The 144,179-nt window shown below is 42.7% G+C and overlaps 4 protein-coding genes and 1 pseudogene across 4 annotated transcripts; 3 read left to right on the top strand and 2 right to left on the bottom strand.

Moving 5' to 3' along the window:
* Positions 1–24,241: 24,241 nt before the first annotated feature.
* On the bottom strand, positions 24,242–34,132 carry LOC123481028 (annotated as a pseudogene).
* Positions 34,133–45,858: 11,726 nt separating this feature from the next.
* On the bottom strand, positions 45,859–48,874 carry LOC123485483 (zinc finger protein 850-like). The gene is made up of 3 exons (XM_045216435.1): positions 48,392–48,874; positions 47,766–47,896; positions 45,859–47,566 (listed from the first exon to the last, which is right to left on the bottom strand). Exons 1-3 carry the CDS (start codon positions 48,672–48,674, stop codon positions 46,469–46,471), a joined length of 1,512 nt encoding a protein of 503 aa, XP_045072370.1. The 5' UTR covers positions 48,675–48,874; the 3' UTR covers positions 45,859–46,468.
* A 10,132-nt stretch (positions 48,875–59,006) lies between these two features.
* Positions 59,007–77,227, top strand: LOC121556654. The gene is made up of 6 exons (XM_041870536.2): positions 59,007–59,441; positions 60,410–60,540; positions 60,748–60,921; positions 74,060–74,224; positions 75,827–75,938; positions 76,128–77,227. Exons 1-6 carry the CDS (start codon positions 59,159–59,161, stop codon positions 77,174–77,176), a joined length of 1,914 nt encoding a protein of 637 aa, XP_041726470.2. The 5' UTR covers positions 59,007–59,158; the 3' UTR covers positions 77,177–77,227.
* A 27,613-nt stretch (positions 77,228–104,840) lies between these two features.
* On the top strand, positions 104,841–121,847 carry LOC123485481 (sal-like protein 1). Its single transcript, XM_045216433.1, has 3 exons — positions 104,841–104,872; positions 105,108–105,871; positions 121,674–121,847. Exons 1-3 carry the CDS (start codon positions 104,860–104,862, stop codon positions 121,845–121,847), a joined length of 951 nt encoding a protein of 316 aa, XP_045072368.1. The 5' UTR covers positions 104,841–104,859.
* A 4,004-nt stretch (positions 121,848–125,851) lies between these two features.
* LOC123485485 (protein krueppel-like) lies at positions 125,852–142,112 on the top strand. Its single transcript, XM_045216437.1, has 2 exons — positions 125,852–126,184; positions 142,092–142,112. The coding sequence occupies exons 1-2, from the start codon at positions 125,852–125,854 to the stop codon at positions 142,110–142,112; spliced, it is 354 nt and encodes a 117-aa protein (XP_045072372.1).
* Positions 142,113–144,179: the final 2,067 nt, after the last annotated feature.

The raw sequence follows: 144,179 nt of genomic DNA, 5'->3' as shown, positions 1-144,179 counted from the left end.
AACCTGACCCGATCATCCTCCTCTCGCTCCTGCTGGCTTTCGCAGATTCTGGCTTTACTCTCCTGAAGTTGCCGGTAATAGGCTACATGAGGAGTCGGCAACCTTTCTCATGTGGAATGCCAATTTATCTTACCATTTCTACCGATCTGCATCCAGTTATGGTTTTCATATGCACATTTTTGTGGAAGAGTTTCATTTAATTTATAATAACATCTTTGTATCTCAAAATTATTGTCATGTGGTTAATCAAAATTCTATCCAAATCTAAATGAAAAGGATACAAACCTAAAAAGTAACTTCTATTGCCATTGCCAACTATGTAAAAACAGCCAAAAAAAGCCAACAAATAAAAACAGCCTGCAGGTATAAAATATCCTGATCAAAATAAATATCCAATAAATCACATTGGCTATGCATGGCCTGTCTGCAACGAACTTGCAACATTGTATGAAATATTCTGTGCCTTCAGTTTCCTGCACCAGTGAGCTCGGGACAGACAGCTGTAAGCTATTTGCGCAAGGGATATATATACAGTGCCTTCAGAAAGTATTCAGACCCCTTGACTTTTTCCACATTTTGTTATGTTACAGCCTTATTCTAAAATGGATTAAATAAATAAAAATCCTCAGCAATCTACACACAATACCCCATATTGACAAAGCGAAAACAGGTTTGTAGAAATGTTGGCAAATGTATTAAAAGTAAAAACCAGATACCTTATTTACATAAGTATTCAGACTTTGCTATGAGACTCGAAATTGAGCTCAGGTGCATCCTGTTTCCATTGATCATCCTTGAAATGTTTCTACAACTTGATTGGAGTCCACCAGTGGTCAATTAAATTGATTGGACATGATTTGGAAAGGCACACACCTGTCTACAGTTGACAGTGCATGTCAGAGCAAAAACTAAGCCATGAGGTCGAAGGAATTGTCCGTAGAGCTCCAAGACAGGATTGTGTCAAGGCACAGATCTGGGGAAGGGTACCAAAAAATGTCTGCAGCAATGAAGGTCCCCAAGATCACAGTGGCCTCCATCATTCTTAAATGGACGATGTTTGGAACCACCAAAACTCCTCCTAGAGCTGGTTGCCCGGCCAAACTGAGCAATCGGGGGAGAAGGGCCTTGGTCAGGGAGATGACCAAGCTATCCGATGGTCACTCTAACAGAGCTCTAGAGTTCCTCTGTGGAGATGGGAGAACCTTCCAGAAGGACAACCATCTCTACAGCACTCCACCAATCAGGCCTTTATGGTAGGGTGGCCAGACGGAAGCCACTCCTCAGTAAACGGCACATGACAGTCCGCTTGGAGTTTGCCTAAAGGCACCTAAAGACTCTCAGACCATGAAAAACAAGATTCTCTGGTCTGATGAAACCAAGATTGCACTCTTTGGCCTGAATGCCAAGCGTCACGTCTGGAGAAAACCTGGCACCATCCTTACGGGGAAGCATGGTGGTGGCAGCATCATGCTGTAGGGATGTTTTTCAGTGGCAGGGACAGGGAGACTAGTCAGGATCGAGGGAAAGATGAACAGAGCAGTATAGAGAGATCCTTGATGAAAACCTGCTCCAGAGTGCTCAGGACCTCAGACTGGGGTGAAGTTTCACCTTCCAACAGGACAACGACCCTAAGAAGACAGCCAAGACAACGCAGGAGTGGCTTCGGGACAAGTCTCTGAATGTCTTTGAGTGGCCCAGCCAGAGCCCGGACTTGGACCCGATCGAACATCTCTGGAGAGACCTGAAAATAGCTGTGCAGCAACGGTCCCAATCCAACCTTATAGAGCTTGAGAGGATCTTCAGAGAAGAATGGGAGAAACTCTCCAAATACAGGTGTGCCAAGCTTGTAGCGTCATACCCAAGAAGACTTGAGGCTGTAATCGCTGCCAAAGGTGCTTCAACAAAGTACTGAGTAAAAGGTCTGAATACTTACAGTACCAGTCAAAAGATTGGACACACCTATTCATTCAAGGGTTTTCTTTAATTGTACGATTTTCTACATTGTAGAATAACAGTGAAGACATGAAAACTATGAAATAACACATATGGAATCATGTAGTAACCAAAAAAGTGTTTAACAAATCAAAATATATTTTATATTTTAGATTCTTCAAAGTAGCCACCCTTTGCCTTGATGACAGCTTTGCATACTCTTGGCATTCTCTCAACTAGCTTCACATGGAATGCTTTTTCAACAGTCTTGAAGGAGTTCCCATATATGCTGAGCACTTGTTGGCTGCTTTTCCTTCACTCTGAGGTCCAACTAATCCCAAACCATCTCAATTGGTTAAAGGTCGGGTGATTGAGGAGGCCAAGTCATCTGATGCAGCACTCCATCACTCTCCTTCTTGGTAAAATAGCCCTTACACAGCCTGGAGGTGTGTTGGGTCATTGTCCTGTTGAAAAACAAATGATTGTCCCACTAAGCCCAAACCAGATGGGATGGCGTATCGCTGCAGAATGCTGTGGTAGCCATGCTGTTTAAGTGTGCCTTGAATTCGAAATAAATCACAGACAGTGTCACCAGCAAAACACCCCCACACCATCACACCTCCTCCTCCATGCTTCACGGTGGGAACTACACTTGCAGAGATCATCCATTCACCTACTCTGCATCTCACAAAGACACAGCGGTTGGAACCAAAAATCTCAAATTTGGACTCATCAGACCAAAGGACAGATTTCCACCGGTCTAATGTCCATTGCTCGTGTTTCTTGGCCCAAGCAAGTCTCTTCTTATTATTGGTGTCCTTTAGTAGTGGTTTCTTTGCAGCAATTCGACCATGAAGGCCTGATTTACGCAGTCTCCTCTGAACAGTTGATGTTGAGATGTGTCTGTTACTTGAACTCTGTGAAGCATTTATTTGGGCTGCAATTTCTGAGGCTGGTGTTGCCATAATATGAACTTGGTATTTTACCAAATAGGGCTATCTTCTGTATACCACCCCTACCTTGTCACAACCCAACTGATTGGCTTAAAAGCATTAAGAAGGAAAGAAATTCCACAAATTAACTTTTAACAAGGCACACCTGTTAATTGAAATGCATTCCAGGTGACTACCTCATGAAGCTGGTTGAGAGAACGCCAAGAGTGTGCAAAGCTGTCATCAAGGCAAAGGGTGGCAACTTTGAAGAAACTCAAATATTAGATATATTTTGATTTGTATAACACTTTTTTGGTTACTACATGATTCCGTATGTGTTATTTCATAGTTTTTGATGTTTTCACTACTATTCTACAATGGAGAAAATAGTACAAATTAAGAAAAACCCTTGAATGAGAAGGTGTGTCCAAACTTTTTGACTGGTACTGCATGTAAATGTGATATTTCCGTTAATTTTTATTTTATATAAATTAGCAAACATTTCTAAAAACCTGTTTTTGCTTTGTTATTATGGGGTATTGTGTGTAGATTTTTGAGGGAAAAAAACAATTTAATCAATTTTTGAATAAAGCTGTAACATAACTGTCGTATCGAGTGAGTGGTGGCAATTATTGCTGATGAACAAAAGGAGTCTGCTCATACGGAACGTTGATCATAAGGTTTATTCAGATCACAAGCTTCAGCATGAGTGACAGACTCGCGAGGTCTGGAGAGCAGTGTCCTCCAATTCTAATGGCTGCTCTGCCCTCTCTTCTTCGTGTACCCCTATTTATAAACAATGCAACAAGATGGGCTCCCTCTTCTGGCCAATCACCAGTCTCCCCTGTCTACAACACACACTTCCTGTCTATTGTATATGACATTATACTAAACATTGCCTTTTGATACTAACATAACCAACATTCCATTTCTTCATGAAAAACATTTAACAAAGACATAATCTTAATACTCTACATAAAAAAATGTGAAAAAAGTCAAGGGGTCTGAATACTTTCGAAAGGCACTGTATATTTGCTACTGCTCAACAAAAATATATCTCGGTCAACCAACAGCCTATCTACCAAACAATCAACCAGTCGACTAATTGGGTCAGCCCTAGTGAGCTGTATCCGTCCAAATAACAGCTATAATATTCTTCTGCATTTGAATATCTATGCAAAACTGGAGATTCCACCAAGTAGGTGTAGATATTGCCATAGGCTACTTTGGGCCATTTGCAAGTTGAATGGAAATATAGGCAAGCCAACAAGAATTAACTTTTATAAATACCTAGACTATTCAAGGGCAGGCAAAGACTGGAAGTAGTTACTCAACATATCTAAGACTAGCGAATTAGATCGAGATTAATTTCTCTCGCTAGCCAGCCAGCCAGCTAAAGTCAGCTAACCGGCAAAAAAACCTAGGGGGAAACAAACAGTGACGTAAGTATAATGTGACAGCTTTACAATCTTTACTGTCAGTGTTAGCAGGTCTGGTAACAAATTACAGTGGAAGAAAATTATCATGCAAGTAATTTGTTGTTGTGACCAGTGGCGGCTGGTGAAAAATATTCTCGGTGGGGCTGTGCCATACTTTTTTTTTCCTGTAACCATCGCGATATATTTTAACACAAACTGCAGGACAGCAGTGCTCAGTGAAACATTCAGTAATTATTTAATGCCAATATTAAAAAGTTGAGGCATTCTTACACAAAAACATATTACACAAACCCAAGCCTTTCATTTGCATTTAAAGTGAACTTTTCACCATTGGTAGTAAACAGGCAACGCAACAGGCATGCTGTCAGAACAGAGTGGAAAGTGGACAATAACATGAAATTATTATAAAGTTTATAGGAAATCTTACACTGTATAAAAGGATGTATAATATAGAAATGGATATCAAGTGGATGAACTCAAACCTTTGACTGGAAGAATAGCATACAGTATTTTATGATCATACTAAATGTGACTAATTGTTAATGTGCTCCAGAACTGCAACAATTAATTGATACAAAACAACATATATACAGTAATATTAGCAAAGACACTATTAAGACTTTCTAGAGTACCATATATAACTGGATTTTTTATGCTAAGGTCAACTACAGTGGGGAAAAAAAGTATTTAGTCAGCCACCAATTGTGCAAGTTCTCCCACTTAAAAAGATGAGAGAGGCCTGTAATTTTCATCATAGGTACACGTCAACTATGACAGACAAATTGAGAAAAAAAATTCCAGAAAATCCCATTGTAGGATTTTTAATGAATTTATTTGCAAATTATGGTGGAAAATAAGTATTTGGTCACCTACAAACAAGCAAGATTTCTGGCTCTCACAGAACTGTAACTTCTTCTTTAAGAGGCTCCTCTGTCCTCCACTGTTACCTGTATTAATGGCACCTGTTTGAACTTGTTATCAGTATAAAAGACACCTGTCCACAACCTCAAACAGTCACACTCCAAACTTCACAATGGCCAAGACCAAAGAGCTGTCAAAGGACACCAAAAACAAAATTGTAGACCTGCACCAGGCTGGGAAGACTGAATCTGCAATAGGTAAGCAGCTTGGTTTGAAGAAATCAACTGTTGGAGCAATTATTAGGAAATGGAAGACATACAAGACCACTGATAATCTCCCTCGATCTGGGGGCTCCACGCAAGATCTCACCCCGTGGGGTCAAAATGATCACAAGAACGGTGAGCAAAAATCCCAGAACCACACGGGGGGACCTAGTGAATGACCTGCAGAGAGCTGGGACCAAAGTAACAAAGCCAACCATCAGTAACACACTACGCCGCTAGGGACTCAAATCCTGCAGTGCGAGACGTGTCCCCCTGCTTAAGCCAGTACATGTCCAGGCCCGTCTGAAGTGCATTTGGATGATCCAGAAGAGGATTGGGAGAATGTCATATGGTCAGATGAAACCAAAATATAACTTTTTTGGTAAAAACTCAACTCATCATGTTTGGAGGACAAAGAATGCTGAGTGCATCCAAAGAACACCATACCTACTGTGAAGCATGGGGTTGGAAACATCATGCTTTGGGGCTGTTTTTTCTGCAAAGGGACCAGGACGACTGATCCGTGTAAAGGAAAGAATGAATGGGGCCATGTATCGTGAGATTTTGAGTGAAACCCTCCTTCCATCAGCAAGGGCATTGAAGATGAAACGTGGCTGGGTCTTTCAGCATGACAATGATCCCAAACACACCGCCCGGGCAACGAAGGAGTGGCTTCGTAAGAAGCATTTCAAGGTCCTGGAGTGGCTTAGCCAGTCTCCAGATCTCAACCCCCATAGAAAATCTTTGGAGGGGAGTTGAAAGTCTGTGTTGCCCAGCGACAGCCCCAAAACATCACTGCTCTAGAGGAGATCTGCATGGAGGAATGGGCCAAAATACCAGCAACAGTGTGTGAAAACCTTGTGAAGACTTACAGAAAACGTTTGACCTGTGTCATTGCCAACAAAGGGTATATAACAAAGTATTGAGAAACTTTTGTTATTGACCAAATACTTATTTTCCACCATCATATGCCAATAAATTCATAAAAAAATCCTACAATGTGATTTTCTGGATTTTTTTTTCTCATTTGTCTGTCATAGTTGACGTGTACCTATGATGAAAATTACAGGCCTCTCATCTTTTTAAGTGGGAGAACTTGCACAATTGGTGGCTGACTAAATACTTTTTTTCCCCACTGTATATACAAAGAAACATGCGGCCAGAGCTGCTCTGTGTGTGTGTGTCTGTCATCTTATTTGTACAGGAATTTTGCCCGTCTGTCCTTCTGAGTGGCAAACCTCTCAATGACCCTTTGATTAAAGTCAGGAATGTCCCTGACAAGTTTCTTCTCCATGGAGAGCATGGCCAGAGCGTTCAGGCGATCCTGTGTCATGCTGTTTCTCAGGAAGGTCTTGATCCTTTTCAGTGTAGAGAAGCACCTTTCTGACTCAGCAGTTGTCATGGGTGTGGTGATGAGGATCTTGAGGAGGCTGGCAGTCTCTGTGAAAGTGCTCTGAAGGTTGTTCTCCATGAAGAACTGGTACAGGGGCACTGCACCACTACAAGCCTTGAACTCACTGTTCTCATAGATGAGGGACAGTTCGGTTTTGAGCTTGGCCTTGTTCAACATGGGGTACGCCTCCACGGTTGTTTCAAAGCGCTGTATCGGGAACTTCACACTGTGTTGTGGGAACAACTCTCCGTGCAATAGTGTTGCGCTGATGAGGTGCTGGGTGAAGGAGAACCTCTCTTTGGCATGACTCAGGATGGTATCACATACCTGTAAAGATACATCATCAGCTTTAATTTGCAATTAAGCTATTTTGATGCAAGTGATCCTGACTGACACATGCCTATGTCCAACTCAAGTATATGATTACCAAGGTGCTGATTGTTCAGGGTTTTGGCTACATACTACCAGGCCTGAAAAAAAGTTCTAGGGGGAAACACTGACAATTACATCACAACTTACCTCTATAGCCAACCTCTGTTGTTCTCCTGGTCCCAGCATCCTCCGTCGCTTGATGGGCTGTTGCTGCTCGTCAGATGCGCTGTCCCCACACAAAGAGGGAATTGAGGCCCTGGGTCCAAAAAATAAAGTTTAATTTGATAACTTGCAATCAGACTTCTTAACTCACTGTAATTCCCCCTCAACACACAACCAGTGACTTTTATATATATATATATATATATATATATAGACAGACAGACAGACAGACAGACAGATAGTGTGTATATACACACAAACTATGTCTAGTAACTGCTTTTAACCTGTGATGTACATAATTAACTGATGTTATTACGTTTTAAAGCCTTTTTCTATTACATTTGTGAGAGGGATGCAACATCATTTTGTTCTGCTGTGCACTTAGCAATAAAGTTAATCTTCAATAACAACTAGGCCTCTTCTAGAAATTGACCTGGTGGACACCTGAATAATTATTACAAACTGTGTAGTACTTTCCTGCATTATTATCAACGTCTGATTGTGTCTTCTCTTTCCTTTTAAAATACTAAAACAAATATAATTGTGACGGCTCTATGATAATCACTCACTTTGATGACCAGACACATTTAGGCTTTTAAACTGTTGTAAGTGAACTATTCATCTTTCTAACAACATCTTTATCAGCCAATAGTAAATATAGTTATTTACCTGATTGTTAGCATGCTGTCTATGAACCTCTGGACAAGTGCTTTAATGAAGACAGGGTCGATGTTCCTCTTCTGCAGCTGGCTGAAAAGCATGTCCACATTTGGCATGATCTTGTGGAACAGTGCCAGGAAAAAACAGAAAGCCTCGTCTTCGAGCATCCTCACAAAGCCCCCTGCCTCTCTGACAGTCGGGGCATCAAAGTTCCCAGAGTCTCTGATGGTCTGGAAACACGTTAGGAGGTCATCCCTGTACTCGTACACAGTGTTTACAGCGCGACTGTGGAAGTTCCACCGTGTTGTAGAGGCTCTGGGAGTCTATGCGCAACCACTTCGTCAAGCACGGTGGTTCGCTTGGGAGACCTGGAGAAGAAAGCAGAAAATCCTGCAAGGTCGGAAAAGAAAGTGCCGATCCTGGGGATGCGTGAAGTAGCCTGCTGCATGATGAGGTTCAGCTGATGTGCATAGCAGTGGACGTAGTGCGCATTTTCGTACACATCCACTATTTTACGCTGCACTCCGCCGGTGGCTCCCCTCATCACACTTGCTCCGTCGTAAGCCTGGGCAATAAGTTTGGCCTTTTGTCCATGTGAGAGTATGGTGCTGAGCCTCTCAGCAGCGCTGTAGCGATGGTGTCGGCGGTTGCGTTCTCGATCAAAATGAACTCGAAAACGCTCTTGGACGTTACTTTTAGCATCGATGTAGCGTATCACAAGCACCAACTGGCAGTGGGTGGAAACGTCAGTCGTCTCGTCAGCTTGAATGGCGATAAAATCAGCACTCTTTACTTCCTCCAGGATGTAATCCTTAAGCACTGACAGCATACAGTCCAACAGCTCGTTCTGTATCGTCTTTGACGTGCCCTTAAAAACGGTAGCTGTCTTCAGGTGCTCCTCCAGCACACTGTCGAGGAGGCAACAAAATCCACTAAGCCCCGGAAAATGCCGGGGTTGTCCGAGAGTCAGTCTCCTCGTGCCCACGCAAGGCCAACTCAAAAGCCCCACAGAACTTCACACAATCGATAATTTTGGATAGAATGTGCCTGTTTTTATCCACCTCCTCATTGTGTTTCCTCACCGCAATCCTGTGGCCGTCATCCAGCTGCGTAGCAATGTTCACCCCTTCCTAATACAGCTAGCTTTACAGAGTTGTCCATGTGTGCCCTGGTGTTCTCATGTTTCTTTACCTTCTCTGACAGGTGCTTCATATCCCTCACTCCGGTACCTGTCCATGCTGAATCTGACCCCGTCGTTTTAAAAAAGCAAGCACGGAAAGCAAAATAAAGCATTAGCATCAGTGCACCCAGCTAGCCAAGCCTTCCTGGTGTACCAGCTACGGGAGAAGCCGCGCATATACTGCTTCCTTTCTCGCTAGCCTGCTGTCTGATTGAGAGGTCAGGTTGATCTGGGCCCAGCTCTTTCACCCGAACTTTCTCTGACAAAGTTCTCCTCTCAAACGGATCTTGGAGGAGAGATTTCACCGAGTTAGGGTTGGGTCTTGGAGGAGTAACGTTTGCGCTCGCCATTGTCGTCTAGTAAAAATGGCGCCACTGGAGCCCGGTCCTTATTTTATCAGGGGGCGAGCTTGGGGCGATAAAATAATCGCCCTCCTTGGATTCGAATTAAAATCGCTGATTAGCTACATTTTATGTCATACATTCATATCTTAAATTAGCAATTGGCTTAACTGCTACGTAGACCCGCCTCCTCGGGGCACTTTCTGTATCGCCCAGAGCTGACGAGGCGTTTGACAGGCAGAGGAAAGGTTGCGAATATGATTTTCTATCATATCTTACACATATTACTGTGTGCATTCCATATTTCAAACACACAAATATTGACATACTGATGTTTTTATTATTATTATTATTATTTTTATTTATTTTTTATTTTATTTTTTTAAATAATTTTATTTAAGGGGCGGCGCCCTAGCGCCCTCTATCGGCCAGCCGCCACTGGTTGTGACAGCCAAGTATGTTAATAACGACACGTGAGGCTGCTGAAAACGTTTTATTGAAACGACAAAAAAGTGTCAGTAATTTGTTTAGGATGCAGACAAAGTTAGGCTAATTACATGGGAGTAACGGAAGTACCCTACACGGGGGCGTGGTCTCGTGTATCTATGCTTGTCGAAACTAGGAAACTCTGAAATTTCCGACATCTAACTGGGTATACACGAGGCGCGTTCAACAAATAAGCAATTCGGAAAATGTATGCGTTTCCTATTTCCGACTAGCATATGAACGCGGCATATGCCCCCAAAACAGACCCTTCTCACAACGGTTTAACTTTGCTTTCTTTGCTTTCCGCGCGCAATAAGGAAATGAACATCAATCGTCTGGAGCTCGTGTACACTTGCCGGATTAGATTATGATGAGTCGCGGGGCCTTTGCCTTTCACGTCATCGGGCGAAAGCAGGGAGGGAGGAGCGCCCTTCTCAAATCGAACCGTAACCTGTGCTTCTCAGTCATTTTGTCAACAACGCAGCATGGTGCATCGTCCAGAATAAAACATCGTTTTCTTTTTCCATTAAGTAAATGTTTGACTTTTTTATTGGGAAGGGAGATAAAGCGTTTTTATCAAAAGCAATCACTTTTGCGTGGGAAAACAACACATAATCCTACTAATTACGTCACTTTTTTTTTGTTGCCCAATTCGCCATGGGCTTTGAACGGGCCACCTGGGCCACTCCCGTGAGGTAGTCCGGTTCCAAATCGAATGCAATCAACTTTCAGCCGATGCAAAACATGCCTACACGGGCGCCAGGGTGAGATTAATCGAACCCCTTCATTCTTTGCGCCTGTCGGGGAAACAAAACGTAATTATAATATGAGCTGTTATTTAATGGTCTACTGTAATGTTGTCTGTGATATTGAAAAACAATCAATCAGAAACACCAAAAGTGTTTATGTTTTCCTTATTATTTTTTGGGTTTGTAAACAGACGGGAGTATGATAATTGCTGCCAGCTACTGGATGCATTTATATATAATTGACATACATTAGTTTTCAGTTTTTTTGTCTTATTTCTTGATTGTTTCACAAGAAAAAATATTTTGCATTGTAGTATCTGAGGAATTTATTACATTTACATTTTAGTCATTTAGCAGACGCTCTTATCCAGAGCGACTTATTTATGACTTTGCTAATGGTTTCAAGTGGTTTTTAGAGGATGTTGACTAAGCTTAAAGGGAGCATCTGGGGAGTAGTTCTATAGGGGCACCATAAAGCTGAGGAAGTCTGTTAGGTGGCCTCCTGGGATTGGTTGGTAGGAAAAAACGCCCATATTATATTACATAGGGCATAGGATATAAATACCACAGTTAAGACAAAGGAGGACAGAATAATCATATTTGAGATGGGGCGATTATTCTCCAGATATCGACAGATATCTGTAAATTGATGCTGGAATACTCGGATATAATAAACCTTTATAATCAAAGTACAGCGTCAGCGGATTTCCTTGGTCTCACAGCATAATTAGCAAAGTTTTCTCGACACCACAGCATCTTCAAAGTGGTAGGCATGTTGTGTAAATCAAATGATACCACCCCCCCCCAAAATCCATTTTAATTCCAGGTTGTAAGGCAAGAAAATAGGAAAAATGCCAAGGGGGGTGAATACTTTCGCAAGCCAATGTGGTCCTCTGTAGCTCAATTGGTAGAGCATGGAGCTTGTAACGCCAGGGTTGTGGGTTCGATCCCCGGGACCACCCATACGTAAAAATTTATGCACACATGACTGTAAGTCGCTTTGGATAAAAGCGTCTCCTAAATGGCATATTATATTATTATTACATTATATTATTTGTTACCATCAGCTCCTGTAATATTTACTCCAACCATACTAGCACTGGTTGAAGGGGGGAAGAGAGATTGAATATATCCCGGTGTTATACTTAATCAAGTTTTATTAGTCATATGTACAGGACACATGGTAGGCCTACTGTATACACTCAACCAGGTCACCCATGATACAAGTCAGTATTAGACGTCCATCCATGTTTGAGAACGTTGGGAGATGATATGGAAACCGGCCACTAGGGGCAACCGTGAGCGCTGTTACCTTCAAGTAGGTTTTGGTTTTGCTTGGGCTTTGTGGATGGGGATGGAAGGTGGGCGTAAGCATCTGCTTCTGAACCTTAAGAATGCAGAGTTAATGCCTAAACTTAACTTTCGATACTTCAACATTTTAAGTTTGTTACAGCTTCAAAATTTGACATTTGAGAAACATGGATGAACGTCTTATTCTGATGTGAGACTGTGAGAGCTGGTAGATACACCATCCAACAAAATGCTTACTTAATCAACACAATTACATTTTTTTGGAGAATTGCTGCCAGCTACTGGATGCATTTATATATAATTACTTTTCTGTGAACATACGTTACATTACCTCCTGTAATATTTACTCCAACCATACTAACACTGATTGAAGGGGGTAAGAGAGATTGTATATATCCCTGTGTTATAATTATTCCAGTTTTATTAATCGTATATTCGGGATACACATGATATACACTGTCCAACGAAATGCTTACTTGCTTACTTAATCATCACAATAAAATAAAAAAATCTTACCAGTGTGTTATCCAATTACGACAGCTGTAATAATAATCAATATAGATAGTCAATCAACATGATTTATGCCATTTAGATATTGCTTCCGTGTCGTTCCATGTCATTTCAGCAAGCCATGATACCCACCATCTCAGATTGTTCTGAAATTGTTTCTGTAGTTAGAAACAAGATAAGCATTCTGTAAACATTATTTTGTTGAAATATAATATGATCTCTGATAAATTAAGCTAAGTGATTGCACCCAACTCATTGTTAGAAAAAAGTTTGGTCCAAATCGGATGTTAGGTACCATATTTATTGAATATTAAATGAATCCTATAAATTAAAATGGATAATTTGGGTGCAATCAATTAGCTTAATTTCTCAGATCAAAATATATTTCAACAAAATAATGTTGCAGGAATGCTAATTTTAGGTTTCTAAGAACAGAAATGAGATCCTGCAAGATGAGTATCGGCTCAGTCTGCCCATCCTGGATCTGGTGCAGTGAGGCGTGTTATTGGAAGAGCAGGAAAATAAATGTCACCATTTGTTAACAGATGGGACAGTTAATAGCACCACGCCAAGTCCCACACCTCCAATACGCAATTATAAAGGAACCATAGAAGAGGTGGCAGAAGCTCCTGGTTCACCGAACAGCACGCACACGCTCCTGGTTCTCTGGGTGATTGTTTTGTTGATCATCTCTGCAGAGCAGTGTTAGAAGTCCAATCAAAAACGTGACTCAGAACTACCACAATCCGGACTGGGTTGCTGACCCCTTCTATGAATTAATCTTCATCTTGTAGTAAATAGTCCACATCCCCACACTGGTTTTCATTCATTACACCTACTCATATCCTGCTGTACATATCCATTGGAATTATGGTAGTGTGAGAGAGAGATTGTCAATCAAAGAACCCTTCCATAGTCATGCAAAATGGGCTGCAGAATCCCGGATGGGGGTTGTCCAAGTAGAATCCCCTTTGGTGCCCCCTTCTCCCAGTCCCTGTCTAACCTGCGGGAGACAAAAGAAGCGTCAGTTGAATGAATGTCATTCTTTCTGCTTCAGTTTAATAACATTGAACCAAATAGAGTCAAATATAACAACTCTCATGTCAGTATTACTGCTCCCAACTTACATACTCCGATACAGCTGAAAAGGAGGTGAGGGGATGTAGTGCAAGGAATCGAGGAAAGATGAATTGAGATTGCATGTCCTCTCTCTCCCTCGGTTCCAATTACCTCTCCTTTCCTCTTCCTTACCTGGTGTTGAGGTAATGCGGGGTTCTGCATTCTCCTCCCAGGCTCACTGTGAATAAAATGAAAATGAAAATGTGGGAAACATGGATGATTCTGCACATAGTAGCTACATCTAGCTTGTTCTTTGGGTCAGCTAAATACAATCAATGCATGGATCACACCCAAACAAACCTAAGTAGCTACTGTATTTCAATTCTCTTTCATTGTATTTATTTTTTTACAACGGGTGAGTTGAGGTTCAATTTCAAATGCAAGCGACTGCTTTTTGGGTGATGCACAGCTTGTTTCATTAGGCCTGTGTAACAGGTCCCAGGTGTGGGAAACTGTGAAACAACATAAAGCATGCCTGCCTAACATTCATTTCAATGAAAAACATTCACAAATACATTAACCAATTTCTCAATGACATACAGTACTTTATATAGCTCTCAGCTATTCATGTAATTAGTGATGAAATTAAAATATGGTCTGGTGGTGTACAGAACCACTACAATAACATCATTGTATTACATAGGCTACAACAGTACATACAATCTTCTCTTTATACAGGCTACTAGTAAAACTAATTATAGAAGAGGCATACAGATTCAATGTAACAAAAACCCATATGCTAGCTAACACAGGAGCTAAAAATAGTTTGGCAAATTGGCAAGCTAGTGGTAATGGACAGATTGAAATGTACAGAATGGGGGAGGGTCATGCTTTTTCAATTTCGGTCAAGGAGAGGGTTTAGTATTTTTGAAATCTAGACCAGTGGAGGGTCATGTAATTTGTAATTGATTACATTTCTATATTCTCAGTGTTTTAGAATGAGTTGCTTATTAGGCTATACAGTGGGGAGAACAAGTATTTGATACACTGCCGATTTTGCAGGTTTTCCTACTTACAAAGCATGTAGAGGTCTGTAATTTTTATCATAGGTACACTTCAACTGTGAGAGACGGAATCTAAAACAAAAATCCAGAAAATCACATTGTATGATTTTTAAGTAATCAATTTGCATTTTATTGCATGACATAAGTATTTGATACATCAGAAAAGCAGAACTTAATATTTGGTACAGAAACCTTTGTTTGCAATTACAGAGTTCATACGTTTCCTGTAGGTCTTGACCAGGTTTGCACACACACTGCAGCAGGGATTTTGGCCCACTCCTCCATACAGACCTTCTCCAGATCCTTCAGGTTTCGGGGGCTGTTGCTGGGCAATACGGACTTTCAGCTCTCTCCAAAGATTTTCTATTGGGTTCAGGTCTGGAGACTGGCTAGGCCACTCCAGGACCTTGAGATGCTTCTTACGGAGCCACTCCTTAGTTGCCCTGGCTGTGTGTTTCGGGTCGTTGTCATGCTGGAAGACCCAGCCACGACCCATCTTCAATGCTCTTACTGAGGGAAGGATGTTGTTGGCCAAGATCTCGCGATACATGGCCCCATCCATCCTCCCCTCAATACGGTGCAGTCGTCCTGTCCCCTTTGCAGAAAAGCATCCCCAAAGAATGATGTTTCCACCTCCATGCTTCACGGTTGGGATGGTATTCTTGGGGTTGTACTCATCCTTCTTCTTCCTCCAAACACGGCGAGTGGAGTTTAGACCAAAAAGCTCTATTTTTGTCTCATCAGACCACATGACCTTCTCCCATTCCTCCTCTGGATCATCCAGGTGGTCATTGGCAAACTTCAGACGGGCCTGGACATGCGCTGCCTTGAGCAGGGGGACATTGCGTGCTCTGCAGGATTTTTAATCCATGACGGCGTAGTGTGTTACTAATGGTTTTCTTTGAGACTGTGGTCCCAGCTCTCTTCAGGTCATTGACCAGGTCCTGCCGTGTAGTTCTGGGCTGATCCCTCACCTTCCTCATGATCATTGATGCCCCACGAGGTGAGATCTTTCATGGAGCCCCAGACCGAGGGTGATTGACCGTCATCTTGAACTTCTAATAATTGCGCCAACAGTTGTTGCCTTCACACCAAGCTGCTTGCCTATTTTCCTGTAGCCCATCCCAGCCTTGTGCAGGTCTACAATTGTATCCCTGATGTCCTTACACAGCTCTCTGGTCTTGGCCATTGTGGAGAGGTTGGAGACTGTTTGATTGAGTGTGTGGACAGGTGTCTTTTATACAGGTAACGAGTTCAAACAGGTGCAGTTAATACAGGTAATGAATGGAGAACAGGGGGGCTTCTTAAAGAAAAACTAACAGGTCTGTGAGAGCTGGAATTCTTACTGGTTGGTAGGTGATCAAATACTTTTGTCATGCAATAAAATGCAAATTAATTACTTAAAAATCATACAATGTGATTTTCTGGATTTTTGTTTTAGATTCCGTCTCTCACAGTTGAAGTGTACCTATGATAAAAAATTACAGACCTCTACATGCTTTGTAAATAGGAAAACCTGCAAAATCGGCAGTGTATCAAATACTTGTTCTCCCCACTGTATATCAATGTGTGCCTGATGCCGCCCCTCATTTCTGATTCTCCGCTGAGGGCGCAATTTCAATTGAGGAGAGGGCGAAGATGAGGAGGAGGACCGGAGGTCAACTTTGATAGCTTGCTACTACTATAATTGATTTTATTAAAAACAATATGTTTCTTGCCCATGATGTATTTATCAGAGTTATTGACCTCACAATAAGCCAGATTCGAGTAACTTACATTGTGGTGCTGAAACTTGAAGCAGCAGCCATGGCACAATCAATCGGAAATGGACAGCTCATGTTGCTGAAAGTAGGCAAATTCGAGTAGGCATAATTCATTTAAACCGTCTTCATTTTAATTAGACTTTACTAACAATACGAGGGCTTTCTTTGTGTTGGAGCCTATTTCTTCCTATTTAAGAAATAAGAGGTAGGCCTACCTGTTCCACAAACGAAATTAGGCTATAGGTTTCTATATCCATCGATTTGTCGGTCAATTCCTCCACCCACCATGCACTCTTTAAATAGCCTTCCTCCGGGTCAGTGAAGGGCTGTTAAGTTAAAACCAAGACTCTAACTGAGGGGGTATGAGAGGGTATGGCATAGGCCTACCTTTTATTGATGCAAATGGCAAAAAGCAAAGCCCTACTACCCTTCTTAGCTTAAGATTTTGAAGAAAATAAAACTGATCCGATTATATAAAGTTCTCTATAACAGCGCAGTGGCCGCGATGCTTTATGCTAGAAACAACCCTCCGATATATGGGGGATATCATTGTTTCGTTTCTTTGACATTCAGGGGTTGACTTTGCTTGGGAAGTAATCGAATTCTGTCACTATCAACTGATTAAGCTATTCACTTTCTGTACAATAAAATATGTTTAAACCCCTACTCTGTGACGGGGTGGAAAGGTAGACCTAACTTTTGAAAGTACCATGCTGAGATTCCTAATGCCTTCTCAGATGTAATTATTTGCAAACAGGGACAGTTTCGTTGCAAACAACAAATATGATAAGATGAACAAATAGGCCTATCTCTCTGCCCATTCTTTGCCTGTAATTTCGCTAATTTGTGTGGTATTAAAAAAAGATTCCGCTAATATGTAAAATTACATAGAATTGCATGAAATGTTTATAAAAGGCTATTTTTTCTCGGACCTGCAAATAATATGATAGACTCATGCAATGTTTTTACTATAAAGGAGATCTTTCCACCCCTACTCTTGTCCACGAACCCAGAACCTTCTGGCCCGCAGTCCTATCTGCTATCAAAAGTCCTGTGTTGCCATGTAATGCTTACAAGATGAAGAACCGTTTCTAAGGCTCTGCTCTGTCCACTTTGTTTTAATTAGTGTTTTGGGTGTAGGGCAGGGTCACCTGTTTTTTTTTTTAAGCGTTCAGGGAGGGTTTAGGTTAACTATATTTTGCTGAAGGGAGGGCCATCCATTTTCATTTCAGAGAGGTCCGATTTTCTCCATGTAATTTAAAGATTTTATTGAGCTACAGTTCATATATGGAAATCAGTCAATTGAAATAAATTCATGAGGCCTTAATCTATGGATTTCACATGACTGGGAATACAGATATGCATCTGTCGGTCACAGATACCTTTAAAAAAAGGTAGGGGCTTGGATCAGAAAACCAGTCAGTATCTGGTGTGACCACCATTTGCCTCATGCAGCGCGAAATATCTCCTTCACATAGAGTTGATCAGGCTGTTGATTGTAGTCTGTGTAATGTTGTCCCACTCCTCTTCAATGGCTATGCGAAGTTGCTGGATATTGGCGGGAAGTGGAACACGCTGTCGTACACGTCGATCCAGAGCATTGCAAACATGCTCAATGGGTGACATGTCTGGTGAGTATGCAGGCCATGGAAGAACTGGGACATTTTCAGCTTCCAGGAATTGTGTACAGATCAATTCTCTGGCAACCGCTCTGTTGGATATTCCTGCTGTCTGCATGCAAATTGCATGCTCCCTCAAAACTTGAGAAATATGTGGCATTGTGTTGTGTGACAAAACTGCACATTTTAGTGGCCTTTTATTGTCCCCAGCACAAGGTGCAACTGTGGAATGATCATGCTGTTTAATCAGCTCCTTGATATGCCACACCTTTCAGGTGGATGGATTATCTTGGCATAGGAGAAATGCTCACTAACAGGGATGTAAACAAATTTGTGCACACAATTTGAGAGAAATAAGCTTTTGTGCGTATGGAACATTTCTGGGATGAAATATAGGACCAACAATTTACATGTTGCGTTTATATTTTTGTTCAGCTTATAAATAACATTCACTCCCTAAGCTAATTAGCGGTCAGACTTACATGCAAAGCAAGCCAGCAGCTAGCCTGGCTTCATTCACTAAGTTTTCACTCGGTTATATACTCTGCGAACTTCTGCACTACTGTATGTTTATGCAAAATACAAGACATAGCACATTCCATTGATGATCTAACCAAACCTTACCTTCTGATTATGTCGGTTGTCAGAGTACTAGTTCTGTTGGATTTAGGTAGTAGATGTCTTTTTGCACCAAGGCTCTAAACAGATACGGTGGTTTTTCGTATTTTTCTTCTTGAGGTTTATTGGCAGACTACAACCTATAACATGTATTGCCGCCACCTACTGTACTGGGTAGTTCCCGGGACTAAAATTAGAAAAAAACAGGGCCGTTGTCAGGGAACGCCCCATTGTCAAGGAATGCGCCTTTGTAAGGGAACACCCCCTGGACACTTGCTGCATTTAGAACCTTATCCTATTTTCGGCTGGCGCTAAGGAGGCGCAAATGTCAAATGCATATTAGTTAGCAATTTCGTCATGTAAAAACTGGTGCACTGTCATTTTCCACCACTTACACCAGGTTTGGCAATTTACCTGTCTAATGCTGCGTTCCTAACAAAGTGGGAGGTGGGAATTTACCAGTTGGATACATTCATGTGCTTTGAACTAATTGAGAAACGCCGATTGGCTAATGGCCAACAAGCTGCGTAAACCATCAACTAAAAGTACAGCTATCATGCTTGTAAACAAATTATAGTGTTCAAAAACCTTATTAATAGATTTCTTTTTATAAATGTTTTGTTGCATTTAACTGCTGAAAATGCTGTTATCGAGGTCATTGCCTCAGTAGGTGAACTCCGAGATCAGCATGTGGGAGAAGTGCGAGTTTAGGATGATAGACTAGTTTCCCACTAGCAATTACCAGTTGGAGGGCCGTTCAAGTGGATTTTCCCCAAATGTATAGTACCAGTCAAAAGTTTGGACACACCTACTCATTCCAGTGTTTTTCTTTATTTTTTAAAACCATTTTCTAAATTGTAGAATAATAGTGAAGACATCACAACTATGAAATAACACATATGGAATCATGTAGTAACCAAAAAGGTGTTAAACAAATTAAACAAATATTTTATATTAGAGATTCTTCAAAGTAGCCACCCTTTGCCTTGATGACAGCTTTGCACACTCTTGGTATTCTCTCAACCAGCTTCATGAGGTAGTGACCTGGAATGCATTTCAATTAACAGGTGTGCCTTGTTAAAAGTTAATTTGTGGAATTTCTTTCCTTCTTAATGCGTTTGAGCCAATAAATTGTGTTGTGACAAGGTAGTGGGGTGGTATACAGAAGATAGCCATATTTGGTAAAAGACCAAGTCCATATTATGTCAAGAACAGCTCAAATAAGCAAAGAGAAACGACAGTCCATCATTACTTTAAGACATGAAGGTCAGTCAATCCAGAAAATTCCAAGAACTTTGAAAGTTTCTTCAAGTGCAGTCGCAAAAACAATCAAGCGCTATGAGGACCGCCACAGGAAAGGAAGACTCAGAGTTACCTCTGCTGCAGAGGATAAGTTCATTAGAGTTACCAGCCTCAGAAATTGGAGCCCAAATAAATGCTTTACAGAGTTCAAGTAACAGACACATCTCAACATCAACTGTTCAGAGGAGACTGCGTGAATCAGGCCTTCATGGTCGAATTGCTGTAAAGAAACCACTACTAAAGGACACCAATAATAAGAAGAGACTTGCTTGGGCCAAGAAACACGAGCAATGGACATTAGACCGGTGGAAATCTTTCCTTTTGTCTGATGAGATTTTTGGTTCCAACTGCCGTGTCTTTGTGAGAAGCAGAGTAAGTGAACGGATGATCTCCGCATGTGTGGTTCCCACCGTGAAGCATGGAGGAGGAGCTGTGATGGTGTGGGGGTGCTTTGCTGGTGACACTGTCTGTGATTTATTTAGAATTCAAGGCACACTTAACCAGCATGGCTACCACAGCATTCTGCAGCGATACGCCATCCCATCTGGTTTGCGCTTAGTGGGACTATAATTTGTTTTTCAACAGGACAATGACCCAAAACACACCTCCAGGCTGTGTAAGGGCTATTTGACCAAGAAGGAGAGTGATGGAGTGCTGCATCAGATGACCTGCCCTCCATAATCACCCGACCTCAACCCAATTGAGATGGTTTGGGATGAGTTGGACTGCAGAGTGAAGGAAAAGCAGCCATCAAGTGCTCAGCGTATGTGGGAACTCCTTCAAGACTGTTGGAAAAGCATTCCAGTTGAAGCTGGATGAGAGAATGCCAAGAGTGTGCAAAGCTGTTATCAAGGCAAAGGGTGGCCACTTTGAAGAATGTCAAATATAAAATATATTTTGATTTGTTTAACACTTGTTTTGGTTACTACATGATTCCATATGTGTTATTTCATAGTTTTGATGTCTTCACTATTATTCTACAATGTAGAAAATAGTACAAATAAAGAAAAACCCTTGAATGAGTAGGTGTGTCCAAACTTTTGACTGGTACTCTATGTGGTAAATTCCCACTTGGTTACGGACGTAGCATTACATCAGCTCGCTTGCACTGAAGTGGGAGGGGTGGAAATATTTTAGGTGTGTCAGTCAGCACTACAAGGGATATTTAAAGTGTCTGTCCAGTGTTTCCAGATTTCTATGAAATATTACCTATAATTAATTACAATATGAGTGAAATAGTTTTCCTTCCCACATTTTTTAATTAAAAAGCAGCTTTTCTGTGTTGGAATGGTTTGAGCGTACCCCAACAACGGAATGGTGTGGACGTGTACCATTCATGAAAAAAATCCAGCTTTATGCGATGCCCATTGCATAAAAGGTGTCAATGACTGTAGGAAGCCTGTTTAGGAACATCAAGTTATTTAAAAAGACTGCTTATTGTTTTTCGTTTATCATTTTGTCAAAAAAGGGATCTTCCACTTTCCTCTGTTGGACCTAACTGTCAAATCGTGGGAATTCCGCTGTCCGTGGTGCTGAATCTTCTTGTATATATCTATATATTATCTATAGTTGCCTGTTTATTTGCTTCCCTTTCACGTGTCACTACTGGCCATATCAACGGTGATGGTAGGCTATACACCACATATATACACCACATGGCCAAAGGTATGTAGACACCCCTTCAAATTAGTGGATTCGGCTATTTCAGTCACACCCGTTGCTGACAGGCGTATAGAATCGAGCACACAGCCATGCAATCTCCATAGACAGAGGGCAGTAGAATGGCCCGTACTGAAGCTCAGTGATTTTCAACGTGGCACCGTCATAGGATGCCACCTTTCCAACAGGTCAGTTTGTCAAATTTCTGCCCTGCTAGAAGCAGTCCCGCTCAACTGTAAGTGCTGTTTTTGTGAAGTGGAAATGTCTAGGAGCAACAATGGCTCAGCCGCGAAGTGGTAGGCCACACAAGCTCACAGAACGACACGGCCGAGTGCTGAAGTGCTTAAAAATCGTCTATCCTCGGTTGCAACACTCACTTCAGAGTTCCAAACTACCTCTGGAAGCAACGTCAGCACAAGAACTGTTCATCGGGAGCTTCATGAAATAGGTTTCCATGGCCGAGCAGCCGCACACAAGCCTAAGATCACCATGCTCAATGCCAAGCGTCGGCTGGTGTATAGCTCGCCGCCATTGAACTCTGGAGCAGTGGAAACGCGTTCTCTGGAGTGATGAATCACGCTTCACCATCTGGCAGTCCAACGGACGACTCTGGGTTTGGCGGATGCCAGGAGAACGCTATCTGTCCGAATGCATAGTGCCAACTGTAAAGTTTGGTGGAGGAGGAATAATGGTCTGGGGCTGTTTTTCATGGTTCGGGCTAGGCCCCTTAGTTCTAGTGAAGGGAAATCTTAACGCTACAGCATACAATTACATTCTAGACGATTCTGTGCTTCCAACTTTGTGGCAAGACTTTGGGGAAGGTCCATACAGAAATGGTTTGTCGAGATCGGTGTGGAATAACTTGACTGGCCTGCACAGAGCCCTGACCTCAACCCCATCGAACACCTTTGGGACGAATTGGAACGTCGACTGTAAGCCCGACCTCACTATTGCTCTTGCGGCTGAATGGAAGCAAGTCCCAGCAGCAATGTTCCAACATCTAGTGGAAAGCCTTCCCAGAAGAGTGGAGGCTGTTATAGCAGCAAAGGGGGGACCAACTCCATATTAATGCCCATGAGTTTGGAATGAGATGTTCGATGAGCAGGTGTCCACATACTTTTGGCAATAGTGTATATTTGGGGGCAGTATAACGGCGAGTGGACATGCCCCCTTTCCCTTTATTTTGGATATTTTTCCAACGCCTGTGAAAAGTTGGGATGTACGTAAAACCCTCCGTAGTCTACGCTTTCTTAATATTATATGCCAACGGGGAGCAATTATGGTGCCTGTAACAGTATTTTTAAAAGTTGTTTCATTTTATTTGATTCTGATTAATCACAGTTTTTAAAAGTTTTTTTATCTTATCAATAGTGAATTGAATAAGTGGGGCAGGTGTACTGCTCGGCCTCCCACGTTGTGACCCAATGACACCAGAGGAGGTAGAAGCAGGAGCCACCACTCTCAGGTGGTTAGTCTTTGAGCTCCCTCCTTGACCTCTAGCCATTGTTTTGGTGTTGTTGGGATTGTGTGCTGTGTTATAGGCTAGGTACCTCTCGTGGTAAACGCCCATCCTGACCCTGTCTGTATTGGTGGGGTAATCATGAGGTAGCTGAGGAAGGCTAGACCCAGGCCTTCTATGAACCCATTCACCAGGCATTAGAGGAGAACCTGAAGGAGAAGACGCTTCCTGAAAGACTACCACCAGGAGGGGGGAGGGGGGTCGCCCACCACTCTCTGTGAAGGCTGAAGCCCAGGGTGACCTGCTCTGTTCATCATGGATACTGTGGTGTTTGTATCATAGGAACAGGAGGGTCTATCTCTATCAGCACCAGGCCCTGCTTCATCCCTGCACTGAGACTGTGAAGAGAAGGGTCTGGGCTGCAGACTGGATCCCTGACTGGAGCCTCGGTCTCTCTGATGACCACCGGGACTGAGGTTGTTTAGTCCACCTGTCCACTGGTTGTGTTCTGTGTTGTGGTGGAGTCTCTGTCCCTCGCGGTTCGGTCCTGGATCCAACTCAGGAAGGAAGAGCGGCGGCTCCGGATCCAGGGCCAGGGATTGTGACCAGCCGCTTCAGATGTCCAGTCTCGCCCGCCAGCAACACCAGATATCATCAGCAAGTCCTCATTGAATGCAGACTGTAAACACAAATTGAACAGAAATGCATAATGGTCTATATAAGAAACTCTTTGCTGTACACACACAAACATGACATTATATAATAAAATGTCAACCACAGTCAAGCCCATCTCTAACACTGTGATTCAAGTACCTAACAATATGGAGCCATTGGAGTTTATTATAAAAAATGTCCATATGTGTTGATTCAAGAATGAAGTATAATGTTTTGGTTCGACTGAGATAAGGGAAACTCAGTCCCTGCAATGATACAAAAATAACCAAGCCAGTCAGCAGAGTCAATTCTGTATTTAATTTCAACAGAATGGTCATACACTCACATAACTTTGAAGTACAGTACTTTTATTGCACAAAATGATACGTGACAAGTATTGTAGAATCACTTTTCTCACTATGGTAACACTTTTCTGTAAATCTGGTACCTCGCTTTGATCAAATTAATTTCAGAATGCTTTGAAAAAGGTTCAACATTACATCACACACATCTTCACTACTTCATGTCAAGTAAACATGAATTAAGGCACTATCATTTCCTCATAAAACACCAGCAGCAAACAGGACAAGGTTGTCACTTTTCATCAGTGAAGCATTTCTACAGACACCATCACACCAACCATCACCATATCATCTACTCTACCTCATCATACTCATTCTTTCCTCAGTTCATCTCATCCAGTTCCCTACTACATCCAAAACCAACAGAATTAACTGCAAACTAACTAACTAGTACTACATTACATGTCACTATTCATGGGCTGAGTGCATTTTCTGCTGGTGTATCCTGAGGTAGCTCCTCTCTGAGAACCTCTTCCCGCAGTGCGTACAGGCTAACGGCCTCTCTCCCGTGTGGACCTTCAGGTGCATCTTCAGATGGTGCTGGTGGGAGAACCTCTTCTCACACTGGGGACAGCTGTATGGTTTCTCCCCTGTGTGGACCCTCTGGTGCCTCTTCAGGCTGGAGGAGTGTGAAAAACTGGCCCTGCACAGGTGGCAGCTGAATAGTTTCTCCCCTGTGTGAACTCTCTGGTGCCTCTTCAGGCTGGACAAGTGTGAAAAACTGGCCCTGCACAGGTGGCAGCCAAACGGTTTCTCCCCCGTGTGAATCCTCTGGTGGATCTCCACCTGTTTAGAGAAACGGAAGGCTTTCCCACAGAACGAACACGGGAAGCGCTTCTCTTTGCTACCGGATCTACTGACAGCGTTACTACTACTGTCATTTGTCAATGGGCTTGTGTAGCAATTTAGTGTTGAGGCACTGGCATTGTCTGAGGTCTGGTTTAACATTAGGAGAGTGTGAGGAGGACGAAGGCCAGGGAGTGTCTGTGTTGTCGCAGGGTCCATGTTCCAGTTGATAGATCCTATAGAAGGCAGGCTGAAGGCAGCACCTGTTAGGGGGTTAACCTGAGGCGCCATCAGTCTTTCTGAATCACAACTATAGGAGCAGGACGGAGCATCGCTAGCCGATTCTGTGTCTGTTCTCATATGGACACCTTCCCGTCCCCGCAGACCAAATCCACGCTTCGCCCCTCGTCTCAGCCAGTCTGTTGTCATGGAGACTAAGTTCGGATGTTGTTTTGTGTTCGAATGTCTGTTTCTGGTTGTGGTTAACAGTGTTGTTCCCCAGCTCAGAGTTGAGGACGCTGTCCCATCCACTGTCCTCCACTATTTCGCCTCTGGTCCTGGCCTTCTCGGTGATGTTGTCCCCTGGGCCCTTGGCTGCACTGGTCTGGGAATCCAAGATGGTCGCCCAGTCTCCTCTCTTAGCCTCCAGCCAACCACCTGCAGGAAGAGGTTACAAAATATAAACTCTATATATGGAGTTTGTTTCAATGTCAAGTTCATACATTATAAGTTGTGGTTTTGTATGTAAACATAAGTTATATTGAGTTAATTTTATGAATGAAGAAAAAAACAATAGCCTGATGCATCACTATTACCATTGAAGATCTATTACTGTATGTAGGCTATATTATTTCTCTCTTACCTTGCTCCCCCATCTTTAGTCCACTCAGCAGATCAACGCTCTCTGGTTCATCTTCTATAATCTCCTCTTTGACTAGCAGCAGATCAGGCTTCCCATCCTCCATGTCTACTGACTGTAAGAGATTCAGAGTGAAAGATGTTGGATCAAGAAATCTGATATGAGCACCCTGCTATGGAGCATCTTCTGATTAGGAAATGAGGGATTACTATGAAAACATGTAAGTTGATTTGATTAATTGACACTCTTTAATGGTTTGATAATTGAAAGGGATGGTCCCAAACTTAAGACAACATTAATCAAGACCTGGGCCCGTTTCCACAAAGAGTCTCAGAGTAGAAGTGCTGATCGAGGATCAGGTCCCCACCTGTCTATATCATCAAATTCATTATGATCTAAAAGGCCAAACTGATCTTAGATCAGCACTCCTACTTTGTGGACAGGCCCTGACCTAATACCATTCAGACAGTAGTTCACAATGGGCTCACCTCAGTGAGACTGTGTGTGGTCCTGTGCTGCTCAGCTGGTTCCTCTGTGGGTTCAGGAGGAGGTGTAGTCTGGTTGTCCTCCATGACCATGGGCCCCTCAGGGTTCCCCAGACCCTCCTCACACCCGTCCTCCTTTACCAACAGCACCTCTGGACCCTCCTCCTCCTGGAAGAGAGAGGTGATACAGATTACACAGACATACACTCCCTCAGATACGTACACACTGATAATAAACACACTCAACAAGGAGGGGCCATACTTGCGAACATAAGCAACCACTTACATTTCAATGGGTCTCCCAGTACAAAATGTGTATCAGCCAATTAAAATCGTGACGGAACGCAAAATTGTAGCTGGTCCCATCAGATAACATGGCACACGTTAGCCCTATGCTAACCTCACGGATTATATCCTGGCACAAGTTCAGCACATAGTTGACGTGTTCCATCACTTGTTCATTGGTGTGTCCTTAACATACCTCAGTCAAACCGCACGTTCTGATCATCAAAAGAACTATCACTTGTATTTGACTGACTTGTCAAATTGCTCTCCCTTTTTAAATAGCCTAGATGTACATGTATTGTGTTAGTGTGTTGAAAAGGGACGTAGCCTACAGCTTGAAAATGAAGATTAAGAATTAATTTAATAAGGAGCTACCTTTTTAAGTCTTGCACACAACACACTGCTATGGCCTAATAATCATATTGCATAGGCTATATTATATGGGTGTGTACACCTAATGTATGCCTACAACGTTTTATATGTATTTTTATAATCATCTGCTTTGTCACTGGCAACTGATTTTCAAGCGAATATTCTAAAATCCGCATAAAGAAAAGATGCACATTTTCCCACCAGCAGTGTGTTTCCACCAAACTGACTTGTTGCTGATAAAAATCAGTGTGTGATGACATAGCGTACACAACATTTAATTTTTCGCTTACATTTTCATGTACCTAATAAAAATCTAAAGTTCAATGTCTTTCCAACGCTATGTTTTTCAACTCTACCAATAGTTTTGTCACAAATTGTTGCGTTAAATAGCAAATGTGCGCCCTAGCGAACAGCTGGCAGATACAGTGCGGGTAGGCTAGTCTACATGATAAGATTATTATGGATAAGAGGGAAAATATTTGTATTTGTCAAATGGCAGTCAAGCATCGATCATCATGTCACCAGAATAAGACCCTCTATTTATTGGAAAGGAGCATCAAGGTCACCACTGTGCACATTCACCACCCTGTGAAGTTCATCATAATTATTTCATCTGTAGCCTAATAAACTGCATGGTTTCCCGAGTCGTAGTGGGAGGACCACACATCATATTGTTGTGTGAATCCAAGTTTACTTCGATATGATGGTTATTATATCAATATTTGCACATAAAGGTGTTTCCACCGCCATTTCTCGCATAATACATTTTACCGACCCAAAAAGATCCCACCATGTCGAATGAACAAATTATCTGTCTGCATTTTTCCTCTACAAAAAAGCTTGATGAGAGGGGGATCGAAACCATGGTTAAAGTGCATTAGAGATTTCGAGTCAACCGCATTAGCAGTGTGTGCCACCTAGAAGAGATTATGATAATGGTAGCCTACATGACTGCTATTTGACAAATCCGTATTTTTTTTACGATGTATGATAAACATATGTTTAGATGGGTGTGTGTATGTGAAAATGTAGTCTGTAGTAGCCAGTAACCTAGTCAAGGATGCATCAATGCAATATTGGCACCCAACATTTTGTTACAGACCAACACAAGTAAACCTTGAATTTGTAGGTTTAAAATATCCATCTAGTTGCCAGGGTTGACCTATTTTAAGAAATGCTATTGGTTGGTGGATATAAAGTCTAAGGTCTTTGATAGGCTGATGAAGAATTTGTGACAGGATATAATCAGTGCTACCTGTTGAGGTTAGCATAGGGCCAATGTGTGCCATGTTATGGGACCAGCTACAATTTAGCGTTCTGTCACGTGCAAGTAAATTGATGATTTTTATTGGCTGATACGCATTTTGTGCTAGATAAGCAACCATTTAAATTTTAACGGGTTATGTTTGCACAGTGGTGGAAAAAGTACCCAATTGTCGTACTTGACTAAAAGTAAAGATACCTTAATAGAAAATGACTCAAGTAAAAGTGAGTCACCCGGTAAGATACTACTTGAGTAAAAGTATTTGGTTTTAAATATACTTAAGTATCAAAAGTAAATGTAACTGCAAAAATATACTTCAGTATCAAAAGTAAATGTAACTGCAAAAATATACTTCAGTATCAAAAGTAAAAGTACAAGTATAAATCATTTCAAATTCCTTATTTTAAGCAAACCAAATGACACAATGTTATAGTTTTTTAGTCTACAGATAACCAGGGGCACACCAACACTCAGACATAATTTACAAATGAAGCGTTTGTGTTTAGTGAGTCCACCAGATCAGAAGCAGTAGGGATGACCAGGGATGTTCTCTTGATAGTGTGTGAATTGGACAATTTTCTTGTCCTGTTAAGCATTCTAAATGTAATGAGTACTTTTGAGTGTCAGGGAAAATGTATGGATTAAAAAGTACATCATTTTCTTTAGGAATGTAGTATAGTAAAAGTAAAAGTTGTCAGAAATATAAATAGTAAAGTATAGATACCCAAATAAACTACTTAAGTAGTACTTTAAAGTATTTTTACTTAAGTACTTTACACCCCTGTGTTTGCAAGTATTGACCTTGAGTGTTTACCCATCCTCACTACGTTTGAGTCCTATACTGTAGTTACACAATGACTTCATTGTTGTTAAACCCATCATGGTGGACATAAATATGATGTTGTGGGTAAAAATAAGTCAGCTTTGATAAGTCAAAAGTCATCATCAGACAAACCTGACCAAACTATTTTGGCGTGTACAGTAGGTGTTTGTTAGTGTGTGGGTATGTGTAGATATATTTAGTGAGTGTATATTGGTTATAAAGCGCTGTCAGGTGTATGCAGAATAGGGTGAGATCAGATGTGATGTATACTAAAGAGAGTCTCAATGAAAGTCTTAGAATGAAAAGTCCAATTGTGTTTATTAAACATAAACAAGTTTTAAATAAACCATATGAAAACCACACATGCACATCTCAACTAAATATTTGCATAAACTTGATTAACTGCATTCATTTCCTCATTAAAAGTGTCTTAAGAGAAAAAAATTAAGTAGTTGAATGGAAGTAATGAAACAGGCATTTGTGAACATCATATAGCCTACACAGTACAAACACAATATGTAACAGACTTTTTAGGTTTATACACTGAGTATACAAACATTAGGAACACCTGGTCTTTCCGTGACATAGCTAGTGTTTCCATTAACTTGTCCAGTAATTTTTTTGTAGACATTTAGAACGTTAGCATAGAAAATAGATGCGAGGTTAGATTGCCTGCTAGGGTTTCCATTTCACTATCTTATGTCGATGAAAACAGCTGGACGTAATGACGTCACACCCAAAAACCTATAAATTGCGCATTCATAAATTGGCGACAGCCTGTATGCCCTCCAACATACAGTGCCTTGCAAAAGTTCTGAAAGGCCCCAGAGTCTGCAACACCACTAAGCAAGGGGCACCACCAAGCAAGCGGCACCATGAAGACCAAGGAGCTCTCCAAACAGGTCAGGGACAAAGTTGTGGAGAAGTACAGATCAGGGTTGGGATATAAAAAAATATCAGAAACTTCGAACATCCCACGGAGCACCGTTAAATCCATTATTAAAAAATGGAAAGAATATGGCACCACAACAAACCTGTCAAGAGAGGGCCGCCCACCAAAACTCACAGACCAGGCAAGGAGGGCATTAATCAGAGGCAACAAAGAGGCCAAAGATAACCCTGAAGGAGCTGCAAAGCTCCTCAGTGGAGATTGGATGATCTTTCCGTAGGACCACTTTAAGCCGTACACTCCACAGAGCTGGGCTTCACGGAAGAGTGGCTAGAAAAAAGCCATTGCTTAAAGAAAAAAAATAAGCAAACACGTTTGGTGTTCGCCAAAAGACATGTGGGAGACTCCCCAAGCATATGGAAGAAGGTACTCTGGGTCAGATGAGACTAAAATCGAGCTTTTTGGCCATCAAGGAAAACGCTATGTCTGGCGCAAACCCTACACCTCTCATCACCCCGAGAACACCATCCTCACAGTGAAGCATGGTGGTGGCAGCATCATGCTGTGGGGATGTTTTAAATCGGCAGGGACTGGGAAACTGGTCAGAATTGAAGGAATGATGGATGGCACTAAATACAGGGAAATTCTTGAGGGAAACCTGTTTTGTCTTCCAGAGATTTGAGACTGGGACGGAGGTTCACCTTCCAGCAGGACAATGACCCTAAGCATACTGCTAAAGCAACACTTGAGTGGTTTAAGGGGAAACATTTAAATGTCTTGGAATGGCCTAGTCAAAGCCCAGACCTCAATCCAATTGAGAATCTGTGGTATGACTTAAAGATTGCTTTACACCAGCGGAACCCATCCAAATTGAAGGAGCTGGAGCAGTTTTGCCTTGAAGAATGGGCAAAAATCCCAGCGGCTAGATGTGCCAAGCTTAGAGCGCCATACCCCAAGAGACTTGCAGCTGTAATTGCTGCAAAAGGTGGCTCTACAAAGTATTGACTTGGGGGGGGGTGAATAGTTATGCACGCTCAAGTTCAGTTTTTTTGTCTTATTTCTTGTTTGTTTCACACAAAAAAATATTTTGCATCTTCAAAGTGGTAGGCATGTTGTGTAAATCACATGATACAAACCCACAAAAAAACAATTTTAATTCCAGGTTGTAAGGCAACAAAATAGGAAAAATGCCAAGGGGGGTGAATACTTTCGCAAGCCATTGTATTTGTTTCATGTCTCAGGTAGCCTGCGAAAGCCAACATGGATAGAATGCAATAATTGACTAATATTTGCCATATACTCATAACTCTCATGTGCCAATGTATCGCCACGGTCCATGCCATGGTGAAACTTCCACTCCTGTAGATCTGAAATAATTGGATGGTGAAACTTGCAGCCAACCAGAAAAGCAAGGCGAAACAATTCAGGCATTCTTGAAATACAGGACAATCCTTGTCCTGCAAAGAAACATTTTTACAGTTGAAAAAATAGATTTTGCAAGACGTAGGCATTTAGAATTAATTGTAGTGGAGCTTTATAGTTACACAGTGACATCTAGTGCCCTGCATACCTTCAAAATGACTAGGCAATAATTTATTTCGAAAAAAGTTTCCATCCTAATTTGTCACAATAAAGAAAGTTTGACAGAAGAAAAATCCACCCTTGTCGAACGGATAACAATCTTGTTGATCTCTAGAAAATGTCTCCTATATCTGCCGTTTCCATTACACATGACGCAATTCTTTTTTTTGCGGCATTGCTTTTGTCGAATAAACCTGGGTCAATGGAAACCTGCCTATAGACTGGAGTGAACATGGGTCAGCATCTCTGTGGAACGCTATCGACACCTTGTAGAGTCCATGCCCTGAAGAATTGCGGCTGTTCTGAGGGCAAAAGGGGTCTTTATGATGGTGTATCCTGAGGTAGCTCCTTTCTGAGAACCTCTTCCCACAGTGCGTACCGGCGAATGGCCTCTATCCCGTGTGGACCTTCAGGTGCATCTTCAGCTGGTGCTGGGGGGAGAACCTCTTCTCACACTGGGGGCAGCTGTAGTGTTCTCCCCTGTGTGGACCCTCTGGTGCCTCTTCAAGTTGAACGAGTGGGAGAAACTGGCCTGGCACAGGTGGCAGCCAAACGGTTTCTCCCCCGTGTGGACCTTCTGGTGTCTCTTCAGGTCACTAGCCTGGGCGAAGCACATGTGACACTGGGTACAGCTGAAGGGTTTCACCCCTGTGTGGACCCTCTTGTGGATCTCCACCTTCTGGGGGGCTGCTGAAGCCTTTGTTACAGAACATGCAGAGGAACTGTTTTTCTTTACTTTTTCCTGATATTGCTCCCCCTCCCTGAGCCTGGGCTCTAGCCCTGTCGTTTAAATTCAATACCTGATTGAAAAGGATGCGGCCGTGTGAATCGGAAGGCCCCATCGACGTGGACACTGGGTTGCGATCCCTGAGTATGTGTAAAGGGGTGTGGGTCGCAACATTTGGATTTGTCTCAAAGCTTTCATTGTAATCTAAGAAATCTCTGCCTTGTGAGTGTCCGTCTCCTAGGTGACTATCTGCATTCCATGTGGGAGGAACGTCGCCCTCCACTTTCACAGTCACTTCATCTACGACCAGACCCTCTCCTTTCTTATCTAGGCACCCTTCAGAGTATACACTACTACTGTACCGGTTCCAGTCCCCTCTAGACAGATCAGTCTGTGCCTCTAAACCCAAGGGCATGTTTTCAGGGTTAATCTCTGAAGTGTAAGAACATGACAGATCATTGTCAGTCTCTAACACGTCACCTGAGTCCCGATGGGAATTAACCGTCCTCGGGTTACCGTAAAGTAAATACTCTGAGCTGGGAGCAGGAGGACAGCCCAGTCTCCCCAGCCCCAGTCTCTCTGGGTCTGATCTGTGGTCAGATACTGTGTGTAAAAGCCTTTGTGTTACAATTAAAGTCTCTGTCTCTGACTTGAGGACGGCGTTCGGTGCTCCACTGACCTCCATGATGCTGTGTGGGGTCCTGGGCTGGGGCGCTGTATTGGTGGCGAGGTCCTCCGTGGCTACAGGGGGCGCCACTCCAGACGCTGCTCCAGTCTGGATGTCTCTGTTGTGTCGTGGGTCCTCTCCTTCAGTCCTCTCCTGCTTGATCAGAGACGATCCTCCAGGACCTGCAGCCTCTGTATCTGCAGACTGACACAAGAAGAGAGGAGGTTATTATCAGTACATGAGTTGAATTGGATAACAATGTCGTAAGGAAGTCTCACAAGCTCCCATATGGCAGATAAATGAGGATGTTACATATAAGCAAGTGAATAGCTGAGGGGAGCCTTTCTGAAATAAACTGGCCACATTTGATGTACTGTAATTTTGATGTAACACTATTACACTAACCTCTATCACGATAACATGCTGGGTTGAGGTTCCACTTCCCTCATCAACAATGATTGGTTGGTCATCGCTCCATGTATTGTGTCCCGCTGGCTTCACAAAGCTCCTGTGGCCTCCAGTGAGATGTCCTTCACCTGAGAGAGTGATTGGGGGAAAAGAGGTGGTTAGGTTAGGTACTGTCAATACTCAATGCTATATTGTACATTATTGATAGTATTGACACTGTCTATAAGGTAACACTTCTCATAACTTCTTGAAAGATAGGTAGCTAAGTCGTAATCAGGGGAATTATTGCATACTATCCAAACATGCGCTGAGGGGAACGGGGCAAAATGTACCTCTTGCCATTCCTCTGTATCGGTCGATGATCTTGTCAGTACTGGGACGACTGGCGAGGACGCGCTCTCGGATTGTCTTCTCTGCGCGCTCCCGTGCCACCTTCAATTCCAGTAGCTGTAGTTTCCTTCGCAATGCCCTGTTTTCATTTTGGCTTTGAGACATTTCTAAACGAAACACTGCATAGTCGTCGTCTACGAGTTTACAGATCTCTGCAACTGCTGTATTCGCTAGAACCTCCATAATGGAGGCCATTTGAGTGTGAAAACCCATAGCCATTGTTGTTAGCTAGCTAACGTTAGAAGCTAACTAGCGTTACCTAAATAACGTAACATCTATCAACCAAGTCCTGTCTTCAACGCGAATTAAAGACAGCCGGGGAGTAAGTATTTGATGCTGTGCAGTTAAATTAGTCACATTTTGAGTTCCATGGTGTTAATAAATGTCTAAATAACAATAATAAAAACGCTATCGTGAAAATTGTTCTTGGTCACTGTTTACTTCCCTTCCACATTGACGAGAAATGATTTCATTGGCGGGCGTCTTGGGGCGTGATTAAATGAAAAAAGAGTGCGGGCTGCTCTGTAAACTACGGTAATGCTAATTGATTATACATTAGACTAATTCCACCACAGAAATATACATAAATAGAAATCAACAACAAATCATGACCTTTTATGGGCAGTCTCTTTGATGCTCAGAGAAGACTTGTTTGAAAGAACAGTGTGTTAGCTAGAATATAACAATTACATAGTGACTTTATTCCATCTAGGCCTATGTCACCACAGTAACGTAAATATTCAACTGCCGAGGTTTATTGTCTCTCTAAAAACAGGTATTTACAATCCTGTTTCAAATTACAAGTTAACAATGGGTTAATTACCCTCTTAAACAGACATTAAAATGTTGTACACTCTGACCCAGTTTATAGAGACCAGGCATTCTGGAATATCAAGTACAGGTGCACTTTAGTTCATGTTTAACATTTCAACCCAGTCATCACAAGACCTGAAGCCTTCATGCCATTTAATGTAAACAGCTTGAGGTCAAGGACTGTTTGTAAAGATCCCATACCAAAGATGATAGATAAGCTTTTGAGTGCTGGGGTTTTTCATAACAGAACAGTTACGATGTACCCCAGCGATTTTTGAACTTTTCCTGTTGAAAAACTATGTCCCAAGTATAAATAAAGTACACACACACTAAAGGGTAAAACATATGTTTTGAGCAAAATAGTGTTTTTTAGACACAACTGCTCAATAGTTGGCCTGATGGTAAAATGTGATGTCATTAGCCTCCCCCTTGCTTGAGAAACAATAGAGGAGCAATAGAGAACAAAAGAGGAAAGGCCACTTATTGAGATGACTTTTGTTAAGTAAATCAGGTGTTAACTGAGGTGGAAAGGAGACTAGAGGAGGACTTTAAGAGGGACTTGATTTGAGCATGTTTTGGTCAGTTGTTGCATTGATGAACACAGTGACATGGTGACGTACATCAGTATAAATACAGCCAACTTTAAGTGTTTGACTTGTGTGGCTGAGTAAGTTAATTATTGAGTGGCAATGTTTGCTACAGCCATGTGTATGGGATTATCAAATCAAATATTATTTGTCACATGCGCCGAATACAAAAGGTTTTGGTAGACCTTATAGTGAAATGCTTACTTACAAGCCCTTAACCAACAATGCAGTTTTAAGAAAGAGTACCAAAAAAAAATCACAAAAAAATACAATATAAAATAATATGAAATAAAAGTAACAAATAATTAAAGAGCAGCAGTAAAAATAACAATAGCGAGGCTATATACATGGGGTACTGGTACCGAGTCAATGTGCGGGGGCACCGGTTAGTCGAGGTAATTGGGGTAATATGTGCATGTAGGTAGAGTTATTAAAGTGACTATGCATAGATAATAAACAGAGAGTAGCAGCAGCGTAAAAGAGGGGTGTGAGGGGGCAATGCAAATAGTCTGGGTAGCCATTTTATTAGATGTTCAGGAGTCTTATGGCTTGGGGGTAGAAGCTGTTTAGAAGCCTCTTGGACCTAGACTTGGCGCTCCGGTACCGCTTGCCGTGCGGTAGCAGAGAGAACAGTCTATGACTAGGGTGGCTGGAGTCTTTGACCATTTTTAGGGCCTTCCTCTGACACCGTCTGGTATAGAGGTCCTGGATGGCAGGAAGCTTGGCCCCAGTGATGTACTGGGCCGTACGCAGTACTCTCTGTAGTGCCTTGTAGTCAGAGGCCGAGCAGTTACCATACCAGGCAGTGATGCAACCAGTCAGGATGCTCTCGATGGTGCAGTTGTAGAACCTTCTGAGGATCTGAGGACCCATGCCAAATAGTTTCAGTCTCCTTAGGGGGAATAGGCTTTGTCGTGCCCTCTTCACGACTGTCTTGGTGTGCTTGGACCATGTTAGTTTGTTGGTGATGTGGACACCAAGGAACTTGAAGCTCTCAACCTGCTCCACTACAGCCCCGTCGATGAGAATGGGGGCGTGCTCGGGCCCTCTTCTTTTTCCTGTAGTCCACAATCATCTCCTTTGTCTTGATCACGTTGAGGGAGAGGTTGTTGTCCTGGCACCGCACGGCCAGGTCTCTGGCCTCCTCCCTATAGGCTGTCTTGTTGTTGTCGGTTATCAGGCCTACCACTGTTGTGTCATCGGCAAACTTAATGATGGTGTTGGAGTCGTGCCTGGCCATGCAGTCACGAGTGAACAGGGAGTACAGGAGGGGACTGAGCACACACCCCTGAGGGGCCCCCGTGTTGAGGATCAGCGTGGCGGATGTGTTGTTACCTACCCTTACCACCTGGGGGTGACCCGTCAGGAAGTCCAGGATCCAGTTGCAGAGGGAGGTGTTTAGTCCCAGGGTCCTTAGCTTAGTGATGAGCTTTGAGGGCACTATGGTGTTGAACGCTGAGCTGTAGTCAATGAATAGTATTCTCACATAGGTGTTCCTTTTGTCCAGGTGTGAAAGGGCAGTGTGGAGCACAATAGTGATTGCATCATCTGTGGATCTGTTGGGGCGATATGCAAATTGGAGTGGGTCTAGGGTTTCTGGGATAATGGTGTTGTGTGAGCCATGACCAGCCTTTCAAAGCACTTCATGGCTACAGACGTGAGTGCTACGGGTCGGTAGTCATTTAGCCAGGTTACCTTAGTGTTCTTGGGCACAGGGACTATGGTGGTCTGCTTGAAACATGTTGGTATTACAGACTCAGACAGGGAGAGGTTGAAAATGTCAGTGAAGACACTTGCCAGTTGGTCAGCGCATGCTCAGAGTACACGTCCTGGTAATCTGTCTGGCTCCGCGGCCTTGTGAATGTTGACCTGTTTAAAGGTCTTACTTACATCAGCTACGGAGAGCGTGATCACACAGTCATCCAGAACAGCTGATGCTCTCATGTATGTTTCAGTGTTACTTGCCTCGAAACAAGCATATAAGTAATTTAGCTTGTCTTGTAGGCTCGTGTCACTGGGCAGCTCGCGGCTGTGCTTCCCTTTGTAGTCTGTAATAGTTTGCAAGCCCTGCCACATCCAACGAGCGTCGGAGCCGGTGTAGTACGATTCGATCTTAGTCCTGTATTGACACTTTGCCTGGTTGATGGTTCGTTGGAGGGCATAGCGGGATTTCTTATAAGCTTCCGGGTTAGAGTCCCGCTCCTTGAAAGCAGCAGCTCTACCCTTTAGCTCAGTGCGGATGTTGCCTGTAATCCATGGCTTCTGGTTGGGGTATGTACGTACAGTCACTGTGGGGACGACGTCATCGATGCACTTATTGATGAAGCCAGTGACTGATGTGGTGTACTCCTCAATGCCATCGGAAGAATCCCGGAACATATTCCAGTCTGTGCTAGCAAAACAGTCCTGTAGTTTAGGATCTGCTTCATCTGACCTTTTTTTTATTGACCGAGTCACTGGTGCTTCCTGATTTAGTTTTTGCTTGTAATCAGGAATCAGGAGGATAGAATTATGGTCAGATTTTCCAAATGGAGGGCGAGGGAGAGCTTTGTACGCGTCTCTGTGTGTGGAGTAAAGGTGGTCTAGAGTTTTTTCCCCTCTGGTTGCACATTTAGCATGCTGGTAGAAAAGAGGTAAAACGGATTTAAGTTTCCCTGCATTAAAGTCCCCGGCCACTAGGAGCGCCGCCTCTGGATGAGCGTTTTCCTGTTTGCTTATGGCCGTATACAGTTCATTGAGTGCGGTCTTAGTGCACTCAATTATAATGATGACAGAACTACGTGTGTTTGCATTTTGAATTTCGTGGTTGCAAGTACAATTTGCAAATGTGTAATTTAATTTTGCAAGCTTGTATCATGTCTCAAACTCAAATTTGAACACGTTCAATAAGATTTGCAAGCATAATTTATTTTCAGAATGATTACAAATCCTTTTATAAATATGAATATTCTGCTGTGAATCAAAAATACACTTGCAGATTTTGAATCTGCGCGGTCTGAGTTCTGTCACTGTTGTCACGTTACCAAGAGATTTGTAAACTTGTAGAAAGTTCTGTAAATTTGTAGAAAAGAGATTTGCAAGTAAATATTTGATTTGCGCAGCTCTGGGGGCAGGACCTTTTACTCCTGACCAATCAGTTCCCTTTGCCAATACCACAGCCGCCGAACCATTGGCTGGATTGTTCCATCAATCAAATCTCAGGAAGTAGCTACCCACATGAACAAGAGAGGATGAAGTAAATAAAACCAGGTGGGAGCTGGGACTAAGGTCGACGATGGATTGATTGGGCCTCATGGATGCGCGTCACATGAAAACAAACATGTCTGACTTCTACATAATGAAGAAATCAGTACAATTTATCGTATTGGACGTGGGGAAAATTGGAAGAGTAGGGGGAGTTAGAGGAGAAATGTTGTCCCTAGAAAAGGCAAGAACTAAATGTATGCAGGAGAAGTGGATGTAGCTCAGTTGGTAGAGCATGGCGTTTGCAACGTCGGGGTTGTGGGTTCGATTCTCACGGGGGGCCAGTATGAATTTTTTTTTTTTAAATAATGTATGCACTCACTAACTGTAAGTCGCTCTGGATAAGAGCATCTGCTAAATGACTAAAATGTAAATGGCAGTACTATCATAAGGAGAGTTAAACAGTTGAAGTCGGAAGTTTACATACACCTTAGCCAAATACATTTAAACTCTGTTTTTCACAATTCCTGACATTTAATCCTAGTAAAAATTCCCTGTTTTAGGTCAGTTAGGATCACCACTTTATTTTAAGAATGTGAAATGTCAGAATAATACTAGAGAGAATGATTTATTTCAGCTTTTATTTCTTTCATCACATTCCCAGTGGGTCAGAAGTTTACATACACTCAATTAGTATTTGGTAGCATTGCCTTTAAATTGTTTAACTTGGGTCAAACGTTTCAGGTAGCCTTCCACAAGCTTCCCACAATAAATTGTGTGAATTTTGGCCCATTCCTCCTGACAGAGCTGGTGTAACTGAGTCAGGTTTGTAGGCCTCCTTGCTCTAACACGCTTTTTCAGTTCTGCCCACAAATGTTCTATAGGATTGAGGTCAGGGCTTTGTGATGGCCACTCCAATACCTTGACTTTGTTGTCCTTAAGCCACTTTGCCACAACTTTGGAAGTATGCTTGGGGTCATTGTCCATTTGGAAGACCAATTTGTGACCAAGCTTTAACTTCCTGACTGATGTCTTGAGATGTTGCTTCAATATATCCACATAATTTTCCTTCCTCATGATGCCATCTATTTTGTGAAGTGCACCAGTCCCTCCTGCAGCAAAGTACCCCTACAGCATGATGCTGCCACCCCTGTGCTTCACGGTTGGGATGGTGTTCTTTGGCTTGCAAGCATACCCCTTTTTCCTCCAAACATAACAATGGTCATTATGGCCAAACAGTTCTATTTTTGTTTCATCAGACCAGAGGACATTTCTCCAAAAAGTATGGTCTTTGTCCCCATGTGCAGTTGCAAACCATAGTCTGGCTTTTTTATGGCGGTTTTGGAGCAGTGGCTTCTAACTTGCTGAGCGGCCTTTCAGATTATGTCGATATAGGACTCGTTTTACTGTGGATATAGATACTTTTTTACCCGTTTCCTCCAGAATCTTCACAAGGTCCTTTGCTATTTTTCTAGGATTGATTTGCACTTTTCGCACCAAAGTACATTCATCTCTAGGAGACAGAACACGTCTCCTTCCTGAGCGGTATGACGGCTGCGTGGTTCCATGGTGTTTATACTTGCGTACTATTGTTTGTACAGATGAACGTGGTACCTTCAGGCGTTTGGAAATTGCTCCCAAGAATGAACCAGACTTGTGGAGGTCTACAATTCTTTTCCTGAGGTCTTGGCTGATTTCTTTTGATTTTCCCATGATGTCAAGCAAAGAGGCACTGAGTTTGAAGGTAGGCCTTGAAATACATCCACAGGTACACCTCCAATTGACTCAAATTATGTCAATTAGCCTATCAGAAGCTTATAAAGCCAGAATTTTCCAAGCTGTTTAAAGGCACAGTCAACTTAGTGTATGTAAACTTCTGACCCACTGGAATTGTGATACAATAAATTATGAGTGAAATAATCTGTCTGTAAACAATTGTTGGAAAAATGACTTGTGTCATGCACAAAGTAGATGTCCTAACCAACTTGCCAAAACTATAGTTTATTAACAAGAAAGTGGTTGAAAAACAAGTTGTAATGACTCCAGCCTAAGTGTATGTAAACTTCCGACTTCAACTGTACTTGGAATAATACGGAGGAGGAATGGAAGGGAAAAGAGAGGCAGAGGAGGTCTAGGAGAGAGTGGGAGGAAGAGGGTGAGCTTGAGTCAGTTAAAAATGGCGGGAAAATGGGAGATGGTTTGTTAACGAAGAATGGTAGAAAGTGTAAACAGAGTGAGTTGAAGACAGGAGGAGAAATGGAAGTGAATGAGGGCAAAGAGGTGGAAGGTGTGGTGAAGTTCTCGGAGGCCGAGGTTTGTACCGAGGCTCAGGATAAAGATGAGTCTGTGACAGTAGGAGTGAAGTTTTGGGAAAAAGTGGACCCTTGCCTTTTGGCTGATCCATTTGTGGTTTCAGGGTGGGTGAAAATAGATTTGGGTGCTGTGAAATCGGTGAGGGTAACCAGAAGTGGTCTAGTGATAATTGTTTGCGTTTCTGCTGGTCAGAGGGAGCAGGCGCTCCGTGTTTAACGAATGGGGGCAAGAATTGTGAATTGTTTTGCTCTCAAGAAAAGGGTGCCATTGAAAGGCGTGAAAATAAAAACTATATATTTTAAAGACTTGTTACTTTTGAACACTTGTCAAACTACTTCATTCCACTGCCTGTTTATTGATTAATTGGTGACAGAAAAAGTTGCCAAGAAAAATGCCCCACCCAATTTCACTGCAAATAGACTACCAGGCTGTATTGGTATCATTTGGCTGGTGTGCACATCACATGAGTGTTTAATTAGCCAACTTACTGACTGACTAGGCTTATTGTTTTTCATGTTTTTGTTATTGCATTTCAGGTGGAGCAGGAGTAAGATCACTAGAAAGCAGCATGCTGCCAGACCACCACAGGACCCGAGAGGTATTACAGTCAATGCTTATGAACCGGATATTGTATTTGAATTGTATTTATATCAATGACACTAACAAAATGGTTGGATTGTTCAGCAACATGTGCAGTAAATGCTAACACGGCTTTGGTGATGAAAGGTAAATCATGTATTTATTGTCATCTCCGTATCAGGCCTCTGCATGCTGTGACAAGGGCCTGGATGGTGACAAATGCTTCAAGCTACCTGACTGAATACTGGGGCCTTCAGCGGTACCTTCCCTTTGATTACAGCAAGAGTTTCCTTATGTCTCGTAGCCATTTAACATGTACTGTATGTGACCACTCAAATTCTTACAAACTGCTACGAACACAAGAACAGACTTATATTCACTTGTCCCTGGCTGCGTTTACAGGCAGCCCAATTCTGATATTTTTTCCACTAATTGGTCTTTTGACCAATCCCAGATCTTTTCACATCAGATCTTTTTCAGCGCTGATCTGATTGGTCAAAAGACCAATTGTTGAAAAAAAGATCAGACTTGGGCTGCCTGTCTGAACAGTCCTATTCTTCAGGCTTGTCTGGGATATATATTTTAGTTGGCACACCTGTGTGATATCTTTTATACATGAATAATAATTTATTCACCCTGGATATGAGAGTTGCATTGATTTGAGACCTTTTGGAATCAGAAGCGCCAAGTGTTGTCTTGATGGAGAACGTCTGCATGTTGTCAGATGTTTAAGTTACCATAGTAGTTAGTAAAAATTTGAAGAACAGGCTGAAACACTTATGGTTTTGTAACCTATTAAAAAATGAACATGAGTAGTTTATACAAAAGTTTATTGCATTTCGTGGTCATCCCACAAATTGGACCATTTTAAAGCCTTGATAGTTGCATCCTTCCTCAGGGAACTGTCTGCTGATAGCTGACAACATGGTGGCAGGTTTTTTGATGTGCTACTCTAGAGTTCCCAGCAGACTCACCTGGGAATAGGGGGATGACAGAGTGTGCAAAGCTGTCATCAAGGCAAAGGGTGGCTACTTTGAAGAATCGCAAATATAAAATATATTTGTTTAACACTTTTTTGGTTACTACATGATTCCATATGTGTTATTTAATAGTTTTGATGTCTTCACTATTATTCTACAATGTAGAAAATAGTAAAAATAAAGAAAAACCCTTGAATGAGTAGGTGTGTCCAAACTTTTGACTGATACTGTGTATAAACTCAGCAAAAAAAAAGAAACGTCCTCTCACTGTCAACTGCGTTTATTTTCAGCAAACTTAACATGTGTAAATATTTGTATGAACATAACGAGATTCAACAACTGAGACATAAACTGAACAAGTTTCACAGACATGTGACTAACAGAAATGGAATAATGTATCCCTGAACAAAGGAGGGCTCAAAATCAAAAGTAACAGTCAGTATCTGGTGTGGCCACCAGCTGCATTAAGTACTGCAGTGCATCTCCTCCTCATGGACTGCACCAAATTTGCCAGTTCTTGCTGTGAGATGTTACCCCACTCTTCCACCAAGACACCTGCAAGTTCCCGGACATTTCTGGGGGGAATGGCCCTAGCCCTCACCCTCCGATCCAACAGGTCCCAGACGTGCTCAATAGGATTGAGATCCGGGCTCTTCGTTGGCCATGGCAGAACACTGACATTCCTGTCTTGCAGGAAATCACGCACAGAACGAGCAGTATGGCTGGTGGCATTGTCATGCTGGAGGGTCATGTCAGGATGAGCCTGCAGGAAGGGTACCACATGAGGGAGGAGGATGTCTTCCCTGTAACGCACAGCGTTGAGATTGCCTGCAATGACAACAAGCTCAGTCCGATGATGCTGTGACACACCACCCCAGACCATGACGGACCCTCTACCTCCAAATCGATCCCGCTCCAGAGTACAGGCCTGGGTGTAACGCTCATTCCTTCGATGATCAACGCGAATCCGGCCATCACCCCTGGTGAGACAAAACCACTTTTTGCCAGTCCTGTCTGGTCCAGCGACGGTGGGTTTGTGCCCATAGGCGACATTGTTGCCAGTGATGTCTGGTGAGGACCTGCCTTACAACAGGCCTACAAGCCCTCAGTACAGCCTCTTTCAGCCTATTGCGGACAGTCCTGAGCACTGATGAAGGGATTGTGCGTTCCTGGTGTAACTCGGGCAGTTGTTGTTGTCATCCTGTACCTGTCCCGCAGGTGTGATGTTCTGATGTACCGATCCTGTGCAGGTGTTGTAACACTACGAGGACGTTCAGCTGTCCATTCTGTCTCCCTGTAGCGCTGTCTTAGGCGTCTCACAGTACGGACATTGCAATTTATTGCCCTGGCCACATCTGCAGTCCTCATGCCTCCTTGCAGCATGCCTAAGGCACGTTCACGCAGATGAGCAGGGACCCTGGGCATCTTTATTTTGGTGTTTTTCAGAGTCAGTAGAAAGGCCTCTTTAGTGTCCTACATTTTCATAATGACCTTAATTGCCTACCGTCTGTAAGCTGTTAGTGTCTTAACGACCGTTCCACAGTTGCAAGTTCATTAATTGTTTATGGTTCATTGAACAAGCATGGGAAACAGTGTTTAAACCCTTTACGATGAAGATCTGTGAAGTTATTTGGATTTTTCCGAATTATCTTTGAAAGACAGGGTCCTGAAATAGGGACGTTTCTTTTTTTGCTGAGTTTATATGCATGACTTACTGACATGGAGTGCTCCATGTTCCTGCTGGTAGGCAGGCCTCAACCTAGATGCAGGGAAATGTCCTGCCTTGGAGTATGGTTATACCATCTCTACCAGGCTCCTGGAAATCATATGACTAACCTGCATAGATTAACAAAAGAAAATGGTAACTGTATTTAGGCAATTGAAGTCACGACAGCCATAGGTTCTTTACACAGGAGTGTAAAGGTTTTTGTTCCAGCACTTCACTAACACCTCATTCAAATAATTGTGGTCTAAATTGAACAAAAACTTGTACACAGTTCAGTCCCCTGGGACAGAAATCACCCACGTCTGTATTATTGAATGAGCTTCCCAAGTTACAAGTTTAGCTAGAATTCTGCATGATAGAGAATAACGTGTGGATTTATTTCTATCTAACCTCTAATCTAATCTAATGATGATGACGATGATTTTCCTGGTGGCTTGGAGGTTCCCAAATTCTTTACATCTTTCTGAGTGTTAGGGATGTGAATAAACCTGAGGAAAAGAGCAGAGAGGGAGAATAAATTAACCTCACTGCTTACATTTCAGTGCTGGTTCAAGTTGCTGAGACCCACAAGTACCTTTAAGTTTTACATATTCATAAGCTTAATCAAGTTGTCACCAACTTTTTCAGTCATCAATTAATCAATAAACAGGCAGTGAAGTGAAGTAGTTTGACAAGTTTTTAAAATATAGCTAGCATGTTGGCAAGTATCCGGCCAGCAACCTTCACTGTCGACGGCAACAGCTTTCACAGGCTCATCATCTGTACAAATAACCCAATTGTGAAACATAATTTATGTAAACGAACATTATTATTTTCTACTTCATAGACGTATATAATGTCCAGGGTATAACCTAGCCTGGTGGAACCAGCCTGATTGCTGTGTTCACCATTCTATTTCACATTTTATGATATCTGAAGTGAAATAGACAGGTGAACGCAGCGATCAGGTTGGTTCCACCAGGACTAGGCTATTCATAACCACCATTGATAATGTAATCATTGATAATGTAATCAGTGTTCTGTGTGTGTGACCCACCAGTATCTTTGATGAGGGGCCAGGAGCTGATCTATGCTGCTATGCCCATCAATTGGGCTCTGGAAAAGACCTCACCTCCAGCCTCACCTCTTGCCTGCTCACCAACGGTCGTCGATAGGGAGAACATACTTTTTTGTATGTCAGATATTATCTATCCTCCTAACTGCCATTGGTAATAGAACAGTGACTATGTATGTATGTGTTCATAGAAACATGTATGGAGCCAGCACATGGAGACTTCCAAGATGATGTGATGACTGACAGACGGGCTTGATACTGATGAATGGAGAGAGCCTGGCACTCGGCATAACGTGTTACTAGACACAACTTTTAGTTGGATTGTCTTTTTTTATTGAATTAAATGGTATCAGTCAATATGGGGAGGGAGAAACCCTTTGTATTCTGCACCAGGATCAGGGAACTCCTGTTGTATACAGGACACCACACAGGAAGGTATGACCACTGACATGTTTGCCAAGGTAGCCCTAATACCACCAGACAAATGCCGATAGGCAGAGTATCTGTATTGGCTGGGAATGACAATAAAATATGAAAGGTTCACATTGTTATATTAACAGAACATTGCTTCTATGGTATTATGTAAAGGGTTGTTTATTCTACATGGACCTGTTACTACATTTGAAAGTTATCAAAAAACTTAGTTTAGAATATCAACATACATTTTGCAATTACATTCTTCTCATTTTACTCTTTAGCCTACTGATCTATTCAAGCTTCTCTATATCTGCCTGTAATTATTGAGCTCAACCTGCAGGTTTGTTTGTTGTGATTGAGAGGAGGAAATAGCTGCGGGCAAGGTTCTGACAGATGGGTGTGTCTTGGTGGTGGCAAGGACACACCAAAGAAACAACCACATCAAACCACACCCCCAAGCCAACTCGCGTTTGGCTTCTGTCATGGCCGACAGCATTTCTTGAGGAGCAAGCCAAAAAACGAGGCCAAATCAGCGGGTGCAATACCCCTTTAAAGCATCAGACAATCTCAGTGCATACAGTTAATTTTATTAAAACCATATATGGAAAAATACACTTTTAAAATTTAGACCAAGCGATTGGTCGAAAGATCAGACGACTCGGTCGGGGACAGCCCTAAACTTTATAAACTGCATACATTTTCTCGTTAAAATTGTCTTTGGGAAAAGAAGTAGTTGAATGGAAGTAATGAACATCATATATCCTGCACAGTACCAACACAATATGTAACAGACTTTTTAGGCTTATATATCACAAAATGTCTGGATGCAATATTCTACCCAGGAATATTCAATATTGAAATCTGTTACTCTCGTTATTCCAAATGCATCTGTGGACCTTTTCTGCTGACAATAATGAAAAATAATATATTGTCTTTAATGCAGGGTTTGAGCTGAAGGTCAGAAGCTATTTAGTGGAATGTTTTTTCTGCTGGTGTATTCTGAGGTAGCTCCTCTCTGAGAACCTCTTCCCACATTGCGTACAGGTGAACAGCCTTTCTCACGTGTGGACCTTCAGGTGCATCTTCAGCTAGTTCTGATGGGAGAACCTCTTCTCACACTCGGGGCAGCTTCAATATTTCTCCCCTGTGTGGATCCTCTGGTGCCTCTTCAGGCTGGACGAGTGGGAGAAGCGCATATGACACTGGGTACAGCTGAAGGGTTTTTCCCCTGTGTGGACCCTCTGGTGCCTCTTCAGGTTGCCAGCCTCAGCGAAGCACATATGACACTGGGTACAGCTGAAGGGTTTCACCCCTGTGTGGACCCTCTGGTGGATCTCCACCTTCTGGAGACAGCTGAAGCCTTTGTTACAGAACATGCAGAGAAACCGTTTCTCTTTACCTTTGCCTGATGTTGCTCCCCCTCCACGAGCCTTGGCCCTTTGGTCCTTTGAGTTCAATATCTGATCGGAAGGCCCCATCGACTTGGACACTGGGTCGAGATCCTTGAGCGTGTGTAAAGGGGAGTGTATCGCGACATTTGGGTTTGTCTCTAAGCTTTCCCTATAATCTAAGAAATCTCTGCCTTGTGAGTGTCCTTCTCTGAAGTGAGTCTCATCTGCATTCAAGGTCAGAGGAGAGTCGCCCTCCACTTTCACAGTCACTTCATCTACGACTATAACCTCCCCTTTCTTATCTAGGCACCCTTCAGAGTATACACTACTACTGTACTGGTTCCAGTCCCCTCTAGACAGATCAGTCTGTGTCTCTAAACCCAAGGGCATGTTGCCAGGGTCCATCTCTGTAGAGTAAGAACAAGACGGAACATCACCGCCAGTGTCTAACGCCTCACCATCACCATCTCCACGGGAATGAACCGTCCTCTGGCTCTGGTGAAATACCGGTAAGTACTCTGAGCCGGGAGAAGGAGGACAGCCCAGTGGCCCCAGCCCAAATCTCTCTGGGTCTGATCCGTGGTCAGATCCTGTGTGTAAGAGCCTGTGTGTTGCAGTTAATGTATCCGTGTCTATCTCTGACTTGAGGACGGCGTTCGGCGTTCCAGTGACCTCCGTGATACTGGGTCGGGTCCTGGGCGGCACTGGGGCGGAGGTGGGGTCCTCCGTGGCTACATGGGGTGCTGCAGTCTGGATGTCTCCGCTGTGCCGTGGGTCCTCCTCTCCTTCAGACCTCTCCAGCTTGACCCCAGGACCAGCAGCCTCTGCATCTGCAGACTGACAAGAAGAGAGGTTATTACCGGTTCATGAGTTGAATTGGTTAAGAATGACGTGAGACTTCCTTGCAAGCTCCCCTATGGAAGATAAATTACGATGTAATCAAGTGAATAGCTGAGGGGGAGCCTTTCTGAAATAAACCAGCCACATTTGATTTACAAAGTAACTGTAATATTTTATGCAACACTACTACACTAACCTCTATCACGATAACATGCTGTGTTGAGGTTCCACTCCCCTCATCAACAGTGATTGGTTGGTTATCTCTCCATTTATTGTGTCCCGCTGTCTTCACAAAGCTCCTGTGTCCTCCAGTGAGATGTCCTTCACCTGAGAGAGTGATTGGGGGAAAATAGGTGGTTAGGTTAGCTACTGTCAATGCTCAACTGTATATTATACACCATTGACAATGTCTAGAATTGTCAAGAATGTAAGGTAACACTTTGCATAACTTTTTGATATTCTATTCATAGATCGATTGATATGTTCCATGCATATATAACCTCGTTATTGTTATATTATTGTGTTACTATTTACTTTTTAACTCTGCATTGTTGGGAAAGGGCTCATATGTAAGCATTTCACGGTAAAGTCTACACCTGTTGTATTCGGTGCATGTGACAACAGTTGATTTGATTTGCATCATATTGTTTTCAATGAGTAAATCATAGGAAATGCAGTACATCAAGAATCTGGTAAGAATATGATAGTGTCTTTGTGCAAGATAGCTAAGTAATCATGGGAATTATTTCATACTATCCAAAAACGGACGAAGTGTTAACCCAATGTGGTTACACATGTGCAGAGGGCTTCTGAAAAATTTACCTCTTGCCATTCCTCTGTATCGGTCGAGGATCTTGAAACTACCTGGACGACTGGCGAGGACGCGCTCTCGCGTTGTCCTCTCTGCGCGCTCCCGTGCCACCTTCAGTTCCAGTAGCTGTAGTTTCCTCCGCAATCCCCTGTTTTCTTTCTGGCTTTGAGAAATTTCCAAACGGAACACTGCATAGTCGTCGTCTACGAGTTTACAGATCTCTGCCACGGCTGCATTAGCTAGCACCTCCATTATGGAGGCTATTTGAGTGTGAAAAACCACACAATTGGCCATTGTTAGCTAACGTTACCACCTAGCTAGAAAACATCTATCAACCAAGCCCTGTCTCCAACACGAATTAACGACTACCTGGGGTAAGTATGTGATGCTGTGCAGTTCAATTTGTCATATTTTAAGTTCCATGGTGTTAATAAATGTCTAAATAACAACACTAAAAACGCTAACGTGAAAATTGTTCTTGGTCAACGGTGACATCCGTTTACTACTACTACTTCTTCTATGGTACATTGGCTTTCACACAATTTAGTGTGCATGTCGCCACCTACTGTGTGGGATGGAAACAGGATATATTCATACAAACTACCCCCCCCAATAAAAATAAATCAAACTACTGTTATGTTAAAAATTAAACAGATCTGATCCCTACACAGGCTCAAGATGATTAGAGGTCCAAACTACTTTTCTGCCTTAGCCACAATAATGTCCAGTTTCTTTGACACTTGAGCCGTACAGTTTATAACTGTGGCAATGAACGCCACAAAATCCACCTTTTTAACGCACGGTATCTTTTGACTGGCAGCAAACATTTACTACAGGCTGTGGTGCATCCACTACCATATCTTAGCAAGTCTCACTTGTTTTCTCACCTCTTTAAATCGCATAGGAGATTTGATTGACCGCTCTAACTTTTGACATCTCCTTCACCCTTACAGGGCACTCCAGGAACTCGGGATCATGATCCCCACCACAATTGCAACACCGTCGTCCTTCTAAATCAAATCAAATTTTCTTTGTCACATGCGCCGAATACAACTGGTGTAGACTTTACCGCGAAATGCTTGCTTACGAGCCCTTCCCAACGATGCAGTCACATTCTTTTTGATAAAAATAGTAACACAAGAGGAATAAAATACACAAGAATTAAGCTATAACAGGGAGAACCAGTACCAGATCAATGTGCAGGGGTACAATGTATTTGAGGGAAATATGTGGCAATTGGACAAAAACCAACATGGGCAAGACAAAATAGTTTATCGTGGACTACAGGAAATGGAGGTGTGAACACACCCCCATTCACATCGACGGCGCTGGAGTGGAGTGGGTTGAGAGCTTCAAGTTCCTCGGTGTCCACATCACTAAGGACCTATCATGGTCCAATCACACCAACACAGTTGTGAAGAGGGCACGACAACGCCTCTTCCCCCTCAGGAGGCTGAAAAGATTTGGCATGGGCCCTCAGATCCTCAAAAGGTTCTACAGCTACACCATTGTGAACATATTGACTGGCTGCATCACCGCTTGGTATGGCAACTGCTCGGCATCCGACCGCAAGGCGTTACAGAGGGTAGTGCATACGGCCCAATACATCACTGGGGCCGAACCCTGCCATCCAGGACCTCTATACCAGGCCGTGTCAGAGGAAGGCCCTAAAAAGTGTCAAAGACTCCAGCCACCCAAGTCATAGACTGTTCACATTGCTACTGCATGGCAAGCTCACACACACACAAAACACACACATGCATGTTGACGCCACACACACATTTTCATACTTCACATACGCTGCTGGTACTCTGTTTATTATATATCCTGATTGCCTAGTCACTTTTATCCCTACCCACATGTACATACTGTATTACCTCAATTACCTCAACTACCTCGTACCCCTGCACATTGGCTCTGTACTGGTAATCCTTGTATATAACCTCATTATTGTTTTTATTGTGTTAATATTTCATTTTTTATTGAGCAAATATTTGTATTTTTTTCTCTGCATTGTTGGAAATGGGCTCGTAAGTAAACATTTCACTGTAAAGTCTACACCTGTGTATTTGATTTGAGATATGTACAGTACCAGTCAAAAGTTTGGACACACCTACTCATTCAAGGGTTTTTCTTTATTTGTACTATTTTCTACATTGTAGAATAATAGTGAAGACATCAAAACTATGAAATAACACATATGGAATCATGTAGTAACCAAAAAAGTGTCAAACAAATCAAAATATATTTGAGATTCTTTAAAGTAGCCACCTTTTGCCTTGATGACAGCTTTGCACACTCTTGGCATTCTCTCAACCATCTTCATTAGGTAGTCACCTGGAATGCATTTCAATTAACAGGTGTGCCTTGTTAATTTGTGGAATTTCTTTCCTTCTTAATGCGTTTGAGCCAATCAGTTGTGTTGTGACAAGGTAGGGGTGTGGTATACAGAAGATAGCCCTCTTTGGTAAAAGACCAAGTCCATATTGTGGCAAGAACAGCTTAAATAAGCAAAGCGAAAAGACAGTCCATCATTACTTTAAGACATGAAGGTCAGTCAATCCGGAGCATTTCAAGAACTTTGAAAGTTTCTTCAAGTGCAGTCACAAGAACCATCAAGCGCTATGATGAAACTGGCTCTCATGAGGACCACCACAGGAAAGGAAGTCCCAGAGTTACCTCTGCTGCAGAGGATAAGTTCATTATAGTTACCAGCCTCAGAAATTCACAGAGTTCAAATAACAGACACATCTCAACATCAACTGTTCAGAGGAGACTGCATGAATCAGGCCTTCATGGTATAATTGCTGCAAAGAAACCACTACTAAAGGACACCAATAAGAAGAAGAGACTTGCTTGGGCCAAGAAACCCGAGCAATGGACATTAGACTGGTGGAAATCTGTCTTTTTGATCTGATGAGTCCAAATTTGAGATTTTTGGTTCCAACCACCGTGTCTTTGTGAGACGCAGAGTAGGTGAACGGATTATCTCCACATGTGTGGTCCCCACCGTGAAGCATGGAGGAGGAGGTGTGATGGTGTGGGGTGCTTTGCTGGTGACACTGTCAGTGATTTATTTAGAATTCAAGGCACACATAACCAGCATGGCTACCACAGCATTCTGCAGTGATACGCCATCCCATCTGGTTTGCGCTTAGTGGGACTATCATTTGTTTTTCAACAGGACAATGACCAAAAACACACCTCCAGGCTGTGTAAGGGCTATTTTACCAAGGAGAGTGATGGAGTGCTGCATCAGATGACCTGGCCTCCACAATCACCTGACCTCAACCCAATTGAGATGGTTTGGTATGAGTTAGACCGCAAAATGAAGGAAAAGCAGCCAGCAAGTGCTCAGCATATGTGGGAACTCCTTCAAGACTGTTGGAAAAGCATTCGTCATGAAGCTGGTTGAGAGAATGCCAAGTGTGTGCAAAGTTGTCATCAAGGCAAAGGGTGGCTACTTTGAAGAATCTAAAATATATTTTGATTTGTTTAACACTTTTTTGGTTACTACATGATTCCATATGTGTTATTTCATAGTTTTGATGTCTCTTCACCATTATTCTACAATGTAGAAAATAGTTTACAAAAATAAAGACAAACCCTTGAATGAGTAGGTGTGTCCAAACTTTTGACTGGTACTGTACATAAAGGCAGGGTAAAGTGACTAGGCATCAGAATAGATAATAATAAGAAGAGTAAGAATAAAAAACAGAGTAGCCGCAGCATATAATGTGTCAGTGTATATGTGCAAGTACAGTGCCTTTGGAAAGTATTCAGGCGCCTTGACTTTTTCCACATTTTGTTACGTTACAGCCTTATTTTAGAATTGATTTAATTGTTTTTTTCCCCTCATCAATCTACACACAATACCCCATGATGACAAAGCAAAAACTGATGTGTATAAATTTTTGCTAATTTATAAATAAAATAAAAATGGAAATATCACATTTACATAAGTATTCAGACCCTTTACTCAGTACTTTTTTGAAACACCTTTGGCAGCGATTACAGCCTTGAGTTGTCTTGGGTATGACGCTACAAGCTTGGCACACCTGTATTTGGGGAGTTTCTCCCATTCTTGGCTGTGTGCTTAGGGTCATTGTCCTGTTGGAAGCAAAACCTTCGCCCCAGTCTGAGGTCCTGAGCGCTCTGGAGCAGGTTTTCATCAAGGATCTCTCTGTACTTTGCTGCGTTCATCTTTGCCTCGATCCTGACTAATCTCCCAGTCCCTGCCACTGAAAAACATCCCCACAGCATGATGCTGCCACCATGCTTGATCGTAGGGATGGTGGCAGGTTTCCTCCAGACGTGACGCTTGGCATTCAGGCCAAAGAGTTCAACCTTGGTTTCATCAGACCAGAGAATCTTCTTTCTCATGGTCTGAGAGTCTTTAGGTGCCTTTTGGCAAACTCCAAGTGAGCTGTCATGTGCCTTTTACTGTCACGGATTCTGCCGAGGCTGCTCCTCCTCCTTGTTCGGGCAGGCTTCGGCGTTCGTCGTCCCCGGAGTACTAGCTGCCACCGTTGAATGTTTCGATGTTTGATTGCTTTTGTCTGTCTGTTGCACCTGTGTCCGTTTGTGTCTAATTATGTGTCCTATAAGTTGCCTGTTTGGTGTTGGTTAGTTTGTGTGTTGTTATTCGCCTGTCCGTTAGTGCTGCGTGTTTTCTCTGTTTATTGTTTTATAGTTTACGCACAGTCTGCGTAATCGCTCGCCTCTGTTTATTGTTGAGGCCGTTCATTGTATTGTGCTTGGGTTTGCACTAGTAAACTTTGTTGGACTAAGCTTCGGTGTCCTGCGCCTGACTCCCGCACCACATTAACCTCAGCTCTTGACATTTACTGAGGAGTGGCTTCCATCTGGCCACTCTACCATAAAGGCCTCATTGGTGGAGTGCTGCAGAGATATATTTTTTTATTTTATTTAACTAGGCAAGTCAGTTAAGAATAAATTATTATTTACAATGACGGCCTACCCCGGCCTAACCCGGACGATGCTGGGCCAATTGTGCACCTCCCTATGGGATGATTGTCCTTCTGGAAGGTTCTCCTATCTCCACAGAGGAACTCTAGAGCTCTGTCAGAGTGACCATCAGGTTATTGGTCACCTGCCTTACCAAGGCCCTTCTCCCCCGATTGCTCAGTTTGGCCGGGCGGCCAGCTCTAGGAAGAGTCTTGGTGGTTCAAAACCTTTTTCATTTAAGAATGATGGAGGCCACTGTGTTCTTGGGGACCTTCAATGCTGCAGACATTTTTTGGTACCCTTCCCCAGCTCTGTGCCTCGACACAATCCTGTCTTGGAGCTCTACGGACAATTCCTTCGACCTCATGGCTTGGTTTTTGCTCTGACATGCACTGTCAACTGTGGGACCTTATATAGACAGGTGTGTGCCTTTCCAAATCATGTCCAATCAATTTAATTTACCACTGGTGGACTCCAATCAAGTTGTAGAAACATCTCAAGGATGATCAATGGAAACAGGATGCACCTGATCTCAATTTCGAGCCTCATAGCGAAGGGTCTAAATACTTATGTAAATAAGGTATTTTTGTGGTTTATTTTGAATAAATTTGCAAAAATGTCTACAAACCTGTGTTTGCGTTGTCCTTATGGGGTATTGTATGTAGATTGCTGAGGATATTTAAAAAAAAATCCATTTTAGAATAAGGCTGTAAAGTAACTAAATGTTGAAAAATTCAAGGGGTCTGAATACTTCCCGAAGGCACTGTATGTGTGTGTGTGTGTATATAGTGAATGGGTGTCGCTGTAGTGTGAGTGTGTGTGTGTGTATACAGTGCCTTCAGAAAATATTCACACACCTTTTTCCAAATGTTGTTGTGTTACAGCCTTAATTTAAAATGGATTACATTTAGATTTTTCGTCACTGGCCTACACACAATACCCCATAATGGCAAAGTGGAATTATGTTTTTCGAAATGTTTACAAATTAATTAAAAATGAAAAGCTGAAATGTCTTAAGTCAATAAGTACATTATTCCACCCCTTTTGTTATGGCAAGCCTAAATTCGTTCAGGAGTAAAAATATGCTAAACAAGTCACATAATTAGTTGCATGGATTAGATTTAGATTTTAGATTTGGACTCACTCTGTGTGGAATAATAGTGTTTAACATTATTTTTGAATGACTACCTTATCTCTGTACCCCACACATACAATTATCTGTATGGTCCCTCAGTCGAGCTGTGAATTTCAAACACAGATTCAACTACAAAGACTAGGGAGGTTTTCCAATGCTTTGCAAAGAAGTGCACCTATTGGTAGATGGGTAAAAAAAAGCAGACTTTGAATATCCTTTTTAGCATGGTAAAGTTATTAATTACACTTTGGATGGTGTATCAATACACCCAGTCACTAAAAAGATACAGGCATCGTTCCTAACTTGCCGGAGAGGAAGGAAACCGCTCAGGGATTTTACCATGCGGCCAATTGTGACATTAAAACAGTTAGAGTTTAATGGCTGTGATATGAGAACTGAGGATGGATTAACAACATTGTAGTTACTCCACAATACTAACCTAATTGACAGAGTGAAAAGAAGGAAAACTGTACAACAAGGCACTGAAGTATTTTCAAGTAGAGTGGTGGCTGCATCATGTTATGGGTATGCTTATAATCGTTAAGGACTGGGATGTTTTTCAGGATAAAAAAGAAAGAATGGAGCTAAGCACAGGCAAAATCATAGAGGAAAACCTGGTTCAGTCTGCTTTCCACCAGACATTGGGAGATGAATTCACCTTTCAGTAGGATAATGACCTAAAACACAAGGCCAAATCTACACTGGAGTTGCTTACCAAGAAGACAGTGAATGTTACTGAGTGGCCGGTGTAACAGGGTTAGTTATGTTTCCACTTGACACTACAGAAATATGTATTTGATGTTTAGGTATTCCTATTGGTTGGTTGAATTCACATATCAATAAGGTGTTATGCCATTGGTCATGCTTGCAGATAGGTGGAGAAAGCGGTAGGTCATGTTCTGAAATACTGTATTCTATTTTCATATCTACAATGTGTATGAGTTCATTATGTACATGTCCTGATGTATGTGTGTGTGTATATATATATATATATATATATATATATATATATATATATATATAATAGATACAGTGAGGGAAAAAAGTATTTGATCCCCTGCTGATTTTGTACGTTTGCCCACTGACAAAGACATGGATAAGAGCGTCTGCTATACATTTTATCAGTCTAATTTTAATGGTAGGTTTATTTGAACAGTGAGAGACAGAATAACAACAAAAAAATCCAGAAAAACGCATGTCAAATATGTTATAAATTGATTTGCATTTTAATGAGGGATGTGCTTTTGTATGTTATTGCTGTAAGTAAGTGTGAGTTAGCTAGTATGCTCTAATTGTAATTGTCGCATTAGCGCCCTGCTAATTCAGTTATTTCCATGCTAACAGACAAATCGCAAATCTACAGCCATCAACATACTGTTGTCCTCCACATCTAATGTGCTTCCTTGTGTCTATTGTCAGGTACTTACATTTATAGTATTTTGTACTATTTTTGTCATTGTTATGATATTTGATTACAAAATACTCAGTCTGATAGACATACAAGAAACGAATCACGAATCTACAGCAGTGTTGCCAACTCCTCAGTAAGGAAAGTAGGTATTGGCTGACCTAAAAGTGGCTAGAAGTGCTAAATGACATCATCACCTAATTTGCACAATTGGCCATGTGCATGTATATGTGATGGACTCTGTAGGAGAGAGGAATAACTTCGTGGGAGAGACAAAAAGTGAGTAAAAAACACCCTACATTTACATCCCGCCCTGAATGTAAGCCAGGGCGGGATCAGCCAGCGGCGGCTTCCCGCATGTGCGATTCATTTGCAGTCTGGACGCGGAGAGGTGAACATCTCCTGCTCTGACTGCAGCTGGGAGGGACTGCGGCGCGAGGACTGGGCCGCCTGTGAAAGCACCCGCTGCTCATTGAGAAGAGTAAGAAAGATACGTGCTTTCACGTCAGAGTCTCCAATAACACCAGAAAAAGTCGCTAGATTTGTCGCTAGTCGCTTTTTAAAAAATTTGTCCCTAGAGGGGTCTGAAAACTCACTAAATATAGCGACAAAGTCGCTAAGTTGGCAACACTGATCTACAGCCATCAACATACTGTTGTCCTGCACATCTAATGTGCTTCCTTGTGTCTATCGTCAGAAGAAACACCAATCAACTGGGTTGCTGGCTGGACAGTCCTTTCTTTAAAAACATTTAAACATTTTTTAAAGACTATTCTTCCACTTTGACAGAGTATTTTGTGTAGATTGTTGGGGGAAAATTGCAATTAAATCTATTTTAATTCCACTTTGAAACACAATAAATCCAAGGGGCTTGTAGACTTTAGCTGTTCCACCAATCTGGGCAGACGAACTTTCTAGGCAGCCCGAGTATGTGTATCCTGACCGGTAACCAGTCTGACAATGAGCAAGTTCGTTTTGCATCGCCCGGTGTGCTATTATTCCTTACATCGTTTGTCGGCTATATCGTAGCGAGAGTTTCTGAAGAAATAACTAGCCAATGATAATGAGAGATGTATCTCTATTTTGACTGCCTGTATGTGTCTTGCTTGTGTTTTGATATGCTTACTTAAATATACTGTTACAACAGACAAAGTTTGTCTTTTGTGTAGGCTACAACATGAAAAAAGAACATGAAATTGCGCTTGAGGCATGGAATGCATAGTTCGAACATGTCGACCATATCTTCCGTGTGGCCTGCAACATGAAGTTTCCCCCTCCATATCAATGAGCGGGAAGCGGCAGTGGGAGCACTGAGCAGAAGCTACGTGGGCAGTAGATGCGTAAAAAAAAAAAAATCCTGCACATGCGCAGAAATCTTCGTATTAATAGCCATGGCAAATCGGGTTCCAGAAAATCCGGAACCGCAGCCACTCCATTCAAATAATAGCCAGTGTGAAGAATAATACCCAAATATGCAAAGGAAGATATTGCATATTTATACCTTTGTGCACCTAATTTAGGAGACATCACCATGAAGAAAATGAAATTCATATCCATAATTATGCATTTTTGTGTATTACAGATCAGGGGCCCATGATGTAATTATGTTACCGGATGTAAATCCACTTAAATTACTGTAGTTCAATAACCAAAATAACAAAATTCTAACTCAAGGTGTCAGTAAATAAATATAAATGACGGTCCCATTCTCATTTGCTTTTAACAGTACCAATAATTAGAACAGGGCATGGTAGAAATAGTTTTAGTTACTTAGCTCCGTGGTCCTGGAATTCTCTCCTAAACATTTAAAAATGTGATGATCTAGTCACGTTGGTGGAGTTTAAACACTTGATCGAAGAAAATATCATAGAAGAGTGTAATTGTCTTTAGGACAGCTGTTTTTTAGTTATGACATTCATGTTTCTTTACATAATATGTAATTGTTGTACTGTATGTGTGTCTATAGTTTTGTTAAATTTTGTGTTAGTGTATGTAAGTAGTTTTGTCTGAAACTTTGTTCCCCCTGCTGCTGGTGGACCAGGTTTCTCTTTAAAAATAGATTTGATCTCAATGAGCAAAACCTGTATAAATAAAGGTTAAATAAAAATAACAATAAAAATGACATAGCTGACACCCCATTCTTTCTGCAGACATCTTTGAATCTTAATTCAGAGCAGATATTTAAGAGTTTTTGGAAAACGTGGTCACAAAACGTTTAGGGAGGTTTTACGGAAATTCTGTTACCAAACTTTGCATCTGCACAGGTCTTCCAGTAAATGTGTTTTTTTGTCAAATGTTCAGTGTAACTTGTTAAAAGTAGGCCTTGTGCATAGAGTTGTATGATTTGTTAAACTTTTAAATTTTTTAAACTAAAAAAATGGTTTTTGTTTGGCATACAATTGTAAAGTGAAAAGTCTGAGTCTCAGCGTAATTCCGTTACCGTTGAATTGCCCAGAGACAGTAAACCTAGGCTAGAACAAGGACAGTTGAATATTTACCTTACTGAGGTGATGTAGATAGAATAAAGTAATTTTCTACTCTATTCTTGCTAACACTGTTCTTTCTAAACAAGTCTGCTCTCAGCTTGAAATATACTGATCATAGGAGATTTGATGTGTAATGTAATAAGCAGTACCGTAATTCAAAGAACAGCGCCACAGGAGGCTGCTGAGGGGAGGACGGCTCATAATAATGGCTGGAGTGAATGGAATGGCATCAAACACATGGAAACCATTTATTCCATTATTCCAAGATGTGAAAGTGCGCAGGAGGGCATGAGATAAAGGAGTGTGTAGTTTCGGTGGAAAAAGCTGTGGGGGTGCCCATGTTGCTGGGGATCAGAAATGTCCGTTTATTGCTATGGTCATTAATTGTCCCACACAAATGGAATGGAAATCCCAGAATATTGATTTGGTAGTAGCAGCAGCAGAGATTGTAGTGCAGGGGGGTTTGAGAGAACGGGTTCCATCCAGGATCTGTTAGAGCTTCTTTTTTGTGAACAAAATGTGCGATTCACACTCCGACCTGTGAAATGCAACAATACGCAACACAGCGTCTAGTCTGCCGGAAAATCACACGAAGAAGAAGAAGTAAACAGTGACCAAGAACAGTTTCCAGGTTAGAGTTAACACCCTGGAACTCAAGATATGACTAATTGAACTGCACAGCATCACACACTTACCACATGTAGTCTTTAATTCGCATTGGAGACAAGACGTTGTCGATAGATGTTATATATGTAACGCTAGATACTAACGTTTGCTAAAAATGGCTAACTGTATGGTTTTTCACACTCAAATAGCCTCCATAATGGAGGTGCTAGCGAATGCAGCCGTGGCAGAAATATGTAAACTCGTAGACGACGACTATGCAGTGTTTCGTTTGGAAAGAACTCAAACCCAGAAAGAAAACAGTACATTGCGTAGGAAACTACAGCTACTGGAACTGAAGGTGGCACGGGAGCGCACAGAGAGGACAATGCGAGAGCGCGGCCTCGCCAGTCGTCCCAGTAGTGTCAAGATCCTTGACCGATACAGAGGAATAGCAAGAGGTACATTTTGCAGAAGGCCGAGGCTGCGCGGCCTGTCGCGTCCTGCACATGTGTTCAGATATGAGGGCGGTCCAGCTGCGACATCATCTCTCAGAGAGGACCGTAGGGTCTCTATGTTGCCACCTACTGATATGTAAGTCAATCTCTCAATGCAGTGCATCGCTTAGGAAACGTAGGGGTTTCGAAAGGAGTGGACATTTCGAAAGGAACCATATAAGGAGAGGTGGGGTTTTCTAAAGGTGCCACTCAAGACGTCGTTTGGGTTATCGGACGTTAGTCATGGTCTGCAGAGATGACAGTAAGGAATTTCAGTTATGCAAAAAATGATATGTATATTGTGAGCTGTGTCTTTGAACGTTACCTACCGGTAGCCAAGTATGTAACCTTAAGTTTTTCGTAAATGCAAATCAAATTTGTCACATACGCCGAATATAATTGAAATATCAAGTCATGGCGGTTCTAGTAGTTATGGAATTCCAGCGCTTCTAGTGTTAAGACTCCATTCGAAATCCCCACTTCCTTTTATATGCTACCTTTTGAAATCCCCACTTCTTCTTATATGGTTCCTTTCGAAACATCCACTACTTTAGACACCACCACTTTTCTTGAGGGATGACTGCTCTGAGAGATGACCTCGCAACTGGACCCTATTGAGATGTGTTGCCAAGAATTGGGTCTTGGGCAGTTTTTGGATATTATGCAATAATTCCCTTGATTAATTATCTAACTGTCTTGCTCAAAGACACTCATTCTTACCAGATTCTTGATTTACTGCATTTCCTATTATTTAGGCAATGAAAACAATGTGATACATAGAACATAATACATCAATCAATAAATAGTATATCAAGAAGTTATGAGAAGTGTTACCTTATGTCCTTGCCAATTCTAGACAGTGTCAATAGTGTACACTATAGCATTGACAGTAGCTAACCAAACCACCTCTTTTCCCCCAATCACTCTCTCAGGTGATGGACATCTCACTGGAGACCACAGGAGCTTTGTGAAGCCAGTGGGACACAATACATTGAGAGATGACCAACCAATCACTTTTGATGAGGGAAGTGGAACCTCAACCCAGCATGTTATCTTGATAGAGGTTAGTTTAATAATGTTGCATAAAACTTGTGCTACTTTGTAAATCAAATGTAGCCTGTTTATTTCAGAAAGGCTCCCCTCAGCTATTCACTTGCTTACATGTACATCCTTATTTATCTGCCATAGGGGAGCTTATGAGACTTCCCTACAACATTGTTATACAATTTAACTCATGTACTGATAATAACCTCCTCTCTTCTTGTGTCAGTCTGCAGATACAGAGGCTGCAGGTCCTGGAGTCAAGCAGGAGAGGTCTGAAGGAGAGGAGGACCCACGGCACAGCAGAGACATTCAGACTGGAGCGGCTGGAGCGTCCCCTGAAGCCACAGAGGACCCCACCACCGCCCCAGTGCAGCCCAGGACCCAACGCAGAAGCACGGAGGTCAGTGGAACGCCGAACGCCGTCCTCAAGTCAGAGACCGACACCGAGACTTTAACGGGACTGGGACAACTTGGCTGTCCTCTTGCTCCCCGCTCAGAGTATTTACTTTATGGTAACAGGAGGACGGTTCTGTCCCATCAGGATTCAAGTGACCTGTTACAGACTCAGAATGACCCGTCCTGTTCATACGCTACAGAGACAGAAATGGTACCTGGTGACAAGCCTTTGGTCTTGGATACACAGACTAATCCAATAAGAGGGGACTGGAACCAGTACAGTAGTAGTGTATACTCTGAAGGGTTCCTAGATAAGAAAGGGGAGGGTCTGGTTGTAGATGAGGTGACTGTGAAAGTGGAAGGCGATGCTCCTCTGACATGGAATGCAGACCAGACTCACTTAGGAGAAGGACACTCACAGGGCAACACCAGTGACTACAGGGAAAGCTTTGAGACAAATATAAATGTCGCGACCCTCTCCCCTTTACACGCGTTCGGGGATCGCGACCCAGAGTCCACGTCGATGGGGCCTTCCGATTTACACGGCCGCGTCCTTTTCGATCAGGTGTTGATCTCAAACGACACGGCTAGAGCCCAGGCTCAGGGAGGGGGAGCCACATCAGAAAATAGTAAAGAGAAACGGTTCCTCTGCATGTTCTGTAACAAAGGCTTCAGCTGCCCCCAGAAGGTGGAGATCCACCAGAGGGTCCATACAGGGGAGAAATCCTTCAGCTGTACCCAGTGTCACATGCACTTCACCAAGGCTGGCAACCTGAAGAGGCACCATAGGGTCCACACAGGGGAGAAACCCTTTAGCTGTGGCCAGTGTCACATGTGCTTCGCCCAGGCTGGTGACCTGAAGAGGCACCAGAGGGTCCACACAGGGGAGAAACCCTTCAGCTGTACCCAGTGTCACATGCGTTTTACCCAGGCTGGTGACCTGAAGAGGCACCAGAGGGTCCACATGGGAGAGAGGCCGTTCGCCAGTACGCACTGTGGGAAGAGGTTCTCAGAGAGGAGATACCTCAGGATGCATCAGCAGAAAAACCATTCCACTCTATAAAATAGAAAGTAACCTTTCCACTCGTTAGACATTTAGATTAAACCCTGCATTAAAGGTAAAGATACAATTTCGTTGTTGTCAGCAGAAAATATCCACAGATGCATTTGGAATAATGAGAGTAACAGATTTCAGTGTTGAATGTTCCTGGGTAGAATATTGCATCCAGACATTGTGTGGAACACCTTCCTAATATTGAGTCTACCCCCTTTTGCCCTCAGAACAGCCTCAATTCGTCGGGGCATGGACTCTACAAGGTGTCGAAAGCATTCCACGGGGATGCTGGCCCATGTTGACTCCTATGCTTCCCACAGTTGTCAAGTTGGCTGGATGTCCTTTGGGTGGTGGAACATTCTTGATACACATGTAAACTGTTGAGCGAGAAAACCCCAGCAGCGTTGCAGTTCTTAATACACTCAAACCGGCGTGCCTGGCACCTACTACCATACCCCGTTCAAGGGCACTTCAATCTTTTGTCTTGCCCATTCACCCTCTGAATGGTACACATACACAATCCATGTCTCAGTTGTCTCAAGGCTTAAAAATAATTATTTAACCTGTCTCCTCCCTTTCATTCATCTACACTGATTGAAGTGGATTAAACAAGTGACATCAATAAGGGATCATAGCTTTCACCTGGATTCACCTGGTCAGTCTGTCATGGAAAGTACACTAATGTTGTGTTCACTCAGTGTATGTCCACCACGATGGTTTTAACAACAACAAGGCAACAGTAAACATGTCTAGACAGGGGATGTGCTTGTTCAAAGTTTGGAATTTCAGTTGACTGCTATAGAGCCCTCTTGGGCCAATCAGTGTAATTATGTAAATGCCAGGGCCCGGTTTCCCAAAATGGTTCTAACGATGAAAAGGCTGAGAGAGGAGAGGAGAAAAATGCCCGTCACCTGATTAGTTCAGCCACTTACTAAGATAACTAGCAAGTTAAACTTAGGGGTTGCGTTAACGCATAATTCGGTGTTTTACACGCAGGGAAAAACAAATAAATTGTTTTGTAAACGCATATCTAAAATGCTTCTAATTGTAATTTCTGCTCGGCATCAGACTAATATTGTGCTTCAGTTGCACTTCTCTCCTCGGATGAGAATTCACCAACGGGCATTCTATCAGCAGACAGCTTTTCTCGGTGTAGCCAGCTTACTTTCCTCCGGTAAAATGCAAGATTAACTTTACGCAAAACATTAGGAAATGTAGCTGGCTACATTCTTTCCATGATAAATATTAGAAAGATGATGGCCATGCATCGCTTTTGCAAAAAAAAAGACCTTGCTTTTTCATTGTAAGTTAAATTATCTGATGAAAATGAAGCTATTTTCTGCCGAATTTGTTTCACTAATGTATTTTTTGTGAAGGAAAACTATAGTTGCACATCCCTGATCACACTATCAAAGCAAAAAAAACACTGACTTTCAATATAAAACGTGACCCCTGTCTACACAGCTGGACTCACCTGCTCCCACTTTCTCCTGTTGTGCTATTTGCAAACCAACTGTTCTGGGGAACTGCGGTAAGCTTCATAATGTAAAATAATGTGACCGGTCTAGTGAAGAACGCAATCTGCTTTATCTCCTAACGTATTGCACAAGTTGACTGCATGCATTTACTAAAGTAGCTACAAATATAAAAATGTATTGAAAAACTGCAAATAAATAGTTTATACGGTATTGAAAAACCATCCTGTGGCTATTTCCAAATACCCCAGTATACATGGTTTACATCCCAAGCCTAGTTCCTAATGTTTTGACACTCTGTGCATAAGGCATATACTGTATAAGCCTAAAAAGTCTGTTACTGTTACGTGAATTATTTAACAAACTATTTCAGTGTCTCTGTGCGTCTCCCAAAAGGTTGTAAGTCTTTTGGGATTTAAGTAACGGCCAGAGTCCCGGTCTGCATAGTCAGAGATATTTATTCATTGAGAATTCTGCCATCACAATTTCAGAGTCCATCTTTTATACTCATACGTCATACAAAAACAAATCCCTCCCCTCTGTAGGCGGGCTGTAGTTTTCCACTCTAAAACTGCTCTACTGACCATCAGTTCACACACACACACACACATATACACACATGCATACACACACACACACACACACACACACACACACATCCTACTCCCTGCATTACTCAGTTATTGCCGTTCTCACAATATTCTGCACCATGTTTTCATAACAGTTTCTCCCCTCCCTAAATTGGGAGGCCTCTTTATCTTAGTTTCTCAGTTGTCTTTGTTGTCTGGCCTAACTCTTACTCACATTGCTAAATAGTGGCTCAATGCCATAGCCTTTACTGGTCCTACACTCACACATTTCTAACACATCATACACAGTTTCAGGGTGTAATAATTAGTCATTAATAATTAATCTATCAATTCCACCCTTTGACTAAATATTACACACATACAAAATATATGTTGTTATAGAAATGAATCACATTCATTGAAGTATATAAGTTGGTTTGCATATAAAAACATTACAGGTTCATCAGGGTTACCCCATGATTAAAAGCGTAACGTTACTTTTTAGCAATGGTAACTAGTACATCATACTTAAAACAAGACTTTAATACACAAAATATCATTACAATAACTTTTAAACTAGAGATTTATAGTTCTAGGAAAACATCCAGTCTCAAACTATCTGGATCGTCGTCGTCCTCCACCAAGCCTGGTAGGTCATATCCTTCATTCCTTAGGTCGGAGTCCGGGATTGGGCCGTATCTCACCATCTGTTGGGAAACCGCCTACTCCATCGCCTTGCTCACCAACCCTCGGACACAGGGAATAAGACAACATCCACAAAGAACGAGTATACCCATAGAAGCTATAACTGCACCCAGAATAGTTACAACAATAGTTTTCCATTTACCAAATATGTTATCAAACCAACCGTTTATGGAGCTATCAATACCAGAGTTCTCAGCCAGTTCGTTCGCCAGCGTGGTGAGTCCCTGAAGCGCTTTGGTCACGGACCCGTCCGGTGCTGTATTGTTGGGGATGAAAGTACAGCACATAGATCCAAACAGAACACAAACTCCGCCCCGCTCAGCCAAAAGCATATCTAAAGCTATTCTATTCTGCCATGCCATTAAGCTAGTTGCCGCTGTCTGCTCAGCCAATCCCTTTATTGCATCACGAGTGTGGTTTAAAATCTTTGCTGGTTATAGTAAATATAATTTATTCAATCTATGTTTTTATTAATTGTTGACCACCAGAAAATACTTGATTCAAACCCAGCTGCGATCTGATTCCTAGCTTTGAATTCTTCTGGAACCCCTCGAGGTACTCCTATCCCATCAATATATATCCTTTCATCAAAGGATCCCGGGAGGAGGTCCCGCTTTCTACGTGACAACTCACCAGTCTCTGACACGTTTGATTGTTTGCGTATGTAGGTGAGTTCACAATCTGTTATCACCACACAACCACCAGATGTCAGCACAGGCCTGGTTTTGGTTCCTAAAATCCTCTGGCTGCAACAAAGAGGAGAGATTAGTCATGGTCTCTTTAGTTGTGACATTCTCTGTGTGGGAGCAGGAGCTAAGATGCCCTACCCTGTATCCTATCTTACTAGTCCTAGAAAAACAATAATAAGAATCCCCTGAGACTTCAAACGGAGGCAACCTAGGTCGGGGTGACTTTGTTATCGGGGGATACAGATAGTGCAAGTTACTACAAGACTCCTTCACCACATTCCCAGGTGGCTTGAACAATTTAATCATGGAGGATAAACCTGACGGAGAGTTAAAGCCTGTCAAGGGGAACGGAGTAGTTGTGAACCTTGGTTTGGCTGTCCCACAGGCATAACAGTCCTCTTTAGACATAGTTATTGCCGTATACTGAATCCATTCCAACCACAGGTTAGGATCTCTATACCCCGTCTCCACCTGTACAACTTCCTTCAGGTCTATAGTTTGCACTATCTTCACCACAGCCCCGGTCTCACTACCTCCCTCAGAGAGGTTTACTCTATAGGGTGCCCCAGTTGAAGAGGATATCTCACTTGTCAGGTCTGTAACCTGTTTTAGCATAATTCGGACTTTCAGACAGTACCTACCCTTATATGGGTCGCACTGCCATTTCTGATAATTCCCTACTTTCACAATACTCCACCTGTCCTTAAACTGTGTATGGAGATTGACATATCCCCCGGCTCGGTATGAGCAACTACATAGTCCCAGGATGTACATGGTGACATACATATATATCTCCCATCCTTTACGATACTACCAGCCAGTAGTCCCCAACTCCCCAACTGGTCCGCAAAGACCTCAAAAGGTGATGTCCTTCCCTACAGTCCCTAGTACTTCCCCTTTCCCTACGTCTAGCTGTCTCCTATGCCTTCGTAGACTGTGCTCAGGTATTATTTTATCAACTTGTGTTAGGTTAACTACTACTTCTGGCGGATCAGGAGGGTTTGAGTGTGTTAGGAATATGGCCCCCACAATCAGACAGCTACCTACCGTCAGGAGACCTGTGAATCCCCACCCTCGCCCTGAGAACATGTCAGACGCCAGAGGCCAACCCATTGCTTTACCTTCTATCGAACTCACACAGGGATGATCAGACAGGGTAAGGGAATCTTCGTTAAGGAGCCAACCCCGAGCCCTAGTGGTGATCGGTTCTTTCTCCTAACTCTGTGTTTGTTCGTCAGGTGTAGCTGGGTTTACCTTTTTGCAGTGTGTGACATGCACCCAGGTGGATCTTTCGGCGATTCTTACAGCGAAGGCCGTCACCAACAGGACCTGATATAGACCTTCCCAACGGGGCTGCTTCCAGTTTTTCTTCTTTAAGGATTGGATCCACACCCAGTCACCTGGTTGGATGGAGTGGGTTACCTTCTCCTTTAGTTCACCTGTGGGGCACAAAACCTCTGACATACAGGTGTGGTTAATAAACTACCTTCTCACGTGTTCTGCTAGGGTGCTCTCTAGTTCTATGTCTGCCTGTCTGGTCCTGCCAACTGTGGCATTCTGTAAGGTCTTCCAAACACTTTCTCAAAGGGGGATAACCCATCTTTATCTGGGGTTACTCTAAATTTCTTCCCTTCACTCTGTGATAACTCTATAAAATCAATTTCCAATTGCTGGAAAGGGTACTTAGCCGGAGGATACTCACCCTGAGGTGCCCTTTATCTGCCCTGGTGATTATTTTGAGCACAGATAACACATCTTGAACAAACGTTTTATTTTTATTTTTTTAAAATAATTTGTAATCCCATATGCAACAAAGTGTTGTCTAATCTGCTCTACCATCCATCCCTCCTTTTGACACATGTCACTGCCCATGTGTCAATATTACCACCTACCTAAACAATCACTTAGGTAAAATTGGTAATTTATCATCCAATTGCCATCCCTTATTTTTATAAAAATTTTTAGACTGTCCCTTGCTTCTTTATTGCTCCTATCTTCCTCATCTCATTACTAAATAAATTATCTAGGTAATAGCTGTTTCGCATTAGATTGTGCCTTCCTCTGATTACTGCAGCTCATTGCATTAATTTAGTTTCAAATACCAACTTGTTGTTTATTAAAGCATACTAAAAATGAAATTTAAATGACAACATTTGATAATACCTCAATTTACTTCTATCCCGTAATAGTAATCCAAGATTAGTACAATTGACTAGCAACAGGTATCCCTCATTCAGGGAAAGCTCTCTCTCTCTTCTGTTATTTTATGGTTCAAATCATATATATTATTACCAAATTATAATCTTCTTCACACTTTTCACAGTATTATAAATTACCCTCAACTTGGTAAAATAAACTATCTTAAAGTCCTCCTCTCATGCCTTTAGAATTTACCAGTGTGGATGATTAATTAACACCAGAAAGTTAAAACAGAGTTCAGAGGCAATTGAAAGTATTCAACGAACTGTTCCATCCCATAGTATACCAAACATGACCATTATTCTAAATATTTCATAAATGTTACTTATCCCAAGTGTTCATTAAGTCCTCATGACATTCATTCTCATAAGAAATCATATATACCCCAAACTCAGCCAAAACCGAAAAACTCCATAAAATTCACTGTGCGTGCTCCTCCAAGACCTATCACCCTTGACCTGCTGAAAACCCCCCAAAATTGAAACAACAACCCTTTATAAACATCATACTAGGTGTGTTGTTTTTTATTTGAAAACCCCAATTAAAAAACAACAACCAAACAGCCAGGTCATGAGGACTCCTGATTTCTCTCTTCCCCTTCTGCCTACAGTTTCTTAACTGGTGCCCTTTCCTTGCACAGTAACTACACGGTTCCTCACATTCTCTAGCAAAATGTCCCGTTTTGTCACAATTGTAACACTTCCACTCACTCCTGTCTCCACTATTACCATTTCCTTCTTGTCTGTCTTTGCTACCGTAACCTCTCTTCTCTCCTAGGTATTGACTAATGGTCTCACTGTCTCTAATTCAACACAAAACCCCATCATCAAATGTACTCCCAGCAGAACTGAAAAAAACAAAACAGACTGTGATTTCCAGGACACTGCACCTTTGTTTCTGGCCTCACTATCTCCCAGAGAATTGGCCCTCCCTCAAGGTCCCTCCCAATCTGCTCTTGGTAAACTGCAAACCTTTTATTGCTTCTGGTTTCATAGGGTAATTCTTCTGATATGGCCTATGATTAGATTTGGGTATCACCTGTACTGGAATTACCCCTTTTATTAATCCTACGTCTGCTGGACCCCGGAACCACAAATTCTCTGGAACTTCTTTTAAGTCTGACTCCTGTTGTTCTGTCAACCGGTATTCCTCTCCTCAGCATCTGCTATTCTCATCTAAATGTACTATCTGTGGATGGGCTGTGTTCATCGCCACTCACAATATTGACCCAATCAGTGATCCTCTTACCCTTGGATACCCACTGGCCCATGTCTTTCCAGTCCTCTGCTGGCTCCTTTGCTAGGGACACATGTGGGCTCCATCTTTCCCTGAACATTGGGGCCCTAGTTCCACCTCCACTGCTGCGTGGGTGTTGTCATAGTGAAACCATTTCAAGGCTATAGTCCTTTCTGTGGTTTTAAATAATGCTTCCTCATAGATTGCATCTGGACCTGGGTGTTTGTTATACCAGAGAGTACAGTGTAGGTCATCAGGGGACATTTTAGTGGGGCCTGGTACTACATCATCAGCAAGTTCCATCAAGGTTCGGGGAATATCAGTTATTCCCCCCCCTTAACAAATCTTGGCTATACCAATAACATGGCTCCCCTTCCCCACAGACCACCATATTGTCTCTGACTATGTGTACTTTCATTCCTCTCTCAGTGGAAATGACGGCCACATTCAATTTAGTCATTACATCACGTCCTAGTAAATTTACCGGACACAGCTTAGATATCAGGATGGGTATGGTTGCCTCTCCTCCTGATTGGTCATGTTTTAGGGTTATTGGGGCTGATAACCTTTCAATAAATTGATGACCAGAGGCAGATCACACTATGATTTTCTCCCCATCAATCCTGACTCCATCTGGCTTGTCTGTTGCACAGATTGCTGTCCTGCAGGCTCCCATATCACAAAGGAATGTAATTTTCTTACCCATTACTGTCAATGTCAAATAAGGTTTCTGTTCCTGTTGAAGTGCTAAGTCAATAGTAGCCAATTCAAACACCTCACAATTTGGATCAAAGGGTTCCTTAGTCTTCCCCTCACTAGAGTCTACTATTTCTCCCTCAAGGACTAGTCACGCCTTATCTTCCTCTTCCTCACGCTCAAAGCTGGGGGATGGACTTCTCTCTCTCTCTTCTCTCTTTTCTCTCCCCGGTTTCCCTTCTTGCCCTCTCCTTTATGTTTGCAGCGGGAAAAGTTATGGCCTATCTTGCCACAGTATTTACACGGGGCCTCACATTCTTTGGCGAAGTGCCCCTCCTTGTTACAGTTAAAGCCCCTATTCTCCCCCGTGGCCTTCACTCTTTCCTGCCTTATCTCCTCTCTCTCCTAAGTTTCTAGTTCTACCCGCCATCTCTCCCAGAGTGGCAATTAGTTACTCTGCATCTTCCTCTTCTTTCTTGGCTCTGTCCTGTCTGGTATTCTGCTCATGATGGATTGCATGTCTCTCTGAGGCTATTACACAATTCAGTTATTTTCCCAACATACTCTCCGTGATCGGCCCATGGCAAAAGTGTCCTCTGGGCATCCCCTGAAACCCACTGCCCTCTAACGGCAGCCCAAACCTTACTATTCCTGTTTTGGGGTGGGTCATTCCTTCTACCGCTCTGGCCACGTCCTCTGTGTTCATGGCCTGTCTGCTAAATGGCATATTATTATTATTACTGTATACATCTAAGGTTGCTGGGGCCCCTTTCATTCCCCGCCAATAGATTAGGTAAGGCTATCAGTGGGTACTGGCCCCCTCCTACTCTCTCTCTCTCTCACTGCTTCTTTCTCCTTTACACACCTTATGTATCTGTTTAAGCATGGATTCGAGTTTATCTGCGTCTAGACGTCCCTCAAAACCATACCTCTCCCTCCACCTGGTTACATAATGGAGATTTCTTCTATCCCTGGATTCCATTTTAATTACATCAAGTATTTCTCTTCCCCAGTAAATTCTGGGACCTCTTGTGAGGATTTGCCCCCCATGGTTGGTACTGTTAAAAATCCCTTAGCCACCTCTACTATATAACAAGTCAATTTAACAAGTAATTCAAAACAGCTTCACACAACAACACCTTGAATCACCCCTTCCTGTATATGTAATCTTGACTAGTCCCCCAGAATTATCTCATACTTTACAGAGGGATTTATCCCCACAATGTAATCTTGATAATTCCTGACAGTCTCATACAACAGGAATGGGTTCTTCCTCCTCTATACAACCACCTGGAATTATTCATAGATGTGACTTTTGAGCAAACATTAGGTCTCACACGTATACAACCTTATATGATTATTGGTTAACACCATCGGTAACCCAGAGTTTATAAGGCTCCAGAACGGATAGAGTTACAGCAAAATCTACAGTTGTTTGTGACTTTTGACTTTCTATTTCTCACACATGCTATTTTAATTCCTTCTGGTGTACTTTTTGTATTTGTTTAACCCAGATTATTTGTTGACTGTTCTATAATCTCTTACAGGTTACATCCCATAGGTGTACTTTTAATAGTTCCTTCTATTTCAACACCGGGTAGTTTCTTTTGGTAATGGCTTATTACCGTGATTCGTTACGGACCCACCAACAGGTTGACTAGTCCCCCAGAATTATCTCCTACTCTACGGAGGAATCTATCCCCACAATGTAATCTTGATAATTCCTGACAGTCCCCTACATTTCACTTAAAATGGCTACGCATTGATCAATTTGCTACTTTTCAATATTTTAGCAAGATGTCAAATCAATTTCACCAAGTAATGAATAAAGACTACTGACCTTATCCTTGCAGCCGAGATTCAATGTAGGTTTGGATTCCGTCACCGTCTCTGTCATTAATCAGGTGTCCTCTGGCCTGTTTTAACCCTTAATGTCAAAGGGCAGGACTTTCTATTTACGAATGTATCATTCGCCCGTCGACGGTTTTCAGAGTTACCTGGAATGACAGAAACAGGGTATTGGAATCCGGCTCGAAGGACCAAGCTGTTACGTGAATTATTTAACAAACTATTTCAGTGTCTCTGTGCGTCTCCCAAAAGGTTGTAAGTCTTTTGGGATTTAAGTAACGGCCAGAGTCCCGGTCTGCATAGTCAGAGATATTTATTCATTGAGAATTCTGCCATCACAATTTCAGAGTCCATCTTTTATACTCATACGTCATACAAAAAAAAAATCCCTCCCCTCTGTAGGCGGGCTGTAGTTTTCCACTCTAAAACTGCTCTACTGACCATCAGTTCACACACACACACATATACACACACACACACACACACACACACACACACACACATATCCTACTCCCTGCATTACTCAGTTATTGCCGTTCTCACAATATTCTGCACCATGTTTTCATAACAGTTTCTCCCCTCCCTAAATTGGGAGGCCTCTTTATCTTAGTTTCTCAGTTGTCTTTGTTGTCTGGCCTAACTCTTACTCACATTGCTAAATAGTGGCTCAATGCCATAGCCTTTACTGGTCCTACACTCACACATTTCTAACACATTATATACAGTTTCAGGGTGTAATAATTAGTCATTAATAATTAATCTATCAGTTACATATTGTGTACTAATTCAAGGGTTTTTTGTTATTTTTTACATTGTAGAATAATAGTGAAGATATCAAAATTATGAAATAAAACATATGGAATCATGTAGTAACCAAAAAAGTGTTCAACAAATCAAAATATATTTTATATTTTAAGATTCTTCAAATAGCCACCCTTTGCCTTGATGACAGCTTTGCACACTCTTGGCATTCTCTCAACCAGCTTCACCTGGAATGCTTTTCCAACAGTCTTGAAGGAGTTCCCACATATGCTGAGTACTTGTTGGCTGCTTTTCCTTCACTCTGCGGACCGACTCATCCCAAACCAGCTCAATTGGGTTGAGGTCGGGGGATTGTGGAGGCCAGGTCATCTGATGCAGCACTCCATCATTCTCCTTCTTGGTCAAATAGCCATTACACAGCCTAGAGGTGTGTTGGGTCATTGTCCTGTTGAAAAACAAATGATAGTCCCACTAAGCCCAAATCAGATGGGATGGCATATCGCTGCAGACTGCTGGTTAAGTGTGCCTTGAATTCTAAATAAATCACAGACAGAGTCACCAGCAAATCACCCCCACACCATAACACCACCTCCTCCATGCTTTACGGTGGGAAATACACATGCAGAGATCATCCGTTCACCCACACCGCGTCTCACAAAGACACGGCGGTTGGAACCCAAAATATCAAATTTGGACTCCAGACCGAAGGACACATTTCCACCGGTCTAATGTTCATTGCTCGTGTTTCTTGGCCCAAGCAAGTCTCTTCTTATTATTGGTATCCTTTAGTAGTGGTTTCTTTGCAGCAATTTGACCATGAAGGCCTGATTCACTCAGTCTCCTCTGAACAGTTGATGTTGAGATGTGTCTGTTACTTCAACTCTGTGAAGCATTTATTTGGGCTGCAATTTCTGAGGCTGGTAACTCTAATGAACTTATAATCTGCAGCAGAGGTAACTCTGGGTCCTCATGAGAGCCAGTTTCGTCATAGCGCTTGATGGCTTTTGTGACTGCACTTGAAGAAATGTTTCGTATTGACTGACCTTCATGTCTTAAAGTAATGATGGACTGTCATCTCTTTGTTTATTTGAGCTGTTCTTGTCATAATATGGACTTGGTCTTTTACCAAATAGGGCTATCATCTGTATACCACCCACCTACCTTGTCACAACACAATTGATTGGCTCAAAAGCATTAAGAAGGAATGAAATTCCACAAATTAACTTTTAACAAGGCACACCTGTTAATTGAAAGGCATTCCAGGTGACTACCTCATGAAGCTGGTTGAGAGAATGCTAAGAGTGTGCAAAGCTGTCATCAAGGCAAAGGGTGGCTATATGATGAAACTCACTATTTTGGTTACTACATGATTCCATATGTGTTATTTCATAGTTTTGATGTCTTCACTATTAATCTACAATGTCGAAAATAGTAAAAATAAAGAAAAACCCTGGAATGAGTAGGTGTGTCTAAACTTTTGACTGGTACTGTATATGTGTGGTGTATTTAAAAATTGTTTATGTTTATTAATAAACACAAAATGGGACTTATCATTCTAATACTTTTTTTCTCATTGAGACTCTCTTTAGTATACATCACATCTGATCTCACCCTATTCTGCATACACCCAGCAGCGCTTTATAACCATTATAGACTTACTAAATATACCTACATACCCACACACTAACAAACACCTACTGTACATGTCACAATAGTTCTTACCCACAACATCATATTTATGTCCACCATGATGGTTTTAACAACAATTAAGTCATTCTGTAACTACAGTATAGGACTCAAACATAGTTGGGATGGGTAAACACTCCATGTTGAAAGTGTGTTTATTATCTGTGTGTACGTACCTGAGGGAGTGTATGTCTGTATAATCTGTATCACCTGTCTCTTCCAGGAGGAGGAGGGTCCAGAGGTGCTGCTGGTGAAGGAGGAGGGATGTGAGGAGGGTCTGGGGAACCCTGAGGGGACTATGGTCATGGAGGACAACCAGACTACACCACCTCCTCAATCCACAGAGGAACCAGCTGAGCAGCACAGGACCACTCACAGTCTCACTGAGGTGAGTCCACTGTGAACTACTGTCTGAATGGTATTAGGTCAGGGTCTGTATCCACAAAGCCTCTCAGAGTAGGAGTGCTGATCTAGGATCAGTTTAGCCTTTTAGATCATAATGAATAAGACTATATAGACAGGTGGGGACCTGATCCTTGATCAGCACTTCTACTCTTAGACTCTTTGTGGATACGTCCCTGGGCATCTCAGAAAAGGTCCTAGGAATCCAGTTCAAACCTGTTTTAAGACTAAAACCACTCCCAGCTCAGAGTAGGTGTTAGGATGATGTTAAGACACTGCCCAGACAAAGTCTGAGCCAGGACTCATAAAAGTTTATCCGTTGATAATCACGACATCTTGAGGTACCGCAAAGGAAAGATAGTGATGACAGTCATTGGCATTGTCACAAATGATGGGGAATAACCAATCGCAATGAGGCCTCGCCAGCTGTGAACTCTATAGCAGTGGTTCCCAAACTGTGGGGAGGCAGGGTGGAATTTCAAAATTGGATAGTGCATAATCCGTTTTCCTCTTGTCATGTCAGTCATTGCATGTCCAGATCAACTAGCCCATGTCAGCTAACATTTTTTAGCCCATAGATTTGGTTGTAATGCCTGAGTCACTCAAATATCGCAGGATGTTCCCCAATGCTGGAAGGGTCTGAGGGAAACGGTTTGGGAACCCCTGCTCTATAGAACGTTTCAGACAACCACAATGAATGTGACTGTGAATGTTGCAATGGTAAAACAGTTGATATAACATTTTCGCCTGACACCATCACTTCGCCTACTCTTAATTATTGCCCAATATGTTGGCATGCAGAGCCTTTTTTTAAAAACCAATTATGATGGTTGTTAAAAGCAAAATGTTGACAATATTGCTGTTATATCAACACACTCGTCACTCCTTTTGAACAACTCTATATCGCTTTGGCACAGTAGGCACCAAGTCACTTGCCGATAATGTTGCGTACAATGTTTTACTAAAGGTCTATCATTTTCATCGAACACAATCAAAGTTAACATAAGCTCTAGATGCCTTCCATTGCTACAAAGGGATAACTTGAAAATAACATGATGTAGGAAATTAGATAATCAAAAGAAAAACGTGTTTATTTATTTAGCCTAGTGGTTATAAGTATTTAGGCATATCATGTGAATTAAGCCTCGTGAAATCATTGTCAAAAAGCGCAAGAGATACTGTTGCATGTAGGTCTAGATTATTTATGGTTTGATCATATAGAAATATTATTTTAACAATTCAAAAGCATTTTCATGTGCCACATGAACCACTGACTCGCTCCCTATTTACCCATTAGAGTAGGAGTAAAATGTCTCTATTCTCAGAACACAACCAATTTGTGGATACGGGCCCAGGTCTTTATTAATTTTGTCTTAAGTGTGGGCCCATGCCTTTAAAATTATCAAAGCTTTAAAGAGTGTCAAGTAATCAGATCAGCTAACACATTTGCTGCATAGTATCAGATCAACTAACATGTTTGCATAGTACTTATAGCAATGCCTTATTGCCCAATCAGAAGATGCTCCATAGCAGGGTGCTCATATCAGATTTCATGATCCAACATCCTCTCACTCTGTATCTCTTACAGTCAGTAGACATGGAGGATGGGAAGCCTGATCTGCTGCTAGTCAAAGAGGAGACAATAGAAGATGGACCAGAGAGCATTGACCTGCTCAGTGGACTAAAGATGGGGGAGCAAGGTAAGGGAGAAATACATATACCTACATACAGTAATAGATCTTCAATGGGAATGTTTTTTTCTTCATTTTCTTCATTCATAACACACATTATAATGTATGAACTTGAATAGGTAATTGACTAAAAAAACTGCATATGTAGAGTTTTCTCTGCCATGTTTGTGAAGTCTATTTTGTAAACTCTTCCTGCAGGTGGTTGGCTGGAGGCTAACAGAAGAGACTGGGCGGCCATCTTGGATTCTCAGACCCAGACGGGTGCAGCCAAGAGCGCAGGGGACAACTTCACTGAGCAGGCCAGGACCAGAGGGGACACAGTGAAGGTCAGTGGATGGGACAGCGTCCTCAACTTTGGGCTGGAGAACAACACTGTTAACCACAACCAGAAACAGACAGTCGAACACAAAACAACAACCAAACTTAGTCTCCATGACAACAGACTGGCTGAGACCAGGACGATGCATAGATTTGGTCTGCGGGGACGGGGAGGTGTCCGTATGCGGTGGGAGAAAAAAGACACAGACTCGGCTAGCGATGCTCCGTCCTGCTCCTATAGTTGTGATTCAGAGAGACTGATGGCGCCTCAGGTTAACCCCCTAACAGGTGCTGCCTTCAGCCTGCCTTCTATAGGATCTATCAACTGGAACATGGATCCTGCGACAACACAGACACTCCCTGGCCTTCGTCCTCCTCACACTCTCCTAATGTTAAACCAGACCTCAGACAATGCCAGTGCCTCAACACTAAATGGCTACACAAGCCCATTGACAAATGACTGTAGTAGTAATGCTATCAGCAGATCTGGTGGCAAAGAGAAGCGCTTCCCGTGTTCTTTCTGTGGGAAAGCCTTCAGTTTCCCCAAACAAATGAAGAGCCACCAGAGGATGCATACAGGGGAGAAACCATTTGTCTGCCACCTATGCCGGGCCAGTTTCTCCCACCCGTCCAACCTGAAGAGGCACCTGAGGGTCCACACAGGGGTGAAACCCTTCAACTGTACCCAGTGTCACATGCGCTTCTCCCAGGCTGGCCACCTGAAGAGGCACCAGAGGGTCCACACAGGGGAGAAACCCTACAGCTGCCCCCAGTGTGAGAAGAGGTTCTCCCACCAGCACCATCTGAAGATGCATCTGAAGATCCACACAGGAGAAAGGCCGTTCACCTGTACACACTGCGGGAAGAGGTTCTCAGAGAGGAGCTACCTCAGGATACACCAGCAAAAAATGCACACAGCCCATGAATAGATTATAGTGATATGTAGTATTAGCTAGTATAGTTTAAAGTGACTGTTACGGATACAGGTATCCTGTGTCTTTTGTGTTTTTCCTCTCCTTCTGCCCTAATCACAGGTGTCCTGTATGTTCCTGATTGGTGGTCGTTGGGGTGTCTGCTGATTGCTAAGGTGGACCAATCAGTGAACATTCCTCTGCATTGCACCACCTGTTTCTGGTTTTTCAATCACACATCCCATTGTTTAAAAGCCGGTCAGTTGTGTTTGTTGAGAGAGACTATTTCCGTATGTGAGTATGGATACTGTGGTGTCCTGTGTTTTGTTTACTCACTAAGTTGCTGGTTCCTCTGTTTGGTAACTTTGTTAGACTACTTTTCGTATGTGAGTATGGATACTGTGGTGTCCTGTGTTTTGTGTACTCACTAAGTTGCTGGTTACTCTGTTTGGTAACTTTGTGTGTTTCTGGGAAAAGGGGAATTTAAGCAAGTTGCCCTTGGGCGTACATTACCCGTAGGAAGAAAACTGTCTAAAAACACTAGTTAGACCTGAGCGGACCACCCACTGTATTTTTGTATGATTAGCAGTAGCTTAGCGGTTCTTGAGGCAGGCAAGATCAGTTTAGGGGTGTTTTACACTATTGTTTCATTTCTTGGGTCCTGCTCAGCCCTTTTTCCCCAAACCTTTACCGTGTGTTCAACAATAAACCTTTTATGTTTGACGGTAGTTTATGGTTGTCGTGTAGTTTTATTTCTCACTGTTCCATGTCACCCTTATAATTTGCATGAATTATGTTACGGGTCTCATGTCCATCCACCCTAGACGTTTAAAGCCATGGGGTTCGTAACAGTGACATGTAATGTAGTACTAGTTAGTTTGTAGTTAATTATGTTGGTTTTGGATGTAGTAGGGAACTGGATGAGGAGAACTGAGGAAAGAATGAGTATGACGAGGCAGAGTAGATGATATGGTGATGGTTGGTTGCATGGTGTCTGTAAAAAAGCTTCACTGATGAAAAGTGAAAATCTTGTCTTGTTGTTTGATGCTGGTTTTATAATGAGGAAATTATAGTGCCTTAATTCATGTTTACTTGACATAAAGTAGTGAAGATGTGTGAAATGTAATGTTGAACCTTTTCCAAAGTATTTTAAAGTGTATTTTATCAAAGTGAAGGTACCAGATTTACAGAAAAGTTATTCTACTTGTCACATGTATTGTTTGTGCAATTAAAGTACTGAACTTCATGTTGAGTGTGTGACCATAAAAAAAAAATACAGAATTGACTTTGTGCTGACTGACTTGGTTATTTTTGTATCATTGCAGGGACTGAGTTACCCTTATCTCAGTCAAACCAAAACAATGATACTTAATTACTGAATCAACACATGGATTTAAATGGTCCATATTGTTATGTACTTGAATCACAGTGTTAAAGATGGGCTATACACTACACTAAAGCACTACAGGTAGGCTTGACTGTGGTTAACATTTTATAATATCATGTCATGTTTCTGTAAGTACAGCAAAGAGTTTCTTATATAAACCGTTATGCTTTTCTGTTGAATTTGGTGAATATCTGCTCTGAATTAAGATGCAAAGATGTCTGCAGAAAGAATGGGGTGTCAGCTATGACATGGCACCTTGAGTTTGAAAAAATCTATTTTGGTTATAAGTGAAGTCGATTTACATCCGGTAACGGAATTACATCAAGGGTCCCAGATCTGTACTATACAGAAATGCATAATTATGGATTTGAATGTTCATAGGTACACAAAGGTAGAAATATGCGATATCCACCTTCGCATATTTGGTTATCATTCTACACACTGGCTATTATTCTAATGCACCCACAGTTGGTTGGTCCGAAACAGACAAAATCTAAACCAATCATATATGTCTACGTTTCACAAGTTTGGACATCACAGTTCAGTACTGTAAAGTAGATACAGTGCATTTGGAAAGTTTTCAGACCACTTAACCTTTTCCACATTTTGTTACGTTACAGCCTTATTCTAAAATTGATGAAATAATTTTTTTCCTCATCAATCAACACACAATACCCCATAATTACAAAGCGAAAACAGGTTTTTAGATTTTGCACATGTATAAACACTAAATGGCTTTTTACATAAGTATTCAGACCCTTTGCTATGAGACTCGAAATTGAGCTAAGGTGCATCGTGTTTCCATTGATCATCCTTGAGATGTTTTTGGAGTCCACCAGTGGTAAATTCAATTGATTGGACATGACACACACCTGTCTATATAAGGTCCCATGATTAATTTTTATTTTTATGTATGCACTCACTAACTGTAAGTCACTCTGGATAAGAGCGTCTGCTAAATGACTAAAATGTCAAATATAAATGTCCCACAGTTGACAGTGCATGTCAGAGCAAAAGCCAAGCCATGAGGTTGAAGGAATTGTCCGTAGAGCTCAGAGACGGATTCTGTAGAGGCTGGGGAAGGGTACCAAAACATGTCTGCAGCATTGAAGGTCCCCAAGAACACAGTGGCTTCCATCATTCTTAAATGGAAGAAGTTTGGAACCACCAAGACTCTTCCTAGAGCTGGCCACCCGGCCAAACTGAGCAATCGATGGAGAATGGCCTCGGTCAGGGAGGTGACCAAGAACCCGATGGTCACTCTGACAGAGCTCCAGAGTTCCTCTGTGGTGATGGGAGAACGTTCCAGAAGGACAACCATCTCTGCAGCACTCCACCAATGATGAAACCAAGATTGAAATCTTTGGCCTGAATACCAAGCGTCACGTCTGGAGGAAACCTGGCACCATCCCTACGGTGAAGCATGGTGATGGCAGCATCATGCTGTGGGGATGTTTTTCAGCGGCAGGGACTGAGAAACTAGTCAGGATCGAAGGAAAGATGAACAGAACAAAGTACAGAGAGGTCTTTGATGAAAACCTACTCCAGAGCGCTCAGGACCTCAGACTGGGGTGAAGGTTAACCTTCCAACAGGACAACTGCCCTACGCACACAGCCAAGACAATGCAGGAGTGGCTTCCGGACAAGTCTCTGAATGTCCTGAAAATAGCTGTGCAGCGACGGTCACCATCCAACCTGACAGAGCTTGAGAGGATCTGCAGAGAAGAATGGGAGAAACTCCCCGAAATACAGGTGTGCCAAGCTTGTAACGTCATACCCAAGAAGACTCAAGGCTGTAATCGCTGCCAATGGTGCTTCAACAAAGTACTGAGTAAAGGGTCTGAATACTTATGTAAATGTCCTATTTCCGTTTTTTTATAAATTTGGAAAAATATATAAAATCCTGTTTTTGCTTTGTCATTATGGGGTATTGTGTGTAGACTGATGATGGGGAAAAAAACATCCATCCATTTTAGAATAAGGCTGTAACATAACAAAATGTGGAAAAAGTCAAGGAGTCTGAATACTTTCCAAATGCACTGTATGCCTCAACACAATTCTATCTCGGGGATCTTCAGACAGTTCCTTGGTCTTCATGGTATAGTTTTTGCTCTGACATGCATTGTCAACTGTGGGACCTTATATAGACAGGTGTGTTTCTTTCTAAATCATGTCCAAACAATTGAATTGGCCACAGGTGGACTCCAGTCAAGTTGTAGTGACATCTCAAGGATGATGAAAGGAAATGGGATGCACCTGAGCCCAATTTGGAGTGTCAGCAAAGTAGTGTGAATACTTATATGAATGAAGTATTTCTGTATTTGAATTGTAATACATTTGCTCAAATTTCAAAAAACAAGTTTTCACTTTGTCATTATGGAGTATTGTGTGTAGATGGGTGAGAAAAATATAGTTAATCCATTTTGAATTCAGGCTGTAACAACAAAATGTGGATTAAGTCAAGAGATATGAATACTTTCTGAAGACATTGTACATTTCAGTACATGCACACAAAAAGTTGGTCACATGGGGTGAGGTGTTGCTTTATTTGTTTTTTTGAAACCAGGTTTGCTGTTAACTTGCGCTATATGAGATGGAAGGGAGTTCCTTGCAATCATGGCTCTGTATCAGTGGAGGCTGCTGAGGGGAGGACGGCTCATAATAACGGCTGGAACGGAGCTAATGGAATGGCATCAAACACATAGAAACCATGTGTTTGATACCATTCCCCTTATTCCATTCCAGCCATTACCACGAGCCCGTCCTCCCCAATTAAGGTGCCACCAACCTCCTGTGCTCTGTATAATACTGTAGAGATGTCGGGACCAGTTTATTACTGGCCACCCATTCTAAAACTGACTGCAACTCAATGTTTAGGGTCCCTTTGTTTAGGGTTGCAGTGCTTTCACTAGCTGTGGTTGCTGACACGTATAGGGTTGAATCATCAGCATACATGGACACACAGGTTTTGTTTAATGCCAGTGGCAGGTCATTGGTAAAAAAATAATAGAGTAAGCGGGCCGAGAGAGCTGCTCTGTGGTACACCACACTTTACATGTTTAACATTAGAGAAGGTTCTATTAAATAAAACCCTCTGTGTTCTATTAGATAAATAGCTCTGATTCCACAATATGGTAGAGGTTTAAAAAAGCCATAACAGGTTATGATCAATAATATCAAAGGCTGCACTGAAATCTAACAGTACATCTCCCACAATCTTCTTATTATCTAAGATTGAATCGTACTACACCGGCTCTGACGCTCGTCGGATGTGGCAGGGCTTGAAAACTATTACAGACTACAAAGTGAAGCACATCCGCGAGCTGCCCAGTGACACAAGCCTACCAGACGAGCTAAACCACTTCTATGCTCGCTTCGAGGCAAGCAACACTGAAGCATGCATGAGAGCACCAGCTGTTTCGGATGACTATGTGATCACGCTCTCCGTAGCCGATGTGAGTAAGACTTTTAAGCAGGTCAACATTCACAAGGCTGCAGGGCCAGACGGATTACCAGGACGTGTACTGCGAGCATGTGCTGACCAACTGGCAAGTGTCTTCACTGACATTTTCAACACGTCCCTAACTGAGTCTTTAATACCAACATGTTTCAAGCAGACCACCATAGTCCCCGTGCCCAAGGACACTAAGATAACCTCGCCTAAATGACTACCGACCCATAGCACTGACGTCTGTAGCCATGAAGTGCTTTGAAAGGCTGGTCATGGCTCACATCAACACCATTATCCCAGAAACCCTAGACCCACTCCAATTTGCATACCGCAGCCAACAGATCCACAGATGATGCAATCTCTATTGCACTCCACACTGCCCTTTCCCACCTGGACAAGAGGAACACCTACGTGAGAATGCTATTCATTGACTACAGCTCAGCGTTCAACACCATAGTGCCCTCAAAGCTCATCACTAAGCTAAGGATCCTGGGACTAAACACCTCCCTCTGCAACTGGATCCTGGACTTCCTGACGGGCCGCCCCCAGGTGGTAAGGGTAGGTAACAACACATCTGCCACGCTGATCCTCAACACGGGGGCCCCTCAGGGGTGCGTGCTCAGTCCCCTCCTGTACTCCCTGTTCACCCATGACTGCATGGCCAGGCACGACTCCAACACCATCATTAAGTTTGCTGACGACACAACAGTGGTAGGCCTGATCATCGACAACGATGAGACAGCCTATAGGGAGGAGGTCAGAGACCTGGCCGTGTGGTGCCAGGATAACAACCTCTCCCTCAACGTGACCAAGACAAAGGAGATGATTGTGGACTACGGGAAAAAAAGAGGACTGAGCACGCCCCCATTCTCATCGACAGGGCTGTAGTGGAACAGGTTGAGAGCTTCCACATCACCAACGAACTATCATGGTCCAAACACACCAAGACAGTCGAGAAGAGGGCACGACAAAGCCTATTCCCCCTCAGGAGACTGGAAAAGATTTGGCATGGGTCCTCAGATCCTCAAAAAGTTATACGCTGCACCATCGAGAGCATCCTGACTGGTTGCATCACCGCCTGGTATGGCAACTGCTCGGCCTCCGACCGCAAGACACTACAGAGGGTAGTGCGTACGGCCCAGTACATCACTGGGGCCAAGCTTCCTGCCATCCAGAACCTCAATACCAGACGGTGTCAGAGGAAGGCCCTCAAAATTGTCAAAGACTCCAGCCACCCTAGTCATAGACAGTTCTCTCTGCTACCTCACGGCAAGCGGTACCGGAGCGCCAAGTCTAGGTCCAAAAGGCTTCTCAACAGCTTCTACCCCCAAGCCATAAGACTCCTGAACAGCTAATCATGGCTACCCGGGACTATTTGCACTGCCCCCCACCCCCATCCCCACCCCATCTTTTTAGGCTGCTGCTACTCTGTTAATGATTAATGCATAGTCACTTTAACTCTACCCACATGTACATATTACCTCAACTACCTCAACTAGCCGGTGCCCCCGCACATTGACTCTGCACCGGTAGCCCCCTGTATATAGCCTCCCTACTGTTATTTTATTTGACTTCTGCTTTTTTTTCTCAACACTTTTTTGTTGTTGTTGTTTTATTTTACTTTTTTATTTTTAATAAATGCATTGTTGGTTAAGGGCTGTAAGTAAACATTTCACAGTAATGTCTACACCGGTTGTATTCGGCGCATGTGGCAAATAAAATTTGATTTGATTTGATCCATATCTTTCAACCAATCATCAGTCATTTGTGTCAGTCTAGTACATGTTGAGTGCCCTTTTCTATAAGAATGCTAAAAGTCTATATTGGTCAAACACGATTTTTTGCAACAGTTTGCTAAGAGCTGGCAGCAAGCTGATAGGTCGGCTGTTAGAACCAGTAAAGGTCGCTTTACCATTCTTGGGTAGCGGAATGGCTTTGGCCTACCTAAAAGTCAGAGGACAAATATTGATCGATAACAATACTTTTTTCCACCTTTCCCACAGTAATACAATTCAAACTTAGAATGCTTTTTTTTTCATTCTTTTTTTATTTTACGCATGAATACGATGGCTCACTGTTCGTTGTTGGCATTTCCAATGAAGTAATCATTCAAATGATTGGCAACATCAAATGCTTTTGTGATGAATAACCAATCTGATTTGATGAAAGATGGAGTTGAATTTGTCTTTCTGCCCATAATTGAATTTAAAGTACTCAAGTTTTTTTTCTATAATTCTTTATGTCATTGATCTTGGCTTCATAATAAAATTTCTCAATTTTCAGTAAGTCAGCCAGTCAGATGTGCAGCCAGACTTATTAGCCACTCCTTTTCCCCCTGTCTCTTTCATCCATACTGTTTTCAATTCCTCATCAATCCATGGAACACTGTGGTAGGTTGATAAATAACCTGAAACAGATTACAGGCACTGGAAAGCTTCCTCTTGAGTGGACAGCTTGATGAAAACCAGTCAATATTCAGGTCCCCAATGAAGTAGCCAGCTCTGTTTACATCACAAGCTATCTAGTATTTCACCCACATTATCTAGATACTGACTGTTAGCACTTGGTGGCCTATAACAACACCCTAAAATAATCGGCTTTAGATGAGGTAGGTGAACCTGCAAGCACAATACGTCAATAACACTTCACATGAGATCTTCTCTAAGCATTACAGAGATATGGCGCTGATTATATACAGCAACACCTCCCCCATAGGCATTCCTGTCTCTTCTGTAGACATTATCCTTGTATTGCTTCTGCTGTATCATCAAAGGAATTACCTAAGTCTCAGAAATGGGTAATGTATGAATGTTATCTGATGTTAGCAAGTTATTGATTTTATGAACCTTGTTTCTAAGGCTACATATATTAGTATGGGCTATTGTTTAGCCCTTTCCTGGGTAGATTATCAGAGATAGACATAATATGGTAAATAACAAACAAAGCAAGAGAAGAAAAAAATCAGCAGTCCATCAATCAGTTGGTGTGTGTGTGTGCTGTGGAGTTGAAGCTATGAACCCTCAGGCTTGGCTCTGTCATCCCTTCCAGACTTTTGGGAGGGAGGGTGGACATTGAGCTTGTCATAGCAGATGTAAGCAATGTCCCCACACGCTCTGGCAGCATTCATGGCTGGAATAAGTTGTTTCCACTTCTGGTGCACAGCTTCAGGATAGTCCTTGTTGAGGAAGATGTACATTCCTCTCAAGTTCTTGGCTCTTTCCAGAACAGCTACCTTGTCCTTGGACCTCAGGAACTTTACCACTATCGGGCCTGTCACCTGGGCCGGTGGTGGGTTTTCCAGTCCTGTGGGCGTGCTCCACCTCAATCTTCCTGTGGGCCATCTTTAGTTTCTCAGTGATCATTTCCCTCATTTTGTCCCCAGACTCCATCCAGGTCTCTTGGAGATTCTGCAATTCCGTCCACAACGTTGTTCCGCCTTGATTGTCCCTCGAGATAATATGATTTCTCCACCATTGTTATCATGGATTCACATACAGAACTGATGTCCTCTCTCAATGAATTACAGATTGCTGTCATGTTACTGTTCTCCTGTTTAAACTCATCGAGCTGACCCTGTGAGAACTGCAAACTATTCTTCAGGTCCTTGACCTCTCTGGTCAGATCGTCCAATCTTTTGTTAGTTGACTCCACCAGTATTTGGACACAACACTTTAAGTTATTTTCTTGTTGTTGTAACAACTGCTTGTAGAACTGTTTTTGTTTGTTTAAAAGATCCTTCACCTGTGATAGAGAGACACAACTGTCCTCAACGGTACTCCCACCGGCTTTGGTCTTTGTCATGGTAGCAACGTAGGCTACGCTGTTACTCCTCATAGTTCCAGACAGGGTAGGTCGCATTGCAGATGGAAACCGCAACATACAGCAGGGATTCAAACAGTCACACTACCAGGACATTCCTTGGTCCTAGCCGCAAGGGCTGTGAGCCGTGTACAAGCTGCTAAGGAAACCTGGCTAGCTTGATAGCTAACTAATGTTAGTTAGAAGCTAGGCTAGCGTCTGCGCCAACGAGGGAACAATTAGATACTTATCTGGAGCAAAATAGACTTGCTGTTGTTCCCTGTAATACAGTAAACGTCCTACACCTTAATGTGATGTTATACACTGAGTATACCAAACATTCGGAACACCTTCCTAATATTGAGGTGTCGAAAGGGTTCCATAGGGATGCTTCCCACAGTTGTGTCAAGTTAGCTGGATGTCCTTTGGGTGGTGGACCATTCTTGATACACATGGGAAACTGTTGAGTGTGAAAAACCCAGCAGTGTTGCAGATCTTGACACAAACCGGTGTGCCTGGTACCTACTACCATACCCCGTTCAAAGGCACAATTTGTTTTTGTCATGCCCATTCACCCTCTGAATGGCACACATACACAATCCATGTCTCAATTGTCTCAAGGCTTAAAAATAATTATTTAACCTGTCTCCTCCCCTTCATCTAGACTGATTGAAGTGGATTTAACAAGTAACATCAATAAGGGATCAAAGCTTTCACCTGGATTCACTTGGTCAGTCTATGTCATGGAAAGAGTTATTAATGTTTTGTATACTCAGTGTATATTGACAATTATTTGAAAATAACGGAATTACAAGGCACAAGATAATGTTTCTTAAACCAACAGAAGGCAAATAATATATCCAAAATGAAATATATGTGATGATATTAGTTGGCAGGGGGTCTTGACTGCAACAGTATTGTGTTTTCATGTATTTCTAATATCTTTTAAGACTTTTTCTGGTAGATGTTGTCTAAGACCACTTTTATATCTGTTTGACCAGAAATCAAAGCTTTTGCTTATTCCTATTGTAGTGTATTAGGATTATGTCTTTGTTAATGGTTTTAAATGGAACTGAAAGAATGTTGGTTTTAGTATCAGAGGGAATTTTAGTTACCAGACAGGAAGTGTGTTGTAGACAGATTGGACAGTAGAGGAGCCACCCACATCTTGGGAGATTATATACTGGGGAAAAACGAAGGAGAGGGCAGCATTGCAATTCGGGGATGCCGTTCTCGGTGATCTTGACACCTGTGCTCATGCTGAAAGCTTGTGATATGAATAAACCTTTGATCAAAGTTCAGTATGAGCGGACTCCTTTGTTTATCAGCAATAATTGCCACATTCACCCGATACGACCTATTTTTTAGGATATAAAATGGTTGAAAAATGTATACAGTGGGAGAACCAGTATTTGATACACTGCCGATTTTGCAGGTTTTCCTACTTACAAAGCATGTAGAGGTCTGTAATTTTATATCCTAGGTACACTTCAACTGTGAGAGACGGAATCTAAAATAGAAATCCAGAAAATCACATTCTATGATTTTTAAGTAATTAATTTGCATTTATTGCATGACATAAGTATTTGATCACCTACCAACCAGTAAGAATTCCGGCTTTCACAGACCTGTTAGTTTTTCTTTAAGAAGCCCTCCTGTTCTCCACTCATTACCTGTATTAACTGCACCTGTTTGAACTCGTTACCTGTATAAAAGACACCTGTCCACACACTCAATCAAACAGACTCCAACCTCGCCACAATGGCCAAGACCAGAGAGCTGTGTAAGGACATCAGGGATAAAATTGTAGACCTGCACAAGGCTTGGATGGGCTACAGGACAATAGGCAAGCAGCTTGGTGAGAAGGCAACAACTGTTGGCGCAATTATTAGAAAATGGAAGAAGTTGAAGATGACGGTCAATCACCCTCGGTCTGGGGCTCCATGCAAGATCTTACCTCTTGGGGGCATCAATGATCATGAGGAAGGTGAGGATCAGCCCAGAACTACACGGCAGGACCTGGTCAATGACCTGAAGAGAGCTGGGACCACAGTCTCAAAGAAAACCATTAGTAACACATTACGCCATCATGGATTAAAATCCTGCAGCGCATGCAAGGTCCCCCTGCTCAAACCAGCGCATGTCCAGGCCCATCTGAAGTTTGCCAATGACCATCTGGATGATCCAGAGGAGGAATGGGAGAAGGTCATGTGGTCTGATGAGACAAAAGTAGAGCTTTTTGGTCTAAACTCCACTCACCGTGTTTGGAGGAAGAAGAAGGATGAGTACAACCCCGAGAACACCATCCCAACCGTGAAGCATGGATGTGGAAACATCATTCTTTGGGGATGCTTTTCTGCAAAGGGGACAGGATGACTGCACCGTATTGAGGGAGGATGGATGGGGCCATGTATCGCGAGATCTTGGCCAACAACCTCCTTCCCTCAGTAAGAGCATTGAAGATGGGTCGTGGCTGGGTCTTCCAGCATGACAACGACAAGAAACGCACAGCCAGGGCAATTAAGGAGTGGCTCCGTAAGAAGCATCTCAAGGTCCTGGAGTGGCCTAGCCAGTCTCCAGACCTGAACCCAATAGAAAATCTTTGGAGGGGAGCTGAAAGTCCGTATTGCCCAGCGACAGCCCCCGAAACCTGAAGGATCTGGAGAAGGTCTGTATGGAGGAGTGGGCCAAAATCCCTGCTGCAGTGTGTGCACACCTGGTCAAGACCTACAGGAAACATATGATCTCTGTAATTGCAAACAAAGGTTTCTGTACCAAATATAAAGTTCTGCTTTTCTGATGTATCAAATACTTATGTCATGCAATAAAATGCAAATTAATTACTTAAAATCATACAATGTGATTTTCTGGATTTTTGTTTTAGATTCCGTCTCTCACAGTTGAAGTGTACCTATGATAAAAATGACAGACCTCTACATGCTTTGTAAGTAGGAAAACCTGCAAAATTGGCAGTGTATCAAATACTTGTTCTCCCCACTGTATATACCTACATTTCCCAAAAATAGAGACTCTTAGCTTTCATTTGACACCCAATTTGACATGATCCTATGATTTTCACGTTGGTGCTCATGGATCCTTTTACATGGAAATGCCCATTTGTTATTACATTCTGCAGTCCATGCTGGCGGAGAAAACTGGACCTCAAAGCGGCTGGTCACAAACCCTGACCCTGGATCAGGACCCTGGACAGGAGCCTTTGCTCTTCCTTCCTTCCCGAGTCAGAACCAGGACCAACCAACGAGGGACAAAACTCCACCACCACACAGAACACAACCAGTGGACAGGTGGACTGAACAACTTCAGTCCTGGTGGTCATCCAATGAGACAGAGGCTCTAGTCAGGGATCCAGTCTGCAGCCCAGACCCTTCTCTTCACAGTCTCAGTGAAGGGATGAAGCAGGGCCTGGGGCTGATATAGATATACCCTCCTGTTCCTATGATACAAACACCACAGTGTCCATGATGAACAGAGCAGGTCACCCTGAGCTCCAGCCTTCACAGAAGTGGTGAGACCCCCCTGTGGTAGTCTAATAGGAAGTCTGTCTTCTCCTTCAGGATCTCGTCTAATGCCTGGTGACTGGGTTCATAAAGGCCTGCCTCAGTTACCTCATGGTTTACCCCACCAATACAGACAGGGGTCAGGATGAGTGTTCACCACAAGTTTACCTAGCCTATAACACACCACAATCCCAACAACACCCAAACATGGCTAGAGGTCAAGAGGGGGCTCAAACTCCACCTGTTTTTCTTTTCTCACCTCCTCTGTCTCATTGTTCCCAACGTGGGAGGCCGCATTAGGGCGGACCGCCTGACAGGCCATATCCTGCCCCTAGACTGCTTCGCTGAGGCACTTTCCCAGACCGTTCTCACCAGGAGAGGCCCTTCAAGGTGCAAACTATGTTACCTTCTCCTTCCTGCTACCTTATCAACATAGGAGTGTCTCACAGTGGGGAGAAATCTTAGTAATGTGGCTTGAGATGTGCGCAGGGGATCATCTGGGAACCATTCTTTAGCTGACATATTATAGTTATCATGTAAAGTGTCTTTGGGTACAGTAAAGAGCATTTTGATTACTAAATCCCTCAGTTGAGCATCTTATCTCACATTCTCACACTTTTGTTTTGTCTGCATTATTTATACGTTTCCCCCCTCTGAGTTTGGTTTTGCCTGTGTTCTATTTATAACAATATAAGTTCCATTTTTTAATTTTTTATTTTACATATCATGTTCTCGAGGCGAAAAATGCACACTGTTTAGCTGTGCTGTCTAGCGGATAGAACACTCTAGGAGCTCAGATCAATCATTTATACCCTTTTCGATAACAGCTGTCTTCATCAGGATGGTACCTGTTCCTTTATGTACAAAAAATATGTATATCTGAATAAATAAAAATCTGTTTCTTTTTGATATGAAACCTATAGGTTTCTGTCCTTGCCACTGATAATCTACCACCCATTATTTTTAGGTCAGCAGCTAGTTTCCATCCAATTTGCACAGATGATTATGTTAATATTTAAATCTCATAAAACAGTATGCATTTTCTCACCAGACATGTCTTCGATACGGACTTTTTGTGATTTTCTATGTGTGCACATAAAAAATAATTTACAGTTCAATTCCCATGTACGAATGAAAATACAAGTTAAATGGTTTCCATCCATTTTCAACTCTACTGATGGTTTTTCCTCAAAAACTGTTGCGTTATATCAAATTCTACTTGTCTTTCCCATGCGCTCTTCGCCAACAGCTCGGAGAAACGTGCGTCTCATTATAAGATTATTATTATTTATTTTTATTTTCAAACGGCAGTCAAGCATCGATCATCATATCACCAAATCTATATTTATTGGAAAGAGCATCAACTCATCACCTTCACTTCCCCCTGTGAAATTCATCATACTTTATTTAATCTGTAGCATAATAACTCCATCTTTCTGTCGTATGACCACCACATTCATAGCGTACTAGTTTTTGATTTATTATATCAATATTTGCCATAAAGGCGTTTCCTTTCAAAAATCCCACCATGTCGAATAATAAATTGTCTCTCGCTTTATACAATAGTTTCCGTACTTTTTTTTTGCATGCGTCAGGTAATTCATCCGCATGAAATGGTTGATGACGTGTTTTACGGTTATTTTTCTAAACAAGTCTGCTCTGAGTTTGAAAGATACTGATCGTAATATTTGATGTTATAATAAGCAGAACCATTTTTCAAAAACACCCATACCCTCAGTTAGCCACGCCGCTTTAGCTATGACGCCTACCAATATATATTATGGCGTCTTTTTATGGGCACTCGGAGCCGCTCCGCAATGGGTCTTGCCAATTATTATTTTTTTGATTTTTTTTATTTCATCATAACATCATTTTTGTGATTTTGACGCCATTTATATAATCAAACACCATAAAGGCTTCATAATTCATAAAGGTCATGTTAACTTACTTTTATCTCATAGAACAAAATCTCATAAGATCTCCTCAAAGTAGAAAATGCTAAATCATTTTGGTTTTTAACTAGCTGGCAAGCTATAGCCTATAAATCATTTCTCTTTCCTCCATCCTCCAGCAAGAACATGCAAGTCAACTAGGCCATACCTTGGCGATTTCCCTTCAAAATAAAAGCCCTTCAATGAAATTAAAAAAATAAATAATACAAATGGTTGAAATTCGTAAGATTTTATGAGGAAATGTTAGCAGACTTAGAATGTGTTTGATCTAATTGATACCATTCCATTTATTCCCTCCGCCTCATTTTCCCGTCTTCCCCAATTAAGATACCACCAATCTCCTGTGTACATCCAATAAATGATGTACTACCCACACAAAAAAATTTTGTTGACCTTTAGCTTTAAGATAAACAAATAAATCAAATATAAATACTTTTAGTTACTTGTATGATTTTTATTATGAAATTTCTATTTTCATTTTCTATTATTTTGGCCCTAATTATTAATTTACATGTACAAACTCTTATTCAAATTCCAATCCGTGACTGGTTTATTGAGTTTCTAATTTTCCTTTGTTGACTTTTGCCCAAACACAAACCCCAGTGTCCAATTACAATTTCAGGTTGCGTTTTTTACTTCGCGTTGGAGACAGGACTTGGTTGACATATTTATTTATCTAAATCTACTTATTTTTTCACACTCAAATTCCGTCATGATACTGGCGAATGCACCTGTCATATCTTATGTAGGCCACTATGCAGTGTTTCGTTTGGAAATACTCACAGCCAGAAAGAAAACAGGACATTGCGGAGGAAACTACGCTACTTGAACTGAAGGTGGCACGGGAGCGCGCAGAGAGACAATGCGAGACGCTCCTCGCCATCGTCCTAAAGTGTCAAGATCCTCACCAAACAGAGGAATGCAAGAGGTACATTTTGCAGAAGGCCAAACTGCCGGGTTTAGCGCTCGTTCCACACCCCCACCTTCCCCTCCCACATTTTAATGCGTTAACCTCTCTGGTTAACCAAATTTGTTTTCGTTTTTTTGTTGAATATTCCCCTATTACTTACTATCTTGAACAAAACACAATACCTATTTTATTTACAATCATTTCCTATTCTTTATCATTAACAATATGATCTGAAATTCATTATCTATAATATATATCATGAAGTTATGCGAGGTGTTACCTTACATCTTTGCCTATTCTAACAGTTCAAACCTCTCAATTACATTATACCATTAGCATTAAGTATCTACCCTCTTTTCCCTCAATCATTCTCAGGTGACTGTCTCACTGCCATCGGAGCTTTGTGAGTCAGCGGACACAATATTGGAGAGGCCCAACCAATCACGGTTATGAAGGGATTGAACCTCAACCCACACATTATCATAATGGGTTAGTGTAATAGTGTTGCATAAAAAATGTAGTTACTTTTAAATCAATTCCTTATTTCATCCTCTTCACTATTCTCTTCTTTCATTCGGAAAGTATTCGACCTCTTCACTTTTTCCACATTTTGTTACATTACACCTTTTTCTAAAAATTGATTAAATCGTTTTTCCCCCTCATCAGTCTACACACAATCCCCCATAATACAACAAAAACATTTTTCAAATTAAATCTGCTTTTACATAAGTATTCAGACCCTTTACTCAGTACTTTGTTAACACCTTTGTCACGATTACAGCCTCAAGTCTTCTTGGGTATGACCCTTACAAAGTGCGTTACACCTAGGTGTCTGGTTAACTGTAAACTCAACTTCCAACTCACACTAAAATCATAAAGTTAAATCTAGAATCCTTTGTAACAAAAGCCTCCTTCACTCATGCTGCCAAACATGCCCTCGTAAAACTGACAGCTATCCTACCCAGATCCTTGACTTCGGCGATGTCATTTACAAAAATAGCCTCAACACTCTACTCAGCCAGGATTGATTAGTCTATCACAGTGCCATCTTTTGTCTCCCAAAGCCCCCTCCACTACCCCCACTGTACCTGTCACGCTCTTGTTGGCTGGTCCTCCTACATGTTCGTCGTCTAAAACCCACTGGCTCCAGGCCATCTATAAATCACTGCTAACAAATCCGCCTTATCTTAGCTCATTGGTCACCGCTACCAGCACCCACCGGTAGTCTGCGCTCCAGCAGAGCATATCTCACTGGTCATTCCCAAAGCCAACACCTCACTTTTCTTTCCTTCCAGTTCTCTGCTGCCAAATACGGATTGCAAAAATCTCTCTGAAGCTGAGACTCTTATCTCCCTCAATAACTTTAAGCATCAGTTGTCAGAGCACCCTTACCGATCCCCCACTGCACTGTACACGCCCATCTACAATTAGCCCCCCCACCTACCTCATCCCTATGTTATTTATTTATTTTGCTCTTTTGCACCCCCAGTATCTCTATTTGCACATCATCTCTTGCACATCCTAGCATTCAGTATTAATACTATTGTAATTATTCTGCACTATACCTATTTATTTATTACCTCCAAACTCTTATATATATTTTCTGTTTATTTTTACTTTTGTTTTTTACCCATATGTAACTCTGTGTTTGTTTCTATTGCATTTTTTTTCTTGTGTAGTTGTAACATCTGTTCTATATTACTGGTTAAATAAAGGTAAATAAAATAAATAAATAAAATACTCCTGTATTTAGAGTTTCTCCCATTCTTCTCTCAGATCCTTTCAAGCTCTGTCAGGTTGGATGGGGAGCGTCGCTGCACAGCTATTTTCAGGACTCTCCAGAGATGTTAGATCGGGTTCAAGTCCGTGCTCTGGCTGGGCCACTCAAGGACATTCAGAGATTTGTCCCCGAAGCCACTCCTGCGTTGGCTTGGCTGTGTGCTTAGGGTCATTGTCCTGTTGAAAGGTGAACCTTCACCCCAGTCTGAGGTCCTGAGCAGGTTTTCCTCAAGGATCTCTCTGTACTTTGCTCCGTTCATCTTTTCCTCTATCCTGACTAGTCTCCCAGTCCCTGCCGCTGAAAAACATCTCCACAGCATGATGCTGCCACCGCCATGCTTCACCGTAGGGATGGTATTGGCCAGGTGATGAGCGGTGCCTGGTTTCCTCCAGACGTGACGCTTGGCATTCAGGCCAAAGAGTTCAATCTTGGTTTCATCAGACCAGAGAATCTTGTTTCTCATGGTCTGAGAGTCCTTTAGGTACCTTTTGGCAAACTCCAAGCGGGCTGTCATGTGCCTTTTACTGAGGAGTGGCTTCCATCTGGCCACTACTATAAAGGCCTGATTGGTGGAGTGCTGCAGAGATGGTTGTCCTTCTGGAAGGTTCTCCCATCACCACAGAGGAACTCTGGAGCTCTGTCAGAGTGACCATCGGGTTATTGATCACCTCCCTGACCAAGGCCCTTGTCCCCCGATTGCCAGATCTAGAAAGGCGGCCAGATCTAGGAAGAGTATTGGTGTTTACAAACTTCTTCCATTTTAAGAATAATGGAGGCCACTGTGTTCTTGGGAACCTTCAATGCTGCAGACATTTTTTTGGTACCCTTTCCCAGATCTGTGCCTTGACACAATCTTGTCTCGGAGCTCTACGGACAATTCCTTCAACCTCATGGCTTGGTTTTTGCTCTGACATGCACTGTCAACTGTGGGACCATATATAGACAGGTGTGTGCCTTTCCAAATCATGTCCAATCAATTGAATTTACCACAGGTGGACTCCAATTAAGTTGTAGAAACATCTCAAGGATGATCAATCGAACCAGGATGCACCTTAGCTCAATTTCGATATAGCAAAACAATGTATTTCTGTTTTTTATTTTTTATACATTTGCAAGACCTTCTGCCAAAATCTGTTTTCACTTTGTCATTATAGGGTATTGTGAGTAGATTGATGAGGAAATGTTTTCATTTAACCCATTTTAGGATAAGGCTGTAACATAACAAAATGTGGAAAAAGTGAAGGGGTCTGAATACTTTCGGAATGCACTGTACATCTACATCCTCATTTATGAGCTTGTGAGACTTCCCTATGACATTGTTATCCAATTAAACTCATGTACCGGTAATAACCTTCTCTTTTCTTTTGTCAGTCTGCAGATGCAGAGGCTGCAGGTCCTGGGGTCAAGCAGGAGAGGGCTGAAGGAGAGGAGGACCCCCAGAACAGCAGAGACAGCCAGACTGGAGCGCAGAGTAGTCCTGCTGTAGCCACAGAGGACCCCACCACCGCCCCAGCGCAGCCCAGCAGCATCACGGAGGTCAGTGGGCCGAACACCATCTTCAAGACAGAGACATACTCCAAGACTTCCAACGGGGCTGGGGCGACTGGGCTGTCTTCCTGCTCCCCTCTCAGAGTATTTACTTTATGGTAACCCGACGACGAGTTCTGTCCCATCAGGACTCAGGTGACGTGTTACAGACTGTCAATGATCCGTCCTGTTCATACGCTTCAGAGACAGAGATGATACCTGGTGACATGCCTGTGGGCTTAGATACACAGACTAATCCAATGAGAGGGGATTGGAACAGGTACAGTAGTAGTGTATACTCTGAAGGGTGCCTAGATAAGAAAGGGGAGGTTCTGGTCGTAGATGAGGTGACTGTGAAAGTGGAAGGTGACACTCCTCTGACATGGAATGTAGACAAGACTCACTTAACAGAAGGACAATCGCAGGGCAACACCAGTGACTTCTTAGACTACAGGGAAAGCTTTGAGACAAATCCAAATGTTGCGACCCACTCCCCTTTACACGCTTTCAGGGATCGCAACCCAGTGTCCATGTCAATGGGGCCTTCCGATTCACACAGCCACGTCCTTTTCGATCAGGTATTGAACTCAAACGACAGGGTTAGAGCCCAGGCTCGGGGTGGGGGAGCAACATCAGGCAAAAGTAAAGAGAAACGTTTCCTCTGCATGTTCTGTAATAAAGGCTTCAGCTGCCCCCAGAAGGTGGAGATCCACCAGAGGGTCCACACAGGGGGAAACCGTACAGCTGTACCCAGTGTCACATTTGCTTCGCCCAGGCTGGTGACCTGAAGAGGCACCAGAGGGTCCACACAGGGGGAGAAACCCTTCAGCTGTACCCAGTGTAACATGCGCTTTGCCCATGCTGGCAACCTGAAGAGACACCAGAGGGTCCACACAGGGGATAAATAATACAGCTGATCCCAGTGTGAGAAGAGATTCTACCGCCAACACCAGCTGAAGATGCACCTGAAGGTCCACATGGGAGAGAGGTGATTCACACTGAAGGAAGAGGTTCTCAGAGAGGAGCTACCTCAGGATACACCAGCAGAAAAGCATTCCATTGAAAGTAACCATTCCCCTCGATAGCTTCTGACGTTGAGATCAAACCCTGTATTAAAGACAAAGATGAATTGTCAAAAGATCCACAGTTGCATTTGGAATTACGACTGTAAGAGATTTCAGTGTTGAATATTCAGGAGGAATATTGCTTCCAGACATTGTGTGATAGGCACTGAGTGTACAAAACATAAGGAACAACTGCTCTTTCCATGACAGACTGACCAAGTGAATCCAGGTGAAACCTACAGTGTGATTCCTTATTGATGTCACCTGTTAAATCCACTTAAATCAGTGTAGATGAAGGGCAGGAGACAGGTTAAAGTATATTTTTTAAGCCTTGAGACAATTGAGACATTGATTGTGTATGTGTGCCATTCAGAGGGTGAATGGGCAAGACAAAAGTTTTAGTAAGTGCCAGGCGCACCGGTTTGAGTGTGTCAAGAACTGCAACGCTGTTGTTTCCCTTGTGTATCAAGAATGGTCCACCACCCAAAGGACATCCAACCAACTTGACACAACTCTGGGAAGCACTGGAGACCTTTGAGTCAATGCCGCGGCGAATTGAGGATGTTCTGATGGCAAAAGGGGTGTAACTCCAATATTAGGAAGGTGTTCCTAATATTTTGTGCACTCAGTGTATAAAAAATGTGTTAGTCCTGTGTAGGCCAGTGGTTCCTAACTCCAGTCCTCGAGTACCCCCAACAGCACACATTTTTGTTGTAGCCCCAGACAAAAAAACACCTGGTTCAACTCATTAACTATGTTTCCATTAATTTGTCCAGAGATTTTTTATTGACATGTATAACATTTGCATAGAAAATAGATGTGACAATTGCCTATTGCGGTGCGTTTCAATTTAACTATCTTGTGTCGATTAAAAACAGCAGACGTCATGACTTCACATAAAACATTTTTAAAAAGTTTTTCGCTAAAATGTGTCGCGCTGCATGAGGCAAATGGTGGTCACACCAGATACTGACTGGTATTCTGATCCACACCCGTATCTTTTTTTTGAAGGTATCTGTGACCAACAGATGCACATCTGTATTCCCAGTCATGTGGAATTAGGGCCTAATTTATTTATTTCAATTGACTGATTTCCTTATATGAACTGTAATGCAGTAAAATCTTAAATTGATGCATGTTGCGTTTATATTTTGTTCAGTATATACACACATAAATAAATCACAGACAGTGTGTCATCAGAAAAGCACCCCCACACCATAACACCTCTTCCTCCATGCTTTACGGTGGGAACTACACATGCAGAGATCATCCGTTCACCTACTCTGCGTCTCACAAAGACACGGCAGTTTGAACCAAAAATCTCATATTTGGACTCATCAGACCAAAGGACACATTTCCACCGGTCTAATGTCCACTGCTCGTGTTTCTTGTCCCAAGCAAGTCTCTTCTTCTTATTGGTGACCTTTGGTAGTGGTTTCTTTGCAGCAATTCGACGATGAAGGCCTGATTCACTCAGTCTCCTCTGAACAGTTGATGTTGAGATGTGTCTGTTACTTGAACTATGTGAAGCATTTATTTGGGCTGCAATTTCTGTAGCTGGTAACTCTAATGAACTTATCCTCTGCAGCAGAGGTAACTCTGGGTCTTCCTTTGCTGTGGCGGTCCTCATGTGAGCCAGTTTCATAATAGCGCATTATGATTTTTGCGACTGCACTTGAAGAAACGTTCAAAGTTCTTGACATTTTCCGTATTGACATTGACCTTCATGTCTTAAGGTAATGATGGACTGTCGTTTCTATTTGCTTATTTGAGCTGTTCTTGCCATAATATGGACTTGGTCTTTTACCAAATAGGGCTATCTTCTGTATACCACTCCCCTACCTTGTCACAACACAACTGATTGGCTCAAACGCATTAAGAAGGAAATAAATTCTACAAATTAACTTTTAACAAGGCACACCTGTTAATTGAAATGCATTCAAGGTGACTACCTCATGAAGCTGGTTGAAAGAATGCCAAGAGTGTGCAAAGCTGTCGTCAAGGCAAAGGGTGGCTACATTAAAGAATCTCAAATATAAAATATATTTTGATTTGTTTAACACTTTTTTGGTTACTATATGATTCCATGTGTTATTTCATAGATTTGATGTCTTCACTATTATTCTACAATGTAGAAAATCGTAAAAATAAAGAAAAACCCTGGAATGAGTAGGTGTGTCCAAACCTTTGACTGGTAGTGTATATAATTTATATATATATACACACACACACACACACACACACACACGTGCCTTCTGTTTTTTTTTTTTATATCTACTCTAACCTTGTAATTTATATTGAAGAAAAAAAACCTGAAATATCACATTTACATAAGTATTCAAACCCTTTACTCAGTACTTTGTTGAAGCACCTTTGGCAGCGATTACAGCCTCGAGTCGTCTTGGGTACACTCAAAAAATTAGGGATTCAACAAGGGTTATTCTAAGATCCTCAAAGTTCTTTGAAGAACCTTAGGGTTCTTGGCACTGAAAATTACCTCTAAAAGGTTCTTCCAAGAACCCCATAGGAGGTGGGGTTCATCGAGGAACCTCCTTAGTTGGTGGGGGTTCTTGCAGGAACCTAACTGCCCAGCTGAAACATTTGGATTTGAAAGGACAGCAGGTGCAGGCACTTAACTAAATGTTTTAAGATCTCCTCAATTGAAGGTAAGGTTTGTCCCTTGTATGATCTAAATTGATATTGTTTTATGATGATGCCATCTATCTTTTCATATTTGTGCAAATCTGTCTAAAACAGAAAATGGATACAATTCAATGGATATCAATCAACAAAGAGGTAACGTTATGTATGCTATAAGAATATGTTGAAGGCTAGCTGTATTGGGTGCAGATGAATGAACTGCTCACTTTTGTGTCTGTGTCTTCAGGTATACAGACGAGGAGGCATACAATGGTATATCAATTGGTTTTGGTGTATATCATGTAGATCACATGTACCATCCTCCTCCCTTACCTCTTAAATGAAAATCCCATAGGCCTCTACATTATGGACTTGGTATGTGTATGAAAACCATTATCACATTTACCACAAAAACCAAGGTATGAATACTGTTGTGTGCATGTTTTGTTAAACATCTGTATAATTAAAATTCACCCTCCCTACACTGATGAATATAACAGGAAACCTCTTCGATCACCACACTGCAAAATCATTATGGCTATGGATACGGAGAACATCAACTCATTAACATCAACACGCCAGAGGATATACCCATTGGACTTGGGACTCTGCTGGGAGTTGACCTCCTATTTTGATTTTTTTATTCTGCTTTCCCACTAAAATCATAATAGATATTGACAACTAAAATATTGTGTTATTGTTATGCGTATTATTATTACTACTAATTAATAATAATAATAGGGGAGGGGGGGTAGTTCAAAAATTAACCCCAAAAGGTTATTCAAAAGGTTATTTGAGGATCTATTAAAAGGGTTCTTCGAAGAACTTATAGGGGTTCCCCCACAGTTTCAATTTGAAGAACCCCTAAAGGATCCTCCAGGAACCTTTACCTTTTTAGAGTGTATGACGCTACAAGCTTGGAACACCTGTATTTGGGGAGTTTCTCCCATTCTTCTCTGCAGATCGTCGCTGCACAGCTATTTTCAGGTCTCTCGAGATGTTCGATCGGGTTCAAGTCCAGGCTCGCCACTCAAGGACATTCAGAGACTTGTCCCAGAGCCACTCCTGCGTTGTCTTGGCTGTGTACTTCGTGTCGTTGTCCTGTTGGAAGGTGAACCTTCACCCCAGTCTGAGTTCCTGAGCACTCTGGAGCAGGTTCTCCCATCTCCACAGAGAGGAACTCTAGAGCACATTTAGACCAAGGCCCTTCTCCCCGATTGCTCAGTTTGGCCGGGCGGCCAGCTCTTAGGAAGAGTCTTGGTGGTTCCAAACTTCTTCCATTTAAAAATGATGGAGCCCACTGTGTTCTTGGGGACCTTCAATGCTGCAGAAATGTTTTGGTACCCTTCCCCAGATCTGTGCCTCGACACGATCTTGTCTCGGAGGTCTACGAACAATTCCTTCGACCTCATGGCTTGGTTTTTGCTCTGACACGCACTGTGTGTCAGAGCTTATATAGACAAGTGTGTGCCTTTCCCAATCATGTCCAATCAATTGAATTTACCACAGGTGGACTCCAATCAAGTTGTAGAAACATCTCAAGGATGATCAATGGAAACAGGATGCACCTGAGCTCAATTTCGAGTCTCATAACAAAGGGTGTGAATACTTATGTAAATAAGGTATTTTTGTTTTTCATTTTTAATAAATTAGCAAGAATGTCTAAACCCTTTTTTCGCTTTTGTCATTATGGGATTGTGTGTAGATTGCTGAGATTTTTATTTATTTATTCCATTTTAGAATAAGACTATAACGTAACAAAATGTGGAAAAAGTCGAGGGGTCTGAATACTTTCCGAAGGCACGGTATATAGCAACACCTCCCCCATACACATTCCTGTCTCTTCTATAGATGTTATATCCTTGTATTGGTACTGCTGTATCATCAAAGGAATTCTCTAAGTGAGTCGCAGAAATGGCTAATATTGAATGCTATCTGATGTTAGCAAGTTATTGATTTAATTAACCTTATTTCTAAGGCTACATATATTAATATGAGCAATTTTTTTCCCTTTCCTGGGTAGCTTCTCAGAGATAGACAGACATAATATGAAAAGAACAAACAAAGTATGAGAAAAAAAAACATCAGTCCATTAATCAGTTGGGGTGTGTGTGTTTGCTGCGGTGTACGAACCCATAGGCTTGGTCGCTCATCCATTCCAGGCTTTTGGGAGGGAGGGTGGACAATGAGCCTGTCATAGCGGATGTAAGCAATGTACCCACGCACTTTAGCAGCTTTCATAGTTATTTTCTCTTCTGGCACACAGCTTCAAAAGCTTGAAGAATTTTGTCGAGAATAATGGGCAATTGTTGGTTAATCCAGGTGTGGAAAGCTCTTAGACTTACCCAGAAAGGCTCAAAGCTGTAATCGCTGCCAAAGGTGATTCTAACATGTGTTGACTCAGGGGGTTAAATACTTACAGTGGGGAAAAAGTATTTAGTCAGCCACCAATTGTGCAAGTTCTCCCACTTAAAAAGATGAGAGAGGCCTGTAATTAAGAAGTTGGACTGTTACAGGTCTGTGAGAGATTTCTGGCTCTCACAGACCTGTAACTTCTTCTTTAAGAGGCTCATCTGTCCTCCACTAGATTACCTGTATTAATGGCACCTGTTTGAACTTGTTATCAGTATGAAAGACACCTGTCCACAACCTCAAACAGTCACACTCCAAACTCCACTATGGCCAAGACGAAAGAGCTGTCAAAGGACACCAGAAACAAAATTGTAGACCTGCACCAGGCTGGGAAGACTGAATCTGCAATAGGTAAGCAGCTTGGTTTGAAGAAATCAACTGTGGGAGCAATTATTAGGAAATGGAAGACATACAAGACCACTGATAATCTCCCTCGATCTGGGGCTCCACGCAAGATCTCACCCCGTGGGGTCAAAATGATCACAAGAACGGTGAGCAAAATCCCAGAACCACTCGGGGGACCTAGTGAATGACCTGCAGAGCTGGGACCAAAGTAACAAAGCCTACCATCAGTAACACACTACGCCGCCAGGGACTCAAATCCTGCAGTGCCAGACGTGTCCCCCTGCTTAAGCCAGTACATGTCCAGGCCCGTCTGAAGTTTGCTAGAGTGCATTTGGATGATCCAGAGAGGATTGGGAGAATGTCATATGGTCAGATGAAACCAAAATAGAACTTTTTTGGTAAAAACTCAACTCGTCATGTTTGGAGGACAAAGAATGCTGAGTTGCATCCAAAGAACACCATACCTACTGTGAAGCATGGGGGTGGAAACATCATGCTTTGGGGCTGTTTTTCTGCAAAGGGACCAGGACGACTGATCCGTGTAAAGGAAAGAATGAATGGGGCCATGTATCGTGAGATTTTGAGTGAAAACCTCCTTCCATCAACAAGGGCATTGAAGATGAAACGTGGCTGGGTCTTTCAGCATGACAATGATCCCAAACTCACCACCGGGCAACGAAGGTGGCTTCGTAAGAAGCATTTCAAGGTCCTGGACTGGCCTAGCCAGTCTCCAGATCTCAACCCCATAGAAAATCTTTGGAGGGAGTTGAATGTCTGTGTTGCCCAGCGACAGCCCCAAAAACATCACTGCTCTAGAGGAGATCTGCATGGAGGAATGGGCCAAAATAACAGCAACAGTGTGTGAAAACCTTGTGAAGACTTACAGAAAACGTTTGACCTGTGTCCCCCCAGATCGGGGAGATTATCAGTGGTCTTGTATGTCTTCCATTTCTAATAATTGCTCCCACAGTTGATTTCTTCCAAACCAAGCTGCTTACCTATTGCAGATTCAGTCTTTAGCCTGGTGCAGGTCTACAATTTTGTTTTCTGGTGTCCTTTGACAGCTCGTTGGTCTTGGCCATAGTGGAGTTTTGGAGTGTGACTGTTTGAGGTTGTGGACAGGTGTGTTTATACTGATAACAAGTTCAAACAGGTGCCATTATTACAGGTAATGAGTGGAGGACAGAGGAGCCTCTTAAAGAAGAGTTACAGGTCTGTGAGCCCAGAAATCTTGCTTGTTTGCTTAGGTGACCAAATACTTATTTTCCACCATAATTTGCAAATACATTCATAAAATTCCTACAAAGTGATTTTCTAGATTTTTTTTCTCAATTTGTCTGTCATAGTTGACGTGTACCTATGATGAAATTACAGGCCTCTCTCATCTTTTAAGTGGGAAACTTGCACAATTAATTGGCTACTAAATACTTTCCCCACTGTATAACAAAGTATTGAGAAACTTTTCTTATTGACCAAATACTTATTTTTCCACCATAATTTGCAAATAAATTCATTAAAAATCCTACAATTTGATTTTCTGGATTTTTTTCTCATTTTGTCTGTCATAGTTGACGTGTACCTATGATGAAAATTACAGGCCTCTCTCATCTTTTTAAGTGGGAGAACTTGCACAATTGGTGGCTGACTAAATACTTTTTTTCCCCACTGTATCTAATTATGATATAATAGTGTTTTATTTTTTATACAAATATTATAATTTTACTTCCACTTTGACATCTATTATGTGTAGATCGTTGACAACAAAATGTGGAAAAAGTCAAGGGGTGTGAATACGTTCTGAAGGCACTGTATATGATTTTCCCAAATGCTTATTTCATAACATCCATTCATCTACTTAATTTCTCTACCAATACACTTTTAATGAGAAAATTAATGTAGTTTCTCATGCAGATTTGTAGTTTAGGTATGTGTATGTGTGGTTTTCATATGGTGTATTTAAAATATGTTTATATTTAATAAACACAAAATGGGAATTTTCATTCTAAGTCTTTCATTGAGACTCTCTTTAGTATACATTACATCTGATATCACCCTATTTTGCATTCACCTGACAGCGCTTTATAACTAAATATATAGTGAGCTCCAAAAGTATTGGGACAGTGGCACGTTTTGTTGTTTTGGCTCCACCCACGTTTTGGCTTACTGTAATACCTACACATTCCCACACACAAACACCTACTGTACATGTCAAAATAGTTTAGTCAGGTTTGTCTGATGACATTTGACTTATCATAGCTGACTTATTTTTACCCACAACATCATATTTATGTCCACCATGATGGGTTTAACAATGATGAAGTCATTATTTAACTACAGTATAGGACTCAAACATCTGTGTGTGTATGTACATACTTGAGGGAGTATATGTCTGTGTAATCTATATCACCTGTCTCTTCCAGGAGGAGGAGGGTCCAGAGGTGCTGCTGATGAAGGAGGGATGTGAAGAGGGTCTGGGGAACCCTGAGGGGCCCATGGTCATGGAGGACAACCAGACTACACCTCCTCCTGAACCCACAGAGGAACCAGCTGAGCAGCACAGGACCACACACAGTCTCACTGAGGTGAGCCCACTGTGAACTACTGTCCGAATGGTATTTGGTCAGGTCTTAATTCATTTTGTCTTAAGTGTGGGACCATGCCATTGAATTATCCAACCATTAATATTGTATTAAATCAACTAACATGTTTGCGTTGTACTCATAGCAATCCCTCATTGCCCAATCAGAAGATGCTCCATAGCAGGGTGCTCATATCAGATTTCTTGATCCAACATCCTCTCACTCTGTATCTCTTACAGTCCGTAGACATGGAGGATGGGAAGCCTGATCTTCTGCTGGTCAAAGAGGAGACAATAGAAGACAGACCAGAGAGCATTGATCTGCTGAGTGGACTAAAGATGGGGGAGCAAGGTAAGGGAGAAATACATATAGCATATATACAGTAATATATCTTCAGTGGGAATAGTGATACTCCTGGCTATAGTTTTTTCTTCATTCATAAGATTAAATCAATACAACTTATGTTTGCATACAAAAACACACATTATAATGTATGAACTTGACCAGGTAATTGACAAAATAAACTCCATATGTAGAGTTTTCTCTGCCATGTTTGTGAAGTCTATTTTCTAACCTCTTCCTGCAGGTAATTGGCTGGAGGCTAACAGAGGATACTGGGCGACCATCTTGGATTCCCAGACCCAGACGGGTGCAGCCAAGGGCCCGGGGGACAACATCACTGAGCAGTCCAGGACCAGAGGCGACATAGTGGAGATCAGCGGATGGGACAGCGTCCTCAACTCTGGGTTGGGGAACAACAGTGTTAACCACAACCAGAAACAGATAGTCGAACACAAAACAACAACCAATCATATTATCCATGACAACAAACTGCCTGAGAACAGGGTGAGGATTAGATTTGGTCTACGGGGACAGGGAGGTGTCCCTATGCAGCGGGAGAGAACAGACACAGACTCGGCTAGCGATGCTCCATCCTGCTCCTATCGTTGTGATTCAGAGACCCCTCAGGTTACCCCCCCAACAGGTGCAGCCTTCACCATGCCTTCTATAGGATCTATCAACTGGAACATGGAGCCTGTGACAACACAGACACTCCCTGGCCTTCGTCCTCCTCACACTCTCCTAATGTTAAACCAGACCTCAGACAATGCCAGTGCCTCAATACTAAATGGATACACAAGCCTATTGACAAATGACAGTAGTAGTAACGCTATCAGCAGATCCGGTGGCAAAGAGAAGCGCTTCCCATGTTCGTTCTGTGGGAAAGTCTTCAGTTTCCCCAAACAGGTGGAGATCCACCAGAGGATGCACACGGGGAGAAAACCATTCAGCTGCCACCTGTGCCGGGCCAGTTTCTCCCACTCGTCCAGCCTGAAGAGGCACCAGAGGGTCCACACAGGGAGAGACCCTACAGCTGCCCCCAGTGTGAGAAGAGGTTCTCCCACCAGCACCAGCTGAAGAGGCACCTGAAGGTCCACACGGGAGAGAGGCCATTTGCCTGTTATCACTGCGGGAAGAGGTTCTCAGAGAAGAGATACCTCAGTATACACCAGCAGAAAATGCACACGGCCCATGTATAGTGACATACAGTGCTATGAAAAAGTATTTGCCCCCTTTCTAATTTTCTCTACTTTTGCATATTTGTGATACTGAATGTTATCAGATCTTCAACCAAAACCTAATATTAGATCAAGGGAACATACGTGAACAAATAATAAACAAAGTTATGCAACACCCAATTCCCCTGTGTGAAAAAGTAATTGCCCCCTTACACTCAATAACTGGTTGGGCCACCTTTAGCTGCAATGACTCCAACCAAATGCTTCCTGTAGTTGTTGATCAGTCTCTCACGTCGCTGTGGAGGAATTTTGGCCCACTCTTCCATGCAGAACTGCTTTAACTCAGTGCCGTGTGGGTTTTCAAGCATGAACTGCTCGTTTCAAGTCCTGCCACAACATCTACATTGGGATTAGGTCTGGACTTTGACTAGGCCATTCCAAAACTTCAAATTTGTTGCTTTTAAGCAATTTTCATGTAGACTTGATTGTATGTTTTGGATCATTGTCTTGCTGCATGACACAGCTGCGCTTCAGCTTCAGCTCACAGACGGATGGTCTGACATTCTCCTGTAGAATTCTCTGATACAGAGCAGAATTCATGGTTCCTTCTATTAAGGCAAGTCGTCCAGGTCCTGAGGCAGCAAAGCATCCCCAAACCATCACACCACCACCACCATGCTTGACCTTTGGTATGATGCTCTTACTGTGGAATGCAGTTTTTGGTTTTCTCAAATATGAAAAAGTAGAGAAAATTAGAAAGGGGGCAAATACTTTTTCATAGCACTGTATAATGTAGTCCTAGTTAGTTGGTTTGTAGTTATTTCTGTTGGTTTTGGATGTAGTAGGGAACTGGATGAGATGAACTGAGGAAAGAATGAGTATGATGAGGCAGAGTAGATGATATGGTGAAGGTTGGTGTGATGGTGTCTGTAAAAATGCTTAATTGATGAAAAGTGACAACCTTGTCCTGTTGTTTGATTATGTTTTTTTTTATAATGAGGAAATGACAGTGCCTTAATTCATGCTTACCTGACAAAGTATTGAACACATTTATTTTGGTTATTGAACCAAAATAAATGTGGTCTTAATACATTTTCATCCGGTAACAGAATTACAGTAATGGAATTACATCATGGGTCCCTGATCTATATACTATACAGAAATGCATAATTATGGATATAAATATAATTTGCTTCATGGTGATGTATCCTGAATAGGTACACAAAGGTAGAGAAATATGTATTATCCGTATTTTTCATATTTGGGTATTATTCTACACACTGGCTATTATTGTAATGATCTCCACCACCAAACAAGACCACATTTGGTTGATCCGGACCAGACAAAATCTGAAACCATCATAGACGTCTATGTTTCATAAGTTTGGTCATCATAGTAGAGAACCATACAGCACAGTAGAGTTAAGTACAGTAGAGTACATTATACTGTCAGTATGTGTTACACCTGTGCTGGCCTGTCATCTCGTTAGTCAGAAGGTGTTTCACCTGTGCTGGCACAGGTGATATTTAAGAGCGGCTGGCCCAGTGCTCCAGTTGGCTTGAGAGATGTGGAGGGCTAACAGTTGGTGCTCGGTATTTGATTTATAAAAAACAATCCTTTATCTGATGTTCCCTGTTTTAGTTTTGCTCAACTTTTTAGTTTGCTTCCTATCTTTAAGTTTGGTGTGGGTTTTAATTTCGTTTGCCTTTTCTTGGGCAAATTTAATGGGCGCTCAGGGTGGGTATATTTTAGTGTTGCTAGTCAACTTTCAGTGGACACCCCCATGAGTGTCTTTCAGGAACCCTCCTAGAAACCCACCTGTTTCGTTTTTCGTTTCTTGCTGGGGAATGTAACAAAATGGGGGCTCGTCCGAGATCTTCATGCCCTGGAGTATGGTAGTCGCTCTAATCGCCTACTCTGAAGCTCTGCTTTGCCCAGATATTTGAGTGTTCAAAAGACACTTTTGTGGTAGAGTTTCTGTCACTGACATCCACCCTGAGGAGTTCTAATCATTTTTGAAAGTTGCATAAACACACAAGCTAATAAAGTTAAAAAAAAAAAAAGCCATGGACTTTAAGTTGGAAGCATTTGTGGAAAACCCTACATGGAAGATGCTAGATAAATGTACGAAGAAGAGTCTGCTCGTCATTACATCAAAGTTGCACATGCCGATTCAAAAGCAGTATTCAAAGAGCTGGTCTATACTGCTTTGGTGGAGGTGGAAATCCTTCCGGAGAGGGAGGATGATGAAAAGGTTCCTACGGGTGGTAGAGTACACCCCATAGATGTGCAACTGCGAGAGATAGAACTAAAGGCAAAAGGAAACAGAAACTAGAGCTTGAGCACAAGGAAAGGGAAAGAGAATGTGCAGCCAGATTAGAACAGGAACATGAGCATGCCATTCGATTGAGAGAGATGGATCTGGAAGCACTCCGAATCCAGTCAGGCCATCCTGCACCCTCAACAGAGTTTGATCTTGGTCGGAACAGCCGACTTGTACCGCCTTTCAACGAAAACGAGGTGGACGTATATTTTACTCTGTTTGAGCGGATTGCCACATCCCTAAAATGGCTGCGAGTTTGGTGGAGGAAGAATAATGGTCTGGGGCTGTTTTTCATGGTTCGGGCTAGGCCCCTTAGTTCCAGTGAAGGGAAATATTAACGCTACAGCATACTATGACATTCTAGACGATTCTGTGCTTCCAACTTTGTGGCAACAGTTTGGGGAAGGACCTTTCCTGTTTCAGCATGACAATGCCCCCGTGCACAAAGCGAGGTCCATACAGAAATTGTTTGTCGATCGGTGTGGAAGAACTTGACTGGCCTGCGCAGAACCCTGACCTCAACCCCATCGAAACACCTTTGGGATTCATTGGAACGCCGACTGCAAGCCAGGCCTAATCGTCCAACATCAGTGCCCGACCTCACTAAAGTCCCTGCAGCAATGTTCCAACAACTAGTGGAAAGCCTTCCCAGAAGACTGGATGCTGTTAAAGCAGGGGGGACCAACTCCATATTAATGCCCATGATTTTGGAATGAGATGTTTGATGAGCAGGTGTCCACATACTTTTGGTCATGTAGTGTATTTAGTCACTGCTCCTCCAAAGTGTACGCTGCTTTATCTCTTGACCAGAGCTCAGATTATGACACTGTTAAAGCTGCTATCTTTCAGGCTTACGAGTTGATCTCAGAGGCATACAGACAACAGTTCCGTAAATGACAAAATACAGAATCACAAAGCCATGTTGAATTGGCAAGGGAGCAAGCATGTCTTTTTGATCGGTGGTTTGGTTCTCAAGAGGTCAAGGACCTTGAGGATTTAAAGACACTCATCAAGCACTGCAGCAGTAATGAAAGTAGGAAAGTGTATCTATAGGCTTGCGTTGTTGTTATTATTAGCGGCTTGGGTCTTTTTTAATAGAGAAATATTCACTTTTTCTGTTCATCGGAGTAACAACATGAATTTGTGCATGAGGCACAAATAATGTGGTGCAACTCGAGTTTCGCCATCAGCTGGAAGACGGTGTCCCTTTTTGGTCAGTGTCAGTGGAGGAAAGGGAGAGCGGAGGGATGTTGAGAAGCGGACCCTCAGTCTGCTGCTCTCTCCCTCCGCTGAGACTGACCATCAGATGCAGGCACCGTCAGCCCAGTAAAATAAAAATAAAAAGCAAATTATTTAAATGTATGCTCACTCAGCTGTGCTTCACAAGTAATACAACAATTGATCTATTACCGCTGTGATCATATAGCTATCTCAAATTCTGAAATATATATTTTTTTAATGGCCCAAACAACAATGCATTGGCATTGCAATTCAAGCAAAGCCAATATGCAGTGATAATGAATTGGGCCTATAGCCTACTGCACAAACCTCATTGCTACAGTACTGTTTTGAATTGGTTAATGTTGCATAGGCTTACGTTTTTAAGTCGTAAAAAAATCTAAGCTGTAGATCTCGGCTTGCATTTTGACTCAATGCGATCTTGACACAGAAAAAGGTTGGTGACCACTGTTCTAGAGTTTTCCCTGTTAACACTATCAACGTTTCCCTTTACTGTGGCAATTGTGATCGAATCAATGCAATATTAGCCACTTTCAATGCAACATACCGAAACAAAACAAACTATGGAAGAGATTTTGTTGTGGCAGAACGCATCGGAGTAGGATTCCATTGCATTGACACGCACTACTCACCCGTACTCTACACAGACTGGTGCGGCATAAACAATCAGAGCTGCAGTAGGCCTATATGCAAATAGACCATTGCCATATATGGATCTGTGCCATTTACTTTGAACTGGATTGTGTTTACAGCATGAGCAGTCGTGAGTAGATGCGCTTGTTTTGAGATCAAAGCGAGAGCTGTATGTAGCCACGTGTGCACATTTTGTTCATATACTTTGCTAGTTAGTGAGTTATTAGTCCAGTTATAGATCATTTGTAGTCAGTAATAGGGGAGTGATTGTTTCCTACAAGAGCACAAAACGTGTACATTTCTAGACATCTTTGAAAAGCAAGTCAGGTAAAGAGCATTTTTTTTGTCTTAAAGGGGCAGTGTTGTATTTTGAGACAGGTTTGAATAAGCTAAGTAGCCAGTAGGCAGAGGGTAGCATAATTTGTCTGATTCTCTGTAATAATGGTATGGGAATAATAATGCATTTGATTTTGTAAAGTGGTTTCTTGCATCAAACAACACAACAACATTTTCAGTCACCACCTTGTCTGAAGGACAAGTGGATAAACAGGTTAATTTCAAGCCCTGCATGTTTTCTTTCAAAAAGTCTCATGGAATGTAGGCCTACATTGAACACCACACATTGGCTGCTACTGTAGGCTGAATGATAGAACAGCTATTTCCATGTTAAAATGTTATGGGATGCATTTTCTCCATTGTTTTTGATGGTAGGCCTCTCTGGTAGGTCTGTGGTCCTCTGTAGCTCAATTGGTAGAGCATGGAGCTTGTAACGCCAGGGTAGTGGGTTCGATCCCCGGGACCACCCATACAGTGGGGGAAAAAAGTATTTAGTCAGCCACCAACTGTGAAAGTTCTCCCACTTAAAAAGATGAGAGAGGCCTGTAATTTTCATCATAGGTACACGTCAACTATGACAGACAAATTGAAAAAGAAAATCCAGAAAATCACATTGTAGGATTTTTAATGAATTTATTTGCAAATTATGGTGGAAAATAAGTATTTGGTCACCTACAAACAAGCAAGATTTCTGGCTCTCACAGACCTGTAACTTCTTCTTTAAGACGCCATCTGTCCTCCACTCGTTACCTGTATTAATGGCACCTGTTTGAACTTGTTATCAGTATAAAAGACACCTGTCCACAACCTCAAACAGTCACACTCAAACTCCACTATGGCCAAGGCCAAAGAGCTGTCAAAGGACACCAGAAACAAAATTGTAGACCTGCACCAGGCTGGGAAGACTGAATCTGCAATAGGTAAGCAGCTTGGTTTGAAGAAATCAACTGTGGGAGCAATTATTAGGAAATGGAAGACATACAAGACCACTGATAATCTCCCTCGATCTGGGGCTCCACGCAGATCTCACCTCGTGGGTCAAAATGATCACAAGAACGGTGAACAAAAATCCCAGAACCACACGTGCGGACCTAGTGAATGACCTGCAGAGAGCTGGGACCAAAGTAACAAAGCCTACCATCAGTAACACACTACGCCGCAGGGACTCAAATCCTGCAGTGCCAGACGTGTCCCCTGGCCAACCAGTACATGTCCAGGCCCGTCTGAACTTTGCTAGAGTGCATTTGGATGATCCAGAAGAGGATTGGGAGAATGTCATATGGTCAGATGAAACCAAAATAAAACTTTTTGGTAAAACCTCAACTCGTCGTGTTTGGAGGACAAAGAATGCTGAGTTGCATCCAAAGAACACCATACCTACTGTGAAGCATGGGTTGGAAACATCATGCTTTGGGGCTGTTTCTGCAAAGGACCAGGACGACTGATCCGTGTAAAGGAAAGAATGAATGGGGCCATGTATCGTGAGATTTTGAGTGAAAACCTCCTTCCATCAGCAAGGGCATTGAAGATGAAACGTGGCTGGGTCTTTCAGCATGACAATGATCCCAAACACACCTCCCGGCAACGAAGGAGTGGCTTCCTAAGAAGCATTTCGTTCCTGGGTGGCTTAGCCAGTCTCAGATCTCAACCCCATAGAAAATCTTTGGAGGGAGTTGAAAGTCTATGTTGCCCAGCGACAGCCCCAAAACATCACTGCAACAGTGTGTGAAGACTTACAGAAAACGTTTGACCTGTGTCATTGCCAACAAAGGGTATATAACAAAGTATTGAGAAACTTTTTTGTTATTGACCAAATACTTATTTTCCACCATGATTTGCAAATAAATTCATTAAAATCCTACAATGTGATTTTCTGGATTTTTTTTCCTCATTTTGTCTGTCATAGTTGACGTGTACCTATGATGAAAATTACAGGCCTCTCTCATCTTTTTTAAGTGGGGAGAGAACTTGCACAATTGGTGGCTGACTAAATACTTTTCCCACTGTACGTAAAAATGTATGCACACATGACTGTAAGTCGCTTTGGATAAAATTGTCTACTAAATGGCATATTATTATGATTAAATAGCCACAGTAGCCTACATGGCCACTGTTAAAACTGTAACTTAAAGCAGGTACAGCCTCAGTGTTCACAGTAAACGGGCGCTGGAAGTTGCACAGAATTTTCACAACGTTCAAGTTTGCGCTCAGCAGACCTGAAATTTGCTCAGTGCTGGAAAAAATGAGAGGGAACATTGTTTGTGCCTACTATGATTTCCCATTGAAGCCAATTCAATTGCAGTAATTCCGTTACTGATTTTTCAGTAATTCCGTTACAGAATTGGTAACAGAATTACGAGTTTTAATCGCTTAATAATTCATAAACAAACTTGATTTCAGTAAAAATACTACAACTAATTGGTAGGTATACTTATTACTTCTGTGAACTTCCATTATCCTCCCTCTTTGTGAGGGAGAGAAATTAGAAAATATCTTAAAGTAATGTGGGTTTTTGGTAACGGAATTACAAGGCGCAAGGCAAATAATTTCTCAAAATTTACACTGAGCAAAAATATAAAACGCAACATGTAAAGTATTGGTCCCATGCAACACACTATCACAGCTTATTGTGAGATGGACACAAATTACTTATTCAAAATTCGTGACAGGCACATGAAAAAATCCACTTTTTCGTGTGTATTACACAGTTTTCTTTATTCATAATGTATTTGTGTACATTACAAAAATGTCAATTTGTTGTGGCTAATGTTAGCTAGGCTAGCTAGGTGGCTAACATTAGCTAGGCTGGGGGTTAGGGTTAGTTAACATGCTAGGTAAGTACAGCGCATTCGGAAGGTATTCAGACCCCTTCCCTTTTTCCACATTTTGTTACGTTACAGCCTTATTCTAAAATTGATTAAATAGTTTTTTTTCCCTCATCAATCTACACACAATACCCCATAATGACAAAGCGAAAACAGGTTTTTAGAAATGTTTGCAAATGTATTTAATATAAAAATCAGAACCTTATTTACATAAGTATTCAGACCCTTTGCTATGAGACTTGAAAATGAGCTCAGGTGCATCCTGTTTCCATTGATCTTTATTTTAATTTAATTTTTACCTTTATTTAACTAGGAAAGTCAGTTAAGAACAAATTCTTATTTGCGGGACGGGGCTGGGATTAAAAATAAAATAATATAGGAAAAAAACACATCCCGACATGAGAGACAGGCACATGACAGTCCGCTGGGAGTTTGCCAAAAAAGGCACCTAAAGCAGACCATGAGAAACAAGATTCTCTGGTCTGATGAAACCAAGATTGAACTCTTTGGCCTGAATGCCAAGCGTCACGTCTGGAGGAAACCTGGCACCATCCCTACGGTAAAGCATGGTTGTGGCAGCATCATACTGTGGGGTTGTTTTTCAGTGGCAGGGACTGGGAGACTAGTCAGGATCAAGGGAAAGATGAATTTAGCAAAGAACAGAGAGATCCTTGATGAAAACCTGCTCCAGAGCACTCAGGACCTCAGACTGGGGTGAAGGTTCACCTTCCAACAGGACAACGACCCTAAGCACACAGCTAAGACAATGCAGGAGTGGCTTCAGGATAAGTCTCTGAATGTCCTTGAGTGACCCAGCCAGAGCCCGGACTTGAACCCGATCTAACATCTCTGGAGAGACCTGAAAATAGCTTTGCAGCGATGCTCCCCATCCAACCTGACAGAGCTTGAGAGGATCTATAGAGAAGAATAGGAGAAACTCCCCAAATACAGGTGTGCCGAGCTTATAGCGTCATACACAAGAAGACTCGAGGCTGTAATCGCTGAAAGATGCTTCAACAAAGTACTGAGTAAAGGGTCTGAATACTTATGTAAATGTGATATTTCCGTTTTTTTTTTTTTATACATTTGCAAAAAAAATTAAAAACCTGTTTTGGCTTTTTCATTATTGGGCATTGTGTGTAGATTAATGAGGAAAAAAAGCAATTTAATCAATTTTAGAATAAGGCTGTAACATAACAAAATGTGGAAAATGTCCAGGGGTCTGAGTACTTTCCGAATTCACTGTTGAAGTATGTCTGTGATAAATATACGTTGATATATATAAAATATATAATATAAATCTAAATTGGAGAAAAATTGTACTTAAGTATATTCTTAGTATATTAGATAAATAGCTAAACAAATATATTTTGAATACACCTTACGTACATTGTATATTTCTCCAAATTAGAAGTATACTCAAATTCAAATTCAGTGTAAATGTAAGTTTGATGTAGTTGACCAATCAGCGTCATTGTATTATTAGTATACTAGCATGATCAATGAGATGGAATTCCTGTATTTTCTTTACAAATGAAGTGTATTTATAATGTGTTTCAAGTATACTTTTACAAATAGACAACTACTCATTAACCACATTGGCTATTGTAATTAGCATGTAAAGGTTACCTTAATTGACCAAGTGGTTCTTCTCAGCCAATGTTACAACAGGATATTTACAAAGAAGTTGTGCTGGAGTGGCACTAAACAATACACAACACTAAACAATACATTAATTGCACTATAATGGTGACAAACGGTGTCCACAAACTGTTAGGGGCCTACATAAAGCAGTCCCAACACCTTACCACTGCTACACCTGGCTATCAGCAGAGCCTTGTCTGGCAGCAAAACAGTTAAATCAGCCTCTGTACTAAAAATAGCTGATATGGCTGTCTTGCTTAAACAAATGTGGTTTCTACTGACAATTGAGATGTACAAACTATGGCATAAGGGGACGACGAGGGGATAAGAGGCAATTCGTAATTTCGATGAAGACATTAATGAGCTGAGCTAGGACGGACATAGTCAATATAATTATTTGTTCAGCACTTTTGAAATGTACAGCGACAGAATTCAGAACATGGGCCGTTCTTACAGTATTCTCCCTGTACACCAAGTCATAACCGTAGGATAAATAAAGTCGACATATAATGAAAGCTCTTACAATATTCGATGATGACATTTCACTAGAACAGGCTATAGGCTACATGTGCACCACCAAGTCAGAACAGTAGGCCTAAATTATGAGGGGAAAAAGGGACCAAATTATTAGGGTGAGAGCACATGGGCTACTAACAGCTTACTACACAACATACACTTAGTATTACTTTCTTAGGTACAGTATACATATATCCCTGGCATATTACATAATTTATGCAGCAGCATACAATACATTTTTGGACTCACCTTGTTGTGCTGTGTCACTAGAACAGAAGGCGCGCGGTCCATCGTGGGGAAAACTTTGTCTTCAAAGTCTGGCATTCTCTGGATTTATGTTGCTTTCAAGACAACTGAGAACTCTGAAATAAACAAGGTCGAATCATGACGTCAGTGATCTTCAGGTTGGAGCTCTTGAAAGAGGCCAGAGTTCCCGACTTGGAATTCCGAGTAGGATGACTGTTCAAAACCAATTTTCCCAGTCGGAGCTTGTTTTCTTTCAGAGTTCCCAGTTGTCTTGAAAGCAACATAAATCCAGAGAATGCCAGACTTTGAAGACAAAGTTTTCCCACGATGGACCGCCGCGCCACCTTCCTGTTCTAGTGAGCACAGCACAACAAGGTGAGTCCAAAAATGTATTGTATGCTGCTGCATAAATTATGTAATATGCCAGGGGATATATGTATACTGTACCTAAGAAAGTAATACTAAGTGTAGAGTGTCTCGAGATTTCCCAGTTCCGAGTTTCCAGTTGTTTTGAACGCGGCAGAAGTCATGCTGGATTGACAGCATGGGCGATGTTGAATGTTTATCCTTTTAAGCTTGGAAAAGAGACCCTTAAACCCAGACTTGACCACACACCCACTCCACTGAATAGCAGGCTAGTTGAATTTACGATTTACAACTTGTTGTGTAATGTTTATGTCCAATGGTCGATGAGCACTGATACGTTTTATCTATAATTTCTCTTCATAATTTCTCTTCATATGACAAGGATTTACCAGTAGATTGTCGACTTGATTCGCGATGATGACTGTTAGCTTCGCTAGCTACGTTTTTGAAAGTATGATGTTGACATGATCAGTCCAATCAAAGCTACGGTAGATATAACGTGATTTTACGTAATTTTATCTACGGCCAATAACCTTGAGCCTACTTGAATGGGCACTTCTAATGTAACTCTATGCGGCTTTATTAACTCAATGAAATTGTTTGCAAACCTGATATGTGGCACGTATTAATGCCAAAATAACATGCAAAACAAAAAAAACAAAACAAAACAGAAATATATACAGTACCAGTCAAAAGTTTGGACACACCTACTCATTCATGTAGTAACCAAAAAGTGTTACACAAATCAAAATATATTTTATATTTGAGATTCTTCAAAGTAGCCACCCTTTGCCTTGATGACAGCTTTGCAAATCAATAATAGGAAGGTGTTCCTAATGTTTTGTACACTCAGTGTAGTATACTTAAAGACAGAAAAACAATGCATTTAAAATGCACTTTTAATATGTGTGTTAAGTGGAATGATAGTGAACATAGTATACTTAAGATATACTAGAAAAGTACATCTCATATGTGTAGTATATTGTATGAATTTGTAGTATATTTAAGTATACTTCAGTATACTTGTAATATATCACTAAAAATTTTTCTCACTTGGATAGTCAGAGGGTGTGTAAAGTTGGGATAGAGAAAGCACTGTGTGCAACTGTGGGGGTCCATGAGCTGTGGATCCAGATGCCCTGTGAGAGAGAGAGACTGGGTTGAGATTGCCAGAGTTCAAGTGGGGCAGAAAGTGTCCTATGCTGAGGCAGTGAAGAGAGTAGCGGTTAGGCCCAAGGGTGAGGGATTCAACTGGGAGCCCCTCAGTGAGTAGGCCTGAAGAGAGAGATCCAGAGAGGATGAGTTTTAGTAAGGTAGGGTTTCTTTCGTTTATTGCTATGGTTATTAATTGTGCGGCATTGATGGAGCATAATCCCAGGAAATAGATGTGGTAGTGGCAGCAGCAGAGAAATGTTTGTTGTGTAATAGATTTTAGCACAGAAGATCTACAGGGGTTTTTAAGAGAAGGGGTTTCATCCTACCAGTTGGCCTGGAGTAAGATCTGGTAGGGCTAAAGTAGTGGGATAGGGGTGGTGGGTTTTTGGTGTATAGTGGTGTAGGGTTAGATGGTGGAGCGGATTTTATTCCCCCTTTTTGTGACAAAATGTGCAATTCACACTCCGACCTGTGAAAGGCAGCCAATAGCAACAAGCTGTCAGTCTGCGATGGAGCTTGAATCGGTTAGCAAGTGGAAATTAAGAATGGACATTTGTCCAAAGAAATCGAAAAATAAACAAAATTGATGTGGGAAAGGAAACAGCAAGGGTTGATAATTCCCATTGTATCTTGGTAGAATATGTTTTCTGGGACTATGTACGCCCGACTAGTTAAACCCATTGAAGATATCCAAAGTGATGGAGAAAGCTTTGGGTAAAAAGTTAAATCGAGCAGGGCACCTATTAAAGGAATCATTTCTGGAGTCGAGATGTGGGACGTGTGGGGGAAACCACTTTGATGGAGACTGTATAGCAGAAGAGAATTGCAAAGGAAAAGTATTGTAACTGTGGTGGAGAACATGAGGCAACATCCTTGGAATTTCCGAATACGGGTTGAAAGAGATGGAGGTGGCCAAAATCAGGGAATTCAGTCTGTCTCCTTATGCGGAGGCGGTAAAAAGGATAGAAGCAGTAGAAGGTCCGATGTTGTCGGGTAGGCCACCTGCGAGGATCCAGATATGCTGCATGTAAAGAAGGTGGACATTGTGGTTTTTATGGCAATGGTGATCAATGGCACAGCTAATGTAGAGGGAAAGTCCAGGAAGATGGGCATTATTGTGGATGCGGTAGAGTGATTTCTGGGACTAAAAGATTTCTCAGCAAAGGAGTTCCATGAGGTGCTGTTAAGAGCAGTGATACACATCTCAGGTGTGAGATAATTTTTGTAATTATCTCCCACCCACCTATGGAGTTTCTTTTTTTTCACCCCTGTACAGTTGGTGGCGGTGCACAATTGGATGCCAACCGCCGTTAAACCCCACCTACGAAGAAGAAGTAAACCACAGTGACCATGAACAATTTCTACGTTAGCGTTTTTATTGTTGTTATTTAGACGTTTATTAACACCCTGGATTTCAAAATATGAGTAATCTAACTGCACAGCATCACATACGCACTCCATGTAGTGTATAATTTCGTGTTGGAGACGACTTAGTTGATAAATGCTATCTAGGTAACGCTAGCTTCTAATATTCGCTAACAATGGCTAACTGCATGGTTTTTCACGCTCAAATAGCCTCCATTATGGAGGTGCTAGCGAATGCAGCCGTGGCAGAAATCTGTAAACTCGTAGACGATGACTATGCAGTGTTTCGTTTGGAAATAACCAAAGCCAGAAAGAAAACAGGGCATTGCGAAGGAAACTACTGGAACTGAAGGTGGCACGGGAGCGCGCTGAGAGGACAATCCCAGAGCGCGTCCTCGCCATTCGACCCAGTAGTGTCAAGATCCTCGACCGATACAGAGCAATGGAAGGTACATTTTGCAGAAAACCTAGGATACGTGGCCTGTCGCGGTTCATAAATAGCGCAGTGCCTGTCGCCCCGTTCCCCCCATGTGTTCAGATGTGTTACATAATTGGGTCTTGGTCCGTTTTGGATAGTATACAATAATTTACCTGATTACTTAGCTATTTTATAGGCGCAAAGACACTATCCTATTCTAACCAGATTATTGATTTACTGCATTTCCTATTATTTACTCAATGAAAACAATGTGACACATGGAACATAATACATCGATCAATAAATAGTATTTCAAGAAGTTATGAGAAATGTTACCTTAGTGTACAATATACAGTTGAGCATTGACAGTACCTAACCGTTATGGGGCACCGAAGCGGCCGTACGTCACTGTACGCTGTTATGGTTTACTTACAGTGTGCCGCGTACACGGATGACGGGGTGTCAGAATGCGTGGCACATGTCATTAAACGACAGAGTGATGTTAATGTGAAACTGTGCAGATGTCCGTTTTTTTCCAACTAGTGCTGGATATAACATTGGCGACGAAGATGGTCGAATTAAGTTTACCACCGCCAGCACCATTCTCTGGCCGGTACTATGAAACTCAGTCCCGTGGAATAACTGGCTTGATGTTTTAACACTTATTTAGGAAGCGATGGACTTTTTCTACAATCCGACAGTACCGTCTGCCTACTGCCTTGGTCACAGAGGGACAGACGATTTTCAGAGCTGCGCTTGGATCGCCCCACATTCAACTGCTGCAGTCAGCCTCTACGAACCACTGCGAAACTCCCACGCCACCCCCCACGGGAAGAGCCACACCAACGCCCGGGTGAGTCCATTCAAAGCTACGTGGCAAATCCGAGTGGATTTCATTGTAGTTTTAACTCACTGGGACACTTCGGACGCCAGATCAATAGGGATCAGCTGATGAGGGGACGTTAGTGAAAAAGACAAGGGAGAAACTGCTTTGGGAATCGGATAATTTACACCCAGATGGAGCTATTAAAAATAGCACTCCAGGCTGAAGCGGCGTTGGAATGCTCTTCTATGCTAACAGACAGCTCTGCAGCATACACTCGGCCCCCAGCCATTCTCACACAGCAGCTTGAGCCCCAGCAGGCGCACTACACACCACGTCAGCTGCATCACGCCCCCCCAAGCGGCGATAGCTGCATGGACATTGCAGACACCGACATGCCCGTGCAGCAGGCACACAGACAAACAAAGAACTAGCTGTGGCCTGTAGCTCCACACTCAAGGGCTTCAAACTTGCCCAGCCCGTGGGAAAATATGCAAGAACTGTCCAAAATACAATCACTTTGTTAAGTGTACTGTGTTGTTCCCAGCTACTACTCCACCCAGAACAGCCCCTCAAGTTTCATCTCCTTACTCAACATGAACACACGGAAATCCGAACCGGTCCCACCAACTATGTGTCATTCAGAGACAACTGGCAGCTGGGCGAGGGTTGTAGGCGATACCTGGCGCTGCGTGTGTCGTTGCTCAACCTTGCCACTTACCAAGTTTTTCAGTCACCTACCACTCCAACAGCCCTCCACTGCCTCGGTGTGGCTACGCTTGAGATCTAAGGCATATGACATTGTAGTGGCACTCCCTCCAGGTCCCAGTACAACGGCACCAAACATCTGCCATCATTCACATTTCATGTTGCAAAGCGGGGTGCCAATCCTCTCCTACTTCTCACAGCTTGGGATTCACACCTGAGAGATGACAGTGGGTCATATCTACCAGGTTACCTGCACATGGCAACAGAACTGGCCGACTTTTGATGGACTGGCTCCTCACAGCCTTTACTCACAGCCCCTAATCCCGTCCGGGGAAGTGACCCCAGTCATGCAGGCCTATGCGCATTCTTTGCACTGCGTGGATGTGTCACAAAAGATCTCCAGCCTGTGTTGGATGGAAAACAGTGAGCCAGTCAACTGCCCCCTGGATTTCAAACTTTTGGTCATTGCAACCAAAAAAGTCCTGAATCCGGACGTGTGGATCTCCCGTGCTGTGAACAAGGCCGTTGTCCCGGATAAGTACCTTGCCCACAGCTGAGGGAGCTGACCGCACACCCCCATGGCTCCACCACCTCACGAAGCTTTGACCTTCGTCAGGGTTATCTTCAGTCACCTCCAGCTAGGGCAGAGACTCACGACCTTAGTCACAGCACGCTGGCGTGTTCAGATGGCACACGCATGTTTTGGACTTAGCTCCGCCCCATGCTCCAGAAGGTGATGAGACACTCATCTCGCTGGAATCCTGGGGTGGAGGCCCATCTGGATGACATCGCAGTCCACGGCCCCGACCCCTCCCACATCCATGATTATCTGACTCCACAGAGTATTCAGCGCTCTACTGCGGAACAACCTACCCTGAACGGTGGAAGTGCACTTGCAGCTCCAGCCGCCGAAGTTTGTGGGCTTCCGCCTGTTGGCACAAAGGCATTGCCCCAACTCATGTTCGAATATTGAAGCCGGCCCAACGAGGAAACGACCTCAGCTCTCAGGTGGCCTCATATTCTTGGGCATGACAGCCTACCACCCCCAAGTTTCGGCCCCACTACTCTCGGGGACCACAGCGCCCTTCGCAGCTCCCCATGAGGGAGATGGGCCATGGGCCTGGGATCGAGGCACCTGCTCTCAGACGCCGGTCCGCCTCACTGGAAGAGCCAGCTCACCACATGCCAGCCCCAGCCTTGCCCACTTGACCCCGTCTGCCACACCATTGTCACATGTGACGCCTCAGCTGGAGCACTAGGAGCTGTCCTCTCACAGCTGCAGAATGGTACTGAGGCCCGCCCGCCATCGCCTAAGCGGCCTGAGCCCCACAGAACAACGGGGTACTCTGGGGGCGGACGCAGAAGCACTGGCCTGTGTCTGGCGCAAGAAAGGTGGCACCCTATATGGCCGCCTGTTCACACTCCGAACCGACCACCAGTCCCTCACAACGCTACTGTCAGCATCAGAACTGGCCTGACAAGCCACTTCCCGGCTGCACAGATGGGCCGACCGCCCCAGACAGCAAATGAGAGGGGACTATCAGGCCAGTTCACCGGGAGGGATAACGCGGTGGTAGACCTCCTCTCTCCCTTTGACGCTTCTTGACTCGTCCGCCTTTGAGCAGAGCAACCAAACAGAGTTTGCAATTCTAAGCCTCTTCAGTCAGTCGCCTCACTGGAGGAGCTGAAGCAAGCATCGAACAGGATCCCCCACACTGCTCCCGCACCTGCACATAATGATCTGGATGGCCATGTACATTAAGTGAAGAGCTGGCGACTTTCGCCAGAGTGAAGCAATCAATTCGGCTTGGGAAGAAGCTTGGTTTGCACTGTGGTCCCGAGTGGCCTGCGTGCACGCAGTTCTCATCCATGGCGCACGAGGGTCACTTGGGCATAGTCAAGGCCAAAACAGCGATGTCGAGACCTTGTGTGGTGGCAGCTGCATCGACCACGACATTGAAGCCCTGGTCAGGAATTGTGCTGCATGCCTCTCAGTGGGAAAACAGGACAGTCCGCCCCACCCCCTGCAGCCTCTCGCGATGGCCTGTCCCCACCCCTGGGAGCATCCAACTCGGACTCTGTGGCGAGATCCTGAGGACACGCAGTCCTCACCATCAGCGCTTCCTGGTGGTGGTGTATGACCTCCACTCTAAGTGGCCGTAGAAGTGGTTCCCGTCGGAACTGTCACAGCACAGGCCATCGTGGACATCCTGGACAGCCTGGTTCACAAGGTGGGGCCTACCCCTCACCCTTACTGGCTTCCAGCGGACAATGGGCCCCAGCTTAACCCCGCCGAGTAAGATCTCAGCAACAAGGGAATCAAACACATCCGCACGGTCTACTACAACCCAAAGCTAACGGAGGGGTGGAAACGCTCAACCTCCCAAACGCTGAAGAACGCATCAGAGCGCACCTGGTCCAGGGGTGCACGCTCCAAACTGGCTTTGAATCAAACGCCCACAGCTCAGAGCAAGTAAACACACAACAACACAGGTCTCCTGTACATCCCTCATGCTAGGTCGTGGAGATGGAACTGCCACTGGACAGACTCAGAACACAGAGAGTAGGCAGAACCGCGACTAGAGCACTCCAAGAACAGCAGGTCCAGGCACCAAAGAGCAAATGACAAGGCACAGGGTGTCATTCAAGTGTCAGACTGGGTCCGAGCCCGGGGCGGCCTCAAAGCGGTGCAACAAAATGGCCTCATTCCCGTCGGACTCCCTTGCAGGTCAGTCGACAACTGGGGCCCGCCACGATTCATGATGAGCATGACTCCCGCCGGCACGCCAGCTTCGCCCCAGAAAAGTCCCTCCCCCAAGGAACACGAAGGCACACAAAACAGACATGCAGGCCAGAGACGCCACCGAGGACCTCCCACATGCCCCAGCTCTGGGTGGGTTCGCGCCAGAGCCGTGCACGACGAAAGGCCTATGCGGCACGAACTCGCCCTGCTTATCTGGGGGAACCACGTAACCTCTTTTCATTATTAGGCTCAGGTAGGTGTCTTAGTCAACCCAGGTTAATGGACTGAACTGGATGAAGGTTTGGAGAGTCCATCCGCTTAAGGGTTAATGTTTATTTCTGGCAGGTATCACTCTAGTTCTTGCTGGACATTTTATATATGGAAAATACCGGTCCCTGGTTTTGGAAAGGGGGGAATGTTATGTATGGTACGACGTTGCAATGACCGGCCGGACTGTGGCTGTGTTATGGCTTTACGACAGTGTGCTGCGCACGTGATGCAGAATGGGTTGTCTGAATATGCGTGGCACATGTCATTAAACGCAGTGAGTGATGTTCAATGTGAAACTGTGCAGATGTCCGTTTTTTACAACTAGGCTAGATATAACATTGGCGACGAAGATGCCTGAATTGGGGTTTCACCGCTGTCCCGCGTGCGTCTGGCGAACCTGCAGTCCCGGGTGGAATAACTGGCTTGATAGTTTTAACACTTATTTAGAGCTATGGACTTTTCCACATCTCCGACAAGCGGACAGCACCGTGCCCACTGCCATGGTGCAGGGGACAGGATTTTAGAGCGCTTGGATCGCTCCTACATTCACTGCTGCAGTCAGCCTCCGCGGAGCGAAGTGCTCCTCCGACGCCACCGCCACGAAGAGACACCAACGGCGGGTGATCCATTCGTAATGGGGGCTGGTGAGTAACGGAGGGATTTGGCCAGCTCTTGTAACCACGGACACTTCAGGACGAGATCATCAGGGATCAGTTGATAGAGGGACGCTATGAAAAAGACAAGGGAGAAACTGCTTTTGGAATCGGATAATTTACAACTCAGATGGAGCTATTAAAATAATGCACCCAGGTTGAAGCGACGGAATCGCTCTTCTATGCTAACAGACAGCTCAGCATACACTGGCCCCCAGCCATTTCACAAGCAGCTTCAGCCCGGAAAGCAGGCCACTACAACGATCACCGCACGCGGCAAGACGCCCCCCCGCCCGAGCTGCATGGACAAGACACCGACATGCCCGCCGGCGCAGGCACACAGACAAACAAACAGAACTAGCTGGCAACTGTGGGGCTAACCACCTCTTTTCGCCCAATCACTCTCTCAGGTGAAGGACATCGCACTGGAGGCCACAGGAGCTTTGTGAAGCCAGCGGGATACAATACATGGAGAGATGACCAACCAATCACTGTTGATGAGGGAGTGGAACCTCAACCCAGCACCTTATCGTGATAGAGGTTAGTGTAATAGTATTACATCAAAATTACAGTACATAAAATGTTGCCAGTTTATTTCAGAAAGGCTCCCCTCAGCTATTCATTTGCTTACATGTACATCCTCATTTATCTGCCATAGGGGAGCTTTGTGAGAATTCCCTATTACATTGTTATCCAATAACAACCTCTCTTCTTTTTGTCAGTCTGCAGATGCAGATGCTGCAGGTCCTGGGGTCAAGCTGGAGAGGTCTGAAGGAGAGGAGGACCCACAACACAGCACAGACATCCAGACTGGAGCGGCTGGAGCGCCCCCCTGTAGCAACGGAGGATCCTACTGCCGCCCCAGTGCAGCCCAGGACCCACGCAGCATCACGGAGGTCAGTGGAACGCAGAACGCCGTCCTCAAGTCAGAGACAGAGACTGAGACTTTAACGGGGCTGGGGCGACTGGGCTATCCACCTGCTCCCCGCTCAGAGTATTTACTACGGTAGCCGAGGACGGTTCTTCCCATCAGGACTCAGGTGACGCGTTACAGACTGGCAATGATCCGTCCTGTTCATACGCTACAGAGACAGAGATGATACCTGGTAACATGCCTGTGGGCTTAGATACACAGACTAATCCAATGAGAGAGGACTGGAACCAGTACAGTAGTAGTGTATACTCTGAAGGGTGCCTAGATAAGAAAGGAGGGTCTGGTCGTAGATGAGGTGACTGTGAAAGTTGAGCGCGACTCTCCGCAGACATGGAATGCAGACGAGACTCACTTAAGAGAAGGACACTCACAGGTCAACACCAGTGACTTCTTAGATTACAGGGAAAGCTTGGAGACAAATCTAAATGTTGCGACCCACTCCCCTTTACATGCATTCAGAGATCGCGACCCAGTGTCCACGTCGGTGGGGCCTTCTGATTCACACGGCCGCGTCCTTTTTGATCAGGTATTGAACTCAAATGACAGGGCTAGAGCCCAGGCTCAGGGAGGGGGAGCAACATCAGGCAATAGTAAAGAGAAACGGTTCCTCTGCATGTTCTGTAACAAAGGCTTCAGCTGCCCCCATTTGGAGATCCACCAGAGGGTCCACACAGGGGTGAAACCCTTCAGCTGTACACAGTGTCACATGCGCTTCGCTCAGGCTGGCAACCTGAAGAGGCACCAGAGGGTCCACACCGGGGTGAAACCCTTTAGCTGTACACAGTGTCACATGCGCTTCGCTGAGGCTGGTGACCTGAAGAGGCACCAGAGGGTCCACACAGGGGAGAAACCCTACAGCTGCCCCCAGTGTGAGAAGAGGTTCTCCCGCCAGCACCAGCTGAAGATACACCTGAAGGTCCACCCACGGGAGAAACGCTGTTTGCCTGTACGCACTGCGGAAAGAGGTTCTCAGAGAGGAGCTACCTCCAGAATACACCAGCAGAAAAATCATTCCAGTCTATAACATCAAAGTAAACATTTCACGCGATAGCTTCTGGACGTTTAGATCAAACCCTGCATTAAAGACAAATCTATAAATTTTCATCAGCAAAAATATCCACAGATTCATTTGGAATAACGATGGTAACAGATTTCAGTGTTGAATATTCCTGGGTAGAATATTGCATCCAGACATTGTGGGATATAAACCTAAAGTCTGTTACATATTGTGTTTGTACTGTGTAGGGTATATGTTTACAAATGCCTGGATTACTTCCATTCACCAACTGAATTTTTTTCCCAAGACACTTTTAATTGGAAAATAAATGCAGTTCAACAAGTTCATGCAGATTTTTAGTTGAGACGTGTATGTGTGGTTTTCATATGGTGTATTTAAAACTTGTTTATGTTTAATAAACACAAAATGGGACTTTTCATTCTAAGACTTTAATTGAGATTCTCTTTAATATACATCACATCTGATCTCACCCCATTCTGCATACACACAACAGAGCTTTATCACCAATTTACACTTACTAAATATACCTACTAGGGCCATCAGTTAACGCGTTGACATGTTTATCGCCATAAATTTTTTGGACGCCCCGTTAATTGCGTTTCCATGTCTTCACCGCATGGAACCTTTTATGTGCACGTGTTTCCGCACCGGGCGCTTTTAAGTGCAGAACACAACCACGGAACACAGCTACAGGCAATGTTTGCACCTTTACATACCTGGACTGTGTACTTCTAGCCAAATCATGAAAGTTATACCCAATATTACTGGAGCTATGTTTTCTTTCTGCCTCGGATAGGTAGCGCATGTCGCGGGAACAGTGTTTTTAAACTACTTGCAAGCTACTGTTTTTTGGTTTGATAACAAACAACATTATTTCGCTAGCTTCTCTCATGTTACCCTAGCAACCTGATAACTTGACCACTGACTAGGCAATGCACACATTTGGATGGCACAGGAAGAACTGAAAAGGAATTCGCTCCTCAAAGAGATGCTTCAAAGGTAGGCTGCATATGCAAGAGTAGAGTGTGTATGATTGTGTGTGTGTGTGTGAGAGAGGATGTGTGTTTCAAGTTTTTTATTGTCATGTTCACTTAGTACAGTGAAATGCATTTCTTGGGAGAGTGTGTAGGCCTATGTGTGTAAAGTTATCTGAACGGTACAGATGGTTACAATGTTTTCATACATTTAAAAGCTCTTTGTTCTTTGTAACCATAGAGACAGTTCATTTTTTCCTGCCTGAAGCTTTAACAGTACTTAAAGCTGTGTGTGTGTGTAAGAGAAAGAGTGTCTGTACTGTGTGCAAGTGTTAAACTAAAAGAACATTGACAATAGGGAGTAGGCCTACTTAAACATTGGGAGCATTAATAGCTGTAGCTATGTTAGTGACTTTAGTGTTGTTTATGGTGAGAATGCTATTAAAAGATTCTGATGTAGATAATTTTGTTTCCGTCACAATCAAAGTATGCCTGTACCTCAATGCACTGCTTTTTAAATGGAAAAATCTATATTTGGGGCCAAATTTGAGCAAATACTAAAATGTTGATTAATCGCAATTAACTAATGCCATTAACTTGATTCATTTCATTGTTTGACAGCCCTAATACCTACACACTACCCACACACTAACAAACACCTACTGTACAAGTCATATAGTCAATCGTTTAGTCAGGTTTGTCTGATGATGATTTATCATAGCTGACTTACATTTGAAGTCGGAAGTTTACATACACCTTAGCCAAATACATTTTAAACTCTGTATTTCACAATTCCGACATTTAATCCTAGTAAAAATTCCCTGTCTTAGGTCAGTTAGGATCACTACTTTATTTTAAGAATGTGAAATGTCAGAATAATAGTAGAGAGAATGATTTATTTCAGCTTTTATTTTTTCATCACATTCCCAGTAGGTCAGAAGTTTACATGCACTCAATTAGTATTTGGTAGCATTGCCTTTAAATTGTTTAACTTGGTTCAAACGTTTCGGGATGCCTTCCACAAGCTTCCCACAATACGTTGGGTGAATTTTGGCCATTCCTCCTGACAGCGCTGGTGTAACTGAGTCAGGTTTGTAGGCCTCCTTGCTCGCACCACGCTTTTTCAGTTCTGCCCACACATTTTCAATAGGATTGATGTCAGGGGCTTTGTGATGGCCACTCCAATACCTTGACTTTGTTGTCCTTAAGCCATTTTGCCACAACTTTGGAAGCATGCTTGGGGCCATCTAGCTTTAACTTCCTGACTGATGTCTTGAGATGTTGCTTCAATATATCCACATACATTTCCTTCCTCATGATGCCATCTATTTTGTGAAGTGCACCAGTCCCTCCTGCAGCAAAAGCACCCCCCACAGCATGATGCTGCCACCCCGTGCTTCACGGTTGGGATGGTGTTCTTCGGCTTGCAAGGAACCCCTTTTTCCTCCAAACATGATGTGTCATTATGGCCAAACAGTTCTATTTTTGTTTCATCAGACCAGAGGACATTTCTCCAAAAGTACAATCTTTGTCCCCATGTGCAGTTGCAAACCGTAGTCTGGCTTTTATGGCGGTTTTGGAGCAGTGGCTTCTTCCTTGCTGAGCGGCCTTTCAGGTTATGTCGAGATAGGACTCGTTTTACTGTGGATATAGATACTTTTGTACCCGTTTCCTCCAGCATCTTCACAAGGTCCTTTGCTGTTGTTCTCTGATTAATTTGCACTTTTCAGCACCAAAGTACGTTCATCTCTAGGAGACAGAACGCGTCTCCTTCCTGAGCTGTATGACCGCTGCGTGGTCCCATGGTGTTTATACTTGCGTACTATTGTTTGTACAGATGAACGTGGTCCCTTCAGGTGTTTGGAAATTGCTCCCAAGGATGAACCAGACTTGTGGAGGTCTACCATTTTTTCCTGAGGTCTTGGCTGATTTCCTTTGATTTTTCCATGATGTCAAGCAAAGAGGAACTGAGTTTGAAGGTAGGCCTTGAAATACATCCACAGGTACACCTCCAACTGACTAAAATGATGTCAATTAGCCTATCAGAAGCTTCTCAAAGCCATGACATCATTTTCTGGAATATTCCAAGCTGTTTAAAGGCACAGTCAACTTAGTGTATGTAAACTTCTGACCCACTGGAATTGTGATACAGTGAATTATGAGTGAAATAATCTGTCTGTAAACAATTGTTGGAAAAATTACTTGTGTCATGCACAAAGTAGATGTCCTAACCGACTTGCCAAAACTATAGTTTAACAAGAAATGTGTGGAGTGGTTGAAAACGAAGTTTTAATGACTCCAACCTAAGTGTATATAAACTTCCGACTTCAACTGTATATTTAACAACAACATCATATTTATGTCCACCATGATGGGTTTAACAACAATGAAGTTATTCTGCAACTACAGTATAGGACTCAAACGTAGTTGATAGAAGAATTTGGTAATGACTAATTATTACACTCCACTTTGTGAAATGTGTTAGAATCATAAGACTACTTACCTAGTAATGTGTGAGCGTAGGGCAAGTTGAGATTACATTGTGTTACTATTTACAAGATGTGTACAGTGGAAAAATACAGCCCGCCTAAAGCGGGGTGGGATTTTTGTATGACGTGTGTATAAAAGATGGACTCTGAAATTGTGGTAACAGAATTCTCTGGGCAGAATTCTCTGAATAAAGACGGCTCTGTCCGTTTCTTGAACCAAAGTCTTACAAACTTTGGGAAACACACAGAGACACTGAAATAGTTAGTTAATAAATTATCTTAACAGTAGTGGGGATGGGTAAATACTCCATGTTGAAAGTGTGTTTATTGTGTGTGTGTACGTACATGAGGGAGTGTATGTCTGTGTAATCTGTATCACCTCTCTCTTCCAGGAGCAGGAGGGTCCAGAGGTGCTGCTGGTGAAGGAGGAGGGGTGTGAGGAGGGTCTGGGGAACCCTGAGAGGGACCATGTTCATGGAGGACAACCAGACTACACCACCTCCTGAACCCACAAAGGAACCAGCTGAGCAGCACAGGACCACACACAGTCTCACTGGAGGTGAGCCAACTGTGAACTGGGTCGTTCCACAAAATGAGTGCCTTTTTTTATATTTTAAGTAGAAATTGTGCACCAATATGACATTTAAAAGCCTGTTATGGGGCCTCCCGAGTGACACATCGGTCTAAGGCACTGCATTGCAGTGTTGAGGCGTCCTACAGCCTGGGGTTCGATCCCAGTCTGCTTCACAGCCGGCCGTGACCGGGAGTCCCATAGGGCGGCGCACAATTGGCCTAGCGTCGTCCGGGTTAGGGAGGGTTTGGCCGGGGGCTTTCCTTGGCTCATCCCGCTCTAGCGACTCCTTGTGGCGGGCCGGGCGCCTGCAAGCTGACTTCAGTCGTCAGTTGAACGGTGTTTCCTCCGACACATTGGTGCGCTGGCTTCGGGTTAAGCTGAGCAGGTGTTAAGAAGCAGTGCGGCTTGGCGGGTCATGTTTCGGAGGAAGCATGACTCGACCTTCGCCTCTCCCAATCCCGTTTGGGAGTTGCAGCGATGAGACAAGATCGTAACTACCAATTGGATATCACGAAATTGGGGAGAAAAAGGGGCTAAAATTACAAACAAACAAAACTGTTCTGGATTTTCTGGAACCCGACTTTGTGCTGGATTGTTTTTTAACGTAGCTGCTGCCCACTCTGCTGCCTATGTAGCTAAAATGCAGTGGTGGAAAAAGTACTCAATTGTCAAAGATACCTTAACAGAAACAAATTCCTTATATTAAGCAAACCAGACACACAATTTTAGTATTATTTTTTAATTATGGACAGACAGGGGCACACTCCAACACATCATTTACAAACACAGTATTTGTGTTTCGATGAGTCCGGCCAGATCAGAAGCAGTAGGGATGACAAAGCGTTATATTGATAGGTGCCATAATTCTGTCCTGCTTGAGCATTCTAAATGTAATGAGTACTTTAAGGTGTCAGGGAAAAATGTATGGAGTAAAAAGTACATCATTTTCTTTAGGAATGTAGTGGAGTAAAAGTTGTCAAAAATATAAATAGTAAAGTACAGATACCCCAAAAAAGCGACTTAAGTAGTACTTACAAGTATTTTTAGTTAAGTACTTTACACCACTGCTAAAAGGGATAAAATAATGATTTTCCTCATCAACCTGCACATAATACCCCATAATGACAAAGCGAAAACACGTTTTTAGAAATGTTTGCAAATTTATTACAAATAAAAAACAGATACCTTATTTACATAAGTTTTCAGACCCTTTGCTATTCATCAATCAATCAATCACATTTTATTTATAAAGCCCTTTTTGCATCAGCAGATGTCACAAAGGCTAGGAAAAACTCCCTAGAAAGGCAGAAACCTAGGAAGAAACCTAGAGAGGAACCAGGCTTGGAGGGGTGGCCAGTCCCCTTCTGGCTGTGCCGGGTGGAGATTATAACAGTACATGGCCATTAAGGCCAGATTCAATCTTCCAGAGATTTGAGACTGGGACGGAGGTTCACCTTACAGCAGGACAATGACCCTAAGCATACTGCTAAAGCAACACTCAAGTGGTTTAAGGGGAAACATTTAAATGTCTTGGAATGGCCTAGTCAAAGCCCAGACCTCAATCCAATTGAGAATCTGTGATATGACTTAAAGATTGCTGTACACCAGCGGAACCCATCCAACTTGAAGGAGCTGGAGCAGTTTTGCCTTGAAGAATGGGCAAAAATCTCAGTGGCTAGATGTGCCAAGTTTATAGAGACATACCCCAAGAGACTTGCAGCTGTAATTGCTGCAAAAGGTGGCTCTACAAAGTATTGACTTTGTGGGGGGTGAATAGTTATGCACGCTCAAGTTTTCTTTCTTTTTTTTGTCTTATTTCTTGTTTGTTTCACAATAAAACATATTTTGCATATTCAAAGTGGTAGGCATGTTGTGTAAATCAAATGATACAAACCACCCAAAAAATCAATTTTAATTCCAGGTTGTAAGGCAACAAAATAGGAAAAATGGGGGGGTGAATACTTACAAGCCACTGTATGTACGGCAGGACCAAATCGGAGAGATAGGTAGGAGCAAGCCCATGTAATGCTTTGTAGGTTAGCAGTAAAACCTTGAAATCAGCCCTAGCCTTAACAGGAAGCCAGTGTAGAGAGGCTAGCACTGGAGTGATATGATCACATTTTTTGGTTCTAGTCAAGATTCTAGCAGCCGTGTTTAGAACTAACTGAAGTTTATTTAGTGCTTTATCCGGGTAGCCGGAGAGTAGAAGCATTGCAGTAGTCTAATCTAGAAGTGACAAAAAGCATGGACTGGATTTTCTGCATCATTTTTTGGACAAAAAAGTTTCTGATTTTTGCAATGTTTACGAAGATGGAAAAAAGCTGTCCTTGAAATATTATTGATATGTTCGGTCAAAAGAGAGATCAGGGTCCAGAGTAAGGCCGAGGTCCTTCAGTTTTTTATTTTTGTGACCTGTACAACCATCAGGATTAATAGTCAGATCCAACAGAAGATCTCTTTGTTTCTTGGGACCTAGAACTAGCATCTCTGTTTTGTCCGAGTTTAAAAGTAAAACATTTGCCGCCATCCACTTCCTTATGCTCTGAAACACATGCTTCTAGGGTAGGCAATTTTGAGGCTTCACCATGTTTCATCGAAATGTAGAGCTGTGTTTCGTCTGCATAGCAATGAAAGTTAACATTGTGTTTCAGAATGACATCACCAAGAGGTAAAATAAATGAATGAATGAAAATAATAGTGGTCCTAAACGGAACCTTGAGGAACACCGAAACTTACAACTGATTTGTCAGAGGACAAACCATCCACAGAGACGAACTGATATCTTTCCGACAGATAAGATCTAAACCAGGGGAAGAACTTTTCCGTGTAGACCAATTAAGGTTTCCAATCTCTCCAAAATAATGTGGTGATCGATGGTGTCAAAAGCAGCACTAAGGTCTAGCACAATGACAGATGCAGAGCCCTGGTCTGACGCCATTAAAAGGTAATTTACTACCTTCACGAGTGCGGTCTCAGTGCTATTCATCCTTGAGATGTTTCTACAACTTGATTGGAGTCCACCTGTGGTAAATTCAATTGATTGGACATGATTTGGAAAGGCACACACCTGTCTACAGTGCATTCGGAAAGTATTCAGACCCCTTGTCACGAGAATTTCTATTTCTAATTAATCAAACTTAATGCTCTGAATAATTCCCAGAGGGTGTAAATTCTCTGGTTTAATCATGAATTAAACAAAGGTCCGTAACCAGCAAGAATGATCTGTATTTTTATTCATGGAGAGCTCTGGCGCCAAAAAACATACATACAGCTTTTATATCCCTTGACACACAAAGGCACTTTGCTCCGCCCACCTATAAACCGTTTCTTAGTCCCCTTCACCCTAGAATGCTTTCAACAGTTTCTAACTCCCCCCCTCTGTTAGTGGGTTCACACTACATTATAACTCTAACACCTCACACATTTATACTGTATTTGGGGTGAAATCCTTTAGTCATTATTCTTAAAATACAAATTAATCTATCAATCCACCCCTTTGACTAAATGTTTTCACATTCAGGATAAATGTATTTACAAGCATGATTAATCTCGAGATTACGTCAGAACTAATAAACATTTCATCCAATGGCGGTCTTTCAGGAGGTCAAAATCCTCGTCATCCACCAAGCCTGGAGGATCGTTTTTCACATTCCCCTGGTCAGAGTCCGAGTCGGTCCATCTCTCATCATTGTTGAGATACTGCATTTCACCAACGCCTTACTCACCAATCCTCGGACACAGGGAACAAGACAACAACCACATAATACAAGAATACCCATACAAACACTGACCGCCCCTAAGATGGTGGTTGCCATGGTTTTCCATTTACCAAACATTTCATCAAACCACCCTATCCACGATGTTACTAACTTCTGAGTTCTCAGTTCATTCTTCACTTAGTGCAGTTAATTCTGCAAGAGCTCTGGTGACTGTCCCATCCAGTGTGGTGTTGTTAGGGATAATATGTGCAACAATGGCTTATCATTCTATAGACATTGGCCCTTTCTGCCTGATCTAGAGCCAACCTCTTTTACTAAGTCATGAGTGGGATGGCGGATAATTTCAGAAATCCCTTTTACTGCATCCCTAGTCCCGTCAATAAATCGTTGTTGGTCGTAATAGATATAATTAATCCACTTCACAATTTTGTTTATTGTCACCCACCAAAAGAACGTGGTAGTAAACCCTTCCCCTAATTCTTTCATAACTTGTTATCCATCCGATACCCCCCTTGGTATCCCAATCGCATCCATCTAAATAGGGCTATTCTCCTTCTTGTTAAAACTCCTCCTACGTCTGTTTAACCCTTTCCTTGGTTCCTGGTGACTAGTTCTAACTAGCTGAATCAGTAGAACCAGGGTGCCGTATCCAGCCACCCTTTTGGTATTCTCTGCCTTATACTGCCTTTACTGGCACACGCCCACCACACATCGGTTACAGGGGGCTGTAAGGTTCAGAATTCTCTCCTGTGCTTCTGAACTCAAGTCAATCACATTACTACTATCTCCAATTGATAATTGGTGATGTCTTTGTTTCTCTTTACCCCCCATCTGGATGTTCAGTCCCTCCGGTCTCATATTCCCGTCCCCAAGTGTGTTTAAACACTTGAGTCTAGGAACAATCCGCCGTGGGGGCCGAACACAAATATAATGGGATTTTATAATCCCAAGTTGCTTATTGACATGTACCCCACCCATTGGCTACGTCCCTAACCCTTATTCTGAATCCGACAATCTGCCCTTCTCTGACTCCCATTTTGTAGGCCACTTTCGTCCCTTGACGGTCAGTATGTCAGGTCGCTTCTCTTCTCTTTTACTTCTTAACAATGGTAAGGGCATAGCGTAATTGGTGGTGGATCTTAACATATCAAGACCATTGCCGAGACTATGATGCAGCTCAAGTTACCCCTATTCCCAAAACCAACCCTCTCCTGTCCTCAGTCTTTCTGCTTGGTATCACCCCATACTCACACCCTGAGAACACACTACAGTGATGATAGGTCGGGGTAGGAGATCTTCGTTAACAGAGGTGATCCCCAGACCCTATTGGTCTAGTTCTTCTCTCTAACTCTGCGTGTGTTCAGTGGTGCTTGTATGTGTTCTTACCTTTTTGCAGTGGGTAACGTGGACCCAGGTTGCTCTTTCTGCTATTCTAATGGCAAAGGCAGTGACCAATATCACCTGATAGGGCCCTTCCCAACAGGCCTGCTTCCAGTCTTTCTTCTTTAGGGACTGGATGCTCACCAGTCACCTGGTTAGATAGAGTGGGTCACCTTCTCCTTTAGTTCACCTGTGGGGCACAAAACCTCTGCCATACCGCTCACATCAGTATTCTCTTTCTAGACTGTATCTAAAAAATTGTTTTTTTTTAAAGTATTTTGTCCTCTCCGTATATTATTGAATCCTACCACTAGCCTCTTCCCTCCTCTTGACACATGGTTCTGCTCATGTGTCAATATTACCACCTACCTAAACAATCACTTAGGTAATATTGGTAATTTATCATCCAATTGCCATCCCTTGTTTATTTTGAGACTGTCCCTTGCTTCTTTATTGCTCCTCCCACTTCCTTTGTCTTTTATGGCCTAAATTCGACTTTCATTCAGTTCAAGAATCAATAGTAATCCAATCAATCCTCTTATCTTGTAAAAACACTCATGTTTAGTTCAAACTCTGTTCTACCGGCTCTCCCGGGCTTGACCTGAAGACTGATGGTTGGACATGACAGGTCCATACTTAAATCTTTCAAACCTAACACAAACCCCCTTCATGCTGTAATCAATCAAGAAGATAGCAAAGGAGAGACAGGTTTTAGCCTGAACTCTGCTCAACCCTGGTGCTGCTCCCTTCACAATGTTTGAAGAGAGACAAAAGACAGCCATGAATTGAAGTAAGAGCAAGCACTTCACCCTAGGTCACCCAAGTCTTCTGCCTAGCAACAAAGAATAAAAAAACGATGTTCGTGATTGACCCAGTTATATCTAATAGCCCACCAAAAAAACTCCCTCATCACCATCTTTAAATCACGACCAATGTCATATCCCTCTTTACTCTCTACCATTTGGGTAAAATCCCTGTTATATGTAGGAAAAGCTAAGACTGTTTGGGAAGTGAGCAACTTTTTCCTATTCATAAATTGTTCTTCCTCCTCAGAGTTCCAAATGATTTTACCATGGGCTGCCATTGCCTTCCCATAGATAAGATCACTTACAGTGTAAAACAAATACTTGATATCGTTGATAAGCATACATTTAATGATATTCCTATCATCTGAACTATGTACTGTCTCTCACCCCTCCCCCCCGCTCCTTCCTACACAACGAGGGAGGCGCAGGGACCTGCCCTAATCATCTTCCTTCTTAGGAAATAATGTCATTCGTACTTGTAACATATTTTCATAGACCTATCTAGAATACTTCTAAAGCTATTCTAAACTGTTTTCTGCCCCTCCCCAAAAGATAGAATTTGTAGATAATTGGCCCTCTTTCTGGGACTCACCCACAAACAGGACCAAGCCTGACCTGCTGAGGAGTGACGGACTCCATCCTAGCTGGAGGGGTGCTCTCATCTTATCTACCAACATAGATAGGGCTCTCAACTCCTCCTAGCCCCCACAGTGAAATAGGTGCAGGCCAGGCAGCAGGCTGTTAGCCAACCTGCCAGCTTAGTGGAAGTCTGCCAATAGCACAGTCAGTGTAGTCAGCTCAGCCATACCCATTGAGCTGTGTCTGTGCCTCGACCTAGGTTGGGCAAAACTAAACATGGCGGTGTTCGCCTTAGCAATCTTATTAGGATAAAGACCTCCTCCATTCCTGCCATTATTGAAAGAGATCGTGATACCTCACATCTCAAAATAGGGTTACTTAATGTTAGATCCCTCACTTCAAAGGCAGTCATAGTCAATGAACTAATCACTGATCATAATCTTGATGTGATTGGCCTGACTGAAACATGGCTTAAGCCTGATGAATTTACTGTGTTAAATGAGGCCTCACCTCCTGGTTACACTAGTGACCATATTCCCGTGCATCCCGCAAAGGCGGAGGTGTTGCTAACATTTACGATAGCAAATTTCAATTTACAAAAAAAAAAATGGCGTTTTCGTCTTTTGAGCTTCTAGTCATGAAATCTATGCAGCCTCTCAATCACTTTATAGCTACTGTTTACAGGCCTCCTGGGCCATATACAGCGATTCCTCTCTGAGTTTCCTGAATTCCTATCAGACCTTGTAGTCATAACAGATCATATTCTAATTTTTGGTGATTTTAATATTCACATGGAGAAGTCCACAGACCCACTCCAAAAGTCTTTCGGAGCCATCATCGACTCAGTGGGTTTTGTCCAACATGTCTCTGGACCTACTCACTGCCACAGTCATACTCTGGACCTAGTTTTGTCCCATGGAATAAATGTTGTGATCTTAATGTTTTCCACAAAAATCCTGGACTATCGGACCACCATTTTATTACGTTTGCAATCGCAACAAATAATCTGCTCAGACCCCAACCAAGGAGCATCAAAAGTCGTACTATAAATTCTCCACAGACAACACAAAAATTCCTTGATGCCCTTCAGACTCCTTCATGCCTACCCAAGGACGTCAGAGGACAAAAATCAGTTAACCACTTAACTGAGGAACTCAATTTAACCTTGCGCAATACCCTAGATGCAGTTGCACCCCTAAAAACGAAAAACATTTGTCATAAGAAACTAGCTCCCTGGTATACAGAAAATACCCGAGCTTTGAAGCAAGCTTCCAGGAAATTGGAGCGGAAATGGCGCCACACCAAACTGGAAGTCTTCCGACTAGCTTGGAAAGACAGTACCGTGCAGTACCGAAGAGCCCTCACTGCTGCTCGATCATCCTACTTTTTCCAACTTAATCGAGGAAAATAAGAACAATCCAAAATTTCTTTTTGATACTGTTGCAAAGCTAACTAAAAAGCAGCATTCCCCAAGAGAGGATGGCTTTCACTTCAGCAGTAGTAAATTCATGAACTTCTTTGAGGAAAAGATCATGACCATTAGAAAGCAAATTACGGACTCCTCTTTGAATCTCGTATTCCTCCAGGGGCCTAGCTGTCCTGGATCTGCTCGCCTCTGCGAGGGCCTGGGATCGGGAGAGACACTTAAGTGTTTTAGTACTATATCTCTTGACACAATGATGAAAATAATCATGGCCTCTAAAACCTTCAAGCTGCATACTGGATCCTATTCTACTAAACTGCTGAAGGAGCTGCTTCCTGTGCTTGGCCCTCCTATGTTGAACATAATAAACAGCTCTCTATCCCCGGATGTGTACCAAACTCACTAAAAGCAGTGATAAAGCCTCTCTTGAAAAAAGCCAAACCTTGACCCGGAAAATATAAAAAACTATCGGCCTATATCGGTTCTTCCATTCCTCTCAAAAACTTTAGAAAAAGCTGTTGCGCAGCAACTCACTGCCTTTCTGAAGACAAACAATGTATACGAAATGCTTCAGTCTGGTTTTAGACCCCATCATAGCACTGAGACTGCACTTGTGAAGGTGGTAAATGACCTTTCAATGGCGTCAGACCGAGGCTCTGCATCTGTCCTCGTGCTACTAGACCTTAGTGCTGCCTTTGACACCATCGATCACCACATTCTTTTGGAGAGACTGGAAACCCAAATTGGTCTACACGGACAAGTTCTGGCCTGGTTTAGATCTTACCTGTCGGAAAGATATCAGTTTGTCTCTGTGAATGGTCTGTCCTCCGACAAATCAACTGTACATTTCGGTGTTCCTCAAGGTTCCGTTTTGGGACCACTATTGTTTTCACTATATATTTTACCTCTTGGGGATGTTATTCGAAAACATAATGTTAACTTTCACTGCTATGCGGATGACACACAGCTGTACATTTCAATGAAACATGGTGAAGCCCCAAAATTGCCCTCGCTAGAAGCCTGTGTTTCAGACATAAGGAAGTGGATGGCTGAAAACTTTCTACTTTTAAACTCGGACAAACAGAGATGCTTGTTCTAGGTCCCAAGAAACAAAGAGATCTTCTGTTAAATCTGACAATTCATCTTGATGGTTGTAAAGTCGTCTCAAATAAAACTGTGAAGGACCTCGGCGTTACTCTTGACCCTGATCTCTCTTTTGACGAACATATCAAGACTGTTTCAAGACAGCTTTTTTCCATCTACGTAACATTGCAAAAATCAGAAATTTTCTGTCCAAAAAATGATGCAGAAAAATTAATCCATGCATTTGTTACTTCTAGGTTAGACTACTGCAATCTCTACGTTTCCGCTACCCGGATAAAGCACTAAATAAACTTCAGTTAGTGCTAAATACGGGGCTGCTAGAATCTGACTAGAACCAAGAAATTTGATCATATTACTCCAGTGCTAGCTTCCCTACACTGGCTTCCTGTTAAGGCAAGGGACTGATTTCAAGGTTTTACTGTTAACCTATAAAGCGTTACATGGGCTTGCTCCTACCTATCTTTCGAAGTTGGTCCTGCCGTACATACCAATACGTACGCTACGGTCACAAGAGAGAGCCTCCTAATTGTCCCTAGAATTTCTAAGCAAACAGCGGGAGGCAGGGCTTTCTCCTATAGATCTCCATTTTTATGGAACAGTCTGCCCTACCCATGTGAGAGACTGCAGACTCGGTCTCAACCTTTAGTCTTTACTGAAGACTTATCTCTTCAGTAGGTCATATGATTGAGTGTAGTCTGGCCCAGGAGTGTGAAGGTGAACGGAAAGGCTCTGGAGCAACGAACAGCCCTTGCTGTCTCTGCCAGGCCGGTTCCCCTCTCTCCACTGGGGTTCTCTGCCTCTAACCCTGTTACAGGGGCTGAGTCACTGGCTTGCTGGTGCTCTTTCATGCCGGGTCCCTAGGAGGGTGCGTCACTTGAGTGGGTTGAGTTACTGACGTGATCTTCCTGTCCGGGTTGGCGCCCCCTGGTTTGTGCTGTGGTGGAGACCTCTGTGGGCTATACTGGGGCCCTTGTCTCAGGATTGTAAGTTGGTGGTTGAGGATATCCCTCTAGTGGTGCGGGGGCTGTGCTTTGGCAGAGTGGGTGGGTGGTTATATCCTTCCTGTTTGGCCCTGTCCCGTGGTTTCTTCGGATGGGGCCAGTGTCTCCGGACCGCTCCTGTCTCAGCCTCCAGTATTTATGCTGCAGTAGTTTATGTGTCGGGGGCTGGGGTTAGTTGGTTATACCTGAGTACTTCTCCTGTCTTATCCAGTGTCCTGTGTGAATTTAAGTATGCTCTCTCTCTCAATTCTCGTTCTCTCTTTCTCTCCGAGAACCTGAGCCCTAGGACCATACGTCAGGACTACCGGGCATGCTGACACCTTGCTGTCCCCAGTCCGCCTGGCCTTGCTGCTATTCCAGTTTCAACTGTTCTGCCCCTGCGGTTACGAAACCCTACCTGTCCCAGACCTGCTGTTTTCAACTCTTAATGATCGGCTCAGAAAAGCCAACTGAGAGACCTGAGCCCTGGACCATACGTCGGGACTACCGGCCGTGGTGACTCCTTGCTGTCCCCAGTCCGCCTGGCCTTGCTGCTATTCCAGTTTCAACTGTTCTGCCCTGCGGTTATGGAACCCTACCTGTCCCAGACCTGCTGTTTTCAACTCTTAATGATCGGCTATGAAAAGCCAACTGAGATTTATTCCTGATTATTATTTGACCATGCTTGTCACTTATGAACATTTTTGAACATCTTGGCATGGTTCTGTTATAATCTCCACCCGGCACAGCCAGAAGAGGACTGGCCACCCCTCATAGCCTGGTTCCTCTCTAGGTTTCTTCCTAGGTTTTTGGCCTTTCTAGGGAGTTTTTCCTAGCCACCATGCTTCTACACCTGCATTACTAGCTGTTTGGGGTTTTAGGGCTGGGTTTCTGTGCAGCACTTCGAGATATTAGCTGATGTACGAAGGGCTATATAAAATAAAATTGATTGATTGATTGATTGATTAATTCAACTTTTTAATACACGTAAAAACTCTCTCTCCCTACACCCATTCCCTATTGAATAAGTCAGTCTTTCTATTTAACCCCAACCACACTTCAAATCTTCCATTCAACATCAACAAACCAAATACTCAGTAGTATCCGTTGAATTCACTCATACACACAGATTTCACCTTATGCCATTGAAATGCCCAACAAAACATAATAGTTCAATGGAACCCTCTATTGGCTCTCTACTATTTATACATTACTTCTATAACCACATTAGTTATGGTCCGATTACCCATTAAACCTTATCACATAACCTTATCACATAATCAAACAACGGCACAACCTTAAACTCATATGGGGCGGCAGGTAGCCCAGTAACCAAGAGTACCGTGTCAGCAACCGAGAGGTCGCGGTTCCAATCCCCGAGCCGACCAGGCGAAAAATCTGCCGATGTGCCCCCGAGCAAGGCACCCAACCCCAATTGCTCCTGCAAGTCGCTCTGGACAAGAGCGTCTGCTAAATGACCAAAAATGCAAATGTAAATATTCTCTACTTTCTCACCCATGACGTACGTCTACGTTTGGGTGAGAAAGTTCATACGTATATTGTTAGAAATGTATAAGTACCTCTCAAATAATCGCTTCGTGGTGTTTTTAGCCAATTCTTAATCGACACAAATCACTTCTTCAAACATTTTACCCGTGGAACCAAAAAATAGACTGTCATTTCCCCGGACATTGCCCTTTCCCTTAGCTCTGCAGTCGCGATGGTTATGACCTGTTTTGTTACAGTATTTACACGGGGCCTTACACTCTCTAGCAAAATTCTCTAGTCTTTCCTGACTCTCCAAAAGCCATACTCTCGCTGTGTCTAGCCCCTCCCCTCGCTGTTTCTTCAAATCCGTTCCACAGTTTAGCCTCTAATTTCTCCACATCGAGATGCCCAATAAATCCATACCTCTTCTCCCAAATTGATCCATAAAACATATTTCTTCGATCCCCTTAACATAATGCTATATCTTTTATCCCCCCGTTAATTCTCGGACCTCTTTAGAATATTTATTTCCCATGGTGGAAAAATAAGAAATCCCCCCCGTTTAGTAATAATTCAATCCAGAATTATTTTCCTGGGACATATTATCTGGTGCGACTCTTGAGCCAATGTTTATGATCTGTTTTGTAATTAACCATTTAAATGATCCAACCCGTAACCCAGAGTTTTTAAAACCCCAGTTTCGGTGAAAGGGATGGGACAACCATTTTTTCTCACGCTACCTATTTTAGTCCCTTCCTTGAAACAATTACACGATGATAATTATCTCCCTTCCTGTTTATATTGTAAACACTGTACCCGTACAATCTCAATATTAACTAGTTTATTTTGGTGATGGCCATTCCTTTTAATTCTCTTATGAGATTTTGGTAACTATTCTCTGCCCTCCACAAGAATTACTATTCTCAAACAAGTTCAAATAATTACACCAAAACTCATGAATAAAATTACTGACCTTCTCCTTGCAGTTCGGATTTAAATGCTTTTTCAATCTCGTTAACGTCTTTATCGTTCATAAGATTCATCACCGGCCTGTTTATAACCTTAACGTCGAAGGCCAGGTCTATTCTATACGGATGCTATCATCCGCCCGTGCACGGTTTTCGGTGTCCTCAGAACGATAGACGTATTTTGAGATCCGGCTCGAAGGACCATTTGTCACGAGAATTTCTATCTCTAATTAATCAAACTTAATGCTCTGAATAATTCCCAGAGGGTGTAAATTCTCTGGTTTAATCATGAATTAAACAAAGGTCCGTAACCAGCAAGAATGATCTGTATTTCTATTCATGGAGAGCTCTGGCGCCAAAAAACATACATACAGCTTTTATATCCCTTGACACACAAAGGCACTTTGCTCCGCCCACCTATAAACTGTTTCTTAGTCCCCTTCACCCTGGAATGCTTTCAACAGTTTCTAACTCCCCCCCTCTGTTAGTGGGTTCACACTACATTATAACTCTAACACCTCACACATTTATACTGTATTTGGGGTGAAATCCTTTAGTCATTATTCTTAAAATACAAATTAATCTATCACCCCTTTACTTTGTTCACATTTTGTTACATTACAGCCTTATTCTAAAATGGATTAAAAATATATATATCCTCATCAATCTACACACAATACCCCATAATGACAGCAAAAACAGGCTTTTAGACATTTTTGCTAATGTATTAAAAATTGAGAGCTGAAATATCACATTTATATAAGTATTCAGAGCCTTTACTCAGTACTTTGTTGAAGCACCTTTGGAAGCGATTACAGCCTCAAGTCTTCTTGGGTATGACGCTACAAGCTTGGCACACCTGTATTTGGGGAGTTTCTCCCATTCTTCTCTGCAGATCCTCAAGCTCTGTCAGGTTGGATGGGGAGCTTCGCAGCACAGCTGTTTTCAGGTCTCTCCATAGACGTTCGATTGGGTTCAAGTCCAGGCTCTAGCTGGGCCACTCAAGGACATTCAGAGACTTGTCCCGAAGCCACTTGTGCGTTATCTTGGCTGTGTCCTTAGGGTCGTTGTCCTGTTGGAAGGTGAACCTTCGCCTAGTCTGAGATCCTGAGTGCTCTGGAGCAGGTTTTCATCAATGATCTCTCTTTTGGCAAACTCCAAAGCGGGCTGTCATGTGCCATTTTACTGAGGAGTGGCTTCCATCTGGCCACTCTACCATAAAGGCCTGATTGGTGGAGTGCTGCAGAGATGGTTGTCCTTCTTGTGTGTAGATTGATGAGGGAAAAAAACATTTGAATCCATTTTAGAATAAGGCTGTAATGTAACAAAATGTGGAAAAAGTCAAGGGGTCTGAATACTTTACAAATGCACTGTAAATGGAAAGATCCTCCTAGATCAGTACTCCTACTCTGAGACTCTTTGTGGATACGGCCCCGGTC

Source organism: Coregonus clupeaformis, unplaced genomic scaffold (genome assembly GCF_020615455.1).
Source record: "Coregonus clupeaformis isolate EN_2021a unplaced genomic scaffold, ASM2061545v1 scaf0710, whole genome shotgun sequence".
NCBI lineage: Eukaryota > Metazoa > Chordata > Actinopteri > Salmoniformes > Salmonidae > Coregonus > Coregonus clupeaformis.
Note: the sequence above shows the minus strand (reverse complement) of the source record. Positions and strands in the feature narration are given on the sequence as shown.

Bases quoted from the DNA above. Each gene is read 5' to 3' on its own strand.
- LOC123485483 (XM_045216435.1), bottom strand. From the start codon at position 48,674: ATGGCCAATTGTGTGGTTTTTCACACTCAAATAGCCTCCATAATGGAG. The intron at 47,897-48,391 runs GTAAATTTTTCA...TCACTCTCTCAG, and splicing joins ATACAGAGGAATGGCAAGAG to GTGAAGGACATCTCACTGGA. The intron at 47,567-47,765 runs GTTAGTGTAGTA...TCTTCTTGTCAG, and splicing joins AGCATGTTATCGTGATAGAG to TCTGCAGATGCAGAGGCTGC.
- LOC121556654 (XM_041870536.2), top strand. From the start codon at position 59,159: ATGGCTAACTGTATGGTTTTTCACACTCAAATAGCCTCCATAATGGAG. The intron at 59,442-60,409 runs GTACATTTTGCA...TCACTCTCTCAG, and splicing joins ATACAGAGGAATAGCAAGAG to GTGATGGACATCTCACTGGA. The intron at 75,939-76,127 runs GTAAGGGAGAAA...CTCTTCCTGCAG, and splicing joins ACTAAAGATGGGGGAGCAAG to GTGGTTGGCTGGAGGCTAAC.
- LOC123485481 (XM_045216433.1), top strand. The intron at 105,872-121,673 runs GTCCACACAGGG...TGGGCATGACAG, and splicing joins GCCTGAAGAGGCACCAGAGG to CCTACCACCCCCAAGTTTCG.
- LOC123485485 (XM_045216437.1), top strand. From the start codon at position 125,852: ATGTTCTGTAACAAAGGCTTCAGCTGCCCCCATTTGGAGATCCACCAG. The intron at 126,185-142,091 runs GTACGCACTGCG...ACTCTCCAAAAG, and splicing joins GGGAGAAACGCTGTTTGCCT to CCATACTCTCGCTGTGTCTA.